Source organism: Anser cygnoides, chromosome 14 (genome assembly GCF_040182565.1).
Source record: "Anser cygnoides isolate HZ-2024a breed goose chromosome 14, Taihu_goose_T2T_genome, whole genome shotgun sequence".
NCBI lineage: Eukaryota > Metazoa > Chordata > Aves > Anseriformes > Anatidae > Anser > Anser cygnoides.
Window position 1 is genome coordinate 13,733,392 of NC_089886.1, and position 121,896 is coordinate 13,855,287.

General features: G+C 43.9%; 2 long non-coding RNA genes across 4 annotated transcripts; both read left to right on the plus strand.

Moving 5' to 3' along the window:
• Positions 1-2,428: 2,428 nt before the first annotated feature.
• LOC125179650 (uncharacterized) lies at positions 2,429-32,901 on the plus strand. 3 transcript variants are annotated; one of them, XR_010825000.1, is made up of 7 exons: positions 2,429-2,792; positions 3,977-4,303; positions 10,524-10,601; positions 15,292-15,467; positions 20,260-20,416; positions 20,686-20,817; positions 30,491-32,901. It is a non-coding gene; the product is annotated as an uncharacterized lncRNA (long non-coding RNA). The 3 variants fall into 3 exon arrangements; XR_010825002.1 differs by having other exon boundaries at positions 4,035-4,303; XR_010825001.1 differs by lacking the exon at positions 10,524-10,601 and having other exon boundaries at positions 2,432-2,792.
• A 964-nt stretch (positions 32,902-33,865) lies between these two features.
• Positions 33,866-121,110, plus strand: LOC136786292 (uncharacterized). The gene is made up of 4 exons (XR_010824999.1): positions 33,866-35,480; positions 38,413-38,464; positions 61,956-62,234; positions 120,862-121,110. It is a non-coding gene; the product is annotated as an uncharacterized lncRNA (long non-coding RNA).
• The last annotated feature ends 786 nt before the right edge of the window (positions 121,111-121,896 follow it).

A 121,896-nucleotide genomic window follows, 5' to 3' on the forward strand; every position in this document is an offset into this window, starting at 1 on the left:
AACTACAAATAACTTGTGTGAGTCTTTTAAAAGTCCCATCTGAAGAAAGGCTTCAGTTGTGACTTCATGGCAAGAGTTGTCAGTGGATCCCCTGCCTCTGGTAACCCCCCGCTGCCATGAGGTGGCCGCTTGTGGCTGCTGTTGCATGTCGGTGCGTGCAGGAAGGTTGCCCTGGGCTTTTCCTCTGCTGTCACTGTGAGATAGCAGCTTCGCAACAAACTTATTGCCTGCAGAAAAGGCTCCTGTTAAAGAGATCCAGCTCAGCCTGGGCTGGCTTTCAAGGTCAGAGCCATGTTGATGTGCTTCGTTGGGTACAAATGCACTTCAGTCAAATTAATCAGTGGAAAGCCTGGTTCAAGAACGTGGTGGGAGAGTGAGCGGTGAGATGTGTTTTTAGGCTGAGCAAGAGATGTTTGGGCCTGATACTATAAACTGTCCAGCCCAGAGCTTTCTCCTTGGCAGGTACAGAGCTGAGCACTCCAGGCCTGAGTTTTCTGCTTGACTTTGCTGACTCTCTGCTGCAGTGTGTTGTTTTTTTTTTTTCCTTCACAGATGTCTGCTCTTCATTTACCTCTGCTTCTCACCATTTCCAGAAGCTTTTTTTTTTTGTCTGACCAGCTGTGAGATGCAGAAGATCCAAGTGGGGAGCGTGAGCAGCGCTGCCTGGACTTGGGGAAGGAGGGTGGTGGTTACCCAGGGGGAAACTTTGCACAGATAGAATAACTGGAAGGGAACAGCGTGTGCGGAGAGCACTTGGATGCAAAGGAACACCTTGCTTTCCTGTCCTGCATGACTGTGGTCAAATTTCTCCAGAGCCTGATTGTGCCAGATCTCCTGCTGTGGGTCATCACCTACCCGGGATGGCAGCAATTACAGCTAACGAGTTTCAGGTGCTCGCTCTTTGCTGGATCAGGGGTGGATGCTGCCCAGCACTGTCCTGCAGCAAATACTGGGCAGGCACCAAACCTCTTTGCTAGTCTGGAGCTGGGAGCTTTTAGTCAGGCTCAGGGAAGGAAAAGGGGCTGGTGGGACTGTAACAGGCCTGTCCTGAAGCCTCTCCAGTTCCTGACGTGTAAGCTGGAGGGTAAATAGCACGTGCCTCTGGAATGGATCTTTTGGGATATGTATGGATGAACAGCTCCTTAAGCTGCCTGCTTACCACAGGTATGACCTTGTCCTCAGCTGTCGTAAGGAAATTTTGCTAACCAAAGGTTTTCTTATAAATATCGTTAAAGCTAAGGATTGCCTCCAAGGTTAACTGCCAAGCTCTGCGCCTTGCTGTCCCACTTACTGCCTGGAGCCCTGGTGCTCACAGCCTGGCTGAGTGATGGGACCTGGTGGTGTTCAGCGTGGCCCACCATCTCTGGGTGGTCTCTCTTCTCCCTTCTCAAGATATTTTATTTCACGTTGTCTCAGTGCCATTTCTGTAGCTTTTATGCTACAGCAGGTCAGCGGATATAGTGCAGGGTAATAGCTGCAAAAATGCTACTTGTAACAGAGCAGGAATTGATTATCAGCAGCGAGGTGACCCTGGAAGTACTTGCCCTCTTACAAATAACCCTTTTGGAAGGATCTATCATCTTGTGGACTGAATTAAGGAAGCACCTGGAATGTTTTTTTTTTTTGGCATTTCTTCCCGAAGTTGTACAGCTAAGCGTGCAAACGTGTGCGGGAAGCATTACAAAACCTTCCTAGGTCAAAAGAATTACCAGATCTTATCCCTCTGCAGTTTCAGGGAGCAGGGATGAGAGCAGGGATGAGCCTGCTTGCTCCCTGGGCTTGGAAGTAAGAGCAAAATGATTTGGGTCAGCTTAGAGCAGGTTTCCTTTGATGTGCAGAAGGGAACTTCCCTTGGAGCCCTCTGAGTGGGTGAAATGTGCTTCCCAGGCAGGGCTTCAGTGGCTGTTTTCTCACTTGTTCCTATTTTTGAGTTCTCACATTCAGAGTTTTGCTGGTTTAAGCCCACCCTTTGGGTTGAGGAGCTGCAACTTTCAGAGCCCAGGGGTTTGTGTGTGTCCAGGCAGTTGCTCGGGTGTGCAGGCAGAGCCTGGGAGAGGTTGCAGGGGGATGCAGGGGATCACCCTGACTGGCCCTGGATTTAGGGAAGGGAGAGCAGGAGCTGAGCGTTGGGTGCTTACGTCCTCCTTGCTGCTTGAGTGAGACAGGTTCCAAGTTGGAGGCTGACCTGAAGGTTTTTCGGGTTTCACAGCACCCTATTTGTGATGGTGGAGGCTCGGTGCTGTGAGCCAGCTGTGTGCACACCCAGCCCCTGCTGCAATGCCCCCGGCTGGGGGGTGCTGCAGGGCTGCTGGAGCCACCCGAGCAGGGGTAGGGGGCTGCCTGGGGTGCAGCGAACCCACACAGCGCTGGGCTCTGCGCTTGGAGCTAGGACAGCGTTGGTACCACGCCAGCGTTGTGTCTATGGCTGAGCACTGCTGGCACTGTGTCAAAACTGCCTCCAAGCCCCCAGAGCCAGCAGGCCGGGGGTGGGCAAGGGAGGGGACATCAGCAGGGCACCTGACCCAAACCGACCAAAGGGATCTCCGGTGCCATGTGGTGTCACTCAGCAATAAAAGGGGGGGCGGGGGGGCTCTCATTATGAAGAATTGTCTTCCCTTTGTGTATTGAGGCCCTGCTGTATTGAGGCCCTGCCTCCCAGGATTCTCTTTTCCCAAGATCCTCCCAATGCAGGAAACGGTGCCTTCTGCCAACCCCTTCCCCCGGGGACCTGCGGCGCTCTTGGTCTCCTGTGCAAATGTCCACCAGCAGCTCGGGGCCTGGGAGGGACACAGGTAAGTTTGTCTGAGAGAACGGGCTGGGAAACCTCCCTCCTGAGGAGCTGCTGGGTTCGTGCAGCTCGGGAGGCTCTTCCTGGCTGCAGGCTCGGAAATGGGCTTACACCCCTGTGAGAAGGGTTGGATGTTCCATTCTTCTTCACAGAGAACAGAAAGTGGCAGATGATAGATTAAAAATGAGTAATGCCAAACCTACCGAAGAGCAGGAGGCTGTGGTGCTGAAATCCCAGCAGGGAACGCAGCGGGGGCTGGCGGTGTTTGTCCTCCCAAAATTGCAGTTCAACATAGCCCAGCTCCTAGAGGGGAATCTTAGGTCTGTTATTTGTGTGTGATTTGAGGGAAGCTTTCAGAATTGTTCTGGGCATCAGATGGAAACCATTGCTGAGGTGCTAAGGCGAGGGGTAGCTCAGGGCAGTGGTGGTGCTGGGGAGGGAGGGGGCAGCCCACGGCCGCTGCCTCCCAAGGCCCACACACCGGAGCTGCTGGGGGTGAGGCTTTGTTTCACCCCAGCCCCTTCACGACAGGCGGGATGTGGATGTGGCTGCTAAGGCGGACCTGAAGCGGCCTTGGGGTGGCAATGGAAAGGCTGGAGCTGAGCACTGGCGCAAATGATGTGCACTGAGGGCTTGGGAGGCTACAGGGGACAGGGACCTGCAGTCCAGACCTGCGTCTGGTGATGATTTTAGCTGGTTCCCAAATGTGGGTGCTTCCAGCAGCTGCATGGGGCTGTTAATTGCATCCAGGAGCCTCTTACCCTGCCCTTTTTCCTGTCTGTACAGTGAGTGGGAGGTTTCCTGCCTCTTTTCCAAGCGCCTGTCCCTTTTGTCTCTGCCTATGCCTACGCCATGCCTTTGCTACCAGCCAAGTGCTACCTCCTTACCAGATCCCTCTCGTCCCTTCAAACAGCAAAATTACCTGGCCAAACTCTTCCATGGCCTCCTGGGGACAGCAGCGTGGCTCTGCCACTATAGTGGCCACAGCACGGAGTGGTGGATCCCCATGCTTGGCACCCACCACCTCACCTGGGCAGATGAGATGGGTGCTGTTGGCTCTGCCTTTACCCTGCCCACAGGAGGCAGCTGCAATGCCAGCAGCTGCTTCCACAAGGCAAAGGCCCCCAGGGAGATAGGAAACAGCAATTTTCCCTTCCGGAGAAGTGAGAGGGATGTATATTTTTGGAGGTTTATTCTAGGTACTTGCTGGAAAGGCTCCACAAATAGCAGTGACTGTGTGTGCCAGCAGGAGGAAGAAGATGGATGGGAGCGAACTCCTGCTCCTGGGAGATGTTTTGCCTCTGGACGCGGAGAACAAGCTGCGAAATGTTCCCACCATGTGTTTGTGGATCCGCCGCACAGGCGGACGTTGCTCAGCTCCAGCACGCTCGTGCAAAACGTGTCGGTGCAGGGATGACTGAAGTGAGTGACTTCCCTTTCCTCTGGGAGCGCACACGAGGCCGCTGCTCTGCCAAGCACCAAAAGCTGCACCCAAGCCTCCTGCTAGCCAGTGTGGTAAGTCAGCCCCGACTGGGTGGCCCTTTTTTTTTTTTTTTTTAAATCTGCAGACAGGTCTCAGTCTGAAGTAGAAACAGCTTTCCTTGTCTGAACAATTTAAAGAATTGCATTTTCATCTTTTCCTTGGCAAGGCACAGTGCAAATAAAGTGAGATGCGTTTGTATCTCTTGACTACTTTTTTTCCACAGCCTAAAATCTTCTATTTTCTTTTCCTCCTTTTTTCCTTTGAAGCAATCTTTTGAAGGTTTTATTTTTTAATTTCCAAACATACTCAGAAGAGAAGTTCACTTTTTTTCTGTACGTCTTCCACTGAGACAGACTTCCATGTTGGGGAGCAGCCGGGCTGGAGACCTGGGGCTTTAGCTTTGCCAGATGGGCTGGGAGGGCAATGGGTGAAGAGGTGGTGCTTGCAGTTTTGGTTGGAGGAGATCACAGGGTGCCCACAGAGCCGTGGTGGTAGCAAAGGCTGCTCAGGGGCTGATGCATCCCTCCAGCAAAGCCTCTGACCTGACGCAGAGCCTCCGCTGGAGCCAGTGGCACCTCCCAGCAGGAGTGGCTGAGCAGCAGCACGGTTATCCCATGCCTCTGCTTTGCAGAGTTGGGGGTGCAGCAGGATGGGAATTCAGTGCTGGGGATATGGGATTATCCCTGAGCTGAGGATAATGCTGAAGTCTTGCTCAGAACCAAATTTGATGAACAAGAAGGGGGAGCGTTGTGCCTGGCTGCAGCGTGCCCCAGCCCTGTGCTGTGTGCTGCTGATCTGCCGTGGACAAAGCCGTGGGCAGCCAGGGGCTGCCCCGAGCACACGATGTGGTGGGCAGCGTCCCCGTGGGAGCTGTCAGCAGGAACAGACTTGGCTCCCGGTGCTTTAACCTGTGCTGGGGGCAATAACACAAGTGCTTTGGAGGAGAGAGACTGGAAGAAGTTCAAGCCCGGGAAGTATTGTCTTTGTCTTTGCAGGGTTGCATTGGTTTGTTTACCACACTGCCATTCTATGTCACATGTTTTTCAGGGTTCTTTCTCCTCCTGCCATGAGATTTACCTTCTTTCTGTTCAATTATTTGTGCTCTTTTGCCTTGGATTTTGTTTTAATTTGATAAACTTCTCTAGGGCATCTCTGGAAAGCAAGCACTTAGCTGTGGTTTTGATGGGCTCTGAGCAGCTCTGTTTTGAACAGGAGCAGGAGATTTGCAGGTCCCAGCCGTGACTGGCAGCTGCCTTCCCCAGGCTTGCGGTGGTAAGATGTGGCTGCTGCAGTTTGGGAATCTGAACAGTCCTTTGTGCCAGTTTATTAAAACTTGCAAACGTGAATGTTTTTGAAGGATGTGTTCATGACTTAAAAAAAAAAAAAAAGAGAAAAAGGGCTAGAGTAATTGAGTCTCCTTAGGGTTTCACGGGCATGTGTACTTGTTTGTCTTTCAAATAAGCAAGCTGATGCTCAAAAGAAGTGGGAAAGAAGCTGCTGTGAACGCTTGTGCTTTTTTAAATGACAGAACAGACTGTTTTAGAAGTCCCACATGGCTGTTAGTGTTGTTACGCAATTTCTTTGGGGAGTGCTGTGGCAAGCAGCCACAAGCCTTGTTCTCTATCTCTAGCTCTTAGCAGAGTGAACCCTTGCAGCAGTTACTCCCTGTCAAGCTGCCCCTGGGATTTGCGGGGATGTTTTTTTGCCTTCTCTAGGTAAGGCTTCATGTGTGCCGCATGATGTTGGTCTGGGTCCCATTTTACCTGCATCCACTGGAAGATGCTCCAGTGGTCACTGCCTGGGCCTTCCTGTACTACCAGCCATGCTCACTTGTTTCCTGCAGGTGAAGAGTAATAGGGGGAAAAAGGTCACAAAAGAATTCAAAATAGTCTTCTGGTTTTTTTTCTCTCTAATTGTTTTTTAATATCTTTGTAATTAATCTGTTGCTAAGGATATGCAGGAACTTCTGGGAAATATGTTTCTCTAATACAGTTGGTGAAATCATCATGTATTTAAAAAAAAAAAAGCTGAAAAAAGAGATTTCAGAATTTAAATCCTTCATCTGGAAGGAAATCCTGGAATCAGTGGAGCCAATGCCTTCGTGCACCTTCAAGCCTAGTCCTGAGAGAGGCTGCGTTTCCCATGGGAGCCCTCTGGTTAATGTGGAAAGCACGTTACAGGATTGAGTTCTCAGCACTTCTCCAGGAGAGTGAGTCCAGATTCATGCCCTCAGCATCTGTATTTTTACAGCACCAACCACAACATCCCATTGGATCAAGATCAAGGCGCTAGTCCTTATTTTTAAGGTGTGTAGCGGTCTGGACTACGGGTTTCTGACAGCCAAAAGCTTCCAGCCTGAGTTAAGCAACACAGCGTCACTGGTGGCGTGGAACTCCTGACGGGGTGGGTAAAGCATGGCCATGCAGGCCGCGGGTCTTCCCCTGCGCCGCCCCGAGAGCCGGGGGATGCCCAGCACCAGGAGCAGGGGGGTGTTGTGGTCACTACTCCAGGTATAATGCAAAGAATAAGTCTGGTGAAGATATTCTTCTCCCCACCTCCAACAGTGCTTCCTCTAAAAATGCTGGGCTAGGCCTAGCCTGCAGGAGCGCGGCCCTCCTGTGTATGTGGTGTGCCACATGCCAGACGCAAGCTGCGTCGCTCAGAGCACTGTTGAAACAGGCTGCAATCATCAGTGAAGTTTAAAACCCCACTGACTCATCCCTTGGGAATGCTAAAGGTGCATTTTGGTTGCTCTGTCGCAGCCTGATGGGGTTTTCTTGTGATCCAGGCCCGGCCTGCTGAGGGAACTGCTGTGCTTTGTGTCAGTGGCAGGTTTTATTGCGGCCCTGGGTAGTGTTGGACCTCCTGTTCCTGTAGCCACTGCCTTGCAGTTGGGTGGCCTTGGAGCATTCATTGATTTATCCAAGCTCCAGCTTTTCCCTGGATACTTTACAACTGTTTGTGCTATGCTCTTTGTTACTGAAACTGGATGCAACTTAGTTAATGGCATACAAACCAGGAAAGAACACTGCTATGAAAGTCCTACTGCTATTTAGTCCTTAGCACATTTTCATTTAAAAAAATATTCTAAATAGTAATTTAACAAGTCAAAATTACAACTGAACCAAAGAGAGATCCCACAGAACTTCCAATGGTTTTTATGCATCTCTGCACAACATATTTGGATGTACCTGATTAGGCATTAAAAAGGGCTGCTTTTTGTTGTCTTTAATAATTAGCTAATACTGCTTCATCTGAGCACCTCCAGCACTGTGGTAACAGTATTTAGTTGCAGCTGCATCTGGAAAGGTTTGGAGTTTGACCACCCTCTATACGTGCATCATTTTTTCTACCAATAGTTGCTGCTCTGAACCTGAAGCAGCCCTTCTGGCAAGGAAGTCCTCTCGTGTCAGAGGAATGCAGGTTCCTGTTTGTGGGATTTCTGGTATCAGCACAACGAAGCTTCTCACCAGCAGATGAACCCCATGATCTTGCAGGTCCAAACGTGATGTCTCTAACTAGTTTTGCATGTCTGCACTGTTCCCTCTGCAATATGTTTGTGGTTCAGTGGCTCCTTAGAGGTGGCATGGGGGAATTGATTGAGAAAAGACATTTGGAGTATTAGCCCTACGCACCATTGACTCCAAATCCCCCAAACTGGTTTGGCAAGCGATACACAAAGACATTCTGCCGGTCCCTTCCCAGTGCTTGTAGGCATCCGTTTATTTCCACACATGCTCCTGGCTAGCATGCAAGCCCCTGTCACAGTTTACAGCAAATGCAACGAGGCTCAAGCTGTGAAAGGAAAAGTCCAAACCACCAGCATTTGGACTGAAACACAAACATTTCCCTCTTGAATGAGATCACGCTGACTGAGGAAGAGAGATGTAGGGAAGTGGCCAGGGTGCTGTTGCCCCAAACAGCTTCCCATTTGGGTGGGATACAAAATGACTGTTTTTGCATGTGGACCCTCAGTTGTGCAGAGTGGTGCAGGTGTAGATGGGCATGGTCTTGCTGTGTGGTCTAGGTGAGATCTGCCAAGGCCCATTTGTACTCCCTAATTCCCAAACCGGTGCTTCTTGGCATGAAACCCATGCAAGGAGTGTTCCTGTCCCTCTTTGCAGCCCCTCTAGTCACAGTCCTAGACCTGGACTTTTTTTTTTTAACAATACCAATGTGGACCTCACTCAGCACCCCCTGGGTGAAGGTAGCAATGGACGCCCATGCAGACCACCCCTCTGCTCTTGTGGCTTTACCCATACAGAATGTGGAGAGTGGCTTTGAGAGCATGGGGTTCATGGTCTTCATGGCACCTGTCCCTTACTGGGAACTTTATTTCAGAAGCTGCATCTCAGCTCTAGCTACATGGACAGCAAGGTGCAAGACCCACACTGTGCTGTTGAGGGCTATTTTTTCCTCAGCGAATGAGCTGGAATGAGGGAGTGAGCAAGGGAAGGGTGGAGAAACCTACTTCAGCCTTGGTGGTGTTAGCAGGGATGATGGTGCTGGGAAGTGGTGACAGATATGACAGTGTTGTCCTTGAACTCTGCATCAGAGCTTGTGCTCTGGGCTGTGTGGAGTTGAACCAGCACTCCTGGCCCTGCCAATCTGCCTCCCTGGGGAGGAGATGCCCTCTGAACAGTTGAACTGACTTCAGCTGTGAGCCCGGAGCACGGCTCTGCTGGAAGGGAGGTCTCTTCCCAGCCATGTGGCCACTGCCTCAGTGTCCAGGCACTGCGGGCAGCAGCCTGCGCAGGCCAGGCGGAGTTGTGCCTTTCCCTGAGAGCGTCTAACAGTAGTTTCTTCCGTGGGGGGAAAGGCTGCCCCAAATCGTGAGCCTTCGCCAGGTGTGGGACTTACCAACAGGAGGCTGAGCCATCACCCACCTCTGCTTGGCTGTGATGAGGGGAAGCGGCTGAACACCAGACTCTCCTCCAGGATCTGCTTCTGCTCACCAACAGTGACAGGAGTGATTGCCCACAAAACATGGGGCCTTGAACTCCCTGGAAACCGCATTTTATCAGCGAGCATCCGCTGAGATGGATACAAACGAATATGAAGCACTGGAGGGCAGTGAAGAGACAACCTTCTTCAGAGCAGTGATGGCTCCTGCTTCTAGGCCTGCTCCGCGGATGTGCTTGAGGAGTAAATCTGCGTGTCCTGGGAGCCACCTGCGTGCCGCTTCCTCCCTATTGCTGCTCCCGAGAGGTCCTGTCCAGGACAGACAATGCTTTGCTCGCTAATTGCGTTTCAGGACACATAATCCTTACTTCACACTTTTTCCCAGACAATATCTTTCCATATAATCTTAATGATTCCTGCTGCAATAACAAATAGGCAGCCCTGAGAATAACTTCACACTTAGTTGCTCGTGCCAAGAATCTCACCACTTGGCCCTTCTCTGGGTGTTTTCCCTCCAATCCATCTGCACAAACAGAAGTGGGCCAGTTCTGTGCCTCAGGAATGAGGAGATAAAAAGGCAATAATTTATTTTTCCACCAAAGCTAGAAGTATTTTATAGAATTTGCTAAAGTTTTTGTTTCAGGAAATTTCATCATGTCTCCAGGAAAAAAAAGCGTCTAATTGGCCTCAGATTTTCTAACTCCCTTTTCATTTTTGTAATATGAGGAGGTCTAGGTCATCTCAAGGTCACTGCAGTTAGTGTTGCTTTAGTGCACCTCTGTGGATACCTCGTTTCTGCAGCAGTTTTTCCTTTAAAAACAGCCCTAGCCTGCTGCTGTAACAGCCACTTTCTTTGGCAACCATTTGCATTCCTTTAGCATATGGAAATATTTTTAAAAACACATACCAGTGTATGGTGCTTATAGGTGAAACTCTCCATCAAAAATGGAGCAAATACTTCCAAACTATTTGAAAGTTGTTATATATGAAAAATAATAATAAAAAAATCCCTCAGCTTTTAACAGAAAGCTGCCATTTCCCATTATCTAGATTGGAATCCTAGTTGATGTCAAAATAAAATGCTGGTGGTTATCAAATTAATAAAATGTTTTGCTTGGGAAAAAAAAAATAATTTTACCACCCTCCAAAGACTTCCTGCTGTCTTGACATGCTGGTTTACATAGCTTCAGTTGGTGAGTTCATTCCAGACTTTTAGCTTGAGTTTTCTGATCTGTCTGAGCAAAGCTGTGGACTCAAATCTTTTACCTTAGGAAGAATTGATTTGTGGTATCTAGAAAATGGAACAAATGCTGTATATGCTTACCTGAAATACCACATTTTTCTAAACAGGTGAGGCCAAAAAAGGATGCAAGAGAGGAAGCACTGTCCCTGTCCATTGCTAAGGAGCTGTAGCACGGAGGAGAAAAGGTAGTTTACATCTTGCAGAAAGTCCGTGGCCAGATCAGGGTACTGCTTTAACCTCTGTGCCAGCCTTGTGTACAGCAAGGCTTTCCTTTGGACATGGTCATCATGGAGTTATTGGAGTTGGAGTTACTGGATATTTCAGTTCTGCATTTACAACAAAGCTGATGCACTCTACGTGTACCCCCATGTTGTATTTATTTAGTTTTTTTTCTTCATACTGCTGGTGTCAAAAACCAACAAAACTTCACAAATTCACAAATGAAATGCCCAAACAAATGAAAAGTGCTCAGGAGAGTCTAGGCAGGCACTGTGAGGAAGGAGATGATGACACACAGATGTGCTTCCGGATCCCATCCTCAACACACAACAAAATCTTTTAAATTTTCTAGTAAAGCTGAGGAAGAACAAATTGTCTGGGTCTGGGAGAGAACTGGAGAAGACAGGGCAGTGTGCTGCTCAGCATCTTCCCAAGTATGGGAAAGGCTTGGTGGAAATATGAACCAACTCAAGGAGCAAGGGACAGCAGCATGTAGCTGCCAAGTAGCTAGTTTAGCTGCACTATTTCATATATTTGCCAAAGCTATGGGGCTTGTTGCTGGAGTAGGAGGCTGGGAAAGGACCTTAGGAGATGATGATCTTATGCTAGAGAGTTTAATTATGAGCAGGACTTGGAAAAGGATCAGTGTGGAAGTAGTTGTGTTCCTGTGGGATTTTTTAGGCAAGCATGTGGTTAAGCAGAATGCCAGGGCAAACCCTGGTACTGAGGTACCCGTGTATTTATTTCTTTTGGGGGAGGAGATAAAAAAAAGGCTATGTGAGAGACCCTGAGCTGCAGTTTGAGTCCCTTGCTTGCTGGAGATGCACTGGTCCTCACTTCCTCCCAGCTCTGAGTTTGGGTCACACCTAGCAATCCATCCGGAAATGTGGTAAAGGCGCAGGTTTGGGGGGGGGGGGGCTGCATTGTTCGCCTTGCAAAAATGTTTTCTTTTCATTCAGCAGCATCCTTACTGCTCTGTGAAAAAGCTACTGTGTGCCCACTGCTAGTGATGTCTTAAGAGAGAGCTATACTGGCCTGAAAGGCAAGAGAGGTCAAACTTTGCTTTGCTAAAGATCACATTTCAGAGAACGGAAAGGCCGTAAATGCCTGCGCTGGTTGTCTTGACAGGGTTAGGAAAGAAAATTGGAACGGAGTTGAGAAAAAAATCATATATTCAGGGCAAGAGCAGCAATGAAAGCATACCAAAATTAGCCCTGCATGACCAGCAAGGCAAATAGCGACGCTGAAGAATGAATTCACCTTTCCTTCAAAGCCATATTTACAGGGTCTGGTTTGCTGCAGAAATGGACTGTCACAGGCACGGGGTTACCAGGTGCCTGAGCTAATGTTATGTTATGTGCAAGCATGTGCTTGCTCACATTCCCTCCTCATAATGCTTTGTGCTTGATCAGTTTTTCCATGTTTTTGCATGAGCTTACTTTGGAAGATGTTGGTGAGCGGACAGGTGTTCCAGGACAGAGGGAGCAGGGGAATTATTTCTGTAGCAGAAAATCTCTCGGTCCCATTACTGGGCAAGAAAATAGACTAGATGCCCTTTTGAATATTGCTCTCAGTGTATTTGCTAGGATGAATGCAGTCCCAAAATATGGCTATTTGCAGTTTTGAGTCCTTAAATATGAACTTCTTGCTTGTGCTGGGCTTGCCTCTTCTATCCTGCTCCTCCTGCTTATTCACACTTTGTACTTTGTGTAATTCTTGGGAAAAATAGTAAGCCTCCAAGCATTTTGCACTAGAAGTGTTGTGCTTTAGATGTGATGGGGTCCTGTTTAACACCACCTCAGGATGTAAATGTGTGAACAAAGCGCCCTGGGCTGCTCAGTGACTTTTTGTCACCACGACAAGTACCATCAAGCAAGTACAACAAAAACCTGCCCAAACTGTTTGGTTTGCTTGTTTGCTGTGGTTCTTGTGGGGTGCATAGTTGCTTTGCATGGATGCAAGAGGCAAAGAAAATATAGAGGTTGTATTTGGTAATAAACCTTAAAGCAGCCCATTTTCTTGAGGAGTGATGCCGAAGAGAGGTGGCAGAGCAGACTCGGAGCAGAGCGTCCTTATCCTTTTCTCTTTTCTGTGTCTTTTTTGTTTATTCTCTGTTGTTAACCTGAAATCTGACTTGCGTCAGCAATAGTGTTTTGGGGTTCTGTGTGTTCTCTGGTAACTTTTCACAAGAGAAAGCCTGCCTTTGTTAGATATAAACTCTGTCATAACAGAAATTCAGATGGCAATCGAAGGGTGAGGTAAACTTGCCAATCACAAGGAAGAGCTGGAGCAGGGGCAGAGTTTCTGAGCAGCAAGGGTGAGTATGGGCTGTGGGTAGCCTCCCCTCTCTCGGAGATGTTGGTTCTGGTTCAGTTCAGATACTCATCTGCTTGTTCATGACTTTACATGAATCATTTCATTCAGCCACAACAGGTCCTTGATCTTGCTTAGGGGCCCTTCTTCCACAGCCGTATACAAAGGAAAATTTTGTAGCTATTATTGCAGGGCTTAAGTTCTCTCTCTCACGACCAGACACATGGCCTAATATCTGTTGGCAAGCTGGGAATACAAAATGAAACACCATTATATATGATCTATTTACAGCTGTATATGTGCTGGTGCTGATCCATCTGTGTTTCAGGCCATGTGCCACTTGGGGTATACTGGGAGGGAAGCCCATTTAGAAAACAAGACCTTTCTACTGATGATCTTGGATAAGATCTTTCGCCCTCAAGGTTTCATTTTTCTCCTGCATCTGATGACCACTATGAGACAATAGCAAGGCTGAAGCCAGGATTTTAGCTTTGAATGGTGATTTCCAAAAGTTCAGCCCTCATTTAGGGACCAAGTTGGATAGCTGGATTTTCAAAAGGGTTCTATGTTTTCTCTCACATGCTTTTCAAAATCTGAGCAGTGTACAGGGGCTGGCTTTAAGAAAAGCTTTTGAAAATTGTGCCCCACTTGTAGTTGCTCAGAGGTCTGAATCCCACAAATCAATAAACTCGAGCATCTTTGCAGGTTGAATGTGTCCCTTGTACCCAATTGGTTTTCTGGTGAGCATATCATGATTTGTTTGTACGTTCTGCTTCACCCTCACCACATTCTGCTTTATTAGGCCAATAAGAGAACGGACAAAGATGCCAGTAATAAATACCATATTTTTTTCTGTTGGTGAGTTTCCTGCAAGTACCCATTTCTAAGAGGCTGCTAGTCAGAACTGGCTGAACGCTCCATACAAATGTATTTCAGCTTGCAGAGTGCTGGTGAATTATTTGCCGTGACTAGCCTTTGGCTATTTACTGTGAGTTATGCAGCGTGAGTGATTAATCATGTACATTGGGTGCTTTTGTTTTGTTTTGCTTTTTCACTCCATGACCGGATAACTGAAACAAGAGCAATGAAATAAGGAAATTCAAGTTGCCACATAAAGACGTCCAGCATGAATGCTAGAGCCAACACACATTCATGCAAGAGCTGGCGAGACTTTTACTTCTTCCGCTACCTCTGTGACATTTTGGCAATTCCAGAGCCCATTGCTGAGTTTTTAACTTGTCCCATGTGACACAATCCAAATATGCTGGGCCATGCTCCTTCTCAGTTACTGCAGTGATAGAGCAGTCTTCCAGATGATATTCCTTTTTAAGGAAAATCAATATTTTTTTGTGTGGAAGAACTTAGTGGACTGGATGTGTGTCCTTTTTGCTCAGCCAGTGTTGCGGTGTGGTGTGAGAAGAGCGTCAGCATTCATATGACCAGCAGGGCCATCAGTTGAAGGTAACTGGGGACACGGCCCTCAGGCTTATTGTAGCTTATTCTGAGGTAATCTCTATCACTGTCACCTGTGCCAACTCAGCGGCCTTAATTCTCCGTCTTTGAGGAGAGGTCAGCACAAATTCAGCCTGATTCCTAATAATAAGCCCCTACCGTTAGGAAATGTGTGTTGTTACATGGGGTGACAGCATGAGAACTCTTCTCAGCTGAGACCCTCTGCTTGTCCAGGTCACTTACAGGCTGGTGCATGCTCTACTTTGGATGAGCTTGAAGAAAGCAAACTGGAAAGCAAACAGGAAAATTTGGGTACGAGGTGGAGATTAGTGTGAACTGAAGTGTTTCTTGTACATGCAATATGAAAAACGATTTAAAGCATGTGATGCAGTGACCTCAAGCCTATGGCTGAGTAAAACTAGGAAAGACATTTACAACTGAAGTTGCTATTGCTCTCTTTGGGTTTATATTCCCTGTATGATCAGTTTTTATTACTTATGTGCATACCTGTTCATTACACAGCTCTCTTAGCTGCATCACTGAATCTATTGCTTATAACCAGTTTGTGAGCACCTTCAAAAAGAACCTTTTCCAAATGCATATCCTCTAACTTTCTCTGTGGGTAAAGATCCTCTGCCTCCTGTAGTAGACTTTTTTTTTGTCCCCATTTTAACTAATGGGAAAAGATTTTGGAAAAACTTGGTATGACCTTTTGACATCACAGTGTGTGAAGACGAATTTGGAGGTGTTGCAGAACCACTTTGCAATCCACCTACTGAGTTTCAAGCAGTTCAAGTCATACCCCAGAATAAATATCTTAAAAATGATTAGCTGGTGTTGAAATTTTTAGTTATGATATTTTCTATTACCATCTTACGTTGTCATTCACAGAATAAAAGCCCCATGCAACTGCAACAGTGATCCTCGGTGGCAGGTACAATAGGAAGACAGTAAGAAACACTTTGCTTTGGCAAGCCTGGAACCAATGTGCAAGGTAGAGCGAGGAAATAGAGGAGCAGAGAAGCCAGCACATGCAAGTTCTTTTAATTGGCCTGGTATTTCTTCAGGTATGTTCAAGTCAATACTTCAACCTTTGATCACATTTTAAATCAAATCTGGAGTAGTTTGTTGCACACTTTCATTGCACAGTTCTTAATTGTGCGGGGGTTTGTTTTAGGCTTCCTTCTTTCTGACGCTTGTAAGGCTCTGTCGTGACTTTTAAGTAGTCAGAAAGATTTGGACTGCTTGTCTGGGTTGTTTCCTTGATAGGGAAGAAGAGTGGAGTCTATTTTCAAAATCTCTCTTATTTGTAAGTTATTTACACCCTTGGATGGGATTTTGATGGCAATGCTGACGCTAATAACAGGTGCAGATCTATTTTCAGAGCTACAGCAAGATCAGCACTGTCTCTCAGCACCTCCAGCCAACAGCAGTCGATTCTCTGCCCAAAGCATCCCATGACACTGCGGTTCAAAGTCCTAACTCTTTCCCAGCATAAAATGGGGCCCCACTGCAGAGAACATGAGCTTGGCACACAATATGGAAATCATTTCTCTCGCATATATTCAGCCACCTGGCTCAACTGTTGATTAAGTAGGTTGTTCTCCTCGCTTATTTTTGGTGCCAGTCCAACTAGGGTTGTCTTTCTGACAAAGAGAATGAAAGAGTCCCTATTTGCTTATCACGCTTGTAAGGAATTCCTAGCATTTATATAGACCAGGCGTGTCTCCCTCAACCCTGGTGAGAAACCCTTTACTTACTTGTAATGAGCACGTGACTTTAGGTATGTTAAATAGGTATCCTGTCCTTGCAGCATGGGAGCTTTCAAATGTTTGTTTCAAAATCTTGCGTGGAGACAAAATGTTTTGTAAAATTCCAAAGGAAGCAGAAAGCATTATTTTTACTTCAAATGAAATACGATAACTTACCAATATTGTTTTGGCTAGTCTTCTCCAGTCCTTTATCATGTTGGTTTATACACATCCATTGCTGTTGTTACATCTGATGTTATCAAGAATAGAAGCCTTTCTTTTGGGAAATGGGCTTTCTTTGTTAACTTGTCTTCTCCCTTTTGGCTTGGCTGTGAAATCAGATAATAAAATCATGCACAGAAAATAAGATCTTTAAAATTTAATCTGCTGCACAAAGCATGGAGTTCCTGATGAAATGGAGGGGGAAGATAGCTGTGAAAATATATTGTGACTATTTTAATCGGCTGGTGAAATGTGAATATTTACCTGGACAAACCATTTTATAGTGCTTTAGCTTCTCCAGTTTGGCTCCAAAGACACATAGAAATAGAGCAAAACATTATATTATAAATGCATTCTTAAGGTAAGGTTAGAGAATAAAACTGGCAAGATGAAATCTGGCACTTCCAGGGAGCATATCCTATCCCTTGTCTAATTCCAATGATTTGTGTGAAGCAAAGTTCCTTATGTGGGGGATTGCACAACTTTTGTGGTGTTATATGCAATTACCTTTTACTGCCTAGACAAACTGTCAGAGCATTAACCTGAGGTTTTCCATGCAATGTTCCAGATGCACATCCCCCTCAAAAAGGCCCATAATTCAGCTTATTTATAGCTGAATAGAAATAATAATAATAAAAAACCAACAATGCCTCCAAATAGAAGTCAAAGTTCACAGGGATTGGCTAGTACAGCATTTTAAAGCCTAGTTCTCAGCAGGTTGTAGGACTGGGGAGAGACCATAATAGGATATTGAAATGTTTTTTCTTTTTCAGACTTGGCAATAAATTCCTTGACATCCCGTTATAATTTTGTGAGCTGGTTGAGATTGTCATATTGCATTAGCTCCTGACGAGCCTCCATGCAGGGAGGTGCACAAGCCCGTGTATTTTGTCCACCTATGTGCAATGCCAGAGATAGGTGGGTAGGTTTTTGTTTCATTTACCCATGTAGGAGGAGACATTTGAAGCAACCTACAAAGCAGCCAGCTGTTGTGTCCTACTGCCACAAGGGGCTATCTCAGATCCTTGAAAATCCCAATGTGAACCTTCAATGCCAGCACCAGTCCACACATGGATGTGCAGATGTGGAAGCCAAAACCAAAGGAATGGATCTGTGAGCATGAGCCTACTGTCCAGGCTAGAGCAGTTGTCCTGGGTGTGGACTGATACCCCATGATATTGCAGCCTATGGTGATCTGTAAACAGACCTACTCCAACATCTCACCTGTATGAACTAACTGACTTTGCTTGTTCATAGAAAAAGCATTAATGGTCCACCTTCCATGCCTTCTCTGAAGTGTTTTATGTGCTGCTTCCCTTCATGCAGAGTAAACAAGTAAATGGACTGAAGGGAATTTTCTAGGAGGTAGTTATATACATAACAAAAATGTACATATGACCTGTCATCTGTTTCTTTTTCCCAATGAACTGCAAAATCAACACACAAATATGTTTATATGAACAGGCCAGAAAAACAGCTGGCTCATCAAATAAAAAGGGCATGTTGGCTCTGTTAGGCCAAGTGTTCAACTGGATCCCCTGTATTTATAAAGTGAGAAAGTAGAGCATATTTGAAAATGCAGGTGTATAAATATTTCTGCCAGACCTGATGAAGTATTTGAAGTCTCCCTCAAGCCGCTGCTCTGACTCACCACTTTCCAGCATGTGGGGAATGCTGCCTTGTGGGCAGCAGCACTCCAGTTCCTGCAGCCAGCATCGGCCGTGGCCCTGGGGTTGTCGTCCTGATGCGGTGTTGCTGAGGAGCACCGTAGGATGCCCCTCGGTCTGACCTTGACTCTACGAGTATGATGGAAGTGTGGCCAAGCAGCAAGTGAAATCTGGGATGGAGGCTTCATCCACGGTGGAAGCAGTGGGTTGACTCTGTGGAGGTGCTTCAGGCAGATGTGGAGCTGACCGTTTGTTTCCTTGGCCTGGCATCCATGGAAGAAGGCTGCAACTTAACTGCCAACATGGAAAAACCGTCTCAGTTCTTAAGTCTAAACTTCAAAGGCGGTCATTATATTTAATGTTACAACCCCCCTAATAATCCTGAGGAGGGAGAGCAGAGCAACAACACTGGCACTGATGCAAACTGCAGACTCAATGCAAATATTATATTAGATACTTCCCAGCTATGACTTCCTCTGGGGTGCTGTCTTTGCTGCACATGGAAAAGTAAATCCTTTCGTAATAAAACACATGCATACACATACACACCCAGGCACACACCTGCAGAGCCTTAACGCAACCGTTGCATAACACGGGCTTTCTCAGCAAAGCTAACGCAAGAGTTCTGTCCCTTATGGAATGATGATCCCGTGGTTTATCTAAGCTGCAGCCAGCACAGGGTATTATGCTTATAAAAAATAAGGTTTTCAATATTTCATCTGCTTTCCTGTACATAGATAAAGTCCACAACTAAACAAAGCAATTATTAATAGCTTTTCCTCAGTTAAAGTTTGTTGTTGTTGTTGTTGTCATTGAATGGGCCTTCTACATGGAAAGTTTGACTAAATGATAAAAACTTTCTGAGCTGAAGGGACAGGAAGAAACAGAAAATCCATGGTGGAGTTTGAAATCAGAGTAAAGTTTAATAACCTAAAACCAGCTGAACATTGTTCTTCAAACTTTACAAGTATAATATATTTTGTCTTTGAAGAAAATATGGCAAGTTTTGTGCCCAAGTGAATTTTGAGGGCAAGCTTCCTCTGAGGAAGAAAGGGAGCTGGTTGTAGTATTAATGCTATTCCACAATTAACAAAACATAATCTAAAGCTATCAAGCTAATGATAAACTTTCACGCCAGGAATGGAAGTGTTACATTTCTACCAAATTCTTGTGCCAATGTTACTTCAGGAACCTTGTGAGCAGCCTCTGCCACTGCACCGACTCAATTCTGTGACTAAAAGGCCAAACCTTAACCTTTTTTGGTATATTTTGGTATTTCTGAGCATAAAATTAAGTCTGCACGCAAGTGTGTCCTGGCTGAAGGCCTGGGAAGGAGTTTCAGCTGTGAAAAAATAATGTTTAAGACATGATCTTGCTTTATGGAAAATTGTGGCACAGCTCCTTCTTCTTTCAAAAGGAACTGGGCTTTGCCCATGATATTTAGGTTACAAGGCCAGTAAATTGCCTTGTACTGAACTTAGGTTTAGAATTTAGAGAGTATTGTTTCTTTAGTTCCTGGTGAAGGAAGCAGCTCTCTGGGGCAAACAATGCAATATTTCAGCTTGGATCTTAGAGTTTAATTTCATTACATGATTAGGATTTTCTAATTTAGCAAACTCTGTTGATATCTTAGAAGAGCTCGTCCAAATTCCATTGACTCTCAACAATGGCATAATAACCTGCACTGAATCTGTTCCCGCAAGTCTTGCCAGTTGTCTCTCTCCCTCGCTCATCATGACACTAATGAAAGCCACTAGATGTCACTACTATATAGCACTAATAAAGTTAAAATAATATTTTTCTGGCAATAAATGTCCTGACTCATAAGGAAGTTGGGTTATAAAAGCCGTGGATAGTTTGGATTCCTTCCAGTTAAAAAACAAAACAAAACTTTTTTTTTTTAACTAAAAATATTGGATTCAAGTTCAAAACAGTCATTTAACAAATAACATTGACTTGTATTTTAAAAGGAAAAATACTTTGAAGTTAATACCAAGTAAAGAAACATGGTCTGTGGCTCTGAGAACTGAAATGATGGGAAAAAATTATATCTGCAGGTCTACAGTGCTAAAGACGAGGCTTGACTAAATGTAGGGTTGGGGACATTCAGGAATACTCATATTCTCTTGCTCAACCAGAAAATGAGGCAAAAGGCCAGTGAAATAATAGTAACAGCAGTAATAATATTGTATATTTATATGGTGCCTTTCATCTCCCAGATTTCCACACTGCCGTGTCTAGCTGACTGCAGATACAATAATCACTTCACTCACCACCGACGTGGAACCACCCTTGGCAAGGCCATGGCAGCTGTCAAACAGCACATTAAGAATTACTGCTACAATTCGAAAGATCACGAGGGCATTTTTGAAACAGGTAAAGTGTATTTTAATGGGGGAGCTTTGTATTTGTCCATATTGCTGGGGCTATGTCAAGTTCTCTCATGTGTTTCTCTCCTCTGGAGGGGGACGGTGTTCTGTTTTTTTTTTTGTTTGTTTTAAGACTTTGGTTATTGAAAAGTTGGCAGGTGAGCCAAACTTTTTAACTGTTCCTGAGAAGAAATTTAGTGGGCCTCAAGTGACCATCTGATTATCCCTTACTGTTACCTTACTGAATCCTTACACTTTTCTTTTGATGTTACCTAGGCAAGAACCAGCCAGCTCTGACACTGCCACAGGTAATGAACACGCTGAAATCCCAATGGTGGAAGATGCAGAGAATGTACTAAATTCTGCCTGTGTGGAAAAACTGAAATAGTAAGAAAATCCTCAGCTGAGGTAGGGCCTCCCTGGTGTCTCTCTCTGTGGAAACTCTTTTTTTTTTTTTTTTTGAACACAAAGAACGTGAGGTTCTTTTGAAATGAGATGGGGTGGGGGTGGCGGGGAGGAGTTCCCCCACCATGTGAATCTGCCACCTTTTGTCTACCAGTAAGTGATATGAACATCTTTGTGCAGTTCGGTAACCAATGTTACTCTGTGTGTTATTGCCTACTGTGTGTTCTTCTCTAATGACGCTGTTTTAACATTAGTTAGAATGACTTAGGTGGATAAACCTATGGTTTGGAAAGCACTGTGGGGCTATAGGTGCTGTATCACTGTAGGCTTCTATTAAATACCTGGTATCCAGACAAAGAATCATCCAAAGACACTCACAGATGTACAATGTAAGTAAAACTGGAGGGAATGCCAATCGGCCTTTCTCCTCGTGACTAGTACTACAGAGTTTGTATGTTCTAGGTCTAGGTAAACTCCCAGATGAGGAAGGAATGAGGCAGAAACAAGGCAAAGGCAAGAATAACTCACTTCCCAGGCTCAAGTTACCAACAAAAGCATGAAAGCCTCAGCCTGTAGTATAAATTATGACCTATCAACTCAACCAGAGTCATAATAAGAAGGGAGGAATCAGATGAGTAAGGCAATAGGGGAAAAGCAAATACTGTGAGTAATGGCAACAAGAGGTTAGTTCCCTAGAAGTTGTCTAACCACATTAGATAGCACAGCTTAGTGACTGAGTCTGGGCCCAGCGTCTAGAGAATAAATCAAATGGTTTTTTGTTGTTGATAAAACATTTTCTCCACAGCAGATGGATTTAATATTTCCTGGATCCATACTGTTTAAGACTTGGAGTGGGGATGCTTTTCCAGGATTGCATTATTGATGACTTTGTTTCTAAGGGATGCAAACTCAGAGTTCTCCTAGGACTTGTTGCTATAAACTGTTAAGCAAGTATTTTTGTCTCTTTGTTTCCTCACTCCATTTGTTGACTTATGTGTTTGCTCCTGATCCACTTCACTTCTCTGGGACAAGTTAATTCTTCCCACTCCTACTGCTACTTGCTTCTCTTCCCTGCTACTACCATACCTCTCAGCTGTCTGTGTTGTGAGGATTTGCCCAGATTTTGCCAGGCAGATACTGGCGGCACTGAGCTCCCCACTCTCACTGTGACAGCTCCGTTCTTCTCCAACTATCTCCCAAGTTATTCTTTGCCCAAAGCAGGAAGAACGGCAGAGCATTCCCAAAGTGCAGTGTTTTTCTGAAGGGTACCTCCCAAAATAAGGCTCTTTAAAGCAAGTTCTGTGTATAGCTATGTCTAGTTGGTACATAAATACGTGCGGCTCCCTCAAGATCATGTAAATTCATAGGTATCAACATGCTAAGAGGTATAAAGTGATATGTTGTCAGCTTCTGAGCTGAGTTGTGTTGTTTTTATGTGAGTCAAGCATCTGTCCAGGGCTCTTGAATGAAAGAGAGAGAATGTTTCTGGGCTAACTCACCACCACAATGCTTTTTCACATGTGAATTGTCATTCAGCCGTGTCTTATCTTTCAGCTTTGTCAGATGATATGGGATTTGCAACAGACTTGAGCAGTATAACCTTTCAGTTCTGTGAATAAGCTGTAGGGAGCTCTGTCTTCTGTGCTGTGAGCCTGCCAATTTAGGCTCCTTGCTGACCAGTTTACACTCTAATCAAACATGAAATTCAAACTGTCTAGGTCAGAGAAAGTTTTTTGGCAAGTCTAGTTGGGAATGTACAGTAGACCAGCCACTACAGAGACCTAGAAGTATTTCAAGAAGGTAGTCAAAGCTAACTTGATGTTAATATGTGTGTGTGTATATATATATGTATGTATCTTCAAATGGACAAAATTAACTCCCAGACAACTGGAGCGACTGGGAATACCCAAGACTGGCTATGTGCATGAGAGCTGCCCTACTGTCCAAAAGAGAAATGTAGCATTCCCATTCCTATCAGTTCTGATGTGGAAAGCAGTTATTTTAGATGTCAGGAGGACAGTGGCTGGTAAGACAGGACAGCTTTGAATGTGAAGAAAATACTTTTCCAAAACGGTCCATGACTGGCTGTGAATCCTTCAAAACCAATTTTTACGCAGAAGGTATAGTGATTATGTATAAGTCAAGCAGTGAGTAAAGATTCTTTATAAAGTACCCTAATAGTTTTTTTAGGACATCTACTGCTTTCCTGTTGAGACAAAGTTTGTATTATATTTTTTCATCAAAAATACATAGACAATTAAGAAGCAAGATTCTCCTACAATGCTTTTACTGTCCTTCAGTTATATGAAGGGGGAGAGGACTACAAACATTTTTGGGTAACATAAAAATTTAGCTGTTAGTGATCTTTTTTTTTTTTAACTAACTCATTAAGTGTAGCTGAATTTAATTTCTTACTCAGACTGTAAATCTTTCCTCTCTGTCTATCTCTATCCCACTTCATCTTACTTCAGCACTTCCTGCTAGGTATATGTGGTGTTCACAAGACAGTGTTATTCCACAATGACTAAGTTGTCCTGAAGTGTGTTATGGTTTAATAACAACAGGAATTAGGTTTGCTGCTACCAAAACCATTTTATTATGACACATCCAAAGACATAAAACCCTCTTGTGCAATAATAAAGGAAAAAAAAGCTCTTTCCATCCACTTGTACAAAAGAAGCCTCAAGAGATTAGTACCATAATAAGAAGAAAACAAACATGATTCAGTTTAGAAAAATGTAGCTAATATGTCTAAAGGAAAATGCAAGTACTTAATCAGACAAAGAGAAATTTGGGAAGCAGTATTATTGGACATGACCTGTGATTAATGGGGAGACAGAAAATCAAATATTAAATAGATAATTATGCTTTCTGCTGAGATGGCACTACCGTCGTGAGATTTGAGGTATCATATTCAGTTGTGTGTATTCCAGTTGGGTGGAAGATGTGAATGAGTTGGTGAAGATTAAATGACCTTAAAAATAATCAGATGAGGAAGTTTTTAAAAAAAGGGGTGGGGCAGAGGGAATAGTTAATAAGAAGGCAGGTATTGAGAATTTGGCTAAGTGGTGGCACAAGGAAGTGTGAAGGAGCTCAAATATACAAAAAGCTTAAGAGGGAAGAGGAACCACACAATGCAACGTGAGGTTGAATCTGAAAGTGAGAGAAAAGAAAATTTTGGGTCAACTAGAAAAAGAGGACTGGAACATCTCAAGACTTCCTTTTTTTAAAAAAAAAAAACACCTTCATTTTATTTAAACCAAACACATTAAAGTGCTGGGAAACATTAGACTAAACAACTTGATTAACAGTTGGGCAGGAGGCAGGGAGAAGGGATAAGAATGGAGAAATTAGGTCAGTCTTATACATCTCTAATTTCAGGGCTGATTCAGTCTCATCTCACTAATGTGCTTGGGGTTATCTTGCCTGAACGTCAGTGGATCGAAAGGTTGGGTCAAGTTTAGAGAAGTTTAACTGAGTTCTCTCATAGAAGTGCTGTGAACCTTTAAACTGGGGCAGATAAGGGCTTGCTGCCTCTGGAAAGCTTCCTAGCTACTCAAAGGTTTGAAACATGGGGTAGAACTTCCTCTCATCATCAGCCCTTTCAGTCTTAGGCAACTAAGAGCTATACCCTCAAGGCTACTGTGGATGCTGAGTTAAGGCTACCCTATTTAGTTAACCAAGGTAAATCTGTAACGTACAGTTACAAAAGTAAGCACAAGCTTCCTTCTGTTTTGTCTCTGTGCCCACTCTGGCTCAATGTCAGAGACGAAAAAATTTGAAGTTACGTATTATTGATAATAAAGTGTTAATGGGATCTTTTCAGGCCTTACAGTGAAAGGTTCATTTTGGTTCACTTATTTTCTCCAGCCTATTTGCACAGCTTTCCTTATTATGCAGGGTATCAGAAAAAAATGCTAATATTTGAGAAGTTTTCTGCTTGCTTGTGACCTCTGTTTCACCTGAGTAGGAGCCACGGAGATATACAACCAAAAGTTTTCAGGAGCCTCCAGAGCACAGGAACTGAGCCACATGACCTGCAAGTCTCCCGGTCAGTGGCCTTCATACGGGCCGACACGGAGGCAGACGGGAAGTGAGAGTTCACTGAGAAACAACACATCCGCGTCGGTGCGCCGAGGTGCGGGATGCCAGCCTGAATTCCTGACGTGTTAGCGTTTGAGCCGCAGGCTACTGCCAATGGCTCTCCGGCCAAGCCAGGCCAAACAAAAAGTTCCTCTTGAATGTTAAAATTAGAAATAAGATATTACTCAGTTGGATATCACAATAGTAGCAGTTGCTCACACTTACTCAGAATTGTTCTAACAGGTTTAGGGCTGACTCCATCCCTTCCTTTCCAGAGGGTGCAGGACTTGACCCTATTTTTTGAACTCTCACCATTCTCTTCTAATGCAGTAGGCTACAGTACTGCACAGTGCGGAGTCTGTAACAATGAAACAGTGATGCTTTGTTTCCTTGAACTTCTTAAGAAACAAGGGTCAATTTTTAATAAAAAGCCTGTTTTGACAGTGAGTGCTTTGACACCCTCAGGTAGATGCATCTATTTCACTTACATTTGTCTGGGGACAGGGATGTAAAGAAAGGGGACAAGCAGACTGGGGAAAACCGGTCAGCAGAGCTTGGTGTACTATGCAGTTGTCTAGTATAACAAACAAATGACTTAGAGATGGGTAATATCCTAAAGTTTCATGTTTGTAGCACAGAAGGACTCTCTGTTCTGTTTGTAGCGCAATAAAAAACTCTTCATGAGCGAAAATAATTGGTACTAACATGCAGGACTTTGAGAAGAGGCAGACAGAAGGACAGGACATACCCATACAGCACCTGGTTCCTTGTTTTGTTTTCTCTTAGTTTCAGTTCTTTGTTTCTCCAGCATTGGTTACATACCTAATACTACAGATCTTTGATGTAGAAGGCAGGAGGATCTGCAGTTTGAACTAAAAAGCTGGCCTTGAAGCTGAGACTATAATGACTTTGTGTTGTAGATGGGCTTGTCCCAATGGGAGAACTATGACATGCACAAAAAGAAAACTTCGCTCTTCCAGAGTTCAATTCTTTTAGTTTAGATTAATGAAAAAAGGGTGGTGCATCGCAGCAGAGCTTGATTTGTCTGTCACTGTGGAACAATGAGCAATTAAGGCTACATTATTATCTGAACCTGGCTTGGCCAGGGTTCTCTGCAGCTGCAGACTTGAGAGCAACATTAGAACTGGCTCTATTAGATATGACTGCAGTGGGAGTTTATAGGATGGGGAGGGGTGATTGTTAACTTGAATTGCATACTTCTGGGTTATTTTTTCTTTTATTGTCGGTAATGAAATTCTTTTTCTTGCTAAAACTTAGGACTGCTCTCTAGTCAGCAGCCTGGGTGTGTAGTGGGGACTACGCTACGCTGCCTGCCCACCATGATAATAGCTCTCTCGTGTCATGGCTGGCATGCTTCCGTGCATGCATGATCATAATTTTTTTGCCATTGGGTGAGACTTCTAGATCAAAGAGGTTTATGAGCAGAACCTCCAATGTGTTTGAGGTTTGCCCATCACTGCACGATACTTCCCAAGAGCACATTTCCTCATTAAAAAGTAGCCAGACTTGTTCCTGACTGCATTATGGTTAGTTTTGATTCAAGGCTGCCTCCAGAATCAATGGGAGTGTGCTCTTGGAAAGTACTATACAGAGATGGGGAAACCTCAAACATTTTGGAGGTTCAGTTTGGAAACCTCTTTGGTTTGGAAGTCCACCAAAAGCATGTCATGAGATGGTTAGAAGGCTGGGTGGGGTTTACGTCTGAGGATAGAGTGCAAAAGTGAGAATTGTTTAGCTTGGAAGGAGAAAGGGCTAGAGAGCATGTGAGTGAGGTGTTTAAGAAAGATACCGTGAAAACTAATCCACTCCTCAAATTAACATTGCTCCCTAATATGAGAGCAAGGGGTTAGCTAGTGAAAATGAAACAGGGAAAATATTTCAACGTGAACCATTTAACTTAGTCCTGATCTATAAAGGCTGTAGGCAAGCAATGGATACAAACAGCACAATTTATCAGAAATAGGGCTGATTTTGAGACTTGTGTGCCCCTAAGCAAAGTTTTCTCTCCGTCTGCCTCCTTGTCTCCTCTGCGTGACTTGTTTATGAAGGTTGTAAGTAAATTAGAGTGGAGAATCAGTCCTAATCATATGCTTGTAAAGCTGTTCACTCAACAGGGCTTCAGTCCTGGTGGAGCATGTTAAGGTTTTCATTGGTACCTGATCTACCACAGGTTTTTGTACAGCTTTCCTAGAAACAGGAGGGGCAGACTTTGGACTGTGTTCAGGCACTTAACGATGAAATTGGGTGTCCGATGGGATTTTTGAAAGTACCTACTTGACAAAATCCTGTTAGGAATCCAGTCTCCAGCTCCTTTTGAAACTTCTGCCAGATTAATTATTTCCATCCCAAGACCTTATGCACAAAAAGTTCTGGTGGTCTTTCACTGTGCCTCTGAGTAATACAACAGGTTTATTGGTGCCTCCTCCTCTTAATGATGCTTTGTGGCAGTAGGTATGTGAGCCCTTGAGATGCCTAGATAGTAAAAAAGGAATAAAGCTTAGAAGGATTGGATTCTGGACAAACTTAGGAAAGAAATCCTCTCAGTTCTGGAGAGTGGCTCTTTATCCAGACCTTTCAGACCAGCAGCAGTGTGACAGTTTATTCCAAGAACATTTCTGGGTAAAATATCTTGCTGCTAAGTTTGTCTTCTTTTACTTTACCTAAGTGCCTCTTCTTGTTCTCTTCAGAAAGCTCATGATGCACTTAAATTTTTGCCCAGCCAAAACCAGGACAGAGAAGTTGTATCCTTGAGTACTTTTTCCCCTCTGTCTTCCCAGGCTGGAGCTGCTTGGCAGCCTGTAATCTAGGTGAGGCAGGACGTGGGTACTCACCACGGGCACGGGAAGGACGGTGCCAGGCAGTAGTCTGCTCTGCTGCCACTGCAAACATCTGTTTTGCCTTAGTTGCTGCGAGCCTTCAGTTGGTCATGAAAATAATATTGCCAATGCCTGGAGAGGTTTCTCTTACGAACTGTTAAAACAGTTTACACACATTATACTTTGAGGACCTAGAGCAGGGCTTCAGAACTGCAACAGACAGAAAAATGCAGAGGTGCTTTACTTATCTGAAAAGAAAGCACTAATAAAAGTTTTAAAAAGTCTCCAATGTCTGGAATAGCACTGCTCATGGGTAAGAGGGGTACAGCAACGGATGCTTTTCCTGTAACAGGTATGAGATGTGCTTTCCTGAGATCGGGCTAATACAAAGCCCCCTGTGATTAATGTAACTCACCACTGGATGTCATTGTTTCTCTATAGGAAAGCATCGGGGACACTTTTATTTGGCAGTAAAATTGTTTTTGTTGTTATCCCCCCCCCCCCCCCCCCCCCCCCCGCCAAATAAAGAGCTTCACATATGGGATATTCAGGTGTTTGGCACCTTCTCCTCTTGGCTACAGTAAGATCGGGAACCAGATTACGCGGCTTTTTTTCTCAGGGTGGGGAAGGTTTATGACCTTGAGGTGAATATGCTCTGTCCCAAAATTTGTATCTATCAGGACGGATTGTCAGCTGATGTAAATTGTACTGCTTTGTTGAGTCACAGCAGCAGTGCCAATGTGAACAGGCTGAGAATATAGCCCATTGTGCCTGCTCCTTCCCAGTCCCACTCAAATACAGCCAGTCCATCCCGTTTCCTCATAAACCTCCTTCATGCCCTCACAACCCACCTTTTTCTTGGTGTTCCCTTACAACATCCTTATTCCTTTGTTCTCCTTTCTACCTCAGTCAACTGTTTGAGAATTTCATCCAGATTTTGGTATTAGTAATTTTTTTACATTTTTTCTACTTTTGTTCGTATTTTCTTCAAGACTCCCCTTCCAGATGCAAATCTGGAAAGACTGCCTAAGAGAGATATGGTCAACTGGAAACAGAAACAAGTCATATAAACTTAGCCCAGAATCTTGTCCATTTAAATTAGCGTCTAGCTTGGCTTTTTGGTTGTTCTGAATTTGCTTCTTATCCCATCTTGGTGTTAATTTGCTGCCCCCAAACCCTGTTTTAAATTTTTAAATCTGCAAACCTATGTTTGGGCAGGTATAACTGTAACACAGGAAATCAAAACTCTTCAGTATTCAATAAGCAGCATGGGATTGTACCTTGTTAGTAGTCCCTGACATGGATACAGAGAAGGTCTGGGAGGAGGTTAGTGGTGTAATCAGCTGCTTATCTGCTCATAAGGCTACCATGCTTCCTGCCAGTTGCTGCTGCAGATGCTCTCTGCCGTCTTCCACTACAGTGGGTAGCTTTGCTTTGTGGAGTTGAAGGAACTGACACCACTGGCAAAGCATTACAGGATGGGTTCAGCTTCTTCCTGTGAATAGTTTCCTTAGTGTGTCCTTCTGCCAAAGTTCGCTTTCACCAGAAGGCACTTGGTGGCTTTCAGTCCTCTATCTCACCATCTTTCAATTACATTTCCTTACCTAGAATGAAAAGTAAATTAAACCAGTTAATTATTCATATAACAACGAACAAGTAAAAAGCTTTTGGCACCGTGATGACAAAATAGACCAATTATTTTTATCTTCTTTATGTCTATTTTATGTCCATCCATTATGTGAAGGATCTTGAAGACTGCTTTTCTGATCGCAGCTATGAGGGCCTTGCAGGGTAATGGAAACCTTCGTAGCCAAATGATCTGTCATTTGTTCTTTCATAAATCTTCCTGTCCATCTTGATATATGCAGTAGTAGATATGATGTCACTTCATGTTAGGGACACGGTTTAGTGGGTGATATTGGTGGTAGGGGGATAGTTGAACCAGATGATCTTCGAGGGTTTTTTTTTTCAACTTTAATACTTTTATTATTTTGTGATCTTTCTCACAAAACGTGTACCCCAAGGTGCACGTCCAGATGTGTGTGTGTTGAGATTAGCGATGAAGCTGACTGTGCCTTTTTTCTACTTCTGTTCTGCTGGTGAGGCAGCACAGCTGCAGGGATCCTATGGTACTGTCTTTTCCAAAGTCACCAAAGCAGTTGGCTGTTCTGCTAGTAAAATACTGAGCAGGGGTTAGAGACAGTAATTCAAACATTTTGTTTCACTCAGGGGTCTGGGAGAGCTGAAGCGTGGATATCATTGCTACTTGAAAAGATGGCACAGAAAATAGCAAAACAGTTCCAGGAAACAGTCTTCATCCAGTTCAGGATAGATTTTGGTGTCAGTGAAGATAATTTGTAACTAGAGAGCTGATGGAGCTGTTTGTGGGTTACATGGATTTAGGAAATCTGTGACTTAATGAAATCATGCAACTTCAGAGTATAAGGATAGATCTTACTCTGATGAAATATAATTAAATTCTTAGTTTCCCTGCCAAAAATAAAAAAAAAAAAAGAAAAGACTTGGCATCTTCCACAGAGAGTCTTTTGGGATTAGATAAACTGAAATCTTATTAAGTTTAAAAGTCAAAGTGTGTTATAATCTCAAATGTGGCTGTAACAACAACCACCCCCTTCTCACCAATTAAATAGTAGTCTCTGTGGGTTTGGGATCTTTGGGTGACTTTGGGTGCAATAGGTTAACTGTTTACTTACAGGAGATATTTATTTATTATTTATTTATTTATTTATTTGCAGGAAATATTTGAAATAGCTTTGCAGATCTGAAATCACTGGAGAAATATGTTCTAAAAGGGATACAGGAGGGGCTGGACAAGATGAATTACATTTTCAGAAATCTAAACAGATACAGCAATATGAAGCCATCTAACTGAGGCTGTTCAACAAGTAATTTAACTGAAAATTAACCTTTATTATAAGGATTTCTCTTTGTTTCTGACGTGATTTTCAATTCTTATGCCAAAATCATTTATTTTACACTGAGAGAGTTCATTTTTTTATTTTGCCACCTGCTCTCTTTTTTTTCATATGCTTATCTCATTTGGTCATTACATCAATATCTTTTGATGTAATATGTTCATCTTCTTGCTCATTAGGTTATTTAGGGACCATGACTGAAAAATAATTGATAAGAATGCTGAAGAGGGAAGACAAAATATGAAAAATACAATAGGAGATAATTTGGTTTTCATTTGGATAATTTGGTCTGCAATTGGAAGACAATTTGCATCTCAGCTCTACCACTGCTTAGGTTGCATACTTTGGTTACATACATATTTGTATAAATATCTGCCTGGAAATCAGTGAGACAGCTTGTGTGGATATGGTTCAAAGTAATAACTTTTTTCCCTGGAGTTTTTGGTTTGTAAGAAAACAAGCAAACAAACAAAGCCACTACCAACAGAAGTTGTCAGTTCTGTTCCAGATGGTGTTATGGATCAGAGTACTCAAGAAAGCAGTTTTTAAGGACAGTAACATGAGAAGAATAAAACTTCTATTTCTTCACATTTAGTCTGAACATTGTCATTGTTTGATATGAGATCAATCCAAAATTTTATATCTACAATGATTCTTCCCCTGTTCCTAAACACATTTGCATTGCAAATTGTGTGGCAGTTAGCATTATTGCTCAGTAACTGCTGGTTTGTAATACTGAATTTTCTGCAGCACATTCCATAGTCACAGGTATTTCCTAAAGCTCATCACAGGTAGTAGGTACATTGCTGAGGGCTTTTAGCAGAATGTTAATGGTTTAGATATTTAACTCCAGCAAACTAAATAAGGCGTAGGCTTCTTTGCAAATGTTAGCCATCATGCCTGTACATTCAATTTGATGACTCACCACTGTAATACATCTGCCCAGACTGGAACGTGGCAGCCATTCTGCGCTAACAACTCAACACAGCGGTTTATTTTTCTGAAGAGGAGATGTGAGGAGTAACTCGTCCAATTGAAACCGCAAGGTGAGTCACAAAGGTGATGACAAGGATTAGCTTCCTGCAGCCTGGTCTCATGACTGCAGAAACATTTTAGCAAGTTTTGCAGGAGACAACTTCACAAAGAGCTGGAACATGTTTGGATAACCGTCCATCAGGAATGCCCTTTGAGTAGAGCTAGCGGTGTGCGCTTTTTCTCTCTGAATATAAAGATGAGACTTAAAAGGCTTTTGTATGCGGCTGTGAATATTTTCAAATGAATGTCGAGGATGGAGAGCTCTTATCAATGACTTTGAAAGCACACTGGTATTCATTTAAAATAGCTTTATTATTTTCAGGTAATGCATTGCTAGGGGAGTTTAGTGTTCTTTTCTACTCCTCCAAAGTGCAAAGGAGGAGTTCATTACTTAAATACTCTTGGCCTTTGAATAGGAGTGTGGTACCCAACTCCTTTTGTGTGCCTTGAAAAATGTCCCTTTACATTGATCTTGATTCAGTCTTGCTGAAACTTGCTGTGCTAGTCTCATGGGTCTCATTTCACACCCTGAAGAATCACGTAGCACAGCCAGCCTTGCATTGGTAACCAGCTCCAAAAGTGACAGTACTGCGTGCTTTACAGAAATGCCTGTGGGCCTGAATATGTTGGCAAACATATCAGAGTCACAGGTTGTTTGGGTAACAATTTAAACTTCTGTGTGTTTCACCAAATTGTAGCTGTGATCTGGACATTTTGCATCTGGTACTCCATTAACTAGATGTTTATAGTATTGCCAATAAAAGATATGAAAAAAAAATATTTCAAGAGGTAGATTTGACTCATCTTCTTGTTCTAAGGCCTCTAAGTGATTTTTAGTCATGTTCACTCACATTCATGTCAAACTCAATTGCCCAGATTAAGTTTGTTCACAATTGCCTAGAATTATATTTGTGTCATGAGGTCTACCTAACACTTCTCAAAGCTCTGACCTAGTAAATTTGCCCTCTGGAGCTGCTATTTTGATTTTTTTCCAACACTAAAACATCCAATTCTTTGAACCAAGTATTCAGTAAAAGACTCAATGACCAGATCTCACAGTATGTATCTGGGAAGGAGAGGCCAGAACAAAGCAACTATGCAAATTATCAACTCAGACAAAGCTGAAAGTAGCCCAAAATACATTAAACAGTAAATGTGACTCTGCTAGTGTCAGGGCTAAAGTACAGACTCTGATAATGATCATAAAGGGCAGTGATGAAATCTTTCATCTTTCTCATAGATGAAAAAGGAACAGGCACACAATGTTCTCTCTAGCTTCTTTGGAAAACCATTTAGGAGCTCTCATGTTATATGAAGAAATAGGAGAAGCAATTAGCACTGAAGCCAAACTGCAGCTCTCTATCTGAATAGTACTTCACACAAACAGACCTGCTGAACCCCATGGTCTTATTTAAATAATGAAGTGTTGCACAGTGTAATTAAAGCTTGCTGCCACTGGACCATGAAAATATAATAACAGCCTTTATCATGTAGTAACTTAAAGCCCGATGCAGGCTACAAATCAAATTCTCTGCACCCTCTCCTTTCAAAATGAAATCAGACATGTTTCTGTACTTCTGGGCCCAGTCTCCCATTTACAAAATACTTTTTCGTTGAGCCAAGCAGCAACTGCTTTTCTGGCAGTGTTTGGTGTCCTAACACTAAGGAGGGTACTTTTATCAGTTTGCATCGTCCCCTCAGCCCATCCATCGCTTCAGCGAAGGTTATCCTATTAGCTCTTGCTCTGAAGGCTGTCTTTGGGCCTCTGACAGCCAGCAGCCTGTTTTCAGGGCTCGCTGACAGCCTGAAAAGTACGACCATGAAAGTTACAACTGAAAATACAGAACTCTTTCACAGATAAGGTCTATTTTTCTTTCCAATGTGATTCGATGCTACCCTGATTTGTCATTTTGGACCTCCTAGGCTATCTTGATGACAAATAAACTGCAGGTGCCTTGAAGGGCCACCTGCTATTTCAGGTGTGATTGATGTAAATGTCTGAAGTAACTTGCAAATTGTATCCTTTTGTTAAATCTAATGTTACATACCTGGCTGAATGGGCTATTGCACTGTGTGTCTTGAGAAGCAACAGACCCGGATAGCATATATGAGAAACGATGCACAAAGCTTGTGAGTTTATATACTTCTTTTTGGGCCAAATACTTTTCTGAGGGGATTAATGTGAATTTTAACTTCTGCAGCTGTTTCTCCATGTTCATAAAAATTCAAAGTTCGGTCTCATGTTACATGATGGTAAACCAGATGTACTTCATGTTTCAGGTACTGCACTGAAAACTACTCTTGGTTCACAGCAGCAAAAGCAAAAGTGTGACTGGGATGAGCCTTCCCATGAGGTTCTTAGTCCTTATCTCCCCAAGTCCAAAATTCCTCTGACTGCAAGATCTTCTAAGATAGTAATTCCTTCCAGCATTGCCAACTTTTACAGTTTCATCATAAATCTGCTGGAGCTGGATTTGCGTTAAGATGAAACACATTAGTCGTCATGCTCTGTTCTTGCCTGCCTGGGGGAAAAGCCTGTTTGGGTTGGATACCTTTCCTGCATTTCTTCCAGCAAAATATGGGTGCTGGGGAGAGCAGGCAATGCTCAGTCCCCATCCCATGAGGAACTGGGAGATAGAAGAAGGGGGCAAAAGGAAGAAACCAGTCTTATGGGTCACAAAATATCTTTGCCCTGCTCTGAACAACAGAGGAAGAATGTTCCTGTCAGCTGCAAAGCCGTGAGGGGGAGTGAGAGAGAAAACAAAATCTGCAGCTGTAGAGGGACAGTGGCTTGAGGAAAACAGAGGTGCGTAGGCAAAAGAGGGAAGATCAGTTATGCAACCATGAGTTTTGGGGACAGCTAAGAGTCGTGTATCATCAGAGAGCATCTTGTGCCAAACCACAACCTTTATTTTGTTCTAGTGAGAGTTTCGGTGAGTCTGGGCGTGCTGGTGAGGTTGTCTGTCAAACTAGGGAGGAAACTAGCAGAGAAGTTTAAATGTCAACAGGCGGGATAACAGCTATTTTTAAAATGCCTGATGGTAGAAGCCATCACCAGGAGGCTGCACTGGACTGGCTTTGGGTGCTGTGCTGCAGCAGAGACCCTCCTGTCAGCAAAGCAGGTGTAGCACAATTGCTTCACACATCAGGTTCCACTGGCTGGGAAGTTAGCAGCCCCAACAGGGAGGATTTCAGGCCATTTTTGTCACTCTGATGTGCAACTGCATGGCTTGTGGGAGGGGCATTGTATTATTTTTGTTACTTTACCTCCCTTTGCCTTTGGGAGACACCTGGTTTTGAGGGAAGCTAGCTCTCTCCTGAGGGGAACCTTTCTCTGCAGTCACTTAATTGTTTGCTCCCAGCCAGGTTTGCTTAATTATCAGTTTGGGCTGAAAGTTAGCCAGGTGAGAGCTGCCCAGGCAACCTGTGCTACTGAGCTCCCCTCACAGTACCTCAGCAATGAGCGAGCTTCCAGTGCCTGGGGCAAACCATTGTGTGGCAGCAGGTGGGAGGGGAAGGGCCGCCGGGCGTGGCGAGGCAGGTGCATTAAATGGCTGACCTGCTTAATCCTGCCAGCTTCACACGGATATTTCAGTGTGAGTGATAAGGCATTTCTGCAGCACAGAGGGAATGTGCTGTGGAGTTGCACCTCAGAGAGGGGCACAGTTGCATGGGGCAACGTTCTTGTGGGCTGCAAGGTTAATCCTGCAGCTCCCACAGCTCCCTCCTTCACAGGATGGGCCTTCACAGGATGGGCAGTCACGGAGCTGTTGAGGTGAGATGGGACCTCTGGAGGTGGCACGGGCAGCGCCAGCCCGAGCAGGTGGCTCGGGTTGTCCCCAAAGTTTTCTCTATCTTGAGGCCAGGGTGCTGCAGGGCAGCTGGGTCAGGCGTGTGTGAGATCCAGCTCATGGGGAAAAAACGTCTCCCTCAAGTGTAAGTCTTCATATTTCAGGTTGTGGCCGTGTTGCCTGCTTGATGTTTCCCTTTGTTGAACTAGGTCAGAGTCACATCTGCCTGTTCCTGAGGTCCCTTGGAGTGGCAGCACGGCCGGTCCTGCTGTGCGTCCCCTGCCAGTGAGCTGAGGGTGTGTGTGTGGTCCCACTCAGGTGTGACAAAAATTTCTAACACTGGTAAAGAAAATGAATGTGGCCAGGACAGTCTGATCTATTGGCCTTTGGAAGGAAAATTCAGATGCCTGCTAGTCAATATTAATAGGCTATAAATCTAAGCGGTGAGGAAGGCAGTGCAAAGATGAATTCTTCCTCTTCTGCATTGTAGAGTCCATGGGACTGTCCCAAAAGTGGACTGTGGGCTCTGGTGAGCCTGATCTTAGCATATAAACTTTTATTTTAGCTTTATGTCCTATATGGATCAATTGATAAAAGAAAATGGAAGTCTTTGACTCCATACAGCTTCCTGTGTGGCTGTCCAAATTCAGTGCCTTGTGTGGCCTGTTGTCCCAGGCTTGAGCTGGTGAAAGGGGGTTTTATTTCAGATGCTATCTCACCCCGGTTCTGAAAAGTTATTCTGCTGCAGTTGTAGGAAAACTCTTGGTTTCCTTGTATTTCTCTACTCTGGTAAAGAAGATACCCCATTTAACTGACTTTTCCAGGCAACAGGAACATATTAGAAAGCATTCACTGCGAGAACTCCCAACAGCCCTAGGTAGTTTTTTTTCTTTGAATTCCTTAGCTCTAGGGATTAACAGAAGATGTGAGGGTGCATTAGAAGAAGCTTTCCCTTTCCTCTTTGTTATTTTCATTGTTTGAGCAACTGTTGCTGGTTGCTGTCTTTGTCAGGATACGAGTCTAGGTAGACGTTCAGTCTGAAATGGTAGGCCTGTCATAATCAACTCCATCTGAAGTGTATTGTTCCCTTACTTGTTTGGTTAGTCTTAAAACAAAAAGAAACACCCCAAACACCTTCAGCATATGGCCAGGAGGCTGGGGTAGCTGTGGGTGTCCTGCACTTGCTTCTTGAAGTAGTGCAGGAGTACAGCAGAGAATGTTCTCAGCATCCAAAAACCTTAACAATGGATCGTTGTTTTGCTGATAAGCAATGATGGGGAGGGGCTGTCAACAGTTATCCCAAAATATGTGAGCGGTTTTTTTAGGAGATGGGAGGAAATACAGGGTTAAGCCCTGTCCCAGCTGACATGGATTATTAATACAGGCTTTGCGTTTACTTTTGAAGACTGATACTTTTTCAGTGGAATAATAATTGGTCAGCATGACCACCCCTGAAAGTGTGGTTACAGAAAGCCTGAAGCTATAAATTTCTTAAACTGTTCAAACTCAGTTGACAACAGTATGTTAGCCTGTGGCTTCTGTGCTAATTAGGTCATGTCAGCAGTGCAAGCAAGTATAATTTCAGAGTGTATATGTTAATTGCCAACTGAGGATATTGCTGTTTGGGTGTAATAAAGTGTTCACTACAGGAGGGAAGAAGCAGCACACTAGGTTGGTTGCAGCCAGGGTTTGTCTGGAGTTGTGTGAATCGTTAAGGATTTTTAAAGTTGGTTAATTAGGCTATTTAGGTGTTTTTCAGCATTAAGCATTGATTTTTTTATGGCTTATTTTGTGGCAATAGTTTTTTTTTTTTCCTCCCCTTTGTCTTTGTTAGAGATTCAGTCTTTTAAGGTTGGCATGCACAAAGTAGAAGAACTTGCAAGGCTTTCTTCTGGGATCTGTAAAAATGCATATGTTAAGAGCTCAGGTGCTTTTTGGAGCAGCAGTGTGACAGACTTTTATGCATGCGAAGCAATCTTTAAGAATAGCTGATTAGAGTAAGCAATATCAATATAAGATTCATCATTTATACTGTGAACAGTACCTAAGTCCTCAGTGACTTTTTCAGATTTTGCTTGCTGTTCCCAAGAGTGGACATGCTCACTTACCACAGTCCCAGAGTGACAGAGAAGGCAAGCAGGTTTCCCACTGTGCATCCTGAAACTATCCAGAGACTGCAGGCTGAGAGCTGTGCTGAGATGATGAGGTTCATTGCCACGCTCAGTAATGGACTTGTTAGCCTGACAGCGTCTGCTGTGCTGCTTCAGAGACTGAAGCCATTTGAAGGATGCTCTGAGTGGAGGATTGAGTAACCTGGACAGAAAGGTTGGACGTGGTACTTAAGGACATGGTTTAGTGGGTGATAATGGTGGTAGGCGGATGGTTAGACCAGATGATCTTGGAGGTCTTTTCCAACTTTAATGATTCTGTGATTCTGTGATGTTTTAAAAATGAACAAGCACACACAGAACAAAAAACTTAATTCAATTTTTGTATTGGCTTGGAGTTGTTCGTGAAAGATAGGATATTTTAAGACTTAAACATCAAGCTTGATATGTATGCACAGCGTGTTACAGAACTTGGCCTTGCACCTGAACGCTGTTCATTTAACCATCCTCACGTTCAGCCTGTCCCCGTGTCGGCCTCAGGGTGAGAGGAACTTGCCCAAGGCAGCACAGCTGCATGGAGGAAGTGGCTTGTAAGCGGTGCCATGGGCTTTGTGGTATCAAAGCGTTGTGCTCATTTCTGCAGGGTTAAGCTTTACTTAGTTATTTCCTATGGGAGATTTATAGAGAACCTTGCTAGGCTTTGGGGGATATGGGTAGTAATTTCTGTTTTTACTTATGACAAGCAACTTTTGATTCTTCCTAACCCTGCATGTGTTTTTTTCTTTTTTTTTTTTTTTTGACAACATAGGTTGCAGGAGAATTGCTGAAGTTACTGAGTGACACATTTGAGCACTGGAATGGTAAGTTGTCATTTATAAGCAGCAGAGAATGGCTTTGTGCATGACTGCTATGTGCATGCCGTACACGTGTCACATGCATCACCTTACACGTGCTCTAATAACACTGGGAACATTGTGGGGTGGCAAGTTTTTGATGTTTATGTTATCAACTGTCAAACAGGGAATAGAATGCTCTAAAAAGCTGGCATGCTGATGATGATCTGATGACGATTGCTCAAGTCCTGTGCTATAGGAGTATTTTCTGTGGCTTCTGATGTGACATTTTTTTTCAGATCCTTGGTTGAAAAGTTAGCCCCTGGGGTCTTATTTATGGGAAACACAGATGCTTCCAAAGACCAGTCTTGTGAAGGGACTGTCATTTCAAGGTCCCAGAAGTCGCTCTCTGATTTGCCTCTTTGTGAGGTAGGGTGCTGAGGGGAGTGATGAGAGAACTGTTTCCTTGGCTGTTGCCAGGATTTGAAGTTCCCAGATAGAAAGTTGACCAAACACATCGTCCTCCCCAGTTCTGTTTATCTTTTTTTATTTTGGAGAAAAATGTTCAGGTGGTAGTGGGCTCTAATTTTTATTTGATAATATGCAGAAGTCAAGTGTTAACAAAGAGCTAGGTTAGTCTTACTTGCTCATGTTTCCCTCTTACAGCCCTTGCAGTGTCACCACTGTATTTATTCTTGAGGGATTCTTGCCTAGATCTGAATTTCTGAAAGCAAGTTTATTCATCTCCCTGTGCTTTTGAAACAATGGCTTAGGGTGGTGAAGAACTGTTAGACTGGGAGCTGGTGCCACTGAAGCATAATGGTAAAGAGATCTGTCTCGCCAGTCTGATCAAGGAAACCAATATTCATGGCAGAACAGATTTCAACAGTGGTATTTCTGTCTGAAGACACAAAGTGCTTGGGGAAGTAATTTAACAGTGAAGTGATCTTACGATAAAGTGTTAGAACAGGACATTAGTAAACAGTAAGAGCTTGACATACAGTAGTGTAGAAGAATCATTGATTTGTGGTGCTGTTATGTATGGCTGGTCTAAGGCTATGTCAAAATAGTGTTTTCTGGCAGCAAGAACCACAGAGATTGTCTGTAGTTCATGGTAGCAGTAAAGATATAATGTTCATAGCAGAAAACTATATGGGGCAATAAACAGTTTTTGTTGGGCATTAAATGAGGAAATGAAGTTAAAAGCTTTATGTATGAATATAGCTCTTGCTGGAGGATAAATGGAGGATCTAAATAAATAAACTTCAATGTAACCAAAGTGCTTTTTTGTTTTCAAGTGCGTCTGAAAGTTCAGAGATTCTGATGTCTTGGGCTTTTCATTGAAAATACTTAAGATGGTCTACTTTTAGAGAACAAATAATTGAAGGCAGGTAACTGAGAGAGAGAGATTACATACAGTAAAAGGGATGTGATGCGATTGTACACATTTAGGAACATGTTCCTTTTTTCTGTCTGACTGTAGCACAAAACTTGCAGCTCAGGTCTTGGTAAGCATAGAAGTCTTTTGTCCCTCTCAGCAAAAAAAAATAAAAAAAATCGTGTGTTCTGTGTAGACCTAAGAGATTTTTATTTCCTAGACTAGGTCTCAGACTGGAAATTCTTTTTGATTACATCTGCTTTAACCTTGTATAACATCAGAAATGAGAGTTCTCCATACGTACTGAAGGTTGTAAGTCCATGTGATCTACTGGTGCCTATTGATTGCGAACTAGTATTGCATGCAAATAGTGTCATGACTCAGTTCATGGGTCATAACATCTGTCTAAAGTTAATGTAGATTCTGGTTTGGTTAAATACTTACATAGTGAATTCTGTTTGAATTTTTTGGCTGTAGCACCATTATTTGCCGTGAGGGTGGCTGGCGAGGTGCCAAGAAGTGTTTCTGTCTTCATGAGATTATACAGTCAGTGTCTATAATCTTTAATGTTCCCATGTGGCTGGTTTGCTTTTCCTCTTTGGCCTGAGATTGCAGTCTGAGAGGACTGTGCGTAGTTCAAATCACACTGCAGGTGGATCAGGAACAAGGTTGTGAGTGAGCTACGTGTGGGGTTAAGATTTGGAGAAACCTTGAGATGCAGAGCTCAGCTTTAGTCCTTGCTCCAGGTAAAATTTTATACGCTTTCTTTAACCAAGGGCTGTTACACTTGCCCAGTGACTGGGTTAAAAAGCTAAGGTGAAGAAATGCTTATTCATGTCTTTTGCTTGTCGTTAGCCTCCTGCAGCAAGCTGGTATGCTAGGTAAGAGCAGTACTCATTATATCAGAGTAGCTTTTTGGACCATGTAATGTGTTGAATAATTCTCTTTTTTTTTTTTCCTTGTTTTTCTTTTTCTACTAATAGCTTTTGTTAAAGCACGGGTCAGTTTGGGGATTTCATTGCTTTTTGTCAGTTCAGGTTCATAGAACATGACTGGTAGATTTGGTGAATTCTACATCTAGTATTGGTTATAAAACAACTAATATATGTAAACACAGAGTTGAGTAGACCATTAAGTTTTGAAGAAGGGTAAGTGAAACAGTTGATTTTTACATGTGAGTTACTTTGCTTTGTAAAATAGCTTTCTATTTTCTTCTTGGAAACCAAGGTTTATTTATTTTTATTTTTATATTTTTTATGGTGTCTCAATACCTTTTAAAAAGTTTTAAAACTTAGCTTTCTGGCAGTACAGTTTACATGTAGCTAACTTAGTAATCTTAAAATTTATGAAAAGTTGATAGGTAGTAAATATTTAGTGGCTAATTGTGTGTGTGAGTGGGTTATCCTCTGTATTGGCGTAGATATTCTGTGTACAATATCTAACGCTTCTCACTTACTGTAGGGGTTTTCTCATCTTTGTTGAGCGATTCTGCTGGTCCTTAAGATCAGTCTTGAAGTTATGCTGTGCCTGTATGGTCTCAAGTCATGTTCATCACAGGCAACACCTGACGTGAGTTCATGATCAGCTAGGTAACTTCCCTAATGCAGCAAGAATCTATTAGCTTTTAAATAACTGTTTTGGGGGAGCATTCTGAGTGCTAGTGGAATTGCTGTCTTCAGGATGCCCCTTCAAGATCTTGGGCTCAGTCCCTTGACGCTCTTTTGACAACTGATGCTACTTACTTTGCTACGTATCTAAGTATGTTCAGTCGGAAGTCAGTAATTGAAGAACTTGCTTCTCTTACCACATTTTCATCTCCTAGGGAGACGACAAGAATAGAGATTTTGGAATATGATTTTGAAACTTTCTGACTTGATATTTTATTATTTTTTTTGACTTCTTCAGGTCTTGAATCTGATGGTTTCATCCCAGAGTGTTTTCATTTTACCTTTTTTTATCCTCTAAAGAAATCGTAGTTTTTCAGTTTCGATAAATGTGGTACACAAAGAATAAGAATCCTGTTTTGCCAACTCTGAAGAACATGTAATTGAAACACAAGCTGCCAAAAGAGGAGGAAGGGTGTACATGAAATCCATGTTCACTCAAAGAGTAATATGCAAACCAGTGTCCGGTGAAGTGAAGAAGGGGCTATTTACGAACTCAGAAGTGGTTCAGAAGCAAAGTGCAGAAAGATCGGGTGGGAAGCATGGGAGTAGATGTTCAGGTAGCATTCTGGTTACAGAAGGGATATACCTTACCTTCTTGTTTCTGTTTCTCTCAGAGAAGTGCTTTCCTGTTTTGACTTTATAGCAGGTGCTGTTTCCTTGCACTGATGTTAATGCAGGATTGGCCATAGAGCAATCCTACGTGTTCACCCTGCTTCCTGATGTTTGCATGTTCACAAATGCCTTTCTTGCTGGCTGTGTTTCACTTCCTGTTCGAGAAGGATGCCCAGAATGCTCTCCAGACTTCTGCTTAAGGAATAAGCAGGTTTAAGGCCTTGCTTTTTTTTTTTTTCCCCTTTTCTTCTGCTTCTTTGCTTTGCTGACGTACTTTACATATAAAACAATGCCCTGTCTGGACTTCAGGTGTTTCAGCCACTGTCAAATACCACCTCTTCATTTTTTTCCCCCATTTTATTTAATCCAAGTGGGTTCTAGGGTGTCAATAACACCTGCAATTTTCTTTAATCTTTTCTGATGTAATGTTTCTCTTCCCCATGTTGCCAGCTATGCCTGCTTTGTTGCCTTCATCCCTTGTCTGAATTATACACCCTTGTAATTTAATCTCCCAGTCAATGTCTTGCTTTAATCACGCCTCGAGCATGCCAATTACATTACACTTCTCCCTTAGCACATGTGCTTCTAATTCACCGCATTGTCACATACCAGCTCCACGCATTGCATGGATCATGTTTATGGTTCCTTCCCTGCTGCACAGAGAGGGAAGCAGTGAGGCGTTCTCCATCCGTCCTCGCTCTGTTACCAGTGTGGGATGCTTCCCGGGGAACTGAAGGGGGGCATATGACAAATGTGTTTTTGCTGGTGACCTTTACTGGGGAAAACTCTCTTCCAGTTAGGAGTCAATTATAGGATCATTCATGGTAGCTTGTCTGCGTGCAAATACATCATCTAACATTGAAGATTGCACTTCTTTAGTGCTGACTTCTGCAACTTCTGCAGTTGCTTTCAGTATCCTGTCCTACTGCGTGCACTAGTTGGCTGCCACAAACAGCTGGCCATGCTCTGTGGCTGCAGCTGTGCAGTTGCCTTTCGCTAAAGGGAAGCAGAGTGCAAAAGATGAGCCTGCCACTGCTGTCCTTGTTTGCAACTCAGTTTGTTCCACGTGGAGCAGGGCTAGCGAATCTGTGTTCTTGAGGATTTGTTTCCATAGTTGGGATCTTTGGTATATGAGTGACCTACGAGCAGTGTGTAGAAAAGGCTGCAGCGTTGAGTTTATCCTTCTCAGTCATGAAAGTAATCTTTCTTGTCTATCCCACCATGTGTTCTCATGACTTTTGCAGGACTGCCAGTTTCAGATGAATTTGATGGAGATGTAGTAATGAATGACAAAGGCTGCTGGGTAGGGCACACAGCCTTTGTGGTTGTGTAAGCCTTGTTTCCCTAAGAAAACAAGCCTATAATCAAATGCCTTGCAGTATGGGAGGACATCTGAAAAATATTTGCCAAAGGAATCTACGGTCTCCCTAAGTGTGGCGTTATCCATGTTTCTCAAAACCATTCAAATGCTGTTTCTGTAACCACCAGCCCTGTGTCTGTGGCATACCGGCTCTATTTCGGGGCAGCACTGCTGCACTGGCTGATGTGAGGCTGTTGCATTCTCACAGTAGGATTGCCAAGTCCTTGACAGCCTCGGGAATGATACAGGCTCAGTGGAAGTCTCTCTGTTGACTTCCTGAGCTTTAGACAATACCCTTGGAGAGCAAGGGCTAAATGTGCACTGTAGTTCAGTCAGTGTGACTGTTAATGCCTTGAATAACAGCTTCCGTGAGGTCACACCAGGCTCCAGGAGCTAGACATTGAGGAAGGTAATTTGGAAGGGGAGCAGGACCTGATGATGAAGGCCACAAGGCACATGGGATATATACTAGATAGCTGTTTGCTGTATTCTTAATGAGTAATAATATATGTTAATAATGTGCAGTACTCATAGTATGCATTTCTATAGATTACAATATAAATGAATATGTACATGCTAACCTTTTTTCTTTCTGTCATGCTGGTTTCATCTATTTGCCCGTTTACCAACATAAAGTTGCCCGTTACATTGATCAGTTCTCTGGTACCTGCTAGCCTTCAAGAGCTTTGCTCCCTCTTGGCTCAGTTTTGCTGACAGACCAGTTTTAGCGATAGGGTCATTTGGAAGGTAAGACGGAAGTTTCTTCCAAGGGCGTTAGAGGATACATGACTGTTGTGGTCTGCTGCTAAAGTAGATGCAACTGCAACTGGTGAAAATACCACCGCTGTGCTGGGCTTCTGTTTGCCCTGGTGGTCTTCTGGTCCTGGCAATTACCTCAGCTTTTTTCAGAGTTGCAAGGTATTTAGAGTCCTCCTTGAAACACCGTCCCATTAAAGCTGATGGCGGTGGCAGATGGACCTTATAGGAAGTATTTGTTTTGTTACTTAATTAGCACTCTACTCTCCCTTTGTGCTTTAGTGGTTGGTTGCTTTTTTCTGGGGGCTATGTTTGTTAGGCTTGGAAGAATTCCCAGGTGTTATCAGTATAAGAATATGGTTATGAAAATGTGTATTACTAGGTTTTGAGAGTGGATCTCTCTTACTGAACTAATAAATCTTAAGAAACAGCAAACAATACTGACTTGTATGCAGCCAGGTCAGAGTTTGGAAATAAGATTATTGCTGGAACATCTATCTTTTGTGATCATGTCCAGTGTTGAGCTTAGGTAACGACAGGCTTATCTCTGTATTTGAGAGCCAATGCTGTGTTGCATTTACAGCTTAATACAAATAAGCAGAATTCTTTTGTGTTTCAGCGAGTGTGTGTAATTGCTGGCAGATGCGAGTTGTAGGTCAGTGTTCCCAAATTGCTTGCCATTTCCAGAGCTCCCCTGAAGCCATGCTGCAGCACAAGCCTCTGCAGTTCAGGGACTGGAGGGCGAAGGCTGCTCTGCCCTAATAGGGATGGACAACGGAGGCAAGAGTTCTTCTGCTTAGAGAGGCCAATGCTGTAATACCCCTAATGCCTCACAACGCTGGCAGGCATCCTGGTTTGTTTCTAATGGAAAAAACACACCTTTGACAGTTTCTTCTATGACTCGATCTTCCAGACCTTAGCCTGGTTTACTGTAGATACCATGGTAGCGCCTGTTTAGTAGTTCAGGATTACTGTATAACTTACCGTGTGCCATTCTGCTGTTCCACAAACCCTTTTCTGCCATGTGATGTTGCCCCTTACTTGAAAATGTGACTGTAAGAAAATCTTATTTTTGTTAAATCTCTGCTCTGCAAATTTGTTTTATTGACTTGAATAAGGACTTTGTACTCCCACTATGTGTTTAATACAAGAGAAGTCTGAGGAAATCTGGGTATTTTCACACAACTGAGAGCTAGAATAAGTACTGTAAAAACTTCTTCATGAATGTAGTTTTGAGGGTGGAGGCATTCTCATCAGGCTGGGTTCATGTGAAGCGAACGTGAAACTACCGCTAGTTCATTTGTAAGGCAGTTAGTGGGAGTATTCTAAAATAGGATGGTTTCACAAGTGAAGTGGGGTTCTGTCACCCAGCTGTAAAATCTAGTTAAATGCTTTGTCTTCAGATGGTTTATTAGTGTCTTGTACTATTGAGAAGACTTGCCAGCTATCTATTATATAGCTAGCATCAAGAAGAGAAATTGGTTTTTATTACTATAGTGTCTGAATGGTTTGAGTGCACAACTGACTGCAGGCTTTTGAAGGAGAACGTGGTGCCTCATCCTCCAACAAGACAGCACTTTGTGCATCAGCATGCCCATAGATTATTCTTTCATATCTTGCATTTTCAGGGTGGCTGTTATGTTGCTGGTGCCGCAGCTGTTGGAATCCATGATGCTGTTAAGAGTGCATAGCTCATTTCTGCAGATTCTTCTCTGCTTTGTTTGCAGCTTCACCAGATGTCGTCATGTCAAAGCTGAGGTGAGTCTCATTCCTTTCAAAATTTTCCCCGGGGTCTATAGCTGGAGAGAAATGATCACCATTTAAATTTTTCAGGGCAGTGCCTTGAGCAACAAATGTGCTGGTGCTCTTTAATAAAAACAAGATTAGTTGGATTTATGGCCTAGATTTTCAGGAGAGATGCTAATGGATATGTGTGTCAACCGAGAGGAGATCCATATGTATGGACCTTGTATATCAATATGCAAGCTAGAAAAGTAGTAAAAGCAACATATTTAACATACGTACATATGAGATGAAATACTCTGAGCTTAGAGATAAATTGGATGTAGCTCTTATCAGTATAACAATATATCAGAGTGGCACTGAAAGCTCAGCTTTTCTTTGAGAAATTGCTTGCATTTCTGTCATATTGGCCCACAGTGATGCAAATAACCTGGAGAAACACAGAAGTGTTCTGTAATTTATCATATAAAGTGGAGGATTTGCTTCACTATGAAAACTCATGCCCTTTTTTTCTCCTAAGCATATGCTGCTGAAGCTGAGCCTGTCAATGTCAAGTACATGTCAGAAACAAGTTTTTATGGTTGCATTGCAAACTGCAGGAAATGTTTACATGCTACTAATCACAGTGGCTCTCTCCAGTGGGCACAGCTATACTTAGGCACAATGTGAAATTGGCTGCCATAAATAAAGTTCTTCCTCAGCTGTTTTCATAAGGATGTTGCATACACAGCTTAAAACCTCTGCATTGGTTTAAAAACAGAACAAAAAACCTGCCTGTGGTGCTTAGCTCTTGAAAGCAACCTTAAGTGTTTTTTTTTTTAACAGTTGATAGTTGTTTCCCAGCTTTATTACATCACCTCCATTTGTACTGCAAGATTGATGTAGGAAATTCTGTATAAATGCACTCCATCAAGAAGCCATTGTGTCACCTTGGGTTCCTAAAGATGTTCACTGCAATGCAGCGTAATTGGCAAAGCCAACACGGAACAAACCTTCATGATTTATAAGTTACAAACACGAAGTCTTTAGGAAAGTTTGCTAAGTACTTTACAGGTCACCTTTATTTTTTCTGCCACAGATGCCTCGCCTCACAGGTTTCCTTTATGTCATTCTGTCCATATTCTGTTTATTATTGAAGTGAATAAAGTCACTGTATGTTTGGCTGAGTAGAATGTAAAATGTAGTTTTGGGGGGTTTACCTCAAAAGGGGCAAAGCGAAGAAGCACCAAATAAAATATGAACATTCATTGGGAGTGAAAAGTTTTCTGGAAAGAATGCAATTAATCCAGTGTTGAAAAATAATGTTGAAATTTATCAATTGCATCAAAGATAGGAGACGAATTCAGTGTGTATGCTGCAAAAGCATGTGGAGGAAGCTGGGGACAGCAAGAATGCAGAGCACTGTAATGATGATGCCAGCCAGCTCCCTAGACAGCAGCATATCAAACAGTCTGTCTTGAATTTAGTTCATTTCTAAGTAGCAATCATCAAGCAGATCTGCTCATTTCAGCTGATATGCTGAAATTTAATTCAACTTTATTTTGTAGTTAACTTCTCACAGAAAAAAAATGCATCACCTTCTGACCAGCTGTAGAGTTGATTGAAATACACAAACTACAAACCTGTCCATTTTTAAACTCGTGGAAACTTTTGTGGATGTTGAGACCCTGTGGAAACTTGTGGCTTCCTCTACTTTGTGTCACGCAACTGAGATTTTTGTTGTGAGTAATGACTTCTCTTTCTGATGCCTGATGTAAATAGCTGTGTTGTACTTCTGGCCAAGTTTGTCAAAGACCCCAGACCTACGAAGACAGTCTGAAATTTAGACACACATAAGAAGGTTTAAATACTTCTGTACAGCATTCCTAGAAAAACAGACCTAGCAAAGCCAGGATGAAATTTTAGTCCTAAATATATTATAAGTGAAGCTGGTAGTGCTGCCTATAATTAAGCTTGCCTCACATTTCCCATTATAAGACCCTGTTTTCAGTGGCATATAACTTTGCCAAATTTTAACTGTTTGGGCTGAAACTTTCCATGCTGAATGTCTGCCTCAGATGAATTGTTTGGAAAGCTTCAACAAAAAATGGTTTCACCATTTCTGGGAATGAAATTAAGAGAAAAATATTTTCTTTTGCCCATGCAAACTTAATTCTGGCATTTCCTGAGTTTTGAGCGCTTGGGTCTGTAGCCTTGATGTTTTTGTGTATATATATATATTTACATTTCCTTTAGAAAGGGAAAGTTCATAAAATAATGCCTACATGCATTTATTTGGATAACCAAAGAATGTTTAATTTGATGTGAAAACTGTAAATAATTAACTTACATTAGAAACAATCAAATGATACTGATTTATTGTTTGTCTTTGGGCAAATCGATTGAGACCTGATTTCAGCAAGCCTTTCTCTCAGAAGGGACTGGACTGTGGGGAAGCTTTAAAACTGGTCTCTCAATCTTTTTCCTTTCGTTATTTGCATGTGAAATACAGCTAAGGAATGCTCTTGTTGCACGGTTTGCTGTCAGGCTGAGTTAAAGTTTACGGGGCATTTTGATTTGAGTTGTTGGAATACACCTCAATGTCACCCAAATCTATCTAAGTAGCAGGCTTAATGGTTAGCTGGCTCAAGTGGGGTATCTTGCGTTGGGTTCTGTGGCAAGGTTTTGGTACAAATGCACTAGTCCTTGTGTCTCCAGATACTGAGAACTTCTAGGAGAAAGATTATTTTTCTAGATGCATATTAAATGAAGAGGTAAAGTATCAGCCACCGAGCTTGCACGTACAAGGTGGTTCAGAAGGTGCATTTATATGAAGTTTTGTTCTGCTGGCTCCAAACATCTTGAGCAAGGCTGAACTCTCCTGCTTGGAAGGCAGCTTAGCTGTTGTTTCTGCTTACCGTGCTGGCTGGAGCTGTTTTGCTTGTGCTGCCCCCTGTGAAGTGATACACAGCCAGTGCAACGTGGTTGGATGTTATGTTGTTCCCTGAACGGCTGTTAAATGTCAGAGGAGGATTCTAGACGCTGGAGAAAATACTTGGGGGCTAAAAACATGTTGGTGTTTATGTCCGTGAGCTGACACGAGTGGAGTGAGAAGAGAATGTACTAGGTGGGGGCACAGGACTATATTCTCTTTCCATTAAGACATCACATCTGCAGAGTGATGATGGATGCTACTTCTTTGGTCCTCTTTCTATTCACCTTCCCCTGTGTGTTCAGTGAGCAGTCTCCATGGAGCTGTGAGCACAGTGTGCCCATACCAACACTAAGTGCTACGCAGGACAGCTGGAAACCTTGCTGGAGCCTTTGAGGCCCAGCCACGTATTTGTATTTGCTCTTTTTGCATCCCAGCTTTGTCTTCTTCCCTTTTATCTTCATCCCTGTTGGTTACTCCTGACTGTAACTGAGAGCTGGCGTAGTCCTGCACAGAAACGTGTTGATGCTTTCTGTTCATTCCTCGTATTTCCTTTCTGGCAGAACGTAAGGTGAAGCAAGGGAAGGAAGCAATTACAACTCTTCTTTAAATGCACGTCAATCCCAGGGAGAAGTCCAAGCTGGTATATGCTACCTGAGAGAAATTACATTGATAACTTGTGAAAGAGGGGTGCTGCCTGCAAACACTGCCTGTATCAGAAGCAGACCCACACTTCAGAAATTGCCATGTGATACCTCAAAAGAGTCCCTAAAAACTCTCATCTCATATCCAGGATTTTCAGTTATACAGGTACTGGTGATGAGAACTTCAGGCTATCTTCACATTTCCTGACTTTTACCACAGATGTGTATTCATTGTTTGTTTGTCATTGTTCACCTATCCAAAGTATTTCAGAGAATAGTGTCTTCTACTGAAGCAGAGTTTTTAATTGAGACTTGGTTGGATTCATTCATATTTTCAATCGAGCTTTGTTGGGTTACAGTCTGGAAATGAAAAAAAAATAATTCACAGGAGTATTTTGTATGGTGGCTCCTAAAAACCACATCAAGCTTCTGGGACCCTTTCCATTAGCCTGGACTGGAGGAGAAGAGTCTTTGAAATTCCTACAGTTGAATTGGAAAAGGATACAAAGGGTGACGATGGTGAAGCACAAAAGTGAAACACCCAGTTTAGTGCTCTGTACCTGGTCATAGCAGGAATGGGGCCCTCCCCGCTACCCTGCCTTTGGTGTGGAGTAAGGAGGCTGAGGCTGGCTGTAGGACAGTGCAGGGTGGTTAGTTGTTCAACTTACTGAGCAAATTTGAGCGAAATCTCAGTTAGTTTCACTAACAGTGGGGGAAAACAAAAATAGTTGGGGAATGCAGGTGGAGGTGTGTGTGGTGTCATTCTGCAGAACACAGATGCTCAGGCTCGACTGTGCTGGAAACTGTTCCGATAATGAAAATGTAACTTGCGTCTTTGGGCCCCTGACAGATCAGATGATCTTGTATGTGTGGGAATGGTCACTTTAGTGGTAAAGGTAAGGTCTAATTTTTGCTGCATATTTGATGTTAATTACTGGATAGAAATCTTTTTTTATTTTTCTCAAATAAAGAGTAAGTTTCTGATTGAAGTATTTGTGAAGTAATAAGATGGAGAGTTGCTGTGGAGTCAGACAGGTGTGTAAGTTATATCATTTGTTGTCTTAACGTTATTATTGCCAGGGGTTTTTAGTTGCACTGCCCAGGAAATTCTTTTGAAAAAGATGGTGCCAGCTTGATACATTTTTCTGTGTTACTGGCAAGAGCTGTGACAACAATGAAATCACTTTCTGTCTCTGTGATGCAGGCCCAAGGCAAGACTTTTTGCTTTTCACAGCTTTGTGTGTACTTAACTCTAAGTAGAATTAATTCTAGATGAATGTAGTTTGATCAAAAGAGCGTGCAGCTCTATAAATGACCTTAACTCCCTCTTCAGGCTAGTAACAACTGCACTCAGAGGTGGTGCAGTTCTCCCTCTTCCAATGGTGGTCATTTTCCATTTAAAAAAAAAAAAAAAGACAAAAAAATACTAAACCTTTGCTCCATCCTATCAAGGAAGGAATTACCAGAGGACTATAAACTGCATTCCCACTTCAAAGGCTTTTGAGCTAACTTGGATTAGACTTCTGTCTTGAATGCTCTCCTGTTGAAGGGCTCCATCCAGCAGCTAACAAGCTTGGCCCCGTTATGTCTCTGAACTCGGTCCCTCAAAAATGGGAGTGGTGGTATATACCGAAGGGGAAGTTGTTTGCATAGCATTTCTCTTGAAATGTTGTCTCTGTCTCGCTCTGTTCCTAAACCACGTGTGCATTCTTTCAAATAAAATTTCAATGGATGTGGTATTTTCCCTCACTTCCTCCCCTGAACGGGTGTTGACGTGCTATTAACCAGCTGCGTTGTTCTGCTCCAGAGATAGGTGCCCTCGCAGCGTGGCTCAAGTAGCTCCTGCAAGCAGACAGCTTGTATTAAGCTGTTGGGATCGCTCGAGACCAAGGTTCCAGAGGAATGCTATGTCTGTGTGGCAAACGACCTGGAAAGGTACTTTGTTGCGTATGTGGAATTGCGCTTCCAACACGTATCTATTACAGCCATCAGACCTCGTTGTACAGCTTTTGTTCTCAATTCAACAGAATATTGAGGCAATTCTATACCTTTCCTGATTGAGGTTCAAATATATAACTGAAAATCTGATGTACTGGATAAGAGCCTTAAAAAACTAGGCTTTCTTCAAGAATACTTCTTGGAAAGAGTATGGCAGGAGGGTGAACTTCAGAGTAACTGTGTGGAGCAGTGGTCCCTATATGTTGTAGCCCTTGCTTGCCTTTCCCAGCTGCTCAGTGGGCTTTTCTTTAGTTTGTAGGCTCTTAAGCACAGGAATGATCTTTCACTCTTATTTCTACAGTCATCTAAGTATTTTTGGTCTGGAATACCACAGCAATGTAAATAATATCTATAATCTTGTGATGGGCTTCCAAACGAAGTCCTGCTTCTGTAGTTGAATCTTTCTAGGAGTATTGGTTGCTCACCTTCCTTTTGGGAAACCGGCTTCTGTAAGTTTTATTGATAGAGGAGTTTGCAATATTCTTTTAAGGCAATTACTTAACCGTAAGTAGTGTTCCTTTAGTACAGTTTAAAGCAAGGCCACATTTTGAGTTTTAGTGCATTTAAGTGCAGTTATCCTCTCGTGAACATAATGCTAAAAATTATGCTAGAAAAAAGGCTCTGCGGAAGTCGAAGATGAGTTCAGGTTGGACATTATACACTGATTTCCCAAGGGGACTCCTTCAGAGTGTGGAGAAGCAATTTCAGCATTCATGTTTCCATTGTGACATAATTACTGAGGATTTTAGTATCTTCGTTCATCTTATAATTTGTTAAGTTGTTTTGGATTATGCTCCCAGAAGGGGGGGGGATAAACCTGAATTAGAGTATTTGAGTGTTGGGATCTAGAAAGAAAGTCTGAATCAAGAAATGAGACTATACTACTTCTTTAGCATAAGAAGCAGGCCGGTTACACTCTCTGAAAAACAACTTTGAAGCAGCCGCACTCAGCTCCATGAAGCTGCTAACGCACATTGCCGTATTTCTCGTGAGGCTGACAATGTTTGCCAAGCGTTGACCGATGCCGTAATGTAGGCCAAACACTTGACAATATTTATATTATCTGTAAAGTGGCTGACAACATTTAATAACATCTGTGAAGTACTTTGGGATGTTAATGATGTATTCAGCGAGGACCTGAGGAGCTCTGCAGCATTACAGCTAGCTGGCCACACTTGTGCTGTGCACCAAGGGGCACAGCGCGCACACGGACACGTCTTCGGTGCTGATGCAACTCCAGCCCTGTGGGGATGTGTCAATGATGGGCTTAGTACAAAATGTCTGTAAAAATGGTGATGTCCATAAAGAGCTTCTCTCTAGGTAGGGGATTTTTTTTTTTCAGTAAAGCTGAACAGCTGTTAAATGACACCAAGTTAGGGTCTACTTTCTTTTTGGGCACATTGGCTACCCTTATGATTAAGGTATTGAGCTCATGCTTGGCACCTGCAGAATTAACTGCATTTTTCATACAACCTTGGTTAAATTGCTTAAGCTCTTCATGTCTCACTTCTCTATGTGCATTAGAGACTCCAAAGACCTTCAGAACATAATTTCTATCACCATGTGTGTGTGTAATGCAAAGTGTGTCAGTCCTGGCTGAAGTTATGTGCTCTAGAAGCTATCGTTAATACAAGTGTTCAGACTCCAGCGTGTGCAGTTTCAAGTGGATTCTGGACTGTTCATCTGAGTGAGGCTACTGTGCACTTCTAGCTATGTGTAAATAATTTCTGTGCCTTATGGACCTTGTACAGCAACTTAAGAGCCTTGTGAATGAATGGGAGGTTTTATGTAAACATAGTTATTACAGTGTGTAAGGATACTGATGGTGGCTCTAGTCTCACGGGACCTAGAAGTAGAAGTCATCGCTGCAGGAAGCAGAAAAGGGATTGAGTCAATGATGAGAAGAGCAAAACACGTGTGTATATAGATGTATCTGCTACAATATCCAGCCACACGTGCTGTAGCTGTGGCCAGAAATAGTCCTTGTGCGCATTCACAGCTGAATCATACTCGGTGTGGTGTGAAGCCTTCAGAGATCTTCACCTTGCTGGATGTGCTGGGGTAGGGTAGGTTCATAAGGCTTTGGGATATACTGGTATACAGCAGAAGATGCCCAAATGAAACAAGTTTTACTTTAAATATATAGGAATGTCAACTTGTGGAATGGCAGTGTTCTGAAATCTATCACTAATTCTGGACTGCTTTAAAAATGGAGGTATCCTATCAAGATGAATGCAAACTGTGTACGTGTCTGGCAATGGAAATCTGTTTTGAAGCTTTCTGTGGTCTTGAAGTAATCTTTTTTTCATAAGTGGGAAATGCTATTTAATTCTTCACCGTTTCTTTTGTCAAAGTTGTCTTTTCACTATTATTTCTATCTTCAATTCTCCTCGAAAAAGAGCAAAATTGGTGAACAGTAGTTTTCAGGACAACATTGTTTTCCTTTCTTTCTGAGGGCTCTTTGCTTGACTGAAAGCTTCCTAAACTTCATCACAAACACTGGGGCCCGATTGTGTGGTTCAGCTTTTACTAGTCACGTATTCTTATGCCAGTAATTTCTTGGCTACAAATCGTTGCAGTTGCAACTTATTAGATCCTTGAGAAACTGATTGCCTGTACAAGTCGTGTGCTTTTGTCATGCAGGTGATGAAAATTGTGTAAAACACCACCTACCATGCCATCACTCAGTAGCTGAACAGAAGCCCACCTGCCTGCTCGCTGAGTAGCAATTCTGTGTAGTAGCAAGACCGCAAGTGTCAGAAAGTACTCTTCATCCTTAATTTCTTTTGCAAGTGAGAAGTAACGCTTTGGGTGTAAAATAAATATGCTGCTTGAAGAATAGCATATTCTTCAAATGCTTCACAACAGTTAATTTGTTGTGGGAGGAGAAGTGAGAACAGATCGTTGTGGTGATAACTCGTACTTGACCATACTGATTCAGTTTTTCCTCAGGCTTGGACTTGGTGTTCCTGCAACTGCCTAGTACTCTAGTTTGTACGGAGGGAAAAAGTGTTGATTGTGCCAAGGGCACAAGATCTGTAATTAGACTGAAAAATGCAGCATCTTCCCTCTGTCAAGCTGCTTCAGTTGCACAATCGCAGTTTCTTGGATCCCCATTCAGAGAGCGTTACACGGTCCTGCTCTGACACACCAATTTACTTTACTCCCAAGAACTGCTTTATTGGATTTATAAACGATTTTTCTTAGCTCCATAAAACTAGAGTTTGACTTACACGGTGCTGGTTTTACAGTTTTAAAGCTTGTGCAACATAAAAAATGACATTTTTACCGTGACATCCTCATTATGCATGAGCTGCAATGCCTTACATAGTACAACTGCAAGGTTCCTTTTCAGAGTAATGATCCCCAGCTCGTACCTGTGGAAGAATTAAAGCAAACATTTAGACATTGCTGGGATCCATTACATAATAAGAAAAACTTTCAACTTTGCTGACAGCAGTCTTTTACTTGGCTCTTAAAATTTAGGAGATAAAAAGGTAAGAACTGATCAAACTGGCCTTCTCCTCCTCCTCCCATGAGGGCTCTGTAAAATTCAACAGGTGTGAAATGGCAGGAGCACACTGCAGCCCAGCGCTGCTTTTCCTTGCGTGCGTGCGCTCCGAAGGATGCTACCATGCCTCTGGGCTTCTGCGCATTACTAGAAATTTTACCTGCTGCTTCTGTTTTGTAATTATTTATTGTTTCTTCTGGCGTAAAGAGAACAGATGAGTTACTTTTTCTTACATAGTCATAGGCATTTCTTCACCTCATACCTTTTTCTTAGAGAAGAAACAAGTTTCGAGGTGGTAACTGCGAGCTGATGGTCAGCCTCTGATCTTCAGCTAAAAGCTGCTCATCAAAAATGCTAGTGCACAGAATTTGCAATGCTGCACACCTGCTGGTGGTAGAAATAAGAGGTGGAAAACCTCACTTTTTGAAGTGTTAAACTAATTTCTAGTTCAACAGTTTCAAAAGCAATCTGGGTATGTGGTCCTCAATAATGCTGTATCAGGTAGTTTAATATAAGATGCTTTATCTCTTACAAACTTTGCATCCATCTTTCCTTGGAAAGCTTCAGCAGTGCTGTTAATATAATGCACCAGGCTTAACTAATTACTCGTGTTGTGCCAGATGGGTGCAACCTGGCAGCTGTGTTCCTCAGAGGCTATCGTGTTGCAGGGGGGTTGAAATACTGCTTCTAAAAAGAAAGAGTAGCTGAGATGGATGCGTGCTTCTTGAAGGCGCAGTCATCTTTAGAGACTTCTGGGGTTGCTAATGGGACGAATGGGCTCAATGTTTTTTAACCACAGATTTTTTAAAAGAATGCTGGAAATACATTATATTGACTTACACTGCTGATAGAAGGAGATTCTGTCCATTATAAAGAAAGAAGCTTAAACTTCAAAACCTGGTGCTGAGTTTCAGTTGAGATTTATCTTTCCAAATATCAGAGAATCAAGTAAGAGTGAGAAATCTGTTAGGAAATATTTTTTGGCTCAATTTCAGATGCCATGTTGTTAACTTAAAGCAGATCTGTAACGTGAAATGATGCAAAAGGTCCTTGCGTTCATGTTTGCTGTATATCGATGCTCTCTAGACAGTTGCAATTGTGGGTCCTGTCAAAGTCCAAGCAAAAGCTTACTCAATGGCATGTTTTCAACCCCAATAATTCATCTTACCCTTCTCAAACAACGGCAGAGACAAAGGATGAGGCCCTGCACTCCACCCATCTCCCCTTCCGCAGCCTGCAGTACATGTTGCTGAAATGTCTAGCAACAAGGCTGGATGGAGCAGTGCAGACTTCCAGAGCAAATGGGTGTTTTGCATCTGTGTAAAGTTTTGGCTTTCCTTGATTGAAATCCCATCCAGAGGAATGCTATACACACAGAACTCAGCTTTTGGCATCATTGCATATCACTATTCATGATGAAGACTTAAAACCGAAAAGCTTGTGCTCATAGGCCATGGCATTGAGCGAGTTTATCAGCCTACAGGAGCAGGATGAACAATTTTTTCAAGTCCATGGTTCTGCAAAAAAGGGGGGAACTAAGAAAGGAACAGGGACTTACTATCTTTCTTTTATTCTGTTCCTGGGCAGCACAGTAGTGACAAAGCCACAAATAAACACAACAGATCTCCTTAAGAGACTGAGTCATGTTTCTGAGTTATGATCACGATTTCTGGGACAATATACAGTATATATATACACACAATATATACAGTCTGTAAATATACTGCAGAAATCATAGTTTATGTTCTGAGACTTAGAGATTAGCCTTGTTTGAGCTGAGAAATCAACAGTTAATTTCTCCAGCTCCCTGCTTTGGAAAGTCACCTAGTGATCTGTGCAGCACATTTTGCTGCTGTTCACTTCTGTACGCTCAGGTAATGGAGGATCTACAGAGATTATAAATAATAATTCTCTAGATGCTTCATTAGGAAGAATGCAGTCATGATGGCTGATTCTTTTTAATCATAAAAACTGACTTCAGTTCTAGCATTGCCAGACAATCTAATTCCGTGCATAATTGTCTCTGCAGTTGGAAAGCTTTTCTTAATTTTCACATCTTCCTTATGATTCTTAGTAGCTCTATGCTACCATTTTGAGAATCCAAAATGTAACTGCAACACTTTTTTGCAAGTCAGCAATTTGTCTTAATGAAGCTGGTTTTCACAGGTATCAGCCAAATTTCTGCCTTTATTGAGGTGATTCCGCTATATTTCTACATTCTGCATAATACTTAAATACCCGGAGTGAAAAGAGAAAGTAGATAATTTCTTTTTTTCATCACATATCTACTAGAAGACTAATACAGCATCTTTTAATCTTTTCTGTTCTAAACAACGTCAAAATTTCCAGGCTTTTTTTGGATATTTTGTTTGAGTACTCAGTTCAGTTGCTCACTTGCGTAGTTGATTTCGTGTTTTCAGAGAAGTTTTGAAAACAGGTTATAGCTTCTATAGGGAGCTGAGATCCCTCTGATGCTACGAACAGTTTCTCTCACAGGCTATTCTTTTGTTTATATATACATATTTTTCTGCACCACAAAGTTGCTATCTGATGTCCAGAGCCCATGATCATAATTCCATCATTTTCTGTATATTTGGTATCAGATATGAGATATTCCAAGCCTCTGATTTGTGTAATTTGATTATTCTTGACTAAGATTAAATCTTGCGTTTTCCACATTGAATCCCAGATTTTTCCCAAACCACTCGTACAGTTTGTTTTTGTGCTTTGGTTTCTGATCCACTCTCCCTTTGTAGCCCTGGCTGGCTTGGTGTTGGCTGTGTGCTTAAGAAACCTATTTCATCATGTGAGTTATTCAGGAAAATACTAAATAAACCGTAGCAAGGGCAGACTGAAGCCGAGCAGTGCAGGAATCAGTGATACCAACTTGGTCAGCACGGTTTTCCACCCGGCTTTGCACATACATCTAGACTAAGAAATGCTCAGAAAGACAGCGTCAAAACGTTGCTAAATCAAGTAACTCCTCCTGCTGGTCTCGTTGCCCTGTCTGCCAGTTTTGATAATTTAGGGCCTGGACTGCATCTACTGCTTTTCCCCAGTCTACAAAATTTGTCAGTCTGCTCTTGGAGGTAGATTGCTTTGACATGATTTGCTCTTGAGAAACCCATGTTGGCTGTTAGTCATCTGTCTCTTGCTTAGTGTTTGTGTAATGATTTGTTCCAGTGTTTTTCCAAGAACTGAAGTGAAAAGGCGATTGCTGCAATCTCTGAAACTTTCAGATTTTCTCAGCGTATGCAAGGATTAAATGCATCTGCAGCAATTGATTGGTAACACTGGATCTGTTTGTACACATGCACTTTTTTCCCCGATGCTAACAGGAAATTTTATCTCCGTTCTGCTGGGTTGTCCTACTCCGCTGTTTATAATTTCTCAAACTTGTGGCTTGAGTTTTGTTGGCAGTGTAGCCAATTAGCGAAAGCATGTTCCAGATGACAGAATCTACAGGAAAATGCTGGGACTAAAAGCAGGGATTTAATGTTTAATAGGAAGTGTACAATACTTCATTGCAATTTTAATTAGTTCAGCTTTTGGCACTCTGTAATGGTGGTGTTTTGTGTTTAAAAACAAAAGCACATATAGCAAACAAAATTGTTTTGTTAGAAAATAAACACAAAATCTTTCTTTCAAAGCTCTGGCAGTTCCTGAAACCAGTCAGTGCTGTGTTTCTCTACAGTGGTTGAAATATGTCAGGCAGGTGTTTCAAAAGTCCTTATGCTGCAGGGAAATAAACTCTGATGTAATCTGCCTAATTTGACTCTTTGAATTACTTTCAAGAACACTTGCTGTTTGTAATGGAAATAGCTCACCAACCACTTCAGAGGGGACTTTGTAATGTGAGCTGGTAAAACTCTGCAGGTGTAGTGGGTTTTTTATTTTATTTAACATCTTAGGTTTGTTTACTTTAATGTGTTACTGAAAAAGTGACATAAAAGTGGTTTAACAAGTCATTTTTCATTTGAAAAATGTTTTCTTATTAACAAAGTTAACATCCAGTATTCTGCAATAGAACTACTGACTCCAGGAAACCACATTTTGCCCAGGAGAATATGTTTCCTGAGGCTGAAATTCCCCAGAGACTTTTGTTTGGGATTGTACATACCTGAGGCATTTTGGCGTAAGCATCAATTAAAAAATGGGAAATGGTGTTTTCCTTGCTAATTCTTGGCTACTGAATGGAGGTTACTAAAAGCCCTCTGTTTTACCAAAGCTGTTTTAATTTGTTTTTTCTTCCTAATTTAAGTTTGTGAATTAATCTGGGTTGGCCTCAGGAAAAAGATCCCAAGGTGTCGGAGTTCAGCATTTAACCTATGGATTTAAGCAGTTGTGCTTGACCTAAAGTTGTATGTCTTGAGCGAGTGGTCATTTACAGAAACAGAAAATCCGTCTGTGATGCAAACTTGAAGATGAGTGTTGAACACATAATGCCTTGTAAGTAACAACACTCAAACACTTTTAAGCTGGAAGGAAATCCAGTGAAAAACTGACAAAGACCGACAAAGATCAGTTTCTAGGTTCTGCTCATCGTACCTGTGAGCATTTATGCCCAATTTGAATAGTGCATTAGTTAACTTTATTGGTGTGTAGACTGTTAATGCTATACTTCAGTAGAGATTAAAAAAAAAATGTTTAGTTTCAAGAAGATGCTGTTTTGCATGTTTGCAATTGTGGGGCTTAGTGGAGATAGCAGAAATCAGGATTTTTTTTTTAAATTTTAAATAGCCCTTATTGTATTTTGTATTGCTTTGAATAGTTCTGACTTCAGATATACAAGCACTAATGCAATCTTTCAAGCACCTGCTTGGCACCTGCCAAGGTGCAGAGCTCTCTTGTTGGTGTTGTCAGGCTCAGTAGCCAGTTTTAAACGTCCATAAGCTGCTTATTTCAGAACTGAAAGCAGAGCACTCATTTTCCAGTCAAGGCCACCATTTGCCCTTGCCAACTCTGGAGTTCTAAATCAAAGCCATTTCTGAATTATCCAAGCACAAAAAAAACCTGAAAAATAAAGTTGACAGCTGTGAGGTTTTCTTTCCACATTCATCTACCTCAGAAACAGCTGAATGGATTTATAAGACTTTCCAAAAATATCCCCCTCTATGCTAAGGGCAGAGTTAAACAGCAGAAAAACTTAGCAAATCTACTACAACTCACTTTGTTTTGACAACTCTTGTCTCTTCCTTATTTACCAATTGAAGTAATTTACGCAAGTGTGTTTTGTTTGTACTAGTATTTCAGGGATGACTGCTCTGCGTGTACATTTCTGTGTTTACAGAAAGGTTGGTTGCAATTCATTATTTCCCAGGGTGAGGAGCAGAGTATTAGTCAGAGGTCAAACCATGACTGGAGCAGTCATGACTTGTGAACATTTTCTAGCTGAAGGTAAAACTTGAGGAGTGACCCACAAGCAGAAAACAGTCTGACCAACGTATGAAGTGAATATAGACAGTCGGAAGAAGAAGGAAGGGGAAAAAAGACAAACCAACAACAAAACCCCACAACAAAGCCCCATAAAAACATCTTCATGCCATTTACAAAAACGCTTGGAAATGTGATGCGCAAGGAAGATGTCTGATATTTGCACAAATAGTGCTGTTGGCTCTGTATGCCCAAATGAATGACATTTCTGTCCTAGTAGTGAATTTAATAGTTTACAAACAAGTTGAAGCGAGGTTCACAGTTGCTTTGTATTTCCCTGAAGCTGCACAATGCCTAACAACTGCTTTCATCTGATTGTATCCACGATCTGTGCACACCCCGGTTAGGGAGAGCAAAGGGTTAACCAGTGCCTCCAGCACCTTCCCTTTGAACGGGCCGTAATGATTTTATGCTCTATAATTTGATCACATAAGTGGGAAGCCATAATGAATTAGTTGGTTGTTGTTCCTGCAAGTGTGCATTTTATTACAATAGGCACATCTGGGGAGCACCTCGTGCTCTGCAGCATCTATAGGAAAGGACCTGCATTCCAAATCAGAGCTGATTTTGACTTGTAAGTCTGTTTTTATGAGGTGTATGTGTGTGCCTGCCCCAGGAGAGTGAGCGCTGTTTCCAAAGGGGCATTTGGATACCATATGCTTGGAAAATAATGGCTATCGCTCAGAAGAAGCAACATACCTCCTCTTGGTAAATGCTGCAGCCCTTCTTAGTGAAAGGTTTCTCTCTACAGCATGCTCTGAGAAATGACGAGTGATAGATAAAAAAACGTGAGTTGCTGTCTGCGATCCGTTCTGAAATTTAAGCTATTGAATAGGTTTTGAAACTGAGGTTTCAAAACTGAAATGTTATCTCTGTGTTCAGTCACACTAATATCAATGAAAATATTCCTGCATGCTCTAGGTGACATGAATTTTGCCTCATATGAGTTCAGTGACTGCATAGCAGCCTTAGTGTTTCATTTGTGAATTCAATAGCTTTATTATTAAACCAGAACCGGTACTGGTATTTAACCACGCTTAGATTCAGTTTGGTTAGGGCCCAGGGTATCTCAAGCAAAAATCGAAGCCCCGTTCCTGGGAGCATACAAAAGCGGGGAGTGTGAGCTGGGCAGTAGTCTTTGTCTTGGCAAAGTGTGCCCTAGATGATTTAACAGCTCCTGCCAGCTCCCCATTCCAAGATTCAGCTGTTTTAAAGTGCGTAAAGACCACATTGCAATTCAGGACGCGAAAAAAACTGCTTGCATGGATGTAAAATCAGGGTTGTTAGTGCCTGAAGGCTCAGGCTGGTGCTTTTTCCACCTGGCTCAGTTAACCTGCAAGGCTGAGCGCTGAGCAGGTGTGCAACGGGATGGGGAGAAGCCTGCCCTAATGCTCGAAGCAGGAAGTGTTTCTATGGGAGTTAATACTGATAAGCTGAATTTGGGGTGTGGAAAGATCTGTGAAATCCTCTAGCCTCATTCTTCACTCCATGTTCTGTGTCCTCAGTCACTCCCCAAATAATTTTGTGCAAGCCAACTCCAAAAATCCAGTCCTTCAAAATGCAGTTGTGCAGCAAGAGGCCGTCTTCAGTGATGCGGTGACAGGTCACAATGCCTGGATGCGGGGCAGGAGCAGGCGCTGCAGCCTGGGGCAGGTCCCATGGGCTGAGGCCGAGGAGGCCGTCAGGAGGCAGCAGCTGCCTGCGGGGAAGGTGTTGGCCTGGGGTACCGGTCTGTTCTCACACCTCCGTGGAAAGCACTGGCTGGTTCGAGCAGTTTGCCTAAGGTAAGAGCCCTGGGTGTGTTTCCTCTTCCTTAGATGCGTTCCGTGGGGTGATGGTGCCTTACTGCGTTACGGTACAGGTCTGTGATACCAGCCTCAAATTGTTGGCTCAGGCGGTTGGCCTGGATCATCTTCGTTAGGTCCCTTCCAACTGCGCGAGCTATTCTATTCCAAGCTAATTGCGAGCTTTCCACTCCTTAATGCCTAAAAAAAGAAGTTTGATCAAAATCTTTAAGCTTCATTGAGAAGTAAGGTGTCTTTTGTTTGCCGGATGGACCATGACAACGTGACATGAGAGTTCAGAAAGCAAAAAGCAAGGAAAAAAGAATCCCAGACATTCTGAGCTGTTGGGGCTGGCAGTAGCACAGCTGACGCCCCGGTGCAATAACCCCTTAGTGGTTACCAGGCCTTCTGTGCGGGCGCACGGCAGCTCAGGTGACTTTGTGTCCCAGATCTGTTGGTTTTGTAGATGTTTTCACAACAGTGGTAACCATGTTGTGTAAAGAACCAATAAGCCACGTGGGAAAATGCCAACATCTATTTAAACACGCAGGTATGTTTTTTGTCAGCCAAGGAAAAATCCCTACTGCAGTCCCACCAGCTGACACGAGACAATGTACAGCTCCAGGGCGTGTCTGTGCCACCCAGCGCTGTGTGTCTGTTCCACACTCTCCAAGTCTGCCTTGGTGGTCACTTCAAGTTCAGGAGGAATATATGCTCAACACGCAGCCCCTGTCTGCAGCGTGGTGTAGTGTTTTGGTGAGTCTTCTGGGTATTGACATGCACATTGAGAGATTCCAAACGGTCAGGGAGCAGGTGGAAGGAACGGGTTATCCTTACAAAGGAGGAAATTCAAAATTTTGAGCATTACTGCATTTTGTTTCTGTCTCATTACTAAGAACCCAGTGGACTTGTGTCTTGCAGGTATTTCTGTTCAAATCACTGGTCAGAGCAACCTACCCTGCAGTGAGACTTAAAACCATCCCCACCAATCCACTGTGACTTGTTATTGACTTTTCACTTTTTTTTTTGACTTGAAGTCATGTTGCCACCGAATGATTCATCATTCTGATTATGAAACTACTGTTTTCTGAGAAGTGAGCCTATTTCTGGCAACACCAGGGAACTTGTTGGCATGAGGCTGAGGATTGTTTGCTCATTTATTCCAGGTAATTTTGTGAGATTTCATAGAAAAAGACTCTCTGGTTCTTTTGCTTCCAGAGGCAACCTATGTAGGCATCTCAGACTTCCCAGTAGGTTTATCCAGAACGCTGCTGTACCTGTGCAGGTAGAGATCCCATACACGAGAGCATACGCTGACCATCTGCCCAAATCAGAACTTCTCACATGTTGCGTGCAACAGGCAGCTTCACACCTGGTGTGCTAAAAAAACTCTGTGTACTGTGGCAAAGTGGGGCTTGGTCTGTCTTGCCGATGCCCAGCCTGCAGTTAGCAGCTCGGAGGCTGGGTTGTGCTGGTGGTCTCACGGCTTCTGGCTGGTGTCCTGTGGCTAGCACTGCAGTGGCATCAGTAACCCTATTTTTCAAAGTGTTTTTTTTGTTTCATGGTCTGTTTGCTCTGTACACGCACAAAAACATAGCATATTTTAGAATATATAGAAATAAAAGTAGAAAAATAAGAATAAAGAGTAAAGTATAAAGCAGCAGAAATAAGTATAAAGATCGAGTAGGTTCTTTCTTCAAGATGGCTTGCCTCAGGTCTGCTTTGAGGCTCAGCTGTGGACAGAACCGAGTTTTTCTGCTCTGAGGACGTGGGGTTGGAACCAAAGCTGGGGTTCCAGCAGGACTTCATTGCAGTTGTAGCATGAGAAAAGAGTTTCTGACTCTTTTTGTGAGTTTCAGAGTGTTTTCCTTCTATTTGAAGGCCGCGTTCAGAAGCTATATGCCTGCATGCACCTGTTTTGTTTAAAAGAACTTTTTGTCCATCAGAGATGCTTGGCAGCAAAACCAAAGAAGCATCTTTGGGTTGAGGAAACAAAAGATGAGTACAAAATATACGCTTCATTTTCTGAAACTAATGGCTGTAAAAACTACTTTTTTGATGTTTTGAAACCTGATGTTAATTAAGTACTTCTGGTTGCCATTGCTGGATGAGTTGCTCTTTCTTTTAGTTCCCCATCTGCAAAATGGGGATAAATATTTTCCTACCACATAGAAAGATCGTGTTTAAAACGTACAAAGTCTGGATACCGATGGAGTGGAGATCATATAAATATCTAAAATAAACACACACCAGGGTTGGAAAACGCATTTTAATTCTAGCAATATTCTTTCTGTCCTTTTTAACAGAGCTAGTAATTTGGAATATTTCTGTGTTGAGAAAGCCATCAAGGCAGATTAATAACACTGTAGATGTTTTATTTTTGTACATGGGCAAGATAATATCATTAATATCTGTCTTCCTTTGGCTGGCTTTGTGTGGATTTTGCACAGAGCACTACATTAAAAAGAGATTACCCTGCTATGACCCACTGAGTTTCCCTTTCCACCCAAAAAAATACAGGAGAGAGCCAGTATGTTTTAGTCCAAATATAAACGGATGTGCTTCACCAGTGCTCTGGTATGCTTTATAGGCTTCTGAATCAAATCAGAATTCAGTGCAAAATGTCCGCTGTGCTGCAGCATCGAGGATCACGGTGATGTCCCTGGTTCAGGACAGCGCCAGCGCTCGCTCTTCGTTCTGCTGAGCAGGCATGGGCTTCAGCGTGGGCTTTCCGAGCACGGTTAGCTCCTGCAGCAAGTTCTTGGAAAACAACCTGATTCAGAGCCGGGGGCAGCCCATGGCAGCCTTCCCGGGGGCTTCGCAAGGCTCTGGACCAGGTCTGTTGTGTGCAGAGGTCAGGGTGTCATTTTTTGAAGGTTTCTGTGGCAACCTAAAAACACAGCAACGTAAACTGTTATATTAGCCTAAAACCCAGGGGGAGGTATCTGAGTTGGAAGGTATGCGTTTGAATTCTCAGTCGCTGGGGTACAGAGGGATTTGCTTGGGGTTGAGGTTCAGCTCTGTTTCTTCAATATACATGGAGGTCTGGGCAAAGCCTCCCCAAATCTGACCTCTCGAGTACACATGGGTTTGCAGGGGAGAAGCGGAGGGAAACAATAATTCTCCCAGCTGAGAGAGACTCCAGTACCTCCCCTTCTCTCACCTGCAGGCAGGATGGGCGGCATAATGCCATCGAGCCAGAGCTCATCTGCAGGAGCTCGGCATTGGGTGTGCTGCTCAGAGCTTTCCTGCGGCTGGCAGGTAGCTGGGCTATGTTGTGTGGCTGCTTATTCATCTATTCTTAGTAAAATTACTCCTAGAGAGTATTTATTTTGTCTTAATTTTTACGTACCGCTATTCAGAGTAGGAAATGTTTTGCCATCTCAACCTTTTGTGGGACAGGAAGCCTGCTTTCTGTTGGTTCTAGCTGCTAGACAAGTGGGAAGGGGCTTTCGTTCCCTGTAGGCATGGGCTTAAACTTTGCTGTGCAAATGTGGCAGAAAATGCCTGATGCTTGATGAAGATGGAAAGAGTTGGTAGTTCCTACTGTTGATTTAAAATGAAAAATCAAAACAAATTTTAGTAAAACTGGCCAGATGGCAGAAATTTAAATACAAATCATTCTTCTAGCATTATTCTTTTCCACCTGGAGAGAATAATTACTTATTCTTAATTTTTTCTGCAAGGAAAAACACCCCTGTATCTGCTTTTCAATTGCTGGACTCCTGCATGGGCTTCCCAGTGTGTGAATGCAGTAAATTCTACTGCTGCTTTACCATCCCCATGCTCAGTTGTCCCAGTTGTATGGTCTCCATTAAGAGGCCACTTATCTGAGTTAATTTTAATTGTGCCTCCAGCCTGGAAGATACTGAAAATAGTGAAGATGGAAAAATATGGACTTAGGATGTTTTCCTCCAAGGAGGGGTCCGCTTTGTCAGCGCTCTGTCCTGCACAGAGAGTGGAGCCACTGACAGGAGCAAAGAGCTGAGAGTGTACAGCATAAGAAAAATGAGGTAGAGATCTCCAAAATGGAGGTTCGTAAAGAAGAAAAATCTTTCTAGCAACAAGGGCAGCTGGCCGCCTGCTTGGTGGAAGACTTGGATTTGTGTATTTCAGAGTTTAGGGGCAGAAGTGGTCTTGTTTTAAACTTGTTCTCTGGCAACCTGGTACTTGGAGAAACCACTCAGTACACTTCAAAATATTTACAGAAGGCAATCACACAAGGAAATCCATAAAGAAAAGAAAATAAACCCAAAGAGGGCAATGACATCAGAAGAAAAGGGGTAAAAGCACAGGTAATTAGTAGCTGGCAGAGCCATTCACCAGTGCAGAGCTCGCCAGCTTCTCTTGCTGTTCTCTGCATCACCTGCAGGTCCTGTGGATTTGTTGGAGGGTGGTGCTTCTGTGCTTGGATGCCTTGTGTTGCTCCTTGTTTATTTGTTAGGCTGTAAAGGTTTTTCAAAATTGCCAGTAGTGTTGTTTCTTTTTTGGCATTTCAGTAGAAAAGCAACAGGTCACAATGGCAGAAGTCCTGAATTCCTTTAGAAGTGCTTGAAACTGAAGGCTGAGGTAGGTTGGAGGGCTTTTTATCTTCCTGCCTGTTAAGATAAAGGAGATGTTCTGAGAGCTGTCACTCTGGTGCCTTTCAAAACTACTAAATTAAAAACAAAATGGTCAAGAGAACTGTGTAGTGGGAAGGGACAAACATCAACTACTGCTTCATTAATGCTAGTGTTTAAAAACTTCTGGTTTTGAACAGAGAAAAACCTCATTAGAACTAAAGCCACTCGTTGATTAAAAACAAACAAGCATTTGTTCCATCCGTATTAGGCAATTTTTATAGATAATAACCAGTTTCTATCTGCAGAATGCTGCAGTACCTGACAGCCATTTTGCAAAGGATGCAAATACTTAGCTCATCTACACCAGTATACCTGCTATCTCTGGGAGGGTGAAGTTGATTTGTATCCCATCTGGACCTAGCTCACAGTTCCCTGTCTGCCCCCCCTACAAATATGTTACTGTGGCTTAGCTGCTGCACATATTGCTGCTGGCAGACCAGGGATGGTTCATTGCAGAAGATCTCTTTCTTCAGATATTTTGCTTCATCTTAGCTGTGCAGAAGCGGTTTGTGGTGCTACTGCCCCTGTACAGATGGGGAAATGAATAAATGCAGTCGGCATTTATTAATTTATTTATTAAATTTATTTGTTAAATCTAATTAATTACATTTATTAAATTTATTTATTAAATTTTCATTTATTATCTCTCATTTTTCCCTCTAGTCTTTATGGTGTGTGGCTAGCAAGCCTTCACGTGGCTAGCTAGCTGCTGTATCCTCAGAGGAGTGTTTGTGCATCGGTCGGTGCAGCTTGCCAGGCACAGAGCGAGGGGCCTGATGGCCTGCTTTTCTCTGGTGGGCTCTTTGCACATTGAAGATGCTTATAACTCCCAGGGACCAAGTGTGGCTGACTTCAGCAAAATCCCTCTCTGTTCCTGAAACTGAGAGTAAGCAGTTGATAGGGTCTGGTCATATCAGAAAGACAGAGGAGAGCAGGGCTGTTTAACTGGGAAAACTGAGCATAAACAGCATTCAGAGTAAATAGCAGGAAATAGGGATAAATTGCTTTCTAGTGGAGAGGCACAAAAATTTCCCCATGTGAGAATGGGTCAAACCCTACTGTCCCCTTGGGAGGGAGGGAGGAGCACGTGCAGTCTGGATTTCATCCAGAGCTCTGTGGCTTTGGTACCTCTGTGCTCGCTAGCATGGGGGTCTGTTTTGAGGACTAACAGGGAGTAGTGCAGAGCTCAGGCTTTTAATCACGCAGCTTTTTTTGGCAGCAGAGCATTCCATTTCTGTCTTGGGAGCCATCCCCCTATGGATACTGAGCAGTATGATGGGATATGCCTGTCCTTTTTCTTTTCTGTACACACATTGTTTACAGACAGCCAAAAATGTTACTCGACTATTCGACCTCCCATATTTGATGAAATGAGAAAGGCAGAGTCGTAGCAACCTTCCGGTACATATTTATGACCTGCTGTCCTTCGACAGAGAGCCCGTAGTCCTAAATCTGCTGCGTGAATCTTCACCAGCTCTGTGACTCAGCCATGCAACCTCCCTCTCTCTGCCTGTCTTGTCTTTCCTGGCTGTATCCTGTGAACCAGTTCGGACCAGTGCTTGCTTGTTTACTGTCTGCTCACCGCGTGGTTTTGTGACCTTACAGTTGACTGCCACCTTCACGGCAAGTGGTGCTGTCAAAAAGTTGTTGGTGGGGTGCAGTTTCCTCTAAGGTGTAATGCAGTGGTTGTTAAGACACTCGATGTCACTGCAGGATGGGATAAGAGAGAGGTGTGGTGTGTCCAGTGTAATGTGAACTCAACACGTGGACTCCTGTGTGCTGAGCTCAAGTAGCAGTGGCCCATCAACAGGAACTGGCTGAAGCCCAAGCCTGGGATACACGAGTGCTTCGAGTTATGGGGTGTGCGGTACTCAGATCCAGACATGACTTTAGACCTGAGTCTCTATCTAAAAAAATTAACTGTTAAGAGTATGTCCATGAAAGTCTTGCTGGATTCTTCCAGCTGTAAGTGCTATAGGTGAATGGTGCCTAATATTGCAGTCAGATTTGAATTCCTTCTTCAAATGTCATCCATTACCAAGAAATAAGGAGTTAGTTTCTGCAGAATGAGAAACATTGCTGTAGTTCTAAGGTAATAGAGGAAGAACGGTATTTTTCATTCAACGCGTTTGAAAGTGTATACTTTGCTGCACTATGAATCTCATGACCTTGATCAGATTTCTCAGATCGAGGGCCCGTGTGATTATTAAATGACTCAGGGTAGCTTGGCATTGTGCTGACATGTTGTGTCACTCGCACCTTTACTCATCACTGTCTCTCCATATCACATTTCAGTAGAGGATGCTAAGAAAAGCAAACCCAGATTTTCTTGCACATGGATGATGTCAGTTGCCCAGTTTTCACAGGAGTTGTTCATCCTTGTTATTGTTGCATTCATACAAAGGTCTGCAAGGAACATCTCCATGGGTTTGGCTGAAATTCTTGTTTCAGTTGAAAGAAAAACATGCTTGACAAAAATTGCCTTCTGTGTCAATAGAGATCTTGCTGTTTGTGACTTGCAGATGGAAAGTCACCAGAAGGGTTGTTGTAAATGGAGACCATTCTTTAGAGCTTGTATTCTCTGTTCTATGTTTTGATGTGTTACTCTTCCTGCAGACATCTGTGAAGTTTCATTGTACATGTGTTTTGGGGATGGCCTAATTCTGAGACCGGTGACCATCAGAAACTATCCCTGATTTCAGGCAGAGTTAAAAGGCACTTTTGGGATCCATGCTCTGAGTTATTTGACTGCCTGAGTCTGTATTGCAGATCAGTGGTAGTGGGAACACACCAAAGCAGCATTCCTTCACACCTTACCGGACCTGTTCAGAAGTCACATTTGCCATGTTTCCAGGATAGCATGGATCATTCATAGAATCATGGAATCTCCTGAGTTGGAAGGGACCCATAAGGATCATCGAGTCCAACTCCTGGTACCACACAGGTCTACCCAAAATTTTAGACCATGTGACTAAGTGCACAGTCCAAACTCTTATTAAATTCCGACAGGCTTGGTGCAGTGACTACTTCACTGGGGAGCCTGTTCCAGTGTGCGACCACCCTCTTGGTGAAGAACCTCTTCCTGATGTCCAGCCTAAACTTCCCCTGCCTCAGCTTGACACCATTCCTGCGGGTCCTATCACTGGTGATTAAGAATAGGTCGGCGCCTGCCCCTCCACTCCCCCTCGTGAGGAAGCTGTAGACTGCGATGAGGTCTCCCCTTTTCCAGGCTGAACAGGCCAAGTGACCTCAGCCACTCCTCATAGGTCTTTCCCTCTGGTCCCTTCACCATCTTCGTCGCCCTCCTCTGGACACTTTCCAACAATTTCACGCCTTTTTTGTACTGTGGTGCCCAGATCTGCACACAGTACTCGAGGTGAGGCCGCACCAGCACAGAGTAGAGCGGGACAATCACTTCCCTCGACCGACTAGCAATGCATCCCAGGGTACGGTTGGCCCTCCTGGCTGCCAGGGCACACTGCTGGCTTGTATTCAACTTGCTGTCAACCACAACCACCAGATACCTCTCTGCAGGGCTGTTCTCCAGCGTCTCGTCGCCCAGTCTGTACGTATAGCCAGGGTTGCCCCGTGCCAGGTGCAGGACCCGGCACTTGCTCCTGTTAAACTTCATGCGGTTGGTGATCACCCAGCTCTCCAATCTGTCCAGATCTCTCTGCAAGGCCTTTCCACCCTCAGCAGAGTCTACAACTCCTCCAAGTTTCGTGTTGTTGGCAAATTTGCTCGAAACACCTTCTAGGCCTACATCCAAATCGTTTATAAAAACATTGAAGAGGACTGGCCCTAAAATGGAGCCTTGAGGGACCCCACTAGTGACCATCCACCAGCCTGATGTGGCCCCATTTACCACAACCCTTTGAGCCCTGCCCATCAGCCAATTGCTCACCCATTGTATGATGTTTTCGTTTAGCTGTATGCTGGACATTTTGTCCAGTAGGATCCTATGGGAAACTGTGTCAAAAGCTTTGCTGAAGTTCAAAAAGATCGCATCAGCTGGTTTCCCTTGATTGACTGGATGGGTGATCTTATCATAAAAGGAGATCAGATTTGTTAGGCAGGACCTACCCCTCGTGAACCCATGTTGGCTGGGACCAATGACTGCATTGTCTGCCAGGTGCTCTTCAATAACTTCAAGGATTATCTTCTCCATAATTTTACCAGGCTCTGATGTGAGACTGACGGGCCCGTAATTGGTAGGGTCTTCTTTCTTGCCCTTCTTGAAAATTGGCACAACATTTGCCAGCTTCCAGTCTACCGGGACCTCTCCAGATTCCCAAGACCATTGAGAAATAATTGGGAGAGGTCCTGCGATGACGTTTCATTCTCAATTAAATACTTGAAATGTCACTGTTGAATGGTCATTACTATAGCTAAGGAACTGATAAACGATCAGTTGAAATAACATAATTATTGAAATAGTCTACCTTCATCTTAAAAAAACAAGTGGTTTGCTCCAGGAAATAAAATACATAGAAGTCAGAGGTTGCAAGAGTCATTTTGGTTGCTGAATTCTCTGGTCAAGCAGAATTATTTGCTAGGAAACACTAATAAGGCAAGTGATATGGGAAGTGTAGGTATCAGACTGCCATCAAATTCAGCCTCAGCTGTTGGCAGCAGTACAGGAAGGCACATTAAACTGGAGATACAGATTTTTCAGGTAGGGGACTTGTTTTTCACTCGTATTACCATGAATATCCAAGTGGGTTTTAATGATAATTGTGGATGTTTTACCTGATGGAGAGAGTACCTTAAGGAATCCTCTAAATGTACAATCATTTCTCTTTTTAAAGTTTCCTAAATAAGTTGAGGGGGTTCTGAAAAATACCAAAGTGTGTAGTTGTGGTGTCAGGGTGGGGACTGTGATGAATTGACTGATTCAGATCAGAGTAACATGGTAGGTTCAAGCAGCTTAGGCAGAAGAGGCAGGGGGCTGAGAATCTGCTATGAAGTGTTTGTGAGCATGCTAAATCAAAGGGGATTTGGAACTTAAAATACCAGGAGTTAGCAGAAAAAGGTGGGTTAAAATCTGTATTGAAAATAATTCCCCCAAACTCAAATTCTGTATGCACTTGCATTTTTATTTTTTATATTGTCTTCCACTTCTGTCCTTTCTTTATGGAGAATGATTGCATAGCCTGCACCTTTCTGGGAAGCTGGATTAAACTTCAGACATGCAGTAATGAGTTCCAGTTCGGAGAGTCTGCTTCATAGTTCTCAAGAGTCAGTATATTAAAAACAAAACAAAAGATTCGATGAATTTTACATTTAGGAAGAACACACCAAACTTCTGTTACACTACTCCAGTTCTGTTGATTTTAACTGATTTGTCTTGGCAAGTAAGTGGGGAGAATATGAGAAGGTAGCAAATTGCAAGATTATGTGAAAAGCCTATGATTTCACTTTACCAGATAGGTTCTGCTTGTTTCATTTTCTATTATATTACAATAATTAGTCAATAGTCTGATTGCTCTATTCAGGGATTAGTGTCACAGACAATTTATCGCAAGTTGAACATATGCTCTCTTGGATGTACCATATTTCCCTGCTTATAATTACACTTCCATTGTGTGCGCTAGTCAGAGAAAAAACTCTTCCTCATTAATATTTGTTTGACCATACTTGTACCAGATGGAGATTAGTGTGGATTTTTTTCCACCTGGGTTAAATCACTGCAGATACCAGTCAAGCTTTTCAAAACAATAGCTGGATTGTGTCGGGGTATTTTGTACCTGCTAAGGTTGTGCATATCCCTAGTGTTAATTCATCTGATATCATTGATTTTCTCTAGGCAAAGGTCTTTTCTGTCAGTTTTAATATTTTTGCAGTAGATGTGAAAGAACTTGCTTTTAATACTTCATAGGGCAAGTAAAAGGCACAAACCCTAGAAATGTGCGTGAAAAGTGCAATTGAGATTTGAGAGATACAGTCCTGGATGCCTGCAGAGATCTGCAAAGAAGACGTGGAGCTATATTCCCAGCACTCGGCACTCTTTTGGAGCCTGCAGCTCTTGCTGTGAATTATTTTCCCTTTTAGTCTCAAAAGGCCTCAGTGTGCAGAGTCTTGAAATCTTCTGAATACCTATCCCTCAAGTGTAAGTCCACGATACCTCATTGGGGTGCTCAACTCTTCAGAACCCCTCATAGCCTGGTGTGCAGCCCGTTTCTGGGGTTTATTAATTTGGGGGCAGTTCGTAAGGGCAGCATTTCCATGCTTCTGATGTAACTGCTATTAGAAACTGAGCTGTGCAGCGGGTTCACTGTTGCAAGAGTCCGGTCCAGTTCTCCAGGATCTGGTCTCCAGTCAGTCTCGTGGAAGAGAGTGGAGACTGCACAGCCTCAATGAAGTGCTTAATGGCAAAGCCGTTTGAATTGATATCCCCTCAATTTGAAATAGTCTCCTGGATCGTGTTCTCCTGGCACATGGATCCATTTCAGACAGCTGGATCTAATGTAACAGTAAGGTATGGGTTGCGGGATAATTTTTTCTTTATTAAAGTCCAATTGTGAGTTTTCTTTGTTTAAACAATGCATGGTGCTCTTTGGAATAAGAACAACCAGGCTCTGTAATAATCAATATAATATCCATATAATGATTCTTGTCTTGGATACAAACTGTCAATTCAGAACCAACTTGCTGAGGCTTATCCTCGGGAAGGCATCTGCAGGCTGAAAAAGTATACTTCAGCGTGAAGATAGGCATTCATCAGAGAAATGAAAGAAGCCTTCCCCAGCTACAGGACTTCTCTAAAATGAGTTGAAAGACCTGCTGCTTTGTGTGCAGCATAAGGTTATAGCATTCTGCCCTGTACTGGCTCTTCTGCTGCAGATGTCACCCTAATGTCTGTGCTGGGGAAGAAGCACAGGGTGAGAGATACTAGGGGTATAAGCCAGAGTATTTCCACCACAAGAGATAAAGGATGGATCAGTGAGTATGGCCTTTAAAATACTGAAAGCTCAATTGCCGTGGAATGTGTTGAACTATTTTTATTGTAAACCCTAAACAACAACAACCCCCTTCATAACAGTATCCAAGTTAACAGCAAATGGTGGTCGTAGAGCTGTGGGTGCTGGACTGAATAGCAATCTATTCTGTAGATTATGCAGGACTTCTCCAAAGAAGTCAAATCTCAGCTAGTCTTGGGAGGATTTGCAGTAAGTTGTGCTTGGGACCTCAGCAATTGTCACTCAGGGCTCCAATAGCACCCGGCTAGGTCATAAAACTGGCAAAGCAGGAGGCCGTTCCTCTTGGGAGTGAAGAGTCCTTTGTTCTGGCAACCTTTTAGTTCAGTTTGTAAGGTAAATCTTAGTTTGAGAAAATTTAGATAATTGGAAGTGTCAAATCCTGCTCAGTTTGCTAACAAAAATACTGCCGTTCACGTCAGTAGCACTGCTTCTGAGAGTGGCCTTAGCTATGCAGTTCCTTGCAATTAGTGTTGGAGTTAGATGGGACGCGGGACATGACATGAGGAAAAAGTATGATAAAGAGAAGTGATGCTGAGACGAAGGTCTGAGAGACTCTTTTAGGCTAGAGACTTAACTTCCGGCCTGGCTTAAGCAGTACAGGAGCAGTCCCCTTGTCTGACTTAAGCAGTGAGAAGCCTGGTGGCCTGGGCAGAGCCACTGGTGTGTGTAGGGCAGGAGGCTCTTGGAAGTGCCTTGCAAAGTGGGGCAAGAGAGCAGGCCTGTCCACTATAAAAAAAGAAAGGAAGAAAACCTCAGAGCTGTACGTGCAACACAGGAGCTGCAGGGAGCCAGGCCCAGGTTCACTAGTGTAGAACCAAATACCCAAGTGCTGCTTCCTTTGTGGTTCCTGTGGCCTTAATTCACTGGCTTCGATTGGCACCTGCCCTTTGGCCACCAATTTCCTTGTCCACAGCCAGCAATCCGTGGGGGTTTTAGTGTATGGAAACATGTGGATGTTTTCTTCTTGAGAGCCTTTCATGAGATCTCTGAATACCTAATCCCAGCAGGCATCCTGCTTCCCTGAAGCTGACGCCGGCCTTTGCTGAACCAAGCCCCTGCTTGGGCGTCGCTGGAGCCAGAGCAACGCGAGTGGGTGCTTGGGCTGGGCAGAGGTGGACACTGCAGGCAGAAATCAGGAACTGTTTGTCGTAATGTGCTTCAGAAGAAGATATAAAGCATTCTCCTTTAGTTTACCACAGGCCTGATTTATGCTTTCTGTCTGTTTTTATTATCCCCCCTAAAAGAGCAATGCCCTGGAGCCATCGGTTGGGTGGCCTAACGTAATTCATTGTTCCCTAATGCTTGAAAAACCTTGCCTTGCTCTGTGCTGGTAGGTGTGCTGAAATAATAAATTATATAGCCATGATGAATGTAATGATAGTCTTTTTTATACCCATAAAATTGTTTTGAATCGTACCGCTCTAAAATAGTTACCATTCTTTCTGCATGATAGTAGAATAATACAAAGCAGAGTTGAAGACTGGTGCTGGAGCCTGCAGGCTCCCCTCCCGAGGTCAGGTGTGGTTCAGACCGTGCTTCCAGCCGCTCTGCTCTGCCGGTATGCCGACCGACCCAGCTTCAAGCCTGCAAAAGATGGTGGAAAGGCTCTGCTGGCCTTTGTTGGAGTTTGTGTTCTCGGTCTCATTTCAATGCCACTGTGGAAATTGATTTTAATTACATTCACTGCTAATCACTTGATCTCAGAAGGGGATGTAGCTGTGAAATAAGCCAGAAGAAGGAAACAAATTAATTTGGTGTACTCTGGGGACAAGAGCACTGTTTTTTGAGCGGTGCACGGAAAGAAGAGCGATAGAGCACTGGGTTAGCAAAAGGGAGCTGAGATTATGGTGCAGTGAAAGCTGGGCGACACTACTTCAGCCGTAGTGGTGAAGTGGGAAGGTTAGCTGCTGACGTGCTGTCCGTCAGAGCTGACACTTACTGCGAAATCAGAAGGCCTGCAGATAGGCCTTTTCCCTTTCCCTGGCAATCCTCTTCTTTTTCAGTTGTACGAGTGAATGGGTAGGAGGAGTAAAGCAGAGTTCATAGCAGTAATATTTCTCGGTATGTTTTCCCTTCTTTTGGTTAAAACAAGCAACATTTTTACCTTCTCAGGCAATATCTTTGGGTTTTAACTTATGCACTCATTTTAATTTACTTTGATACCTGTACCATCTGTAGTTTCTGTGTTCTGCAGATCCAGTCGACCGAAGTGAACCAAACTGTTTGCAGGCTTGAGCGCATTTCTGGGCCCTTTGTCTGAGAAGCACAATTTCAGTTTTGCAGTTGAGAGCTGATCTGAAGCACATGGATTGATTGCACTGCAGTATGAGGGACTGGTTGAACCTGGAACCTTCTCAGTTTACCCAGTTCATCTCAGGTCAGATCCCCAGCAAGTGAGCACTGGCACAGCTTCATCTGCGTAGAACTTCTGTGCCAGGCTGCATCAAGTCTTCTAGAACAGTGGTAAAATTCCTGCTGAACACGGTATTGCTATGAGTATTTATGCTGTGATAGCGCATTGCCCAGTGCGTGGCCCCTGCTGCACAGTTTGCAGTCCCTGACAAGGATCTGCCCTGTGTCTAATGGGGCCAGGTTTTCAGTCCTTGTGGGAACTGGATTCTGAGCTATACATTGACTTCCCTACACTACTGAGGTTAGAAAAAGTTGTTGCTACTGACTGAGTGGAAACCAGGTTTGGACCGAGTCAAGGGAAGCTGGGCAAGCATTTTGTAAGTTCCTTGATAGGAACTGTCTTTGCAGAAGATCAAATACCATTTTCTTCTAATGCCTTTACTGCATCACTTTTAAATTCAAAATGATGTTGTCTTCTCATCATTAATTTGCCTATGAGCTCCCTTGGTTTACTCGTTTCCTTTTTCCTTCTCCTTCCTGCATCAGCAGGGGCTTCTAATGCTTTGCACTGAGCTTCTCCCAAGCATCCTGGGATTTGCTCATGCTCTGAATGTGGCTGTATTTTGTCTGCAGTAAAAGGTAGAAGTTGACTGCTGTGGAAGTGGAGATCTATGCGGTTTGCCTGGGAAATACTGGAGGATGTGTTTTTCCCATTTTTCATGGCATTTGGACTCCTAGTTTCGCTTCTAAAACTAGGAGAGGAGTTGGCTGAGGGTAGGGGGAAGTTACCTTTTTTTTTTTTTTTTCTCCTCGGTGGGGACTGCGTGTATTTTCTGCCTGAAGATGTGGGAACTGGGTGGCTCCCACCTGCCCCACAGGGCTGGGCAGCTCTGGCTTGAGCCTCAGCTCTGCCTGAAGCCGGTGCAAAGGGGCTGGGGCTCGTGCTGGCACTGGGTCAGTTCCAGCCTGCTGGCCGTGCTGCCTAGCAAGGGGTCTGCCTGCAAGGAAGGTGCTGAGATTTGTCACCATTCATGGCAGGAATCATCTCATTTGACCGGCTGATGTTTCGGAACAGCGAACTGCGAAAAAAGGAAGATAGTGCGTGATTACCCAGGCGCTGTGCTGCGTGGCAAGCAGGTCTGGTGGGGCTGCCTTATAAGGCACTTCTGGATGTATCTAGGCATCCAAATCGCCTCTTTTGAAGAAGGCCAAATGGTCTTTCAATTATTGTTCTGGGAAGCTCATGTCACTGGGTGTATAATTCATTTCACTTGGAATTTCAGGGTCAGACATAAATGTTGTTATCCACTTCAGAAGAAAAGCTTTAGAAAAGGGAGTGGGAAGCTGAATTGATATTTGGAAAAATGAAAAATGTTTAAAATTTTTTTTTCAAAAAAAAAAGCCCTCAGCGAAGAGTCATTCCACTCCGCTTCTGGCCAGTCTCAGAGGCTTCTCTTCCAGGACGTCTGCCTATGAATGAATCATGACACGATCCTGGGAACTCTGCAACCGCGTTCGCTATTCTATACATGGCATCAGACACCACCTGCAGATGAAGAGAGCGGAAAACTTTGCAGTTCTTAAACCTCACCTCGTTACACCACGGGATACAATCAGATGTGTGTGTGCACTTCATAGCTCCCGGGAGAGGGAATAAACCTGCAGTGTCATGCAATTCACAACGTGACTTGTTGTTGATACTGAAGCTGTCTTGGAAAATTAATACTGACTGGCTTTTCAAAGAGGTCATGGCCAGAAAAAAGGCTTATAAAAGAGGAGAAAAAAAAAAAGAAAAAACACCAGTGGATTCTGATTTTTTGTTGTTGTTTTGAAAATAATCAGAGCAAAACAACAGCAATATGAAAATGGGCTCAGTTTGCCATTTCGAGCATCTATTTATCTTCCTGTGGGCAAAACATCAAAACCTGCATAAGGATCTCCTGATGCTGAATGTCAGATTCTTGGGGTAAAGCTCCCTAAATACTACCAAAATCCTTTTAGAGGCTGAGTTCTTTTCCCAGGAAAGCTTGAATAAATGCCTTTGATAAACAGAAGTTGGCGTTGAGCAGGGAGGAAATGTGCTTTATGTGTGACAGCATGAGAATAACAATCAGGATTCCAGCGTTCTGCCCTTGCCCTCTTCTAATTTATGTTTTCCTGAAAAAAGAAGGTTCCTGTATCTGTTGTACCAGTCTGTTTGCTCAGAATTTCAGTGGATGCGGATGAATTCAGAAGTAGTCCTAAGATTTCATTTAACCACTTTGTGGTTATAATGTGTTTGGCTATGGTACGATCCAATATACGGCATTTCTCTTACCTAGTGGGAGCAAGACTTCCAGCTTTTTGTCTTGCTGGCCTGCTGAGTCGGGCATCTTACTGGTTGCATTGCTGATAAATGAACATCTGGAAGAATGTGAAGGCCTCAAGAAAAGTGTATGATATGTTTTTCCTCTTCTTCCCCAGTTCAGCTGGAAATTTTAGGTAAAGTCTAGGAGACAGTCTTCCGAACCCAGGTGGTAAAAGGTCTTAGTGCTTTAATGTATAACCAGAAATGTTACTAATGCTCATAAAAAAAAAAAAATACTCTAGTGCCATTACAGAAGAGGGCCACGGGACTGATGGATTTTTTTATAAAAAAAAAAAAAAGGATTATCAGCTGTTGAGGTCCCTTGTATCAATATGTCATCAGCAGAGACGTGCTAGAGCTCGAAGTACCTGGATCATCCCGTACAGAATGCTTGGAGAAAACCTCATAATCGCTTTGGAATTTGAGCTATGGGCTAGCGATGTCATCTGGTGTGTGTGTGTGCGCGTTGTATGTGGTGTTCTTCCTCATCCTTATCCTCCCAGCTGGCCACCTCGCCAGCCAAAGGTATCACTATCAAATTTCTACTATACCCAGCAGTTTCTGTCTGAACACGGATGTAGCTACCTCTGTTTCGCTGCGGTACCTCCCTGCAGAGTTAGTCCTCTCTTGCTGTCCAGGTGTCTTCTCCTATCCTCCGTCTGCCCCAGGATGCCAGGCCACTGAAATATTTTAGATTGGTTCCTTCCTGCTTTCTGTATGTGTTGTCCTTATTCCTGAGGAGAAGCACCCCCAAGTCATCTGCAGAAATAACCTTTTTAGACTACTCCCTACAGTTCCCTCGCACTTCTGTGTTGTTGACTAACAATCAGTTGCCCCATTCGAGGCGGTTGTTCTTTGTGTCTAGCCTGGGATCAGTACATGCCCCTCTTCCTGTCTGCCTTGCTGCCCTGTGTCGACTTATTTGAGTTTTTCTTCAGCCTGCTTACCTTTCAATGCTGACAACCACAAGAAATTCTTACCTGTATGCTGCTGTGCTCACCTTCCTCAACACATCCCTCTTCCAATGTATGGCAGATGCTGGTGATAGCAGAGCCCCTGCAAGTGTACTCTGTGACTGACTTGTGCTTATCCAGCCTTTACTGGACTCTGATCTGGAAGCCCTGAGGAAAAGGGACCACCAACAAGTTACAGAACTTCAGTCCGCTTCTGTGAATTTGTAACTTGTACTGCTGTGACTTCAGTCCTGCTGGCCAAAGAGGGAGACAGCAGAGCTGTTGTTACATTGAGAAAAGTCGGCCTTTTCTCGCAGATAACTATAGTGACAGGACTATGGGGAATGGCCTCAAGTTGTGCCAGGGGAGGTTCGGGTTGGAAATTCCGAGACATTTCTTCTCAGAAAGAGCAGTCAGGTGTTGGAACGGGTTGCCCAGGGAGGTGGTGGAGTCACCATCCCTGGGGGTGTTTAAGGAAAGGTTGGACGTGGTGCTTAGGGACATGGTCTAGTGGGTGACATTGGTGGTAGGGGGATGGTTGGACCAGATGATCTTGAAGGTCTTTTCCAGCCTTGATGATTCTGTGATTTTTAAAGAATATTAGGAACCACCAAAATTTGAAGAAGAAACCTCACTAGTGTGGTTGTACCAGGTAGATCTGATTTCAGGGTGAGACGTGGTCTTTTTTGTAGAGAGAAGGGTCTGGTCCCTCAGCACAGTGACTGGCACAAGTTCAAGGTGATACCAAGGTTCCTAGACTGAGGTTTTTATGAAGCTGTCAGGGGAGAGTTACCTATCTGTATCTGCCCAGCCTGTGCGTGGCATACAGCACAAAGACACGTTACCCTCTGTTTGATGAAATAGGTATTTCATCAGTATGCACATATAATGGGCATTACATGTTTGTCAAAGCATAATGAAGAGGGATGGAGGTGACAAGTTCAAATTATACCGCGAGCCCCAGTTTGGCAAAACATTCCTGCTCAGCAAAGTCCCTGGGCATGCATTTTAAGTCTCGCTGGTTCCAATGAGAATTAATCCATTTAGTGCTTTGCAGAATCGATGCCCGAGAGCCCTGTGTTTGCCTAGAGAAAAGGGTGTGCTTGTGGGTCGTGTGCTCTTCAGCAAGGACTTGCTGAAAACCAGCCCTGGATGTTCAGTGAGGGAGCAGCAGTGCGAGAGGCAAGCCCAGTCAGTGGTGGGAGCCCTGCGCCAGCGGGTTCCTATGCCTCTGTCTAGACCGAAGAGGTTTGGAAATTTTCAGATTAGCTTTGGATAAGCCTCTGAACTTCTGGATCCTTCTCCTAACCAGATGAAACCTCTAAAAAGCTTGAAGCTTGTCCATTGCTAATTTTCATATGAACTACATTAAAAACTCTTAAGTTGAAATGCTTCTTACTTTAAAAATAGAATAATAAAACAATAAATCAGAAGGAAAAGCATGCTGAAAAAAATGTAGAAAACAGATGAAAAGCAAAAGGGAAAAGTGAACTTCGTAAAAATACCATACATGCCAGACCCTTCAAGTACGATTTCCTGCATATTGCACTTTAAAAAGCATGATATTACAACATGCTCTCACATTCAGGGGCCAAAAATATGAAAGAATAAAGCCTTGTTTGATCTCGAGAGTTGAATGGGTGTCATTTGACCCATCCATGATCTGATCCTAGACCTAGGACATGTCAGATGATTTTCCACTCAATGAGTGTCTGCACCACTCCCTCGTCTCTTCTCCACCCTCTTTTTGAAAAGATAGTGCTGACACGCTTCCTGTTATGGGCTGCTGGTACGGCTCTCAAGCATCCTGGCACCGAAGCGCCTGTGGGTTGGGCAGAGGACTTCAAAAGCAATTTCTGGCGCACGGACGAAATATTTTGAAGTGAGTTTGGGTGGTTCCCAAAACGACCTGCTCCAAGCAAGTAGAAAGAAAGCTTACATTATCTCATGTAAAAGACCCAGAGCCTCTCAGAAGCCTGCCAGAGGTTTATGAAATACCGTGTTACTGCTGAGAAACCTTGACGAATGCATTGACTGCTGACGAAAATAAAAAGCGTAAACACGATGCAGAGATAACTGCTCGGAATTATGTGTCTGCTCTTAATTTATCAGGATCTAGGCTATACTTGTCCTGTTTGCAAAACACACGTCTTACTTGTTTTGTTGTTAGTCAAAGCCAGTTGCGTGTGTGTGGAAACTACAGACGACAAAAAGGAAGGAAGCTTTAAAAATAGCAAGTTATTTGTTGTTTGTTTTATGGTTTTGGGGGAGGATGGGGGCAGGCAGCTTTGCACTTCACCTCCACCTGTCTCAGCTGGCAGCAGGACAGGAGCCAGGAGGGGCTCGGCCCAAGAACTTTTTCTCTAACACCACTTAGTTCGTCTTGGGTTTGTCCCCATCTCCCCCTTGTTTGTGTGTGTAACAAATAGCAAAGGGCTACACGGTGCTCTTGGTGTTAGCAGGCATCAGGCTTCCAGACCCCTTTGTGTTTCCTTTCCACTGACTCGAGTATCAAGTGGCTTCAGGCTCTTTGAGCAAAGTACCCAGCCTTTAGTGCTCAGAGCTGCCATCTTTCCCAGGTTTCAGTAGCACACAGACTAAGGATGTGCATCATTACCTAGTTTATTTTGCTAATCGGCACCAGAACTGCTGAGAGCAAGAATATGCCGTGTGTGAGCTGCTGTCAGTGCCTACCCAGCGTTGTGCCATATCCCTTTTTGGCCACTGGTGTCTTGTTTCTGACTTCATCGCTAACAAGGTAGGAATGTAAGCCAGCCTTATCTTTTTTCCCCGCTTCTGAATTTGCTTTTTTTCATGTCTTACGCATTCATCATATATTTCTGTCATGAATTTGGTGGTCATTGTGTTGTATAGTGAGGTCTCAGGGATATTCAGCTTTACTGGGGTTTAAATAATAATTATAATATCACATTGTTGGTCAAGTAGCTGTTTTCTGGGGGAGAGATTGTTGCGAAATTTAATGCTTTCTTCCTTTTGTAACAGTTTTCTTTCACTAGAGTCTGTGCTGAATTTTTTGCCACTGAACTTTAGCAGAGGAATTAATCCAGCGATGTGTGTACTGGTATTTGCTGCCTGTTGTTTAGCTGGTGACAGCTCTCACACAGTGTTCTCTTTCCTTAAACGGATGACCGAAAACATTCAGAGCATGTAATCAACAAAAATAACACTTCCTAAGTACACTTTCAAAATTCAAGACTGTTTTTGTAAACAGTAGCTTTCTCAATATTCATGAAAAGTTGCCAGTAGCCCTGCATTAGTAAGAGCAAGCCGGAGTTGGCATTTTATTTTTGAACAAATTGGTTCAACTGAAGCGTTAGGTGGTTTTCTGCACAACATTTACCCTTTGTTAACCTTGCTTGTCAACACTTGTAACTTGTGTCTCTGCTAGGAATCTTCACCTGGTATCTGCTGTATCAAACTCACCTGCACAGACTTATGGCAGTTTCAAATAATTCAGATTTGGCCAACTTTACTCTCCTTGAAAGCGTATTTACACAGTACTGTCGTAGTTCTACTTCTGGGTTCATTGAATCAAGTATCTTTAATGGTTCTTCATGTGCCAGACCCTCCAACTTTTTTTTTCCTAGTCTTTCTCTTTTAACGTGGGGTGACCAAAACTGGTCACCAGTGGAAACCTGAGCAGAGATGTGTTCAGAGGAAATTTGTGTTTTTCTACCCTTTATGTACAGTGATTTAAAATGAAATTTATTACATTTTGGGGGGATAACTGAGATTTGAAATTTCTTGTCCTGCCTACTTCGTCAGATTCATCTAAAAATATTTCAGAACTTAATCTTGGACCTTAGACTATGAATGAAATAAATGCTGGACAGTGCTCAGGCTGGTGCAGAGGAAGGAAGTGAAATTTAACCCTGGCCTGCGTTCCTAAAACTCACATGTATGGTGTGTCCATCGCTGGCACTGGTGAGTAGAAATGCATTGTACTGGAGAGATCACTTTGTGGTGAACTCCATCCAGGAGTGTTATCTCAAATAAGTCTTTGGTGGGAATAATACTGCAATCTCCTGCTTCATGGAGGAAGTTCTATTAGCTAGACAGGACTGGTACTGCTTAGACCACCCCAAAAACGTCATTTTTTCTCCCCGTTACACTTCATTGTATTGGATGTGGTCTCTACAATTGGCTGTTCTGTGGAGTAAATCAGGCAGTTTGGGCTAGTGAACACGAGCTGTTAAAGGAGAAGTCAAAAAAAGGCACGAGACCTTAATTTAAAGTGCTGTTGTAGTCTCAGCAAGGCTGTAAACATGGTACCACGTTTGTTCTGAGCTCTCTGCAGTGAGTTTAGGTCAGACTTGTTCGTGTTGGCAGTAAAACAGTGCTTCTCGTAATGGCAAGTCCCGCAGGTGTTGCTGGCACCCCTTCCTAATGAAGGTTCGGCAGGACAAACGCCTCCTGCTGATACTGCATAGGAATCGAGAAACCCAAGGCAGGCGCAGAGGAACGGATGCGCTGGGCTGGCCTGGACTATGCAGCTCCTGTTGGTTCACATTTAGTCCTCGTTTTGTCCTCTGGAAAGTATCTGACATATCTGAGCAGTTAATTTCTTGTGACTTTCTGAAGAGGCTTTGGGGTGCATTAAATAATAACATTGAAATAACTTCAGAAAGCTAAGTCTTATTTTTCAGGTGATGTAGATGGGGAAAGCAAAATTTTACTTGAAAACTCTGAGGATTCATTTCAAAAACTCAGAGCATTCATCTCAAACTAAGGAAGGTGCTTTGGAAAATGTTGGTGTTTGGCTTTTCAGTGTAATATTTGGTGTTCTTCCTGTGAAAATCACTTTGTTTCCTCTGCTGTGCCCATAAGGAAGGCTTAGTTGCTTCAGCCATAATTTTAAATTCTCACTGACTCGTGGAATATTTGTTAGTCTGTCAGTTCATTATAGTAGCTTTCTTTTGGTTATTCACAATGCATAACTGATTGAACACATTTGTTGTGTTTATTGAGAACATAATTCTCAATCAAACTTGTAACACAAGCACTATTGCAAATGCAAAATTCCCTTTTCATGAGCATCCTGCAGTGTTTCTGTTTTTCACCCCCTTAAATTCTCCTGCCAGTAAAATATTGTGAAGAAGCTGAAAGGCAATTTATTCGTTGTCACTTGAAAGAGTCACCCGAGGCTCTGTGGGAACGCTTTTTTCCTAACACTTGCTCGTGACGGCAGTGAAAGGGCAGCTGTAAGCGCGAGGACTTTGTTCTGTCTGCCGCTATTCAGCTGCAGAGGACTTCATTTCATGGTGAAAAGCGGAATGAAGAGTAGCACTGGCTAGATAACAAGTGTTGAAAGAGAAGCTGTGGCGTTCATCTTAATAGCATGATCTGCATATCTCAGTGGGGCAGAAAATTGATATTTTTTTTTCCATTTATACTATCATTTGAAGTCAGACAGACTCTTTCAGAACAGATTTTTCAAGGCAAGGGCAGATGTCAAAGTAGCTTATCCTAGTGCTGTTTCTTTTTTTTTTTTTTTTTGATAGAAAAACACGCAGCATTGTCAATGACTGCAAGCCAAGCCGTTACTGGAGAGCAGGAAGCTGCCGAGCGGAGCTGGCTGTGTTGCTGGCTGCACTAATGGCTGCCCCGCCAGGATCTGGTGGATTTGGGGTATCAGGACTGCCTTAACCAGAGCACTGATCCGCTCTGGTGGTGCAGCTGAGCTGACGTAGGGCTGCACTTGTGCAGGTAAGGGCAGATAGGGCAGTCCTATCGACGCTTTCCACCGTGGCCCAGTGCCACTGCTTGCGGTGAAAATGCTCAAGTCTGCGCTTCCACTTAAACACGTATGTGTCCTTTTTACTGCGCTAATTGCAACTTCTTTCATTTGTCAGAAATGCAAAATGTCCTAGAAAATGCCAAGGAAATGAACTTTCTGTCCCCTGGATCTCAGGCAGATGTTGCTTAGGGAGAAGCATGTGGCCCAGATTTTCTGGTCTGGCCAAGCTGTGTTTGAACCGAGACCAGGGAGGGGAAATAAAAGCGACTGAGCTATTTTTGATTGCTTGATCTTGGGACTAGTCCAGCTTCTGAAGCAAGTTAGAAGTGCTCTAGTTTTGTACAAGCCCTGCTTGAATTCCAGGCATCTCGGTATGCGCACCTGTGCCCCTTTTTGCTAGGGACCATCACCCCATGCTGTGGGGCTGGTGGATTCACAGGGTGCCAGAGGGTGTGTAGGCAGTACAGCCTTCATGATGCTGTGTTTGTAATGCCTCAGGGTCTGCAAAAGACAAGTCCAAACCACTTGCTCAACACCAGGAGATCCTCAGGTTTCCTCTGCTTAATGTGCTGGTGTAATTTAATTCCATTTCAAATGGCAGTGGTTGAGAAAGACTCATCTCCATGCATGGTTCCAACAATATAATGTGCCCAGGTTGTAGTCCTACAGACATCAAGGTGATCTCAGCGACGCCCTTCTGTAACGAGGAACACCAAGGAGAGGCGAGGGCACCTGAGCTGTCTGCTCTGGAGACAAGGAGGCTGAGAGGTGGCCTCAGTGCTCTCTGCAGCTCCCTGCGGAGGGCAGACCCCAGCCTCTTCTGCTGCCCAAGGACAGGAGACGCAGGACCCACAGGAAGCCAAAAGGAGGAATCTCATACCATGAGCGTTCAGGTGCTGGCACGGGCTTCCTAGTGAGGTGGTTGGTGCCCTGTGTTGGTCAGTGTTAGAGACGTTTGGACAGTGCCCTCAATAATGCAATTTAACTTTTGGTTAAAATAAGTAACTGGGAAAATGGAGCTTATTTAGATAATGGGAATGGGTTTTATGTGCTAATGGAGGTGAAAAGCTCAGATAAGGCTGAAAGTCTTAATGTTAATTGGGCAGGAATTGCCTTAATTTATTGGTCTGATTTAAAAGTTTGAAATCCAAAATGCAATAGACAGCTGAGAGAAAATGAGAACAGATTAAAACCGACATCCTCTGTGTAATGGCAGGTACTGTGGAAAATATTTCTAAGCTCAAAGCTTCAACACTTTGATTACGTTTGAGCTATCTGATTTTTTTTATCTTAGCAGTAAAATGCTCAAGCACATCCATCCATCAACCTGAAATGGGTGTGTAATCCCATAACTGTTCCCTGTTTAGCAAAGCCCTTACGCATGTACTTCAGTCCCAGCAAAGTCAGTGGGTTTGAAACACATGTTCAAAGTTAGAGGCACGTGTTGCAGTGCTTGTTAAACTGCTGCCCCATGCGTCTGTAGCAGGGTGCGCTTCCCTCCAGCTTAACCTTTCAGCTTTACAGTCAGAGCTAGACAATAAGAAGAAATGGTGTTTGTAAATGTGTTGTCAAGTGTTGTGTCTCTAGCTGCCCAGCGATAGTTGGACTAACCCCTGACACAAGTGCTTCCCCTTGCCTTTGCTGTATCGGTAATTCCACAGTTTGTGTCGTTCGGTATTACCGCTTCGTGGAGTTTGTGCAGAAATGTACGGTCCGATTCAGAAAGACAATTGTTGGGGTCAGTTTGGAAACACATGAAGTGTTGAGAACTGTTTCTGGGTCTCACCAAATACCCTACATTTGAAAAATACGGTGAACAAGTTTGAAGAACTCCTTACTGCTTTCATGGTACCACTCCGTAATGGTGGCAGCTACTTCCCAGCAAGTTTATGTATGCAGCTGGGGGCAGTGAGAGAGGGAAACCCATGCTCTGTTTTATTTTAGTGGAAAGAATGTCTTTATTCCAGCACTCAAAGAATAAATACAAATATGATGAGAACATATTGTGGATTGCCAGCATCAGTGAATAGCAGATGATGATTTCCACTGCTTGAACAAAGAACTAAAAGCATGCAAAAAGGGACAAAGCCGGAACGTTACTGTATAAGCAGGAGTCTCTGACACATTGGTGCTCCATGGTGAGGAACTTTTAAATCAGAATTCTGAAAAAATGACCCCAAAGTACAATGGGATGCACAGGCGAACGTGAGTGGAGAAATACATTGGGATTTCTTCACCCTCCTTCCAGTGAAGTGTTTCAGTCAGTGAATCACAGTGCGTGACTTGTTACACAAGTGGTGGAGGCTTCCCCTACCTCGTGTAGGATGCTCAGAAACTGTCCTGTGCCTCATGCTCGTTGTCACCCCTGAAATTGGCCTTTGCGTGCTCTGTGCTGATTCTGCTTCCACAGAAATTAGCATCTGTGGCTCTCAGGCTCTCCGTTAGTGCTAGTAATTATTCAAAATATTTGAGCATTAGCCTGTGCTCCTGTAGCGGAGCCATTGGGGGAGGATCTAGATTGCAACATGACAGTGTAATGGCTCTGATATGAACAAAAGGATTGAAAGTACAAAATTTAAATTCTCCAGGTAAAGGTGAGGCATCTGTTAGCTGTAGAACCATGCCTGCTATTTGTGTGATGGCTGCAGCACGTGAGGCCTTGCTGCTCCTGCTGGAGCAGCCCGAGCTAGCCAGGCACCCAGCAGGCGCTTGGCTTGAACCTCGCAGCTGCTGCGCCTGGGGCTGGCCGGGAGTACCTGGGCGTAGCGGCTGCCCAGTGTGCTCCGCATGGAGAGGCACTGCTCTTCGTGGCACCTGATGCTCCGTCTGAAACTCAGATGTCTGGAGCTGGTCCCTGAGTTGAGGAGTATCTGCTCTTAAAGGGAATGCAGTCCCATCAGAGATCTCTTGGTGATCGCGTTAAGTTCTGGGGTTTCTGGAGGTAAGTGCTGTTGTGCGCTGCGTCGTTCCTGCAGAACGCGGTGTCTGCGTCTTGAGGGTTGTGGAGGCGCTTTCACCTACAGGAAGAAAGGTCTTAATTTTCCCCCTTCAGACCTTACAAACAGCCCCAGTTCTGTTTTCTCTTGTTTGTAATGGGACTCAGAGACCTTGATAGCGGGAACGTGAAAAATGTGTAGCCACATGGTGCAGTTCTATGGACTTGGTGGTTAAAGCCAAGTTTGCTGTCAGAAGCAGCCTAGCAGTTCTCCGTAGTGCCCGAGCCCTTCAGCCAGTATATACAGGGAGAAAATCCAGACTACTGTGCGATCAGGCGGGGTTTCACATTTTGTCTTTTCCGCATGCTTCGGCACACCCTAGCTTGAGGTGGGACTGGAAGCGAAACTTCTGGAATACTCGAGGAAGACCATTCTTGTGGTATTTCCATCCCAGCCAAAAACAGGAAGCACTGGAAAACTCGCCAAAAAAAAAAAAATCAAAAAAAAAAATCAGGCTGCTGGGGAGTTTGCCAGCCTGGTTTCCAAGCCAAGGGAATTTGGAAAAGCATCTGAATGTTTCAGAGGTTATCCAAACCAGACCAGCAGACTTTCCCTCGCTGCTCGGTGCATAAGCAAAGTACAGCCCTCTGAGCTGCGCTGTCCGTGAGGAGGTTCCTGTACGTGGCTGCTTGCTAGCAGCTCTGCCCTAGCCACCATAGTAACTTGTTTCCCCATCACTGAAGGAGCCTGCTGTCCCGGCAACCTCAAACTGAAATAAAAACTCTTATTCTTGAAAAGAGTGAACAGAGGGGGGGAAAAAATCAAAACGAAAAGCCCGTCCTGAAGCAGTTCTACAAGTGTCCTTATCCATCACCCGCTCCAGGTGGGTGGACAAGAAGCAAGCCACTTCTGTCCCTCAGCCTCGGCACATCCCGAGCTCTCTCCTTGCTGTCTGCATGAAGGGGGCACCCCACGGGGGGGTACCCTGCGGTCACGTCTGTGCTTTGCTCCTCAGCCGTGCCTGCTGCCCGCTGAGGCTGGCTTGCCAAGTCTGGTCACTTTGGTGTCCTTGCGGCCAAAGAGGCGGCGTGGTGCTGTAAGCTGCTGATATTGATGGGGGGTTATTGAGAAGAAAGTCAGTGAGAGCCACGCTGAAGCGTGCATTCATCGAATAGCTTGAATTTTGACTTGCATATTCTTTTGAGTCAGTTTTAATCAAATTGCTTGTGTCAGTTTTACAGACCCGGGGTGGTCATAAAGACAAGAATGTTAATGGTTTCTTCCTGTCAAATTAGTTTATGGCCAAAGGTGTTTTTTGTTTTTTTTTTTAAACCACCAGCAGTGATAGCATTAACCTAAACAAACCCAGCCCCCTGACCTCTGCTCCTGGCAAGTGAAACATAGCTGTGTGCGGGCGGAGGATCTGCAGGTTATCTTCGGGACAGATCCCATGGCCCTAGGACGAAGAAGAGGTGTTCCTTTAAATTACCGAGCTGAGGTGGTCCTGTATCTTCTCACACCTCGCACAGAAAGGCGCTGCGTGACTTGAAGTACGGCTGGGCTGAGTAGGAAGGGCTCTAAAACCAAAGCATCGAGTAATTATTGTGAGCACACTTTCTCTGATGAATACAAGGGGGACGGGGGAAGACAAAAAAAAAAAAAAAAAACACACCAGAAAACCCAACCTGATCCAGGAATTCTTGGTAGACACATGGAATTTTTTCTTCTTTTTTTTTTCTTATTGCTTGTAGCCCCAGCATCTGGTTGTCAGTCAAAGCACGTGGCCTGCACTGTTTCAAGAGTTTCAGTGCTTGAGGTGTGTGATAGGAAAAGTGGTAGAAAAATTGTTTTCTCTCTGGAAAACTGTGTTTTCTGCTATCATGTATCCTGTGAGTTGAATGAGTGAAGTAATACTTGGATAGTAAATAATACCCCAACATTCAGTACGTTCTGATTGTTTAGCAGAAAGTATAATTTAGCAAAACAACAGCATTTTGCATTAGGAAACGCGAGAAGCAGCATCCGTCAGGATATGTTGTTCCTCTGAGTCTTCATGGTGGAGAATCTCTTCTTCCATGGAGGATCTGTCTGCAAGGTCAAATTAACTTGTCAGGTTAATCCTGACAGCGCACCAGGTATTCACAGGAGCTGAGCCTAATAACTAGCTTGCACTTGCTCAGTAACTGAGAACGCTGTCATACATGGAGGGCCGTGCTCTGCCGCCGCTGCTGCGCTGCTCCTCCCAGGGGACCTGCCGTTTGCCGCCTCCCGCTCAGCTCCTCCTCTCTCATTTGCTGTAAAATCAGCCCCAAAGCTCAGAAAAGTGAAGGGTGCAGTTTTGAGTTCAATAAAATATTGACTATATTGTAGATATATATATATATATATGTTTTTAAAGGTTTTGCTAGGAAGGAAGAGGGAAATGGTACTTTTAACATCTCTGCCTTCTTTAGTTTGAATGTAGAAGGCAAGGAAGTGATAAAAAAGGGTTATCTCTAGTGTATACAAAAGCCTAGGCAATTCCTATTAACAGCAGAAGTAAATCTAGAAAACTTAATATTCGGTAGTTTTACAGCTAAGGGAACGTGATGGATCAGGAATGATCCGTGCTTTTCTTCTCTCTAGGCAGCTCTGTCCTCTGCTGAGAGCTCTGAATTTTCTAGCTCTGAAGATTTTCCTAGTAAGGAACTTTATCACCTTTTTTTTTTCTTTCCCATTTTTATAGTGACTCTACCAGGAATAATAAAAGTCTTCAGCTCTTATGCTGAAAGACTTCTTACTTCACTCTAGAAATGATCTATTAGTAAGCATTTTATACGTTTTGCTAGACTCACTGAAGGATTTAAAAAAAAATGTGGCAAGAAGTCTCCTTCTGAAAAGGCCATTCATACTGTTTAGGTTGTATCTCTGTTTTCACCTTGAATATGATAGGAAAAAGCACTCGTTTGCAATAGCTTTTTAGGAGAGTGAGCTGCACATATGAAACTTCCCCAAAAGAAATAAATTATCCCATTATTCTGATCCTATTATCCTTTGTTTTGATATTTTTTTCCTTAAAAAAAAAAAAAAGGAAAAAAAAGCACCTGCAGAAAACCATTGATGTAAAGGGTTTGGAAGAAGGGAAAATGAAGATGTTGCTGTAAATCTGAGCATATCAAAACCCCCAAACGTGGGCTGAGGTGGAGTTCCAGCCGGTAGAGCCAGCTTCTCCTGTGCCATTGCTTGGGACTGGCTGGAGAGGGTTGCAGTCCCGGTGCCTTCGCTACGTTTGCAATTACTTCTCTGAGGCCCCTGCCTCAGGGATCTTTTTTGTTTAGATGTCAGTGGGAACTGAATTCTCCTTTAGCTGAAGTGGAGGTATGCCAGCAGAAGACGTGACCCTAGGCTGTTACAAAGCATTGTAAAAAGCCACGAGCTCTTGAATCCAGGAGGAATTTTGAAAATCTCTCTAATTTTAAAGCAGAGGGAATATACCTACCTGTTCCTCCTTCGACAGTGATTAGTGGGTTATTCTGAGGTAGTCCCAAGGCATGGGGCGTCCCTAATGGGACGTGTTTTCCCAAATGCGTGTTTTGGGGTTCGCTGCCCGTCACTGTAAAGAGACCCTGAGCGGTGTGTTGGCTCGCTGTCCCGCTGCACAGATGAGAAAACCAGCTGTAATGCTGTCAGCTGGAGTTATTTAAAACCTAGTGAAACTTAATAGGATTATCAAATAACCGACTTTTCATCCCTGTTTACTAATACCTAGTCAGACCTTTTCCTCCTGCGATCCGGGAGAGTGATGGAGTTCTTGGAAGGAAAACAGCGTGTGGCTGCTCGCTGTGCCCATGACAAGGTACGCCAGGATGCCTCGAGCGGGTAACCAGCAGTACTGGTATGTGGGGCTCTATCATGATAAAATGGAACAAGGAGAAAGTGCATGTGTCTTTGCGATGGGATTTGATTCTTGACGCCATCCTGATCTTACTCTAGCTGAAATCACCAGAGGTTTCTCTAGTAGTTGTAGCGAGAGCATGGCCTGAAGCATGCTGAGTACATCCGAAAACTTTGCTCCTTAGTAACCCAGTAAGCACGAAAGCTTAGCTTGGTAGGATCACAGGAATATTTAGGTCTGCTCTGTCAGAAGGGTGGTGCTATCAGAACCTAGAACAACATCAATATTTCTTAAGACCCTTATTTTCTAAAGCACATACTATTTCCTCTTTACTAATAGAAACTGTATTTTGGGACCATTAAAAGCCACTGAGATCTTCTCATTGGTTTTTAGGGGAATTTGGACCCAGCTGTTGTACTCCAAGCAGCTCAGTGGATGCTTGGTTGAGTGAAGCTAGTCTGCAGATGACTTGAAGATCCATCCGTCTGCGATGGAAAGATGGATAAAAAGCATTATGGCTATATTTCCATCTCATTTTGAGTTATGGTCCATGCATGCTCCATGGGCCGTGGGTTTGGAATAGAGCATGTATGGATTCTCCAGAAGAAGCCTCTATTATTCGGATAGAAATGTGCATTTCAGAAGCAAAACACATCTGCGTTGCAGCCCGGCAAGTTCAAAGCCACCCGGAGAAGTTTATGGGAAGCAGCTGTGGGTTGTCTTTGCTAATTAGGAACAGAACGTGCTGAGGACTTGACACAACAGGTTTACACAGTGCGATTAGGTAAAGAAAGTTAATGTCTGCTTTTAATAACAAGAGCAAGTAGCAGAGGTGGCAAAGTATTTTTAATGACATCATTTGCCCAGCTGTTTTACACATCTGTAGCACGGGACGTCGTTCCAGGTCTGTAACACTTCATCCTTGCTCTTCCACACCTTTGGGATGAGGGATAAAGTTACCTGTGTGGAGGAGAGCAGCCTGGGAAACATTTGTCTTTGCGGCTAGTTATCAGCGTTGGTCATGTTGAAACGCTGGCTGAATTGTGAGTGCCCGCGTTAGGTGGATGTGTATTTCAAAGTGCTAATTACTTCACTGCGAATCTGGCGCTTATGCAGCGATCCCTGTGTCTCAGCCAAGCTTACATCTAGGAATGAAACATTTGCAGCAGCTGCAAAAATGTTTTTACTTATTTCGAGCATTATAATGTTTTATAGCCATGAATAATGACAAGTGCATAAATCACTCGTGAACTTGCAGCGTTCGATGCTTCCCCCTGTGCTGTCAGACAGCGATGGCACGGAAGGGCCGCGGCACGGGCGCTGCTGCAGGGGAGTGCGGGCACGTGTTGCCTGTGTGCACGGGGGTTGTCTCAGCTCTGGGTAGGTTCTGTGGGATTTCCATGGGACTGAGCCTCGATTCAGGCACCTTTTCTCTGTCCCTTTGATAATCAGGTGCAGCTGGGCAGGACTGTGCTCCTGATTCAAACCGAGACACCTTCTGTGAAGGTGCCATGGCCAAGCTAGCGTGGGCTCATAACCGCATCCAAAGCGGTACTAAAACGTAATGTACAGAATTAAATTGCGTCCTAACAAAGAGGAGTGTAACAATTAGTTCTTTTTCATAAACCATAGCAGTTTGTTAGCTCCGATGGGGAGTGAGGCAGGTAGTGCCGGCCGTGCTGGGGGCTGGCTGTCCCTGCATCGCGGCGCTGCTGCTCCCCAGCCCGGTGCCTGTGTTGCAGGCAGGCCCCGTCCCGTGCCTTGCTTTGGTTATCGCTTGGGGTTGCTCTCAAATACCTGTGATGCTCTTGAAAATCTTGTTTCTCATGTTTAGTGTTCTTGGTGATATACGGATGTAGAATGTAGAATATTAGGACGTTTACGTGCGGTATATGGCACGCTTTGGGAGCGTGCTTGAATTGTGGGATTTCATTACACTGTGAGTTAACCTTTGGTCTGGAAGACTAAAAAGAAAACACTAAGTTCTTATACAAAATCATGGCAAATCAATACAATGTTGGCTAAATGCAAAATGGAACAGGTTCAGGGGAGAATATACAGTGGGTCTGAGAAAGAGGCACTCTTCATTCTAATGTAATAATAAACATCTTCTTGGTGCTTTTCTATACGACTGGTGCAGGGTGGCTGACCTACAGGTTTGGCAGGGGATGGCTCCTTTCTCTTTGGATGATACTTAGCAGTTATTAAGTGCAGAAATAGGTCTGGCTGAGCTTCTTTCAGCCAACAGCTCCATTTATTAACAACCTGATACGTTCTATTGCGTTACGGTGTTTGCGTGTGCATAATTTTGTTTGTGGGTGCAGCAAGGGCCGAGCATCATTCTGTTTCATGGCAAAAACCACATAAGTATTTGTCAAAGCTAGAGGTTTTTCAGAGCTGTTGAAACAAACTATAAAATTCCTGAAGGGGTGGAAAGTCTGAAAATTGCATTTGCTTCAGCGAAGCTACATTTTACTTTATGATGTGGGGGGAAAAAAAAGAAAAGGCTCAGGTGGATAGCACAAGTATCACTAAAATAAGCAGAGACAAAATACAATTTCAGAGCAGGTGTATCGGTTCAAAGCGAACAGGAAAGCACATTCGTTTGCAGTGACAAAAGAACTGTGCAGGCCTTCTGAACAGTTTGTCAAGTAAGTTAACCTGTTCACAATTTTTCCTTTCATGCTTTTTCAGGAGATATATGTGAGTGATGTAATAATGGAAAAATAAGAGCAATGATGATGTGCATCTGTGGGTGGAAGGTTTCATGTGCTGTACAGATTTTAGAAGTGGAGAAGTCTGCCTGGTGATAACAGCGGAGTGTCACTGTTGCGTAATCTGATTTCTGAGTCCTCTTGAATGGTAAGAAGAGCCTCAGATTAAGATCTCAAGCCTGAAGCCAAGTGTTTGGGTAATGTTTCAAGGATGCACTCCGTGCTGATATTTTTAGGATTTAACAACTCTGGGGCAAAGCAGTGATGGGAGGTTGCAGTCGTCTCCTGCCAGCCCTTCCCTGTACCTCACCTGTGAGCACAGCAGTATGTAGAAGGGTCTGAGCATCAACTTTTCTAATCTCCCCTTTTCTGAACAAAATGAATCCCAAGGTAGGCACTGTCCCCTGTTCTTGGAAGAGATGGGGGGGGGTCCTGTCTGAAAGCTGTGATTTATTAGAAAAATGGAAAATGTTGCTGAAAAATCGCTACGTCATTTCTCACTGACTTGGATGCTTTACATCAAGACCCGGCCTTTTTCTATAATTGTACCTTACCTGAGCCAAGAGAATTTGTCCCGAGGCAAGAATAATACAAGAAATTCTGCCTGCAGCGTTAGGCGGGCGGCTACCTGGATGATCGCCGCTTTTCCTCTTTGGCTTTCAAGCCACGGGAAGCGCTAACAGCCTTGAAAGCTGAGTGCATGTAAGTAAGCAAAAACAAGAGGAAAGCCGAGCTCCATGAAGCCAAAGAGGGCTGGATTCAAGGGCGCAGGCAGCGAGAGAGCTTCACCTGTGCCCTCTGTGTTGCCCACGGCTCCGGGAGCCTGGATCCAGTCGGGACGCGGCCGGGCCAGGCCTGCCTGGAGCGCGGCGCCGTGCAGCTCCCAGAGCGCGGCCGGCTGCCAAGCTGTGTAACGGGCGGCTGTTTTTGTTGAAAAGGAAGCTTCAGAAGTTAAAACCTTCTGATTTTTTTTTTTTTGAAAATCAGCTGGAGAACATTATAGTCACGCAGAACTGAAGGCAGACAACTCGTTAAAATTAGCGTTGGCCGTAATTAAAAACATGCTGGGGGAAAAAGAGCATGAGAAGAAACAGACTCTTGGAAAGCTCCTGACGTTGCTAAATGTCTAAATGGAAACGGGGCTTGCTAATTGATTCAAATAATTGCTCGGCTACTCCATGCCCCCCCCCCCCCCCAGGAGGTACCAGAGCCGCTCTCCTGGGCTGCAGAGCCTGGCTCCCCTGCACCGTGCTGGGGATGGGCCTCTCCAGCTCTCCAAAGTCTGGTGTTGTGTTGCTTTGTGCGGCATCCTGGCTCCTGCAGCAGCTGGGCCGGGAGGAGCAGGCGCCCTGTGGCTGGCATCCCCCGCTAGCAGCATCCCAGAGGCTGCCTGGAGAGCAGCGGCTGCCTGCCCGCCTGTGGGTCGCGCCTGGTCCCCCGTTAAGGCTCAGAGCATCCACCCAGGAAGGAAAGGAAGGTTTTCACAGGGAGGTAACTCAGATTTGTGGCTTCACTGTGGGTGCGAATGCTGGCCATCAGTGGTGGGTACAGTGGGTGCAGTCAGATTGTTGCTACCTTCAGGTGCATTTGGAACGTCACAGCTAAAATACCGAGGCTACCGGCACAGGGAGCGTGCGCCATTCCTCTGCTGGGTATTGCAGTGTTTCTTTGCCTTCCATTCTGGAAAACACGCCTCGTCCTTACAAAGAGTATCTTCAGGTGCTCCTCTAGCAGCTTTTCCTCAAAATAAAGCACCACCACGGCTTGAGCACTGCACCATGCCGTTTTGTGTGCTGCCTTCAGATGAACAAGCAGCCGCAGTAAATCCCTTTCCTCATTGTACTGTTAGGCCTGATTTTGTAGCGCTGCTAATTTTACATCCATCCTGTCCCATTTAGCTGGAATTTTTATTTCATAGCTATTGCATATGGTTAGGAAGTGTCCCTTTCCACACATCATAATTCACTTTTCTGCTGGCTTCTATTGTATAACACAACACGAGCGTGAAAAATCCTCTTTGCATCTCAGTCTCGAGAAGTCCCATTTCGCATCATCCTGCGGAGTCCTGTGGTTGGCATGCGGTGTTACGAAGATAACAAATCCCGCTTCACGTCCTTACGTAAGACCTACTGGCTTCAATTATGTGTTGTAACTCAATGACTGCCTCATTAAAATCATAATGCAATTTATATTGGCTTTTATTGCACGTTGTAACATGACGATAGGCCCTTTTCATGTGATGCCTTTTGGCCTTTTTAACAAATCAAAATGTAACAGCCCACCTTTTTATATTCTTATGTAATGAACTCTTTCCACAGCTCCGTCTGATGCTTATTGGCTTCTATGAGAGATCCTATTCCTAATTTAATGAGTCCCTCTTCACATCATAATGTAATACATACTGGCTTTTACAGCATAGCCTCACACACCAGTGCCAAATCGGATTGTGTCATAAAGCTAAGTGGCTTCTAATGGACATCACACCTCAGTAACCCTGTCACACGTTGTAACATTTCTGTCTGCTTCTCTAACACGTTGCAAAAAGCCGGTGGTTCTCCAGAAAGTCTGCTGCAGGCGCGAGCAGCGGCCGGGTTAGGCGGCAGGCTGCTACAGCACACGCGGAGCCGCTGCAGGCTGCTGCGTGCACCGGGGGAAGGTCACAGGGAGATTTTAGGGGATGTTTTAGAGACAGGCTGCCTGCCAGGCTTCAGTGACCCCCTGGGACCTGGCACGGGTCATCGCACAGAGAGTGGGTTCAGGTCTTTTTCTCCTTGTTTGTGTATTTTAAGCTCTCGTAGTGTCTATCTTACCTACGTTCATAATGAGGCATTCATTTGCTTCCTTAGCCAAACTGCAATGTTAGGGCTAAGGTTCATTTTTCCATTCCAAAATCTGTTTTGGACCTTCATGTTGTCTGAGGGAAGGTTCTCCACAGTGAGAAAATCAGAAAATTCCTCTCAGTGTCTATTTCTGACAGAGCAGCGCTGTGCGGAGGCAGAAGAGGCGGTGGCACATCTCTGCTCCGGGTGCTCCGCGCTGCTGACCCAAAGCAGTGCCTGCTGCCACAGGCATTGCGAGGAGAGTAAATTTGGTGCTTCACTGACATCTCACGAAGCCTTTGAGCTTTCTTCAGAAAGAAAGGATAAAAAATATTTCCAAGTTGGAACATTGCACAGTATTTCCTTCAAGGTACGCAGGCAAATCTGCTGATTTAGGGCCTAATATTGGTTCCCTTTTAAAGCGTATAGTCTCTGTGTGTCTCAGGTAGGTCTCACATCTCTTAAGCAGTACCGGTATTAAGAAGCAGACGCTAAGAATGGGGTTTCTTTTCCCAAACGTCAAATGTCTGCATCTTGTCTAGTCCCTTTAGCCCTCATTTCCAGATGCTAGAGAGAGAAAACAAAATGTCAATACATGATCATAGATTTATTTTAGAAATCTACTTTTAGGTGAGTAGGATTGCTCCTTGAAAATGATTTCTTTCCACTGTCTGCAATGTGACCTGGTGACTGGTCAGGTGGAGAATCCCACTCTTGGTAAGATGACTGTTCATAAAAGTACCACAGCCAGGTACTGTAAATTGCATATTTCATTTTTTTAAAAGCTCTCTATCATTTCTTCTGAAGTTTCCAGCACAATTTAATGACTCAGTTTTTCTCCTTTTTATCTATTTCCCTGTAGCCAGTTCCCTCCCCCCCGCCTTTTTCCACCCGCCACGCATCCTACACGATGCTGGTTGTTGCTGAGTGCTGGCGGTGCCTTTCCACAGGATCTTCCTTCTCCGGGCCCCCAGCAAACTGATGAAACGCAGGTCAGCGGCCGACACACCTGAGCACACGCAGTGCTGAGAAAGCAGATGCACGGGGAGGTGACGGAAGGATTAGCGATTTGGACACACTCCTGATCGTTTCTGAAACCTCTCAACGAGTTGTGCTTTCTCCTCTTGATTCTCCCTGGTGCTGTAAAAGAGCAGTTCTTGGCCAGCGGTTCAGGCTGACACAGAATGTGTTCCTTCTAAGTGAGTTATCACTACAGCTCCTTATAAATCATCCATTTCACTTATTGCGTTACAGATTATAGATCTGATAGCAGTTATTTTATAACTGAGCTCTTTTTAACGTTGTCGTGGGATTTAATTCCTTGCAAAATGGCAAGTGATGAACTTTTGCTTTGTACAGGACAGTCTGTTCTAACTGCTCCTCAAGCTTTTGTAGAAGAAAAACATAACATGTCACAACTTTTTATCAGAAATACGAGCTTCTAATAGTATTGTCACTGCCCTTGCACAGATTTGAAGCTGGCGTAGCTCAAGTCTCTCCTGTGGACTCAGTCTCTGAGCCAGATTGTATGGCCATTGGCTCCTGGTGACCTGATCTTCCCATGGGGCATGTTTTGTGGAAGGTGATGGTGCAGGGTGGAGTCTGTGGGTTAGGATTTGACATTAATGGAAGGCAGTAGGGTCAGGGAACTTAAACTCCTGTAAAGGCGGGTCTTATGTCACCCACGCATGGGCTCCCAGAGCAGCTGAGGCTGGCAGAGACCTCCAGAGGTCCCTGATCCAGCCCCTGCTGCAGGCTGGGCCCACTGGAGCACGTTGCACATGAGCTGGTCCTGTCAGGTCTTGAATTGTCCCTGGGGATGGAGACTCCACAGCTTCCCTGGCAGCCTTACCGCTGTTTGACCCTATTCACTACCAAAACATGCTTTTTCTTGCCTTTAAGTAGATTTCCTGGTTTTCAGTTTGTGCTCATTGCCTCCCGTCCTGTCACTGGGCACCACTGAGAAGAGCCTGGCTCCCTCTTCACTGCCACCCACCCCCATCAGGTGTTTATAAGATCCCATTGATAAGATCCCTTATCAGCATGTGGCCCTGTGCTTGACTCCAGGGTTACCAGCAGCTCTTATACACCACACGTCAGTGCTGGGAAGACCCTTGATTTCCCTTATACTTAGCTTTGAGTGAAAATCTGCAGTCACCGAACGTAACCTATCGACAGAATTCATCGTTCAGAGGCTTGTCCTCTCTGCGGTAACTTGTGTAGCTGGGATCGGTGCTGTGTTACTACGCAAATGTGTCGGTGCTAGTACTGCAAAAAGAAAACGTGCTGTACGGGGACAAGGATGGATAGCTTTGAGTAGACAGACATAGAATCTGAAATCATAACTACATTAATTTCATAGCTACTGGTATTGGAGCTAAAATAGTAAAAACTGAAAAAAAAAAAGTTTCAAAGCCTATCTTTCCAGGAGTGGCATCTCCTCGTCTGCACTGGTGGATGGTGCTGCTGCAGTCCCCCGTGATGCCTCTTGTCCCCTAGCCCAGGAGGACGGGATGTGACAGCCTGTGCCAGCAGCACTGGTCCTTAGAGCGCACGGGGTAGGTGCTGCTGGAGAACATAAGAAATTCTTCTGTTTTTATAGACAGTCGGTATTTAGGCTCCAGCAGTCCTGGCTAGCTTGCCTGAAGCAATTAAGAATAACACATTGTTGAAGTGATTTTTATGGGCCTGCATAAGTCTGGGGGATGATTTTATGTGCTAGCACATCCTGGGGGGATGAAAAGACATATGTTTCCCTCAAAGGTTGTGTGTGCTGCCCAGAGAGCTTCTGTGTGCAAATGAAATTAGGTTATGGGATAGAAAACATTGCAAGTCAGCGATGGTCCCAAGCCAGAGACGCTGCGGCACAGCGCTGCGAGGAACACAGAGAAGAGAAGGGCTGTTAGGTCTGTGCCTGCGGGCAGCCTACTCCTAGCGTGGGTTTTGGAGACTGTCTTTCAGTGTCCTTCCCCCAGGAAGGATAAAAAAGAAAAAAAAAAAAAAAAAAGGCCAACGAAGGAGTTGTTTTGGGGCTGGTTCCTTGAAGAAAGGACCCATCGTGCTGGGAGGGCTCACAGCACCTTCACCTATCTGTGTCAATGCTGTGTGGTACTGGGAGTCTTTGCAGCTGGTGAGAAATGTATGATAGCCCTGCAGATTGCACCAGGGAATGTGCTTTAATAGGTGTCAATGCCTTTGTAAAGAAGGGCACAACATGGATCTTTGTGGGCACAACATGGAGAGGATGATGGGAATAGCTGAGAGAAAAGCAAAAAATGCGTGATCCGTTAATAAAAAGATGTAATTCAGTGAATGAAATCACGCTACCAACAAATTGCATATAAGTTAGCTAATGCCCTAAGGGTGCAGAACTTTCTGAATGCAGACCGACACGGAAATACATTTTAGATGCAAGTTCCAGGTTTGAGCCTCACCAGGTACAAAGGTATGAGATGGAAGAAGTTAGCTGGTCATTTTGATCTGTGCGCACACAAGTGGTAGAATGAATCAACAGGACTCGGAGCCTAGATGAAGTTGGTGGTGCAAAGGAGAGTTGGAGTATTTAATGACTTTTTTTTCTTCCTTCTTTAATCATTACTTGAGGAAAAGCCCTGTCCTTAGGGGCAGTTCCTTAGTGCTGACTTCGCTAACACAGTAAAAGGACTAAAAGCTGTAATGTTTGGAAAACCTCCCCCAGACTGCTGAGAGTGTTCATCCCCTATTGATACTGGGGCAGTTGCCTCGTAGTTTCTTTGAAATTTGGTCTGTGTTTAAAATAGACATTGTATTTTGGTGTCATACAGGGCTGTATTTAGACTTATTTTTGTATAAAGCAGCATTATTTAATATTTTCTAATTACTTCTGGGTCATACATTAGATGGTCCTCAAGTTTTTGGGCAAGCACACAAAAAAAAGATGAGACAAATCTTTACCTGGGTTCAAGTGCCCAGCCAGTCAGTTTGTGAGCCTGCAGCACTTCTGAAGTGAAAATTGGTTTATGGCACAGGGTCAGGGACCCAGTGATGGGGCTCACACAGAAGCCTTTCACCCCACGGCAGCAGCTCGCCCTCCAGCTGCCATCGCTCCCTTCAAGTCCTGGGTTTCAGACGGACGCGCCGAGCTGGCTGCTCCCAGCCGTGCTGCTGCAGGGCCCCACGTCCTCCCACGGGAGCAGAGGCAGGTCCCAAATCATTGCTCTGTGTACTGATAGATCCACAATGTGCTGGTCTTAAAAGCAGGTTGTTGCAGAAATTGATGGTTTTCTTGTTTATTTATCCTGTGCTCCAGTCTTACCAGTTACTTCATTTTACAAGTAGGAGATGTCTGCATTTGGTTGGTAAGCCTAGATAATATATTTACTAAACTCTTCTGGCTGCTTAGATACTGAGCTGGTTTGTGTATTTAGTTCTGTTACGAAACTGTTTTGGCTGCGCGTGGATCCCTTAGGTACAATAAGAAGAAAAGTAAACGTCAGCCCGTCTGCCAGCGTGGGCACTGCCTTCTGAGAGCCTGCCGCGGGTCCCTCCGCAGAGCAGGCTGGAAGCGATCCCGCAGAGGGGAGATGGTGACAGCAGAGATCTCAGCCGGCTGGAGCAGACCCTCGTAAGCGATAAAAGGAGGGAGGTGTTCTGTTGGTATGCAGGATTTCAGTTCAAACGTGTTCATGAAGTCCTGCCCGCGCTGCAGAACCCCGCCGTGTGTAGGTGGCTGCAGGCACTGACGTTTGTCACCCAGGGCAGGGCGAGCAGTGGGGGGGTCTCATGTGGGGCTGGTACCTCCGGCCCCCCCTCAGCGTGTCTCCCTTGTGGATCAGTATACCGAGAAGGAAACCAGCATCTGGCATAATCAAGTGATCTCTCCAGCTGCCAGTAGAGCAGGTGAGCTCACACACCTTGCCGCAGTGGGGCAAACAACGCCGCAGCTCTCCGGCTGTAGCAGGCGATGCAGAGCCCCACGCCTGCTGCTCACGTTGCAGAGAAGTTTTGATCTCCCACTGCAGCTCGGTGCAAGCCAAAATACAAACTTGTTTGAAATTCCCTTTATGCTCTTTCCTGAGACAAACTCTTTTCCCTGCTGAAGGAGTCTCAGACTCCAGCATTAGCTGCTGGATGTGCCAAAAAAAACCACCTGCTGCATGCAGCCCAGTAACCCCCTTGCATAAGCATTTGGCATACTGTTCTGTGCTGTGCCACGAGGGCTGTGCTCACAGGGCCACGGCGTGATGCCTCCTGCCTGTCCTGCCCAGGAGGGGCTGCGCTCCTTCCCTGCCCCCCTGGGTGTCTCTGTGCAGTGCTTTAGGACAGGGGTGCTCAGCAGGTTTTCCCTAAACCTTACCTTGTCTATAGAAAGGGTAGTAGTGAAAATCTGTAGTCAGTGAGAGCTGAGGACAGCATGTTGCCTTCTGGGCATTTCGGTGTCAAAATGGGGGTTTATGGGGCCTTTAGAGACAGTGTTGCAATGAGGATTTTTTTTTTTTTAATGGGACACAATTTGTTGTTGAACCCATAGCTGATAAATTAAAAATCTATGGAATTGTGGCTTGAAGATGTTGTCAGCTTTAGACAGCCTGTGCTGCACCTGTGTGTAACTTCCTACTACATTGGGCTTATTACCTTTAGCGAGTAGGTCAAGATTTGCTAGAACTGTCATTCTGGAAGCAGTAGGTAATGAGAGGGAAGGTAATGGGTGGGTTTGGTACATGGGAAAGGTGCTGCACAACCTACCCAAGGTAGGGAAGGATTGCTGTTCCGTGTTTCAGCTGCAGTAGGAGGCTTGGTATAAAACCTGGTGAATTAAACTTCAGAAGCCTCCAATTAGATAAAATGAGGTACGTAGTAAATGAAGCAGACCGGCAGCATTTATTAGAAAATGGCCTAGGAAGGAAAATTGGCTGAGCTTTAAAGAGGTGCTGGAGCTGGCTTAGGGAGCAAATATATCTTTACATAAAACTACATAAAATTTGAAAACCAATGTGGATGACTGATAAGTTGTTAAAGTTAATTGTGACTGAAAACAGCTCTGAAATACACAGAGAGCTGTTTATGGGTTGTCAGGGGGATGTGTAAGGACTAAGCTGCTGTAGAAATGGAGGATGTGAAGGGCAAAATAATGGAGAGTAGGTCATTAAGGCCGTTAAGCTAAAGAGCATGTTGGTGAATGAAGACCTGAAGTTACCCAGAGGGACTACTCTTGGCATACTTTCTTTGTGCTCAAACAACAAAAAGCAAATATGCCCCCCAGTTTAGTTGTGTGTAATGCTATAGCACTACATGCTGCACCTCATACAAGGAACAGTAAAGCACCTGTTCCCTGTTACGCCTATTGGTATTACTAGTAATTTATATCAATTTTTGATATTGTAATATCCCTATAGCTACTGTGTAGCGTACAATACAGAACTGTATACATTACCTTAATTACATAGCAATGTGTCTTGAGTTGTTAACATAGTACATCTAGTATATAGCATATAGTTATGATACATCATGTATTGTATAAATATGCTTATAAGTGGTAAGTATTCTGTAGGAGACCATTACAGATTCATCACGTAGTAGTATACATCACGTAGTAGACTGTTATGTTAATATTTACTGTTTATACCCAGTAATGTCAGTAACAACTGCTGACCACTGCTATCTGCAGGCTGTATGTTAATAATTCTTAGGAGACAGCTTCGGTCACGTGGGCATTGTCCTTTTGCAGCACACCTTTCCATGAGCTTAGCTTTGACTTGCTCTCGTGCACCCAGCTGAGAAGGAACTCTGCAGAAAGGTCTCGCTTCTGCTCATTTCAGAGAGACGGGGTGTGCAGGTAGCACGTAGCCCAGCCTCAGAGCTGGGTTCCCTGCCACAGCAGGGTCTTTTTGCTGAGTGAGGGAATGCACAGTTTGTTGCTGTCTACTTTCACTCAGCAGGATTTATTGTTAAAAAACCCCTGAGGTTATTTTTAAGGTAAGTGAAGCTATTAAGACTGGAGGTATTAAAACCGTGGGAGTGATGCTTGATCACAGACAAGTCTCAGCTCCATGTTCTGGTCTCCTGGAACTAGACTTCCAATTTGCCGCCTGCATAATTCAGCAGAATTGCTGTTGACGTTGATGTTTGCAGTTGCACCAGTCATAAATCTGTGTATGAGATCTCAATCAGAACATTGTGATAATTGAAGCCACGTACTTCAATGCCTTTTTAATAAAAGTAAGTTGGAGGACACTATGCCAGGAAAGGAGTATTTGCTGGTTGGATTTAGGAAATGCATCTGACGTTTGGCTTGTTTGTTCTTTCTTGCTATCGACGTGTGCTGCTGATTTTGGCAGTTTGCAGAATGCATAAATAAAACAACACTAAAAAACCCACTGTGGATGGTTAGGAATTGGCAGTCGTCTCCCCCTGGAAGAAGTTTGTTTTGAATGTTTATTTCTAGCAATAGTCACTGACATTACTGGTACACTGTGCAATTTCATGTCATAGAGCTTTGTGCTTTGATTTTACAGGGATTTTTCTCATTCTCAAATGCCTTTCCCTCTTATACTGGAAATAGATCCCCTGATAAAATGATTACAGTGTATTAGTCAGTATTTTCTTTTCCTCATCACCGTTCCATGTAGGACTCAATTCGCTATATTCGTACTTGGAGCAGCATGGTTTTTTGACACCAGGAGACCGTACAGCTGGTGACCAGAACGCGTATCGATCTGCTTAGCTCTTTCCCATACCCACCAGTCCAGACACCTAAATTGCCCTGAAATATTCATGAAAATTAACTACCTTGTTCTCATAGTTCTTTGAAAAATCATTACCGCCGATCAGCCCTTGGGCCCAGGAGGGATCTAACACCGCTAGTCGTCTTAACGCACGCCCAAACGCTTTTACACCTTACTGTGTCATGCGGTTGATGCCGTCTTCTCTTGTGGCTGGTGCTGCATTTGCTGCTTCCACCTTGCTCTTCATCTGCCTGTGGCTGCACCATCCGCACCATCTCTTCGACAAGGTGATGATAAACACCTACGTATGTCTTTGAAACTTTAGGCCTAATTACAGTCTTTTTTTTTTTTTCTTACCTCCAGAAACACTTTTTTTTATGACTTCCCCTTCGTTTCACCCAGACACCACCTATGGACGTGGGCAGGAGGCAGCTTCTGCGGTGCCCGGCCAGGGCTGCAGCGCTGCCCAGTGCCCTGCTCTGAAAGCAGGTGGCACATTTTTCTTGGTGACCAATACATCTACAATGGATGCCTACAACCAATTCTTTCTTCTTTTTTTTTAAGCAATGCATAGCTTTTTTAATGAATGGGAAGGAGTACATAATTCTTTCATGCATAGGAAGGATTACACAGTTTTTAAGTAACACAAAGCTTTTAAAGTGAATCAGGAATATTATCAGCTCTTTGCTTTATGAGATGTCTCTTCCATGAAAAAAAGTCCAGCGTGCAAATTTTAGCACCATGAGCTAAATGATAACAGCTCTGTATAAAAGCACTGGTGCCAGTAATCCAAGAAAGGATCGTGATATAATTTCCTGGTGAAGTGCAGAAAATAATTTGCTTTATATTTTCTTCATGGAATTTTGGGATGAATTGCCAATTACTGATCTTCAGAATTTGAGCTGTTAGGATTGGTCCTGTGGTTGTGTTAGCAAATGGCTTGTTGTGTGTGTCGTGATTGAGTCTTCATGGTAGAGTCTTGCTCTTAGGCCAGGTGTAAATGGAGGGATGTGCCAGAGAAGCAGGATTGTGAGATCCATAAGGAAAATTTTATGAATCCCTGGGAAGATGGAGGTCATAAAATGAACCATCTTCCCACATAAACTTGCAGCTTCTTTCCGTAGAATAGTTAGAATATGGAATGATTAACTTTGCATGGCAGTTAATAATCTTTAAGCGGTTGCCATGGGTTACCCCACTTTGTCTATATGCTGCAGATACCCAGATCTGGCTGGGATTGAAATGTGCTTTGGCTAAATTTCTGCAGCATTGCAGAGATGGAAAAAAACTAAACAGACATCTTAAGTGAGGTGCCAGGAGGAGGAAAAGATGTTATATTAACGGGAAGAAAATGTATTCAACAGCACTTCTTTCAATAAATGTAGATGGAAATGAACTAAAATGCTATTATATTATTGCACATCATTTTTCCTACCACTAAATAATACTTGAAGTTAGATTGTAGTACCTCTGCTACATATTGTGTAACAATTCCAGAGTCACAAAGAAGTCCTTTCTGATGTGACTCAGTTACATTAAATAATGTCCAAAGAAGCAGTGGGAGATGCTCAGCACTAGAGACTTTTACAGCGAAAGAGGTTTTGTACACTAAGAAAACTTGAGTTCATCTAAAAATCCTATCCTTTCATGAGATTGAATGATAAAGAGCGATAAAAAAGGTAAAGTGACTTGTCATAAGTCTTCATTAGAACTAGAACATAACTGCACATTTTTCATTCACTTCTCTATTAAAACTGGAAGTAGAACTGGTGCTGAAGACGGGGCCAAAAATTACACTGTACAGAGGCAGAAGACACCGAGCAGAATGTAAGAGCTGGTTCTCAGCTTGGGTCTAAATCTTGTTGTGTAGGTAGCGCTCTGGAAATTTGGTGAAACTGTTAACCTTTAAAGCTGAGCATCATCATCTGAAATGTCTTGCTGAGTGGCAGTGGATATTCTTCATGTTCACAGTAAAGTCTGTGCTTACTGGAGCAGAGCTGAATTTCCTTCTTGCTGAAGGAAAAGGTCGTGATGTCTTGCTGGAGAGTTATGGCTTTGAAAGGTAAATTTTAGGCCAAGAAGCCCCTTTCTGTGATGATGGTGGTAAAGGCTTTGTGTTCCAGTGGTTAGGAAGGACTAAGCGTGGTCCAGGTTCTGGACTGGTGACTACAGTACTTGTGGCAATTTGAACGGTTGCGTGTTGTTTAGAAGTGTTCGGGTCAACATTTTTTTCTTCTGAAAAATGGCAGTCATCATGGTTACTGCTTCCATGTTTCATCCAAAGCCTGCTGGAGCTTAAGCAGCGTTTGGATACCGCCCTCAGACACGTGGTTTAATTTTTAGGTAGTCCTGTGTGGAGCCAGGAGTTGGACTCGATGAGCCTTGTGGGTCCCTTCCAACTTGGGATATTCTCTGATTTGCTTTAAATACAGTTTTTCCTTGTTGCTTTCTGTGGGGAGCACAAACAGAGATACGGCCATGTACAAATGTATAAATAAGTAAAAAACAGGAGTAAACCAAAATTGATTGCTGTATGTATTAATTCATAGCTAGGTGCAATTCTGAAATGAGTTAGGCTGCAATTTCAGCCTTACCTAAACTTACTGTAACGCTTACTGGATGAACTCTCCTAAAACCTGAGCCATGAGAAGTCAGACGTCCAGCTGCCAGCAGCGTCCAAGTTACTTCTGGGCTGGTGGGAGCCAGGAGCCAGCAGCCAGCACAGGGCCTGCCTGCACTGCTTCAGGTGTCTGGGGGGTGAAGGTGCACGACCCCTGTTTTTCTAAGGCCCTGTCACATAAAGGCGAGGGTTGTGCTGTGCTGACGTTAAGTGACAGAGAAAAAAACTCTTAAAAACAGTCAGGTACAGGGAACGGTGGCCATCGTTTGTTTAGATGCTGAAAGCTGTTGTCGTTCATGGTTTGTGTGCTGGTATTAGGCACTTCGTCCTCTTTCTTGCAAGTACAACAGTAGCGAGAACTGACGTTCTTTATTTCACTCAGAATTATGTTTTTTTGGCTCCCAATCTTTTAAACGGTATCATTTAAGTCCTGTCATCATGGCTTGTCGTCTAGGAGGGAGCTGAAGTATGTTTCTGAGAGCTCAAACATGCTTTAAATCATAGCAGCAATAATGCCCAGGCAAATATCATTAGGGTTCGCTAAGCACTAATGACAACAGATCCTGCCTTTTTTTTTTCTCCACCTTGTTAACGTGGCAGTAAATCTGGGATAAATTCAGCGTTGGCTACTCCGATTTACATCAGTTTAGCAGAGCAGAATCTGACCCATTTAATACGTTCGTGGGTTGTAAGAGCAGGAGTATTCTCGGCAGCTAATCCTCTCTACAGCAACAGAGCCACAATCTCCTAGATGTTAATGGAGCAATCCCACAAAGATGCTTGCAGGGAAATATGTTGCCATCTCACTTTGCATTTCACTGTGCAGTAACTGTGCTGTGGCTTCTGATGGTTCACTGTAAAGAAACTCCAGAGCACGAGGTATTTGAAAGCAGCAGCTGGCGTAGCAAATACTACCAGTCCTGCTGAAAAAAGTCTGTGCTGGACTTTGCAAAAGTGTTTGTTGTAAAGATGGCTGGGCAGAAGGCTTGTGACTCAGGCTAACGCTGGTGGGAGGTATTACTCAGATCCGTGTGAACCCTTCATAAAGTTCAGTATGGTTTTTAAGCTGTGGTTTTGGCCAGGTCTTGCTTTTTCTGTGTCAGTCGGTTCCTTCTTTGTTTGGACCATGGTTGATTTAAACGTTATTTTTGTGTGTGGATCCATTGACTGTTTTGACTGTTTTTTTTTATTATTATTTTTTTGATCCTTTGGTTAGGAATAATTCTGAGGAGGATGATTTAAATAAGGACTGATGTGTCCTGGCTGGGCTTCCAGTGGCTGAGAAACACATTCTTCACCACTGAGCTGCGTACAGGCTTTCTGTCGGCTCCTCCTATGGGGCTGACCAGGGTAAGAGCATCTCGCAATACACAATGCGCTTGTTTTTCTCCCTAGGGACACGTAGGATAATTTGTGACAAAGGCTTTATACGAGCTTTAGCTGTCTGAATTGACAGGCCCTGTTTCTTCCAAGTATTCAAGGAATTTGACTCGGATCAGAAAGGAAACTCCAGTGTCTCCTTAAGACTAAACAAATGCATGAATTTCTGCCTTACAGTAAGCAGGTTTATTTATTTTCATTGCCATGCACTTTTGTTGCTGTAGTTAGTCTGCTCTTTGTAGGAAAGTGGAGAGACCGTGTGACTGGAAAAAGAGTATGGGAAATGTTGAGCAAATGCATCCCCATATAGGAAGAGAAAACACCCAGCGTAGAGAGAGCTGCCGTGGCTGGAGACGTGGCCTTAGAGTGAGGATCCCAGCTCTGCATCCTTCTTTCTCCACCACTTGCACGTGGTGCTCTGGAGAGTTTCCTGACCTCGCTGAGGCAGAATTTGAGGCTCTTCCCTTCTTTGCTCCCTAAACAACTCGCACTGTGATTTATTCACTGAGGAGTGGATATAGCAGAGCCTTGCTGATGTTGCAGGAGTATAACCGTGTCTCAGATACTGCGAGGGCTTCGTAAGTGTTGGAAAGCTTTTGAAATCTTCAGTGCTTACGTTACAATAAGTCCTCACAGTGTAGAAACCTCTGCTGGGTCAGTTATTTGGGATACTGGAGCTGATGACATAATCTAGACAAAGCAAAGAAAGATGTGCTGTGTACATTAAGCTATAAGAGTCTGCTTGGTTTCTTCACCGTGAAAAACTTGCAGTTTCCTTTCCAACCAGGGCAGCTTTGAATAATGGGCAGAGGAGGGTGGGCAGCAGGCGGCAGGGACGCCGTGCGTGCCTTGCACGGGGCTCTGCTGGCGCTGGTCAGCCAAACAGGGGGAACCAGGCGCCCAGCCTGCTGTCATCTCAGCCAGAACGAGCAGAGAATGGCAGTGAAAAGTGAGCCCCCTGTATTTTAACAACTCTTTCAGCCATCAACAAAAATAAAATGGAAGTGGTAATTCTTTTTCCTCTCTCTGAATTACGTGTTGCCCCTTAAACCTTTTTTTCCAAGTCTTTTAGCTTGATAAAATGGGAGCAGACCTTGCCACATACACTGTGCTGGGACCACTGCAGGTCGGTGTGGTGCATGGAGAGCTGGGGTTTGCGTTACAGGGAGCAAAGCTACTGGGAGGGAATGAGCTGTTTGTTAAAAACTGGCTTCTGCTGAACAGATGTAATAGCTGTCTTCAGTGTAATTAATGACTCATTTAGCACGTAAGGGGGATTCAATAGATATTATATTCTTGGCTCTTAGCAAACATTTGATTTCCTGCCATAAGAAAATGTATTAAAAAGCTGGATATATAGCAAGCAGATACAAATTCCATGGCATGGATTCTGTATTGGCTGACATGCAGCGAAGAAAGTAATATCGATGCGGAGACCTCCAAGCGTGAAACCCTGTGAAGAAACCCTACTGCAGAAATTAGTGCTGGGCTCCAATGTGTTGCATCGTTTACACACGAACGTTTTTGCAGTTCTGTTTTTGACCCTAAACTAGGTTTTCTAAAATCTGCCTTGCAGAATATGTAAAGGCAGCTTCCATTTTAAAAAACCCCAATGAAAGACAGCAAATAACCGCTACATAGATGTCCCTTACAGTATTTGCAAACCAAACGTTACAGTACTGAGCCTGCTTACAAAGCCATTGCAGTAATGCTGAAATGGAAACAATAATGAAAATCTCTGTAGTGTCACTGCCATAGAGGAGCACAAAACAGTGACCCAGCATTAGCAGAAATAAGAAAGAATGTTCTGTGTTTCTTTCCTTGGGTGACTTCAAGAAATGTTGGTAAACCTAAAGATAGATAATATATAAATAACTAAATGTAGTAGATTTAATTAGAGTAACAGTTGGAAAAAATAACGTGAGGCATGCAAGGTTTTCTTTAGATCAAAAAGCTTTGAAACTATACCAAAGTTGAGAACGGTTGGTCTGATTTTCCTTTCACTGAGCAGTTTGGGGTATTGGGGAGGATGTGGTGGTGTCTGGAGCAGGGGGAGGATGTTGAGAGGGAGGAGGAGACAAAGCTGTTAAAACCTGAAGGGAAAGAAAGGAGGAGTGAATTATTGTTCGCATTGGTTATTTGTCATCTTACTGCCATTCTCATCTCCCCAGAGCCCAGCTGACTCTGTTTGCTACCTCCTGCCTGTCACAACAAAAAGCAAGTGGTGTAAATATCAGTGGGAACTTGAGGGAATAAGTACTTAGGCTTTTTTTTAGTGAAGGGCATTGAATGTCTCAGGATGAAAGTCCAAATACCTGTGAAGAGTATTACGGCAGCCATGTAATTGCTACTTCAAAGACTCTTTCGAAGTTATTCAAGTGGAAAGGCAAAATGAAATGCAACTTGGCAAGAGATGGTGCAGGTTAAGAAGAGGCATCCAGAAATTTTGAAAAGAGCGAACTGATGCAAACTGACTCCAGTAATGTCAGTGTAGCTTCCTCCACGTGGGTACTCGAAGATCTTCTGTCAACAGGTGATACGATGCTGTCTCCAGGAGCATATTCCTCTTGTAAGTGCGTTGTCTGCACTTGGCCGGCAGGTTTGGCTCCCTCACACTGCTTCATCCGGGCTCACTCTCGTTGCTCCCTTTATCAAACGCTTTCGTTCTCCAGGACTTTGTGCAGCTGCTGAATCTGTTGTTTATAATCTGCGTGAGCTCCCAAAAGCGAGGTAAATACAGAAGATAAGGCTGGGTTCTGCCACGCTGAGCTCTCTTAATTTGAACATTTTAGGAGCATGATCTCGATTAGGGTGCGGTCTCTTCCAGGGTGCCGGTTGTCATCGACCCGCGCCCTCCGTGGGACACAGGCTTGTGGAATTGGCTCTTTGAGGAGAGGGGCTCCCAGAAAGGCTTTAAGTCATGTAAACCTCTGAGTACCAGTCTGCCAAGGCTCCAAAAGGTTTTATAGGGCAAAACCCCAGAGAAGACGCTTCTCCTCCCCTCTCATTCAGTCCTGCAGCTGTACGCCGTCGGTAGCACAGGGGTGAGTGTGCGGGGCAGGCCCCATGCAGCCCAGCTGGCATGGTGCAGGATGCCCCTGCCTTGGTGCCAGGCTTTGCTCTGGCCATTTCATGGTGCTGTCGTGTCCCCGTTAAAGCTGCTGTGGGTGTGGGTGGTGGGACAAAGCTTCCAGCAGCTCCTGCGCAGCGGCAGTCTGACCATCAGTGGGCAGGTACAGCGAGCAGGGGAATGGGGTAGAGCTTGTTGCACTGTGTGTTACTACTTCAGGGGGTACAGGATATTATTTCTAAAATTAAGCTTTTAACTGCTGTAGGATTCCTTTCATTCTCACATCCCCCTCTTGAGGAATCTGCCATTATATCCGATAGCCTGTACTGAGCGCAGAGACTTGCTGAATTTTATTATTACCATCCATAGAAACCATCGGACAGCTTCAAGAATAGTCAAAGTTTTGCATTAAACCTCTGCTAGAATGAAGTTTTGCTGCACATAAAGCAGCACCCCAGCCGGCTGATACTTTACAGCTGACAAAACCAGTCTTTCCCATCTGCTGAAGAGGTGAGCTCAGAAATGCAGAACGCAGATCCCCCCCGGTAGTAAATCACCATGTAGCAGGAGAGAGGCTGCCCTGGGGGATTTAGGGATGCAGCTTTACCCCAGCTGCTGCTGTCGAGCTAGGAGGGCACCTTGTTAAACACAGAGGGGAAGAAGCTCAAGGCAAAGAAATTATTGTGCTCTAGGTGAGGTGTCTCAAACTTTGTGCAAGCCGTGAGGGTGGGCAGAAATATAAATACCGTTTGTGCAGTCACCAGACTGAATAAGGAAGTCATTCCTGTGACCATAGTAGATTAGATTGAAAAAGAACTCATAATGTAATAATGCACATTTATAAAACGCATTCGTCTTATGGTTTTCTCCTCTGTAGTATTTGCTCAGTTTAGCAAGGTCTTAGACTGATGTTTCAGGTTGGAGTTGCTGGGAGTGGTGTTGGAATGGACAGACGGACGGATGCCTGCAGGACACGAGCTGGTCACGGCATGGTGCCTCCTCACATCCTTGTCCCAGACTCCTGTGCCCAGCGGTCGTGGTGCTCCCATGTGGCAAACTTTGCTGGAGCCCACCTTTGAGAATTACAAAAGTGATTTTTTTCTGCCCCTTTGACTCTTGGTTTGTGTGCGTTTAGGAAGGTTACACAAGGGAGTGCTGCATGAAGCCATGGATCTCCTTCTCCTGCTCCATCCAGTGCTTCCAGCCTGGAGTGAGCATGATGATAAAGAGAACAAAAATGATTACGTTTGCATTAATTATGCTGCCTGTGTAGCATCACTACACTAAGATGGTTCCTATCACTACATTAAGATGGTTCCCATCTTCATACCGTGCAGTGTTCTTGTAAACAAAGAGTAAATAATTCAGCCGATACACTTCTAATTGTATTTTTACCTTCTTTTTCATGACTTGGAAGACTACGGAGCTTATTGTGTGCTCTCGTTGTTGATGGATAATTTCAGTGAGGAACTCCTGGTAGGTAGCTGGTTAGCAAATAGCCTTTTGTGCTTCTATTTGCAAGGCAGGTGGATGGATGCAAGGAGTAGCATTTTGTTAAAAGCAAAATGGTTTTAGACATGGTGAATGTGGTTTTGTTTCTAAGTTATTGTCTCCTTTTTTTTTAATGCAAACAAGCAACCTCTGATTTTTTTTTTTTAATGCCAGATACCCTCTTTACAAAACCAAAAGACATCAGCACATTAAATGTAGCTTTGTTTGCATTCTGTAACTGATGGACTGTGGCTGGCAATGGCTTTCAGCAGTGTCAGAACTAGACTGGATTTGTCTGGTGCTTTTCATACATCAGTATTTCTTTTCCAGGACTTTGAATCAATCTCTCCCCTGCTATTTATCTTTTCTGGTTGCTCGAGACGAGGGATATACTGCATCAGATCCTGATCTGTAAGATCACACTTGGTGATTTTCAGTAACTCAGGATATTCTTGCTTTTGCTTAAGTCAAATAAGAAGGGGTAATCTGTCATGCTGTGGTATTTGTTTTCCATTTTCTTTGCGTAATGCCAAGGGATGAGGTCGGAGGTGCCTGTTGGTTTGTGTGGCATCCCAGAGCTTCCCACGCAGCTAAAGTTTCTTGTTATGTAACAGGAAATTCTCAAATATGGTAAAAATTCAATTTCTAGCATTTTGGCATATATATAAAAATCAGTATGATTCCAATTCAGCCAGTATGGTCTCACATATGTTTTTTGTCTCATATTGAAGGAATTTGTACTAATTTGGCTACGTACATACTCCACCCATGGTTTGCATACTGTCTTCATCTTCATGGTAAGGTTTGCCTGTTAAGTAGAAAGACAAAATAAACTAAAGTTACAGAAGCAGAGAAGCAAAGACAAGTGAGAGACTCAATACGTGCAGGTCAGCAAGAGTTTTACTTTAGGGTTGTGGTGTTCTGAGACTACGGTTGAGTGAGAAATGGGTGAGTGTGTTACAGGCAGGGGGTTCTCCTGGGGTTGTTGTTCTCCTGCTGCCAGGCAAACCAGCCTTTCTTTTCCCTTCCTCTGCTTTTATTGTTCGGATATATTGTTCAGCATGATTTTATTTTTGAATTGTACAGCCAGAACAGGAGGGGTCTGTCTTGGTCAAGGCATAGAAACACTATGGAAAAGGAGGATTTGAATTGAGGACTTGGGTCAAGTTTTTTCTGCGACTGAGGTACCTCTTCTCTTTTATCTTTCACCTCATGAATAGTTTCCCCAAATTCATCAGGCAGGTCCAGTCCATTCCTGTAGGAATTAAGCACACAATAGCATTCTCATCCTAAATTCATCCAAATTTTTCCCTGTTACTTCTATTACAACACCTTTGGGACAGCAACTTGGTAAATAAAGAGAAATAACTAGTAGTAGAGCTTGATTTTAACATTGTTAGTTTTTATTTTAGCCGGTTACCTGTAATTCAAGACACCTTTACCATACATGAGGAGATACAGTGGGACAATCGTGGTGGTATTCATGCTGGTTAGTGGAAGAGAATGGTGTTGTAACATCCATAGTGTGACTGCTGTGGTCAGTAGCCTTTAGCTGGCTTTTTACTGTGAAACATTAAGTCATCTCCACATCTTACTGACCTCTGGTTGTCCCTGTTCAAGCTCTGGCTGCTGTCACGTGAAGTTTTGGTTTGTTGCCGGTCTGCAAGAGATGGGAGACATGGCTATACGATGAAAAGAGAGGAGCAGAGCTTTGGCCTCTGTGCCCAGCTCCAAGTCTCCTTCCTGCGTGCAGCAGAAGGTATGCTCTTCCTAGTCCTCAGCTGCCTCACTTCGTGCTCTTGGCTCCCAGTTTGGCCCCCGCTGGCAGCCCTGTCTCGCTCTTGCTGGGCTGCTGTGGCACAAACCTGAGCAGGGTGGAGCGAGTGCCAGGGGCAGGCTGGAAATGCTAGGGGCTGGGTGCGCATGGTGCGTGCCTGCACAGGGATTGTGTGTGGCTTAGATTAATCTGGGGCATGCGCCTGGTTTTGGAGAGATGTGGGGTTTGTACCAGTGGGATGTCACGGCACAGCACATTCTGTGCTGCCTCGGTTGGAGGAGGGAGTAGAAAGCTCTCGGCATCGAATCAAGGCTTGCTCCTGTGCTTTGCTTTTTCACCATTAAAGAGGGGCTTATCTCAGCCCTGGTTGCTGGAAGAAATTGTTATCTGACAGAGACTGTGCAAACTCCCCCAGTAAATTGACAAATTATTTGCATCTTGGGGGGGGGGGGGGGAATGGGGAAAACAAATTATTGTAACAAAGCCAGCAGAAAGTACTATTTTTTGCTCATGGAAGCTGTGTTTTCTCCCCAGTATGTTTAGAGTTGATTGGGTGAGGTTAATACTCTTTACTAATTAAAGTACTTTGCAAAGTACCTGTCTCAGTTGTGTTCCAGTCTTCATTGCTGCACAATGAATGTACAGCTCTTCCTGACGTGTTTTCTCTCCTCATTTGTTATTTGGGCAGTGTTAGCCCTCACAAACTGTACGGTCAGTGCCTGTTTGTGCCAGATGCTGCATAAGTGTAGCAGAACGATGCCAAGGAGCTTGCAAATGAAGCGTCCTCATGCTATTGCTGTTGCTCTTTCAGAGAAACCCCTGTTTGAGCTTCCTATAGAAGGAAGCATTTTTTCTTCGTAAGATCCTTACAAACGCAGTCACGGTGTAAAGAAGTCTGTGTGCTTGCCGCAGATGAAATTTTTGCACAGACCTGATGTATGAGCAGTTTAAGATTTATTAATTCCTTTGTGGTAAATCACAAATTGTATGATTTTTTTTCTTTAGTAGCACTTAATGATCAGTTAATCATTAGCCTGTTTAACACAATAACTCGGTAGTGTTTGCTGCAATCAAAACAGCGACTTAGTTAAAGATTTGTAAATGGCAAGGTTCACACACAAGGCTTATGGCAAGGTGTTAGTGATTTCTGTACAGTGGGGATTGGGGATTTCCGTACGAGTCATTGGGGCTTTCTCCGTTGCACACCGAAGAACTTTTCCTCTCCTGGTGAATTACTCGCCCTCCTCTGTGTCGGCGTATTCAGTGGATGACCACCGAACCTCGAGGAGTCTTGCCCTGAGAGGCATCCCACCAGCGTTTATAGGACCACGAGATGATTGGCTTTAGCCAGTATTTGGCCACAATTCAGGTTGGGTAAGTCTGATGTTATCTACCAACCATACAATTCCAGTACCTTCCAGGCTGTACAGTTCTGGTACCTGGTGGGTCGAACTACAATTCAGGTAGCAGGAGATCCAGGTACAGGTAGGGAGTGCCTCGTCATCCCAACAAACCGCGCTTGTACCAGTGGCAAGAACGTAACCTCAGCTCATCCTCAGATGCGGAGTGGTTTGGTGAAGGGGGCAGCACCACCAGTGTTTTAAGTATCTTTTTGCAGTAGGTGCAATAAAAGTATTTATTTTTCAAGGTGTGTGCTTCAAAACTGTAAGAAAAACTGCTGGCTCAGGCTTTACCTCCATTGACAGAAGTGCAGCCCGTTTCAGAAAAAATCCTGCATCAAACCATGATTTTGACTTGCAGAAGAAATTCTTACTGCAGGACTGATGTGTTGAAGCTCTCTGACCTCCGGAAGGCACCCTTACCTCATTGTGGGTGTGATTAGCTCGTTTGCTTTCTCAAAGAGACACTCAGAGCCCTGGAGTGCTCTCTCCCTGAGCCATCCAGAGCCCAAATGAGGCCCTCCTTAAGCTGGATTTATCCCTATCATACACGAGACCTTTTCCTTGTTGGAAGCGTGCTTAAAAAAATTAAACAAAAATTGGGGTTTCCATTTACCCTGCTTCTTCTCAGTGCAGTGTATAACTGCATTGCAGAATTAGTTGCTTGGCACTGCAAATTATACGTGGACCTGTACATAGTGGAGGAAGGTATCTTTTATTTTTAAAATCTTGTTGGTCCTCTCGTATTCTTTTATAAACTTTATGGGAAGAAGGTTTAGAAGAGGGTTTGTGTTATGAAACAAGATCTCTTCATTGTAACTTGTTATTAGGTAATTTCAAAAGTTATTTATATGTATTCGTATATATTATAATATATAGTGTGTGTTTATATATATATATTATATACACACATTTATATATATATATGCACACATCTATAAAAATAAATAAAATCTTGGTAAACCCAGGTGAGACAGTTGGCCTGTAGAGCTGCTTTTGAGAAATATGTTGTGGTGTATGGTGAAAGAGCCTGGAGCACAGGTGGGTGCTGTAGCACTCCGAACAGCTAGCTGCTGACACTAACAGAAGCTGTACGTCTCCTGGGGAGAGTGGAGCCCCTCGTCCATCGCAGCCCGCTGAGTCCCGCTCAGCCTCTCGCAGGCCAATACAGGGTACGAGTCCTCTGCGGCTGCTGCAGCGTGTTTCTTTCAAGGAAGCTCTCCCAGCCCCGATATGAAATGCAGCCTTACTTCTGTAAAGGGTTTTGGTTGTCTTCCAGGTACAATAGTGTCTTCATACCTTCTTGTATTTGTGTGTGCAGTTACGCTCGTGTGGTGGCCTCGCTGTCCCAGGACTGTCCATTCCCTTACTACGCGCTTACTCCACCAGGTGTGTAGCTCAGCCCCGACGGAGGGAGGTTCTGACTCCGGGACCAGCAGCCATGGGGAGGTGCCGTTACCTGGTCCCAGCCTGGGGTCTCACTTCAGTCTGGTGGTTGCTGCTCCCCATGAACACACCTTTTTTACCTGGTTGAAGACGTTTTGAGGTTACTCTCACCTCAGTCCCTGTGTAAGTCTTGCCAAAAAACTATAGCTGCTCCAGAGTGATGCACAAGTAGCTGAGGCTTCCTCATCCCTGGCACGAACCCTTATTTTTGCCAAGGTACATGGGAACCTTTTATACTCAGAAGAATCTGTCCTTTTGGCACAGACTGAATTCTCCAGTGTGCAGAAGGGGGACTGCCGTCATTTTGTGATGTCTTGTTTGTTTAGATCAGCCCTTCTCATGCTCCTGGGAGTTGATTCTTGCCTTCACACTTGGTCTTTGTGGCCGGTGTGCTGCTCTTACACGGACTGTGTGATGGGACAGTCCAATCTCCTTAAAGATGGGTACAGCGAGTTTCTACATTTTCTCAGCAAAGTCTTTATTTCTTTTTCAGGGGTGTTTGAAATGTAAAGAACCTTTGTTCTTCTCCATAGGATGTTACTGCCCACTCCTGCAGACAGCCACGCTTCAGCTGGCAGGTGACACATCAGCTAGGTACTGGTGGCCAGGGTGAATTTCAGGAAACAGCTTTCTCTTCCGTAGCGGTGAACAGTCTCAAAGGAATTGTTTCCTTAAGAACAATGTGAAGGAATTTTGCCATTCTTTGCATCACTTTGCTGGAAGAAACTGCTTTAAAAAAAAAAAAAACCTTTCCAAAAAATTACTTTGGCATTTTTCCAGCGACAGCACTTAAAAGGTTCTCAAGTGTGTGTAAACGTTCTCCTCCTGAGCTGAGCAGGTGCCTTGTCATGGACAGGTTCTCTCTTCCAGCCTCGACCGATAGGAGTGGGAGCCCTCCAGGAGAGTCATGGCCCGTGCCGCTGCAGCTCCTCGCCGCTGCTTTTTTCTGCCTCTGATTGCATAACCCCGCTCGAAGTTAGGTTTTCACGCTGTGCTAGTTGGCATACAGTTCTCGGCTGTGCTTTGTTCAGTGGTGGTTTCAGTTCTCAAAGCTTGTTCCAGGGAGGCAGGCTTGGTGCTGCACCCGCAGACCTCAGGGAGGCCAGAGGGGTCCAGCATCAAGTTCTTCTTCAGCACGGGTGCCCTGGAACTCCTCCGTCCTTGCCCCTGCTGCGCAGCTCTGCAAACTGAAGAAGAGCCTAGCAGCAATGAATCTATCTTTGACATGTCTGGATCCAACCCAGGCCCAGTTGGCTGAGGGGTTTTCTGGCAAAGTCTCCTTTCCTATCCATATCCATTCTTACGAAGCAAGCTTTCCCCATTCAAATGTTTTGATCTCACTGAAATGTTTCAGTTCAATATTTCTTTTGCAGTGCCATTTTCTGAAAATGAATGTGTTCCCATGGTAGGTTTGAATCTTGTCTAAAATACAGTTTCAACTGGAAAGTGTAGTTAGAAAAATGTCTGCTTCAGAAAGATCCCATTCATTGTCCCAAGACCTGCAAAGCCTCGTTCTTTCTCAGATGAGTTTGCTGCTTCTTTCTTGGCACTTTGTAAGAACTCAGCGGACATAGTGGATGGCTTTTAACCCCTGGCCAGGCAACTGCATGGACGTGAGCTCAACCTGGGGATCTTCCAACCACTGGTAGGAGCAGGAGGGGAGTGCTGTGGACCCAGGACTTCAGTTCCACTGTCACCTGAGAAACCCCAAGGGTTTGGAGGCTCCTCTGTCCCTCTGAGCACGCCCAGGTAAAAGCTGAGCAGTCTGTTAAGATATTTCTTGTAATGTGCGCATGCAGCTTATCCGTGAGATACTTGCAGTTTGGAAGCTTGACTGCTCTTTGCTGTCAGGAGATTCCTATACAAACTGGGAACTGGTGAGATGCTGCTGAAAGGCCTTGTGTGGGGAAAAGTCGTAATCTCTTTTGGAGCAGAGATACGTGTCAAGGTGGAAGCACTGTGGAGAAAAGAGAGAGGGGAGAGGTATTTGCGAGAGGCAATGTAGAAGATGGTATAAGGCTGGGAAGAGAAAAAAAGAACGTGCCCCGGACCAAAAGCTGGGGAGGAGAGGGGGAGGAGAAGGATCAGTGTAGATTTGTTGCACTTAGCATTAGGAATTGCTACAGAGCATGCAGGTTGTAGTGATTTTCTAATACTGAGTAATATGTCAGAAAGGCTATTCTGGATTTAGACCAATATATACAGTTTCTTGTCTAAGCAGAACCATATGCTCAAATGAGAGATCATTTTATTTTACTAGGATGGACAGTAAGTAGAAACACATTCCAGATTTCATGAGGTTTCTTCCCCCCTTGGCAGCCACAGTGCTGCTTGTGCTTAGTCTATGGTTTTTCAACTGTTTGATAACTGTCCATTACTTTACAGGGCTCGGGATCCGACTGTATCACGGTGTCTATTGAACTGTGACTAATGACTGCATCAGAGAGCTGGTTCACCAGGTCACCCTGGCTGTAGCTGGTAATTGTTAGCAATAAAACAAATCGGGCTGATACGCGCAATATGCCAACATGCTGTACAGTAGAAGACGTAGCTTTTGTGTCTGTCCTCCAGTTAAGGCTTAATGTTCTGCGTTCAGAGTCTGACCTCATCCAAATCCTTTCTGACAGCCTCAAAAGAAAAAAAAAAAAAACACTTTGTGGAATGTGCAAGCTGGTGTTTAATACATGAGCTCTTTGCAGCAGGTTGAGCAATCAGAAGTACATCGATAGTTACACAGTTTGACATCGGCGAATAGTCAGCCCCCCTCCTCCTGTGCAGCCGCTGGTTGTTCTCGTTCCAGCCCTGGGCACGTTTCGGTGTAGTTCCGCATCCACCACCAGCCATGCGACTGTCCCTGGGTGTAACGAGACCTCTTGGACCTGATCCTGCCATGTGACAGACCCTCTGGCCGTTCACCTGGGTATCTCCCTGAGCAGACCGAGGTGTTGGTGCTTCTCAAGGTGCAGGAAATCCCAGGACGTGAGGCCATGCCACTGATCTGCCTGCACAGCTCCCCTGGGTCCTGTGGCAATAACGACTGGCCATCGAGTGGCATTTAATAGCCACGTCCAGGGATTCCACTGGGCACTCTCAGAAAATCTGCTGACATTGCTTCATGAAGGGGAGGTCTGCTAGGCTTGACTAGCAGCAGAGCAACTCCAGTATGACTGACAAATCTGCATTATATTGGAGGGTCTTAAAAGCAAAGACCTCATCTGTTGCATGGCTGGTGCAGCCCTCTATTACCCACACTCGCAGCAATCTGTTAGTAGTAAGAATGCCAATGTCAAAGTGGATTTAGAAGGGATTTTAGTTTTAATGGAAAAAAAAAAAAAGGGGGAAGCTAAATCAAGGCTATATTGGCCTCAGTCAGGCTGGCAAGTCTACAAAAATACTCACTGAAACGTCATTTTGAGTATA